The 135,222-nt window shown below is 56.1% G+C and overlaps 7 protein-coding genes across 11 annotated transcripts in view; 5 read left to right on the top strand and 2 right to left on the bottom strand.

The window, feature by feature from the left end:
• TMEM63B (transmembrane protein 63B) overlaps positions 1–20,296 on the top strand; it is a 48,833-nt gene extending 28,537 nt beyond the window's left edge. Inside the window, exons 2-24 of the mRNA XM_054280368.1 lie at positions 1,565–1,772; positions 2,367–2,446; positions 3,970–4,008; positions 7,485–7,575; positions 8,371–8,408; positions 9,158–9,300; positions 9,571–9,622; positions 9,904–10,012; positions 10,536–10,606; positions 11,396–11,476; positions 11,610–11,733; positions 11,828–11,961; positions 12,104–12,241; positions 12,517–12,670; positions 12,936–13,042; positions 13,802–13,888; positions 15,285–15,350; positions 15,490–15,652; positions 15,821–15,926; positions 16,061–16,228; positions 16,369–16,484; positions 16,708–16,788; positions 17,807–20,296. Coding sequence (XP_054136343.1) covers positions 1,587–1,772; positions 2,367–2,446; positions 3,970–4,008; positions 7,485–7,575; positions 8,371–8,408; positions 9,158–9,300; positions 9,571–9,622; positions 9,904–10,012; positions 10,536–10,606; positions 11,396–11,476; positions 11,610–11,733; positions 11,828–11,961; positions 12,104–12,241; positions 12,517–12,670; positions 12,936–13,042; positions 13,802–13,888; positions 15,285–15,350; positions 15,490–15,652; positions 15,821–15,926; positions 16,061–16,228; positions 16,369–16,484; positions 16,708–16,788; positions 17,807–17,971 — 2,499 coding nt within the window. The 5' untranslated portion in view covers positions 1,565–1,586 and the 3' untranslated portion in view covers positions 17,972–20,296. The remainder of the gene's footprint in view (positions 1–1,564; positions 1,773–2,366; positions 2,447–3,969; positions 4,009–7,484; positions 7,576–8,370; positions 8,409–9,157; positions 9,301–9,570; positions 9,623–9,903; positions 10,013–10,535; positions 10,607–11,395; positions 11,477–11,609; positions 11,734–11,827; positions 11,962–12,103; positions 12,242–12,516; positions 12,671–12,935; positions 13,043–13,801; positions 13,889–15,284; positions 15,351–15,489; positions 15,653–15,820; positions 15,927–16,060; positions 16,229–16,368; positions 16,485–16,707; positions 16,789–17,806) is intronic.
• A 2,644-nt stretch (positions 20,297–22,940) lies between these two features.
• Positions 22,941–35,916, top strand: CAPN11 (calpain 11). Its single transcript, XM_054280380.1, has 22 exons — positions 22,941–23,009; positions 25,954–26,236; positions 26,814–26,883; positions 28,226–28,344; positions 28,483–28,616; positions 28,745–28,913; positions 29,423–29,506; positions 29,591–29,676; positions 29,875–29,949; positions 30,352–30,512; positions 30,592–30,761; positions 30,971–30,982; positions 31,257–31,468; positions 31,597–31,636; positions 31,878–31,943; positions 32,295–32,352; positions 32,449–32,513; positions 33,361–33,429; positions 33,560–33,638; positions 34,100–34,216; positions 34,294–34,352; positions 34,597–35,916. The coding sequence occupies exons 2-22, from the start codon at positions 25,991–25,993 to the stop codon at positions 34,621–34,623; spliced, it is 2,118 nt and encodes a 705-aa protein (XP_054136355.1). The 5' UTR covers positions 22,941–23,009; positions 25,954–25,990; the 3' UTR covers positions 34,624–35,916.
• A 6,387-nt stretch (positions 35,917–42,303) lies between these two features.
• Positions 42,304–64,418, top strand: LOC128939510 (uncharacterized). The gene is made up of 37 exons (XM_054280517.1): positions 42,304–42,839; positions 45,894–46,001; positions 47,387–47,542; positions 48,218–48,349; positions 48,475–48,666; positions 48,748–48,831; positions 48,947–49,065; positions 49,225–49,339; positions 49,603–49,689; positions 49,994–50,109; positions 50,273–50,417; positions 50,631–50,737; positions 50,866–50,944; positions 51,111–51,224; positions 51,300–51,431; positions 51,690–51,946; positions 52,064–52,187; positions 52,352–52,546; positions 52,842–52,997; positions 53,448–53,668; positions 53,983–54,160; positions 54,477–54,626; positions 54,855–55,253; positions 55,568–55,687; positions 56,811–57,679; positions 57,917–58,298; positions 58,710–58,766; positions 59,012–59,098; positions 59,224–59,315; positions 59,526–59,611; positions 60,179–60,245; positions 60,369–60,532; positions 60,814–60,948; positions 61,149–61,374; positions 63,195–63,404; positions 63,907–64,189; positions 64,377–64,418. The coding sequence occupies exons 1-37, from the start codon at positions 42,411–42,413 to the stop codon at positions 64,416–64,418; spliced, it is 6,615 nt and encodes a 2,204-aa protein (XP_054136492.1). The 5' UTR covers positions 42,304–42,410.
• Positions 63,239–96,465, top strand: SLC29A1 (solute carrier family 29 member 1 (Augustine blood group)). 5 transcript variants are annotated; one of them, XM_054280371.1, is made up of 14 exons: positions 63,239–63,404; positions 69,258–69,422; positions 89,170–89,252; positions 89,720–89,801; positions 90,022–90,182; positions 90,409–90,548; positions 90,756–90,890; positions 91,043–91,140; positions 91,468–91,558; positions 91,677–91,765; positions 91,906–92,014; positions 93,296–93,381; positions 94,996–95,195; positions 95,738–96,465. In XM_054280371.1, the coding sequence occupies exons 3-14, from the start codon at positions 89,224–89,226 to the stop codon at positions 95,847–95,849; spliced, it is 1,332 nt and encodes a 443-aa protein (XP_054136346.1). In that variant the 5' UTR covers positions 63,239–63,404; positions 69,258–69,422; positions 89,170–89,223; the 3' UTR covers positions 95,850–96,465. The 5 variants fall into 5 exon arrangements, with proteins under 5 accessions (XP_054136346.1, XP_054136351.1, XP_054136350.1 ...); XM_054280376.1 differs by lacking the exons at positions 63,239–63,404; positions 69,258–69,422 and adding an exon at positions 74,601–74,619; XM_054280375.1 differs by lacking the exons at positions 63,239–63,404; positions 69,258–69,422 and adding an exon at positions 82,967–83,065.
• A 2,575-nt stretch (positions 96,466–99,040) lies between these two features.
• HSP90AB1 (heat shock protein 90 alpha family class B member 1) lies at positions 99,041–105,852 on the top strand. The gene is made up of 12 exons (XM_054280369.1): positions 99,041–99,082; positions 99,190–99,336; positions 99,514–99,720; positions 100,018–100,177; positions 100,341–100,474; positions 100,946–101,257; positions 101,662–101,827; positions 102,022–102,212; positions 102,493–102,640; positions 102,907–103,175; positions 103,603–103,936; positions 105,282–105,852. The coding sequence occupies exons 2-12, from the start codon at positions 99,190–99,192 to the stop codon at positions 105,389–105,391; spliced, it is 2,178 nt and encodes a 725-aa protein (XP_054136344.1). The 5' UTR covers positions 99,041–99,082; the 3' UTR covers positions 105,392–105,852.
• A 1,884-nt stretch (positions 105,853–107,736) lies between these two features.
• SLC35B2 (solute carrier family 35 member B2) lies at positions 107,737–112,160 on the bottom strand. Its single transcript, XM_054280381.1, has 2 exons — positions 112,080–112,160; positions 107,737–109,855 (listed from the first exon to the last, which is right to left on the bottom strand). The coding sequence occupies exons 1-2, from the start codon at positions 112,158–112,160 to the stop codon at positions 108,917–108,919; spliced, it is 1,020 nt and encodes a 339-aa protein (XP_054136356.1). The 3' UTR covers positions 107,737–108,916.
• Positions 112,161–117,010: 4,850 nt separating this feature from the next.
• Positions 117,011–130,434, bottom strand: NFKBIE (NFKB inhibitor epsilon). Its single transcript, XM_054280377.1, has 6 exons — positions 130,040–130,434; positions 119,720–119,822; positions 118,600–118,831; positions 118,339–118,427; positions 117,828–118,076; positions 117,011–117,507 (listed from the first exon to the last, which is right to left on the bottom strand). The coding sequence occupies exons 1-6, from the start codon at positions 130,432–130,434 to the stop codon at positions 117,442–117,444; spliced, it is 1,134 nt and encodes a 377-aa protein (XP_054136352.1). The 3' UTR covers positions 117,011–117,441.
• Between the last annotated feature and the right edge of the window lie 4,788 nt (positions 130,435–135,222).

Raw genomic sequence — 135,222 nt, 5'->3', positions numbered from 1 at the left:
CTTGTTTTTCTCCTGCTTTTCTGCTCCCTTGTTCTGCTCTAGGCAGCCCTGCTCCACCTCTGTACCTGTGAATTACGTCTTAACAGGCTGCTTTGTGGCTTTTCCAATTTGGCTGACCCCCTCTCAATGCCTGTACCCAGCTGGGCTTTTGCTCCTCAGGCTGCCCTTTGTCATGGTTCTTCAGCTGGTTTGCAGCTGTGCACCCCTTGGAGCTGAGCCGGGAGGGTCACTTTGTAGCAGAGCTCTCTAGGTCACCACAGCAAATCGCTTTGTGGTCGTTATCCAGCTAGCGTCATGCTGCCATGCTGATAAATCTCTGCAGCCAGGCAGGAGATGGGCAGGATTATACCTGTGAGCTGGAGGTAAGAGCCCTGCATCCCCTCTGCTAATGTCACCAAACAATGCAGAGCTTGAAGGACAGTGGTGCTGGCGGCTTTCTCATCCTTTGGGCATGCCATGGCTCTTTTGCCTAGTCCTGAGGGATGGCATTTCTGGAGAGAAAAAAACCCCAGGCATTGCCCGGAAGTGATACTGTGCTGTCCATCCTTTCTGTATGATTCATGGCTGTAGTGAAGGATTTGGGGTGGTTTGTGGATGCTGGATTAAGAGGAATGGTTTAGGGATCAAAAGCCTGTATAGATCTTCCTGTTATCACTGTTCCTTTTGCAACTGATGGGATTTTCTCAGCCCTTTTCTGTAAAGTGGTTGTGTTTCTGCTGTCAGCGTGTCCCTCTCAGAGTTTTTCAATTCTCATTTATCCATTGCTACTGCAATCAATCTCTGTGTTTCTTATGGAGCTGCTGTGCGCAGAAGGAGGACCTCCCCATATCCAAGCAGTGATGCTGACCTGCATGCCACTGTGGGTCCTGTAACAGTTTGGGGAAGGCACTGATGTAAATAAAATATTTGACCAGCTAAATAGTAGAGTCTAAGCCTCCTTTCTACCCTGTGCGCTTGCATCTAAATGGCCTCCAAGTCAGAGGAAGGAGGAAAAACAAGCAGGGGGTGTGACCAGCCCCTGATGGGTGCCCTGGGAGCTGGAGGCTGAGGCCCGCAGTGAAGAGAGGGTGATGATTCAGCCTAATAAAGCTAATGGCTTTATGCAGCCAGGCAAAGGAAATTGTGGGAGCATGATGCAGCAACTGTCCTATAGCAGTTTGTTTCTGTCATCCAGACGTGATTTCATGCCCCATCCACTCCACCCTTTCACTTTTTGCTGTACCTAAATGCTTTCCCTGCTGAGGAGGGGGAGCTGAGACACCATGTTCTCAGGAAGAAAAGCAGTCTGTGAGACAGCTGCACCTAAATGGTGTGAGAGTGGACAAACAAGGGAGGGAGTTCTGGGACTCCATGGTGGGACAATAGCTGCTGAAGCATGTGGGTTCTTCTGGCACCACCGAACTCGGGCTTCTCAAATGATCTTGTCCCTGGACCCTGATCCCAGGAAAATCCTGCAGCACAGAGGAGCCCAAGCTGGCAGGCAAGATTGGCCCCCAACTCCAACAGGGCTACGTTGCCATCGAACTGGCGCATGTCTAACTAGCTCTTTCTCTCCTTTCCCCAGGGAAGACAATGAAGCTGTAGAGATGCTTCCCTACGTCATCGCCACCCTGGGCTCAGTAGGGGCCCCCTGCAAAACTCCCACATGCAACAACAACAACAGCACTACCAAGGACTACTGCTACAGCGCACGCATCCGCAGCACTGTGCTGCAGGGGCTGCCCTTTGGTGGGGTGCCCACTGTCCTAGCCCTTGACTTTATGTGCTTTCTCGTAAGTCTGCCTACTGTTGCTTCGACACCTTCTCCCCTAATTAACCGTGAAAGGTGATGAGATAATTGGGGTTCAGGGCCCCAAATGCTATCCCTGACTTTGCTGCTGGCTGGCATTCTGGCCCTGATCATGTCTCACAGACACTGTGGGCTCAGCCACTATTGACTTAACTCCAGTAACACCACACTGAGCCCCATGGATGGGTGTTGCAGGGTGGGGGTGATGTTGGCTGAGTCCTGCATCCAAAACTCCCACTTATATTGCTAAGTCCCTGCAGCTTTATCCACATAATGGTTAGCATTTTTCTGCTTAGAAGCTGTGGGACCACAAATCACATAGCCATAGTTGTGACTTACAGGAACCTCAGGGCCTTTGGATCCTGTGGGGCTACCTTAGCTATTGTGTGTTGCATCCTGGACCTCTGTCTCCCACAGCTATCCAGATAAGCTGATTTAACAGTCCTGGGGAACTTGTGCTCCTAACTGAGGACTCTGTCCCTTCCTACCCTCCTTGTTCCTGTGGCTCTGCATGCAGAGCACAAGGACAGAGTTGGACAATGCCTTTTCTCACAGCTTCTCTTTTGGTCTCTTTCAGGTACTGTTGTTTGTCTTTTCAATTTTGCGTAAAGTTGCTTGGGACTACGGACGCCTGGCCCTGGTGACTGATGCTGACAGGTAAGCAAGGGAGAGTGGCAAGGGAATAAGATATGAGTAGTAGCCCTCCTTGCTGTGAGGCAGAAGAGATAAATCCCATTTTGTGTGCCTGAGCTGCTGGAGAGGAGAGGCAAATGTTCCAGTTGCATCCCCCGAGCTCCAGGAATAGGAAGAAATCCCCACTTACTGGCTTTTTTGTTACAGCATCATTCTCCCAACACACGGAGTGGTCCCCACTGGCTCCATATCACTTATGGTCCGTTCAGTGACAGAGAGATGCAGGGACCCTTACAGAGGAACAGCAGATGAAGGGAGGAGAGGAACAAGGGATCACAGGAAGGGTGAGGGCTGCCACAGTAAAGGCTTTGTTAACCCTCTGAGGTGTCTTTGTGACTCTGCTGGATGCAATTCTTGTTAAGAGCACTTGACAGTAGTATGCTGCTTTTCCAGGTCTGGTACTGCTGTGCTGAGGCCAGCTTAGCTCTCATCCCAAATGCTGATGAATTGATCTGGGTGTGGATCCTTCCTGCCCAATGCATTTGTGAGCTACAGTGTCCATCAGCAAAAGCCGGGGCCCATTGAGGATAGCAGCTCTACAGCAGAGGGAGCATTCCCTGCACAGCAGTGGAAAGAGTTGGTTTTTTTCCAGCATCAAACCAGGAATTCTGCTAGTTTAAATAGGTGATCCTGGATAGGGTTAGATAAGCAGCTGGGTCCCTGTGGCTCCTCTGCCCATCATTTCCTGGTCTGGCTGGGGAAATCAACTGTACAGAGGTAGTGGAAGGGAAACAAGGAGAAGGAATAATCATAGGAGACTTCAATAGGGAGAGGGCAGCAGGGTTAAGCAGTATGGATCCAGGTGCTGGCAGGGAGCCATGGGAGCTGCATAGCTCTGTCCTCTGGGGGGGAGGGAGGGCTGGATTTTCTGAGGCAATGCTTGAGCACCTTGGGTGCAAGGGAGTGCCAGCAGTGGCGGTAGGCAGAAATGCAGAGGGGTGCCAGCTGTTTGGAGAGGAAGCGCTGATGAGCACAAGGAGAGGGACAGAGTTGCTGTGGATCAGTGAGACTGCAGTTGCAGGAAGGAGCCCATGCTGCTTGGCTCATCCATGGGATAGGATGAGATTTTCAGGAGGGGAATGCATGTGTGTTCGTTGCCTGGGTGGGGAGCAGATCTATGGAAGGGGAACTCAGATGGCAGCCAGGCAGTCCCTACAGTCTGTCCTACTCCCCGTCAACCAGGAGCTCCCTGCAATCTCCATCGTCTGGAGCCAGGTCACCTTCCCAGTGAAGCCAGCTTCCCATCAGCTGGCAGCAAAGCATTCTGCCCCTGGACCAGGGGTTATTCCAGTTAAGTACAGTTATGCTGTAACTTGAGGTGTTGCTGGGCTCTGGAAGGAAGGTCTTCTCCAGCCTGACCATTGGCAGGTTTCTTTTCTTCAGGATGATGGGGAGCCATGTTGGATGCATAGTTCCCTGCAGAAGAGGAGAACTCAGCACCTACTCCCGTGGTTGTAACCTGTCCCTTTCTGTTTCTGTGCCCCCAGGCGCCGACGCTGGGAGACGGAAAGAGAGGAGCGGGAATAGTATGTTGTTTTTTCAGGGTCTCATCTCTTCTCTCTTCCTTGCTCACAACCTCTCTCTCCTTTTTTCTTGCAGCTATCTTGCTTCTGAACTAATCTAAGTGGCTGGGAGTTTGGGCATGAATTTGTGTCTCTCGGTGGATTTGTGCTCTTCTTTCCCTCCCCTTTGTGTCATCCACTACCACAGCTGAATGCACCCTGGTTTTCCCCTAGTAGCCCTTAAATGCTCCTTGAGAGCAGCAGTGCCAAGGAGCTCTCAGTCCTTCGGCAGAGGGTGCTGTATCACATGCCGTGCTCTATCTGCTTGTGTCCAGATATCCTGCTTTATGATGGAAGTAAACAAACTTGCTTGTCTGAGCCCATAGTACACTCAGGTCACCCAGGTGCAGGGGAGGCTACTTTGCCTGGTCCTTCTTGTGCCAGGTTGCCACAAGAGCTGTTCCCTCACCATCTGCAAAGGTAGGCAGATGCACAAAGAGGATCTGGCAAGTTTACTGTCTTTCCTTTTTACCCACGAGGCTGCTGGCACCAAGGCAACCTTTGGCCCTTGTCCCTTGCCACCTAAACCCACACCCAGCAAGGAAGCACCCTTGATTTTCTCTCTTCCCTGCTGGAAGAAACCTTTTGCCTCAGTGCTGCTGGAAGCATCCTTTGTCACCTTGGCCTGGTAATGCCCATTAAGCCCTGCCATGGACTGTCCTCCCTGTTCTTATCTCTTTCTTTCTGCTTTTGTGCCCAAGAAAAGACCATCGCCTGTGTCTTGCTGACTGGTTGGGTGGTATGTGCTGCAGAGAGGATGATCAGCTGGCAGTGCACAGCCTGCCATGGTCACTCCAGCCACACTGATTTGTGTCTGAGGCCAGGGCAGCAAGCTGCAGCCTCCTTTTCCCACTTGCAAAGCAGGCGCCTGCTACTGCCTTAAAGGAGTACAAGAATCTGCCTGCTTTTTGCAGCTGATCCTTGTCCTTGGGAGAAGAGCAGTTGAAGTTGTTAAAACAGAACTAGTGGTCACTGTGGTACATGGCACAGAGGGGACCTCTTGCTCGTGCTTGACTGCTTCACTAGTGGTTGGTCCTGCTTCAGGTGTGTCTGGAAACTTTTCACTGCTAACATCTTGTGGGGGGAGTAAGGCAGAGGTAGTAGAGCCATCATGCTCTGAGGACTTTTTAGGGGCTGCTTCATTTATCGTCACATTTATGCTTGTCTCTCTCCAGGGGGCCACTTCTTCCTCTTCCTGTTTTTCATTTGAGCTTGGTGGAGCCATCTGCTCCATACACACCACACACACCACCCCTAAAGCTACTGCATGAGCTGAGACAGTGTTAGCAGCCAGAAGCCTCCAAAAACCTGCAGAACTCAGGAAGTCTCATTCTCTCCGTGCTCCTTCAAGGCCAATGGCACATTGCCATCCCAGCTGTTCTGTGCTGGGGAGTGCAGTGACAGGTGATGGGTTAGGAACACGTATGTGTCACCTGGTGCTCCCAGCCCCTGAATGTACAACACTGCTCTTTGTGGGAGAGGGCATCCTCCTCTGATGTGTTCCCTTTCCCTTAGAACCAGCAAGTGCCCTTGTCCTGTGACTTGTCAGAGCTTGCAGTAGCCATTAACAGTCTCAAGTGGCAACTCAGTCTGCCCTGGGAGGTCATAGAAACCCACTTGCACCTCTGCATATGAGGGAAGTGATCACAGGGCCCTGTGGGGCTTGCACCCGTGCAGCCACCTCCAGCTTCACACCCCAGCAAGCCCTTTCCACAGCATGCCTGGCCTGCCCTCTTGGAGCCTGTGATTCCATCAGCCTGAGGCTAGCTGTGCCTCAGATCCTGTATTTCTTCTTTTCTGGCAGGGCCTGCACCAAACCTGCATCATGCAGGATCCCACCTTAGTCTTAATTTGGGGAAATCTTGCTTTCACCCACTTGCACTGTCAGTGCTTTGCTTTAAAATGTCTCCATACAGGTGCACCTGCTGTTGGAGCTCCCTGTTCAGCTTTCCATCTTTGGCAAGGTTTTGCATCCTCTGTCTTCTAAACACTTCAGGTCATCTTGGTTATTGTCACTGCATCCCTCTGCACGGAGCTGAGGTATCCTGGTTGTCTAAATGTTTATGGTTCATCATGCTGGGCTTTTCCCAGGACAGAAATTTCTCTTCAGCAGAAATTCACCCTTGTTCCCTGTGCCCAGCTGCAAGGCCTCTGTGATTATAAAGAGCTGAAGGCTTGGGAGCTGGGTCAAAGCTGTCTCTGTCCCTCCAGCAGAGCAGACTGTGGGGCTGTGCAGTGGTAAGGCTGCACACCACTGTCTAATCTGCGCCCCTGACCTTCAGCTAATCTCCTTTTCACTGTCTCTGTTACTTCCAGCTAGGAACTGGAGACTCAGCAGGTGCTACTCTGCTCTGAGAGAGGCCACGTGTCTCATCCACTTTCCTTCCAAATGCTCATGAGGATATCTACTTGTTCTCCTTCCCATAGCGTCATCCACCTCCTCTCTAGCACTTGTCTCTCAGCAGCTGTTTCTCTGTGTTCTTGCCCATCTTACCCTCCTTGAGCCTGTACTGACTGAAGGGAGACCATATTTTCATTTGTTTTTTTCCCATTTGTTTCTAGCCTTCAGATCAGTCATGTCTCTTCTTGCACCTCCGAGATCCCAGCCTGCAGTTGTCACCTTGCAAGTGCTATTTAATTTAGATCTCTGGGCCTTCTCTTGCCTCCTTTTCCAGCTGCCCTCTGCCTCTGTTTATAGTGGGAGCTGTTGGATGCTTCTCCTGTGGGTTCTTCATCTAGGTCCCTGCCTCTGGCTGGAGTAAAGCAGTTTTGTGATATTCACCCCTTTTGCTTTTCTGTACTTTAGCATGGAGAAATTCAGTTCTATCTATCTGTCCTGCTCAAGGGATTTCCAGGCTGGAGGCTCAGCTGAGGCTGGGGAGCAGGTTGCACTGAGCCTGGCTCCAGGCAGCTGAATTTTTCCTCCTGCACTGAAGCACTAAGGGTGAGGAGGACTGTTGTAGCAGCATGCAGCCCATCAGACTCCTTCCTTCCACTTCCTGAAGATGAGTGAGGTCCTCCAGGACAGGGGTTGCTCCCAGTGCCTCTCCAGCTATGCCAGAGCCACAAGGGCCGTGGCAGCCTCCAGTTCTCACTTCCTTTCTGCTCTCTAAACCCTGTGCTAAACAGACCTCACCTCTTCCTCTGTGGCAGCCTCTGCCAGCCTCTCCTTGCAGGGACTGCCACATAGTATTGGGTGCCTTTCAGAAGGTGCCTAACAAGTAGCATCCATGGGCTAAGCCCATGGGCTTTGCCTGGCTCAGCATGCCATCTGAGGAGGGTTCTCTCTTTACTGCTACCTCTGATCTTACCTCTCTCCATCTCGCTGGGTGCAAACTGACCTGAATTAACCTCTCGTCTCCTGGGTGCTCGTGGTTCCTGGCCAGGCTGCCTCTTCGCATCTCCTAACTTTCTCCCTCACCTCCCACTTGTCATTTTAGCGTAGCCTCCGCCCTGCATTCTGACAACCATGACCGCTACGAGCGCCTCACCTCCGTCTCCAGCTCTGTGGACTTCGACCAGAGGGACAACGTGAGTAGCCACAAGAGTCAAACGCTTTGCCTTTGGGGGGCCAGGCACCCACAGCTTGGCTCAACCAAGGGCTCTTCAGGAGAAACACTTCTGCCTGTTCCTGGGCCTTAAGTCCCACATCTTGTAGTGTGTTGTGTGAGTGTGGTATAGAGCTCAAGAAACTATGCAGCTCTTAAGCACGTGCTTCAATAAATAGGCTCTAGATCACTGTGGCTTAACAGACATCTGCCCGGCCTATAATCTCAGCATTACAAGCAATACTTACTTGCCAGCTCTTCCTCACGCTGGCATCTTTCTCTACTGGGTTTTCCTTGCTCAAGGGGAGGATAATGGGTGTGATGGAGGGGGGGTGAAGCTCCCCCAGGTGTCCTTTGAGGAGCACTGCCTTGGCCCAGCCTACCTTCCCAGTCCTTACAGAGTTTCTCTTGTCCAGCATGATGGCTGAAGTACCTGTATGCTAAATTTTCTGGGTGTGCCATGGCTTTGGAGGGCTTCCATATTAGCCAGGAGCCCATGGGTTGCCCTGAAGGTGGGGCTGCCAGTTGGTAGGGGAGAGCCACACAGCAGAGTCCAACCCGTGTTGTGCTTCATGGGGTAGCACTGTCACCTCCTTCACCTTGGCCCTTCTGTGGCTCGGCACATCTGGGTGCTTGTAGTCTGCCCCCAATCCCCCCTCCCAAGCTAAGTATGTGGAGGTGCAAGGACACCAGCCTGGTCCCTGGAACCTTTGAAGGAGGGAGCTGGGATAAAGGAACACAGAGTGTAGTGAAACTGTCCTGTTTTCTTTTTGCACAGGGTTTCTGCTCCTGGCTGACAGCCATCTTCAGGATAAAGTGAGTGCCCCAAGACCTATGTGGGGGACCCACATGGGGAAGGAGAGGCAGTGCAGGTTTGTTGGGACACCCAGTGCAGTACAGCTTCATGAAGTCACTGCCCTTGCTGCAGCGCCCCTCTGAAGAGCACAAGTGAAATTTGTCCTCTGGAGAGGACAAGCAAAGACAGGACTATATGAGGAGTCCTAAAGCCAAAATAAGGTCACAAAGTGAGTCTGTGACAGAGGAGAGAACCCAGGCCCATGGCTGCCCTACCTCAGTCCCATCTCAGAAACTGTCCCCGCTCTGCAAAGATACTCATCACCCTGGCACTCTTGCTAGAGGCTCTGCTGTCTCGGGGATGGCTGTGAGGAGAATGCAGGGAGGCGCCCTCAGCTTGATGAAGCACAGGAGTAGTCTCCCAAGCACTTCTGTTCAGAATGCTGTGGGACAGCATCAGCATTTGTATATTAGCAGGGAAGGCAAGGCCCACCTGGAGGGGTATAAGGTGTCCAGTTGCCTCTCCTGAGGGATAGAAAGCAGGGCCATGGGGAGCAGGTCTGGGTAATCATTGCCCAGGCAGGTTTCTGCCCCGGCTGCTTCAAGGCTGAGTGCTGGGCTCCCAAATCCAGAGTCTGGCTACAGCTCTGTAGGGCAGAACAAGGGGTGCTGTGTGTGTTCAGATCAGGAGGGCAGCTGCAGCCCTGTAATTTTCCCCAGCACTTGAGGAAATGTAGAAAATTGTCTGACGGCTGTTCTCTCCTTGGCAGGGATGATGAGATCCGGGACAAATGCGGGGTGGATGCAGTGCACTACCTGTCCTTCCAGAGGCACATCATTGGGCTGCTGGTGGTCGTGGGCGTGCTTTCCGTGGGCATCGTCTTACCGGTCAACTTCTCAGGGGACCTGCTAGGTGAGAACAAGGAGCTTTTGGCCGGGCTGGGGCATCTGCTCTCAACACCATGCTCCAGACCATTGGGTAGCAGTGGAGGGCAGGACAGGACTAACACAGACAAACCCTAACTGCTGTCTCACTTTGACTGTAGTGCATCCACAGGATCATCCTGTGTAACTTGGATTTTTAGGAATTCTGCAGGGGATACTCTAGCTGTAGCTCACTCTAGTGATGCTCTGTCCCACTGAGTATAACTGAACACATTTGTGTCTGCCTCTTTCTCTCTAGAAAACAATGCCTACAGTTTTGGGAGGACAACTATCGCTAACCTGAAGTCTGGGTACGTTTGGGCAGGGCTGGGATGGGTAATTGAGGCCCTCAAGGGGTGTAAATGTTCACTTGCTGCAGAGCCTAATCTCCTTTAAGGTTGTATTTCTGCCCTTGCTGTGAGGCTACTGTTCCTGCTCCAATTTCCAGGCTGAGCTCCTGGAATTTGGTTGTAGGGCATCTGTGTGCTATGCTGAATACACTCAAGCCCCCAGTACCTTCAGGGCCTGATCAGCCAGACACAGACTTGTAGTGACAACCTTGCATTGACCTTTGTGGTCTCCCTTGTGACAGGAATAACCTGCTGTGGCTGCACACCACCTTTGCTTTCCTGTACCTGCTGCTGACTGTGTACAGCATGCGCCGGCACACTTCCAAGATGCGCTACAAAGAGGATGACTTGGTGAGCAGGATCTGGCCACTCTCCCAGATACATTTTCCCATGCCCTGTGTTCAAGTCAGGTAGCCTTGGAGACAATGCTGAGCACCTCAATTTCCACAGCAATTTTAGTGTTGTCATGTTTTGGCTGGTTTTATTCTGCCTGGCCAAAGGCAGATCACCTCCAGAGCAGCAGCTATGACTGCCTATGGGGAAACTGGAGAGGCCTGCACTGGGTAAACATGTGGAAGGACCCCATTCTTCCTTAGGGGTTGTTCCAGCTTCTACCTTCTTCATTTTTGAAGGGTAGCTGTATTTGTGTTCAGGCACCTGCTGTGTAAGTCCCTAGCCTGTCAATCTGCAGTGCGTCTGAGTGCAGAATGACTACAACCAGCAGAAGCACGGGAGAAGGGGAGCCCTGGTAGCTAGAATTGATGGGGCCACCCTTTTTCATCACTGACACAGGTCTTGGGATGGGGTCTTGCTGCAATGTGGTTTTTTACACCATCCACATCTACCTGTCCTCTCCTTTCTCTCTTCTTCCCAGGTTAAGCGAACTCTATTCATCAATGGGATCTCAAAATATGCTGAGCCAGAGAAGATCAAGAAGCATTTTGAGTAAGTCTCACTGTGTCCCTAAAGACTGTTCTGTAATAGGGATGTTTTTATTAGGGTAGTACTAGTGTTATCTGGAATGGCAAAAATACCTTGAGAGTAGAGAGCTAAGCAAAATCAGTGAATACCTTTATTTTGGGTCGCTCACTGTTATTTTTCTGCTTCTTATTGGAATTTGAAGTATCCTTTGTTTTGTGCCTTGGGAAAGGCTCAGCCATCTCTTGCAGAGCCATAGGGGGTCAGTGTGGTAAGCAGTGGACAAGGCATGTCTTGAGTTGTAGTTAAGTTCACAGATGAGATGCAGGAGGTGCTGAAGCAGTGACTGTGGGGTGTTGTGCTGATGCCCTGATCACAGTCCTTGTAGAAAGTATGTCTGTTTAACAATAAAATTTAATTCCTCTTCTGTCAGAACCTCACAGTCAGGACCATGTTTAGAAGCACCATGGTAGAAAAGAAGTGCTTTGTACCCTTTGGGAACCCTTCTGCCTCTTTCTCACCACAAGTCTGTGAAGGCAGAGGGGGGAGGGTGGGGTCAGAGAGACTCCTAGCTGCTGTAGGGCAGAAGTCCACAAAGGCTTCTTGTTCCAAAGCCTTAGGGTGTGTTCCTTAGCCTGTGTTTTAAGTCAGCTGAAAGGGGCAGTGTGCAGACTCCCCTGCAAACTCTTGGTATGCATCACTGTGTTCAGCCCAGGACACTCTTCTCAGGGCCAGAGAGAAGTCTTGACCACTTGAAGTTTGCTTGAGGGATGCCTTTGGTGCCAGTTGTGATGAACTGATGCTTCTCACCCACAGGGAGGCCTATGCCAATTGCACTGTCCTGGAGGCCCGTCCCTGCTATGATGTTGCCCGGCTGATGTTCCTTGATGCAGAGAGGTAACCTCTATTTCTGGAGAAAAGGCAGAGTGGGCTGATGTTCCTGATACCCCCTCAAGTCTGGTGCCACAGAGCTTTTATGAGTCACCCTCTTTCTTTCCTTTCTTTTTTCTCTTCCGCTTTCGTGTTTCAGGAAGAAAGCTGAGCGTGGACGAATCTACTTCACCAACCTGCAGAGCAAGGACAACACCCCATCCATGATCAACCCCAAGCCCTGTGGCCACCTGTGCTGCTGTGCCATCAGGGGCTGTGAGGAGGTAGGGTAGTGCTAGAGGTGTTGGGCAGAAGTTGGGTGTCCCGTGGCTTGGGTCCCCATATCATCTCTCCTCTGACCTCTGTCCTCCTGCTCAGGTGGAGGCTATCGAGTATTACACCAAGCTGGAGGAGAAGCTCAAAGATGACTACAAGCGGGAGAAGGAGAAGGTTAATGAAAAGCCTCTGGGGATGGCCTTTGTCACCTTCCACAATGAGACCATCACAGCCATGTGAGTGCAGATGGTCCCGCCCTCTCCAAGAAGGTGACTTGTCCCAGCCTTTGCTTTAAATCAGAACAGCAGCACTAAGGCATCCCCTCAGCTTGTGCCTGCCAGCCTTTTGTGTCAGCCTGTCCCTCTTTCTCTTGTCTAGAATCCTCAAAGATTTCAATGCTTGTAAGTGCCAGGGCTGTGCGTGCCGTGGGGAGCCCAGAGCCTCCTCCTGCAGTGAGTCCCTCCATGTCTCCAGCTGGACTGTCAGTTATGCTCCTGACCCACAGAACATCTACTGGTGAGCAGCTCTGTAGGGTTCAGTGGCCCTGCCAGTGGGAAAGGGGTGCACCCTCCCTTTCTCCCTCTCCGTCTGCTCCTCCAGGAGCTGAGCGAGTTGTTCTTGCTGAAGCCCAGCCTGGCTGAGCTAGAGGTCTGATCTCACTGGGAGGGAGAAAGCCTTGGGCTGGCACCCCAAGTGCTGTTCACCAGGCTGGGCTGTGATGTGCATGCAAAGCCTCACACCTGGTATTCTGCCCTGTGCAGCCATCCTGATGTCCTCTTTCTCCCTCCCAGGGAACACCTCTCCATCCGGGGCTTTATATGGTGGATCCGCTGCTTTGTGATTAATGTGGTCCTCTTCATCCTTCTCTTCTTTCTCACCACTCCTGCTATCATCATCACCACTATGGACAAGTTCAATGTAACCAAGCCCGTGGAGTACCTCAATGTAAGGACTTTGGAGACAGGTGCAGGGTGGGTAACCAGGAACCACCCCAAGGCACAACATCCCCTGCAAAGCTGGGGATAGGGAGAAAGATTGTCATTGTTCCTGGGTCCTGTCAACCTGACGTGAGGGAGGTGCTGAGCCTGGACAGGGTGCAGTGGCAGTCACAGTGCTGGGGCCTTGGCATCAGCAGAGGCAACTGTTCCTTTGCCTGGCACAAGAGCTGGTTCACCATGTAACATGTGATTTCTTCTCTGCCTTGTTGCAGAACCCAATCATCACCCAGTTTTTCCCCACTCTGCTGCTGTGGTGCTTCTCTGCTCTTCTGCCCACCATTGTATACTACTCTGCCTTCTTCGAAGCACACTGGACCAGGTAAGGACAGCCAGCACCTGTTCTTACCTTCTTAGTGTGGTGATTGGCTGCTAGACGCTTCTGACTACATAAGCTACAGGTTGGATCTTTTGCTTGAACTTCTGTCTTCCACTCCAGCATGGTGTTATGTTGCACCTCTTGGGCACCTGGGGACTGCTGTGCACAGTTGTCCTGCCAGTCTTTAGCTGCTGTTGTGCAGCATGGTTGTCTGAGCAGAGCTTGACAGGTCTACAAGAAGAAGAAAGCTGGGAGGAGTTGGGACTGGTCACTATGAGAAACACAAGTAGCAAGGGAAGTCTTGGCTCAGGTGAGCCAGGCAGGGGTGGTGTGCCTGTATGTGTAAGATGTAGCAATTCCAAGGGAAAATCATTTTAGCTGCTCTGGTTTCTGGTCACAGAGAAGGCACTTGAAGTGCAGAGCACTAGAAGCCTGCTGCTTGTGAGGAACGTTCCCTGCAGGACACTCAATGTAACCTTTGTTTCCTGGTCTATGTTGCAGGAGCTGGTGGGGAGGGTGTCACCAGCTCTCAGGATTGCAGGTCAGGGAAGATGGTTGCAGAGCCTGTGAGACAAGGGGAAAGGAATGGAGACCTGATAACGGATATCAAATATGCTGGAGGAAAAGGGGATGTGTACTAGGAAGGGACAGGGTGGGATTTAGATTAGACATTGGGAACTGCTTACTGATGGAAAGCCATTGGAAGCACAGTTTCTAATGGTGACTGGTGGGGTGAAAGGTTAACGGCTTCTCTGTCCTCAGGTCTGGAGAGAATAGGACAACCATGCACAAGTGTTACACCTTCCTCATCTTCATGGTCTTGCTGCTACCATCTCTGGGCCTGAGCAGGTAGGAGTTGTGGGAAGGGAGGGCAAGTACAAAGTTATGGAGCACAGGGAGGGTTGAGGTGCACGCCTGATTGTTCTTTTCTTTTTACAACATCCCTTCCTCACTGCACTGGTGCTCTGGCCACCATCCCATTGGGAGACTGGTATTTAATGTTAGTTGAGGGAGAGCAGGCCCGACCATACATGACTGGGTCTCTAGGACTTTACTGACTCACTCTGCACATTGACATGTGCCATGATGTTACAAATAATGCAGCAAAATTTGGCATGGTAGATGAGTACGTGTGAAAAGTCTGCTTGACATCTGCTGGTGAAGGATGCATTCTCCACCTCTGTCCTCAGCGTGCAGTCCAAATTTTGCACAAAACTAGTGAATTCCTCCTTTAAGCCAGAACTTGAACAGGTTATGCTGCTTGGCTGGGTGGGATAGTTTGGTACAGAAGTGCTCATCTCTTTGGGTGTGTGCTTCAAATCTTCCTGCACTTTAAATATTGTTCTGTAGGAAATACTGATGCATCACCTGCCAGCCATTGTGGTGGGCTCTAGCGCTGAACAGGGGCCAAGTAGAACAGTGTGAGAAAGAAAAAACTGGGGGGTGGGTGGGGGGCAGGGAAGTCTAACTGTGCTTGTTCATTCTTTACACATTGTGGGGTCAGGGATCTTTAAGATCCCACCTAAATTCCATATTTGAGATACACCCTCTCAGTGGTGATGTCAGACAAATCCTGAGAATAAGACAAACCATCTGATACTGGCAGAAGAATAGTCCTTCATCCCCCTGGGTGACTACATGTTTGCAACACAGATTAATAAAGCCTTCTTGCATGTAAACTTGCATCTTGGGCAGGTGAATGCTCTCAGAATGTTTGCATTTTGACCACAAAAGAGACCACGCTTCCTTCTGAGGAGTCAATCCCTCTGCTGTTGCCTGTTGAGCTCTGCACTCCACCAGTGTCAGAAGATTGGATAGTTTTATATTAAAAAAACAAAATTGAGAAAAATGGGATTTGTTTCTTCTAAGGGATTTTTTTAAATCTCTTGTCGGAGGGTACTTTGTATGTAACCAATTTCTTCTGTAGAGTCAGTCATCTGTTCCTTACGTGGATGTTGCGCCCAGACAGAGGAGAGAGGAAAAATATTTATAGGATTAGAGTAAAGGGATGAAAACATACATGAATAGGAAGCTTTAAATCCCTTTTTGAGTGTTGCATTGTTTTGTTTAGTTTTATTTTTTTCTAATGTCCAGTTTACATAATTGCTGGTGACACACTCCACAGCGAACAACACAGTCTATGGTCAGCGCATTGGATCTTCTAGAGCAGCTTCTACATATGTGCATTTCTGTCTGTTGCTGCTTCTGATGGTTCATCTTTTCTTCTTGCCCTCTTCCCCCACAGCTTGGATGTATTTTTCCGCTGGTTGTTCGACAAAAAATTCCTTGCTGAAGCTGCCGTACGATTTGAGTAAGTGGCGTTGAGCAGAAAGGCTTTGTTTACAACGGGAGGAGGTTCTTGTTGGCATCCAGAGGTTAGGGGGACTCCCAGCTGCTGCCCTGCAAGGAGGGAGCACCCCTTGCAGCCCGCTCTTGCTGCATCTCCCCAGGTGTGTGTTCCTGCCAGACAACGGGGCTTTCTTTGTCAACTACGTTATCGCCTCCGCCTTCATCGGGAACGCCATGGACCTGCTGCGCATCCCTGGTTTGCTCATGTACATGATCCGACTCTGCCTGGCCCGCTCGGCGGCCGAGCGGAGGAACGTCAAACGCGTATGTAGCGGGGCTGAGGGAGGGGGTGTGCCCGCACCCAGGGAGGGGAGTGCTGCAGTGGGGCCCTGATGGGGCTCGCCCGGTGCTGTGCATAGAGCTGGGTGTGTTGCAAATACCCACTCAGCTCTCAGGGTCCTCCTGCTGATGGGTCTCCGTTCCCTCCCGCAGCACCAGGCCTACGAGTTCCAGTTTGGGGCTGCTTACGCCTGGATGATGTGTGTCTTCACTGTAGTCATGACATACAGCATCACCTGCCCCATCATCGTCCCTTTTGGTAAGCCATACCCCTCTGCCCCCCGTGCCAGAGATGGAGGGTAGGCAAGAAGGCTGATGTGGGAGAGATATTTCCTCTCAGTCTAGCAAAGAGGCTGATGCCCCACTTGTCTGGCTTTCTTCTCCTTCTGCCAGGGCTCATGTACATGCTGCTGAAGCACCTGGTGGACCGGTACAACCTGTATTATGCTTACCTGCCTGCCAAGCTGGACAAGAAGATCCATTCAGGGGCTGTAAATCAGGTAGTGGCAGCCCCTATCCTCTGCCTCTTCTGGCTTCTCTTCTTCTCCACAGTGCGCGCAGGTGAGCACTGGGCTGGGATGCCAACCCTTAGCCTCCTACTGAGCCACTTCCCTGGCCAGGCTCTGATCCTGGCAGCCTCCAGCCACAGAGCATGGTCACAATCCTTTTGACACTGACACTTTGGTTTTCCTTTGCCCCAGGGTTCCTGGCCCCCACTTCCATGTTCACCTTTGTGGTCCTCGTGATCACCATTGTGATCTGCCTGTGTCACGTCTGCTTTGGGCACTTCAAATACCTCAGCGCTCACAACTACAAGGTGAGGCAGAATGGCTGGCTGCAGGACCCTTCTCCTTGGTAGCACAACTCAACCACAAAGCAGCAGGGGCTCTGAGGGGTCCCAGCCTGCTCTTTGGCAGAGCCTGTCAACCCTGACTTCACAGAGGGGATAGTCCTTAGGCTGTCTCTGCTGCCTGTATATTGCTGAGGTGGGACAGCAAGTATGTTGCCCTGGCAGTCTCAATTTCTCCTTTTCTCTCCAGATTGACCACACAGAAGTGGATGCCATAGACAACAGGCAGAATGGGAGACCTGCCACTAATCTGCCAGCTCCCAAATCAGCTGTGAGTCACTATCCCCACATCTGTGCCCTGGCACACTCCTTGCCTCTGTTTGGAAAGGGGGAGGTAACTCCCTGTCTTGAGTACCTCACTCCTCACTTTTCATTTTTCTGAGTCAGCACCTGGATCCTCCCAGTGAGGGTGGGAGGCAACTGCTGGGCACTGTGCCCCTCACCTGCTCTCGGTGACGTGTAACCCCCACACACACACCTCTTTCCCGCTGCTCCTCAGATGCTGTGCATTTACTTTCCATCTCTCTTTCGGCTGGGACGGTGAATCCAGCCGGGTCAGTCTCCCTTCTCATTCTGCATCTTTGCACGCTTGCACGCCAGCAGAGGCTGTCACCCACCAGGCTTGTCCTAGTGCCAACACAAAGGCATCTCTGTGGACATTGCCTTGAAGGCCATGGAAGTGCTTTGGGGACTCTTCTCTCCCCTGTCCAACGTTCTGAGACCCCCAGAGTCGGTTTTTGGAACTTCACCTTGGCTCAACTGGCTCACTCCGACTGCTTCCTTTCACAAGGTTTTTGTAGTGGGGATCTATGCAGGGCTGCAGAGATGAGGTAAAGCAGAGCCTCCTGCTTCCTCAGGAGAGCAGGGCTGGGGTGTGCACATGTAATCCAGGCTCCCTCCTAGGCTCTAGACAGCTAAGAGCAGCAACATTTTGCCAAAAGGAGAATCCTTATAAGAGGCAGGCAGAGCTTTAAGACACATCTGCTAGCAAAAAAGGAAGTGCAGTCTTCCAGTTCACAAGGGCTCCAAAGAGCCTGAGAAGCCACATTCTTTCCTAGCCCAGATGCCCTGTCCCAGGCTGCTGGGGATTGAAACACATCCAGTGTTTCAGGGCCAAGCCCCACTCCTGGTATATTCCGTGGAGCCTGGACTCTTCCTTGCCCTCCCAGCATATCCCCACGCTCAGCCTCATGCATGGTGCTTAGTGTGGTGTGCTCTGCTTCCTGGAGAAGTTCCCTGGACTCAGGTGTGTTTCTGCTCTCTCCCTGCCCCTTGCCTGCCCCTGACAGAAGTACATCGCCCAAGTGCTGCAGGACTCCTCGCCGGAGGGCGAAGTTACAGAGTCGGAGGAGCAGGGATCGCAGGATGAGGAGCTCATCAACGCAGACGGCATGAATGACACAGATTTCCAGTCGTGTGAGGACAGCCTGATAGAGAATGAGATCCACCAGTAGGGACCTCAAAGGGCGGGAGGGGAAGGAGGCCCAGGAGCGGGGCAGGCTGTGCGCACGGAGACCTGGGAAGAGGCACCTGAGGGTGCTGGCTGCTGCCCTCACCCTCCCGCCCCCAGGGCTGCTGCCTTCAGCGAGGGCAGGGGCCCTGCTGCAAGCTCTCCATCTCCCTGCCCCTCCTCCCCTGCGCCAGCCCGGCTGCTCGGCAGGCATGCTCTTTACTAGCTACCTTCTTCAATGCATCCCTGGACCCCAGACTCCCAGAGGCTGGGGAGGAGGGGGCCATAACCCCCGCGGTGCTGCCCTGGACTTGCAGGGAGGAGGAAAGCTGGGTGCTTTGTGGGAAGGGGCATAAGGGGAACATTTGGGGTCTTCTGAGCAGGCAACTGTATCTCCTCTCTTTCTGGTGAGAAACACTAATAATTTATTAGATTTACAGGAAGGTGATGAATGAAAAATTTCAGTCAGATTATTGGAAACCCCACCCAAGGTGGGGTTGGCTTTTGTTGCACCTTCTCCCTGTGCCTGCCTGTGCCCTTTCTCAACTGCTTCCAGCATCCAGTTGGTGTGGCATCCCAGGAGCTGGTCCAGGCCCAGGGGTGGGGACAGGCTTCCCCCTCACCACAGGGATGGTGACGGTGACCCTGACTTCATGGTCAAGGGTGGCATCACACCAGGGAAGGGGCACTGGGTTGACATGAGCTAGATAGGCCCTTGCAGGATGAGGGGTGCTGAGGGCGTTTCTCGTGAGCAGGAGGAGGCGCAGGCAGCCTCTCCCCCAGGTCCTGCTCCCTCCTCTCCCAGGGGCACAGGCAGGGGTTTGCAGCATCATTTAAAGTGGCATTTTTCTTTGCACATTTTACTCCCCTTTCAAACAAATCAACCTGACCCCCATGTGGTACTGCAGCCCCCCTTTTGCTGCCCTGTGTCTGAACAGCAGGTTCAGGCTTGGGGGTGGGGAGGCTGTGTGGGGGTCTCCTGGGTGCTAGGGAGAGGGGAGAAAGGGTCTCAGGCTACAGGCCTTCAACAACCTGCCTAGATCAGCACTGCCTCATTGCAATGAGGCCCCATGGGCTTCCTTCCCTGAGCTGCTGCAGGGTCTTCCCCCAGCTGAGGTGGTGAGAGAGGGAGGGAGCCCTGGGAGAGCAGCCCCTAGGAGCTGTCTCCAGCCGGGATCACCATCTTCAGGAGCATGAAAGCCTCATGAGTCTGTGATGACTTTCTTCACCTGCCCTGACTGGTGTAGGCTCCCCTACCACCACCCAGCCTGAGAGGGGGGTTGTTCCTCTCCTACCTCTTGCTCTTGCCCCCTCCCTGTTGATAGCTGTGTCCCAGAGGCAGGCAGGGAACAGGATGGGTGGGAGAGGTGACTCGAGCCCCTGGCACATGGAAGGACTGACCCTGTTTAAAGACATTTTGTGAGGTTGTTTCTGGTCAGTATCAGTTGCCCTCAATTGCTTCCCCCCTCCTCTTGTGTAAAATGTAAAGGAAAATAATAAATCCCTCTGCTATTTAGCTATATTTATTTCCCTCAAACCCTGCCACCATCCTGTTTGGTGCTCATTGCGGACACTATCACCCTCCCTTTGCCTGTCATCCGTGGGTGCTGTACCAGCTCCCTGGGGCAGTACCCTGAGGGGCCAGGTGAAAGGGGATGGTCATTTACCTTGTCAATCACCCATGCTGGCCCAGGAGCTCCAAGCACTTTAATCGACCAGAACAAGTGAACTGTCAGCCCTGCCCACCTCAGCTGCCAGGAACAGTGGTCACATCTTATGGCTTTTCTCCCCTGTGCCTTCCCTAGAGGAAGGGAACCCCACAGAGGGCAGGTGGGGGCTGCTCTAGGGAGGACATAGCTGCCTTTCCTACAAGACTTCTATAGGAATCCCAGGCCTGGAGAAAAGGGTGGATGGAACAGAAGAGGTGTGGGTCTTCAGTGCATGGGGAGGGCAGGTCACACCAGCTTCCAGGGCTCAGCTGGGGCTGGAGCACACATGGGTGTGAAGAGGCATGGTGAGAGTCGCCCGTCCCTTCCAGGTAGCGGCCAGGAATGAAATGAGCATGTGAGCTGAGAGTTCCCGGTCCACTCGCAGGCTGGGGCACGGGGGATGTTGATCCTGCTTCCCTTCTTCTCACACCCACCTACTGCCCTTGCTCCTGGTCCAGCAGGTGGGCTGGGATGCCGTGGTCTCTGTAGGTACGGCCGTGCTCCAGGGCTGCCTCTGTGGCTGGCAGGGCCCTACCCACAGAGAGCTGTGTGTTCTGAGTGGCACTGTCTGTGTAGAGATGTGTATAATACCCTGTATATATTTGTGTACAAAAGAAAAAAGGAAAAAAAGGAGCTATTGTTTGCAGTCTTTTCTTTGTGGAGTGGGCTGGGGGCTGGGACTTGGGAGGAGAGGACCCCAGCTGCTGCAGGGCTGCAGGAGCATGCGTGGTGCAGAAAGCGGGGCGGGGAGTAGTGTGAGCACAAGCCCTGCCCTCCTGCCAGCGGCTCAGCCATGGCTCACAGGCTCTCGCAGCATGAATGGCTTTCCCTCTGACTTGCAGAAGCATCAGGGACTTTGCTGCTAAAAGCAGGTAGATGGGGAGCTGTGTGTACTAAGGCTGCAATGGAAAAAGATGGTTTGGAAATGATGTGGTAGTGGAATTTCACTGGTAGCCTCATGCCACATGTCGGCCCGCCCCCATTGTTCCAATAGCAAGTTACACAGCCTCTCCTGCACTATCCATTCCAAACCTGGACACCTGGTTTGGGTGGACAGCTACAGCCTTTGGGAGCCTGTGGGGCATGCTAAACCCCTGGAGCACAGAGCAGCACTTTCCCAAAACATGACGCTGCTCCTGTGTCAGCCGTGCCCTGAGTGCTGGGACAGACAGCAAGCAGCCAGCCCCCAGGATGCTCCCTGCTGCTCCCTGTGCAGGCTGGATCTGGCGTGCTTCCCAGGAGCCTGCTGCATGCCGTGCTCCTTACGCCGTGCGCAGTGGCCGTTGCTTGGAGGGTGGCACAATGGAGAGGCGAGGCCTGGCGGGGGCTGCCCGGGGACGGACAAGTGACCCCAGCTCCATGCCTGCCTCACTGTGATCGGGCTTCGTGTGCCACCAGTGCAGCACCAGCAGGGGACAAAAGAGCCTCCTGCCCACAGCCGAAGGACAAGGGAAGAGGCAATGCCAGAGAATGAAAAACTGAAGACGGAAAGAAGAACTGTGCTTGCTGCCAAGTCCCTGCAGTCATCACTGTAAAAAGGAAAGCTTGAGGGAAGGAAACAAAGAAATTGCAGAGAGATTTTGCAGATGTTTTAGGGAAACGGCTTCCAAGCATAAGAGGAAGGACGTGGGACAGCCTTTGTGACAGGATTATTGAGGAGCTGCCTCCTGTCCCAGGAGAGGGATCTGTGAAAGCAGCTTTGGAGGCCACTGAAGGGTAATAAGGCAGGAGCTGAACAGGACAACAGCGGCACAAGGATGGGCACAAACCCAAAGCAGGAACAAGCCCTGGCCCGACAGGCCTCTTGCTCTTTGAAAGCACAGTGCTGCCTGCAGTTCCTGCAGAGCTAAATAATGCCCCCCTTATGCAGGGACCCCCTTATGCTTCCAGCCTGTGGCAAGCCTGCCTGGGAAAAAGATGGAGCAGTCCTTGCAACAGCCCAGAGCAGGGCACCCCAAGGCTGCCTCTGCACTAGGACGGAACAAGCAGAACAAGCTGCCGGTAACAGAGTCCCCTGTATAGGGACAGGGCAGCTCCAGTGGCTGCTGGCCAGGACTGGACTGGTCCTTTGTGCCTGCAGCAGCAGGACCGTGTACAGCTGGTTTAAACGTCTGGGTTGCCCTTCCCTCAGGCAAGGGACATGGCTCCTGGCCCCATGTGCAACCTGCTCCCTGCTTAGGAAGGATTTACCCCCGGGCCAAGGTGGGGTGAGGTAGAAAGCAGGTGCCCTGTGAGGCCTGAGCTCCCACAGCTCGATGCCAGTACTGCAGTGGGTCTGTATGGGCACAGCCTCCCCAGCTGCAAACAGGTAAGGAGAGGGATCTCCAGAGCTGGTGACACCCTTTAGGTTCACCCTGTTCTGCCCTGGCACCAAAAGAATGGCACTCAGAGCCTCTGTCCTGGGATGGCGTGAGCTGAGCTGCTCATGCCAGGCCAAGCCGTGTCAGATATGCTGGGCTAAGGCACGCCAGGCCAAGCTGTGCCAATCCATGCTGGGCCATGCCATGCCAGCCAAAGCCATGTTGAGCCATACAGGGCTCCACCGTAGGGTGCCAAGCCCTGTGTGGCCATGCCCGCTGGTAACAGCACCACCCAGCATAGCTGCACCATGAGTCACGGAGGGCACGCAGGGGCAGCCCCGTGTGGCTGTGGAAAACCCCAGGGCAGTGGGACCTGCCTGGGGAGGGCCCTGCTGGCAGCCAGCAGCGAGGGGCAGCTGAGGGTGGGGGGTGCCAGCCGGGGCACGCAGGGAGCCCGGGGCAGCGGTGATGCCTGTGACCACCTGGACCACTGACTGAGGTGCTGCGGGCACAACAGTCTGGGATATCCGGCGGCACCACCGTACTCAGCCGTGGCACCGAAAGGTCAGTAAATGCTGGGGACAAAGGTGCAGTTCCGAGCTTCACCCAGCCGCGCTGGGCTACTGGCAGTGTGGAGCAGTCACCCTCAAATCCATTCCTAGAGGAAAGTTGCTTCCTCTTTTCCTTCCAGCCTCGGTTTCCGTGCGGACCCAACCCTTTCCTCAGAACAATGGTGGAAGGAGCACGCCCATCGCGGCGGAACCCCTCCATCCCTGGGAGCTGGGAGAGGGTGACAGCAGACAGAACCTCACCACCAGCCTGGATCTATAATCCCCTCCAGTGTCTGTAAACTGTCACTGCTCCTTTAATTCCCCCTCCCACTGCCCTCCCGGCTTTGCTCGTACATCCTGCCCGCCGAAACTCCACCTTCCGCGGGGCTGTACTGAGCCGTGCTGGGCTGGGCTGGGCCGGGCTGGGCTGGGCCGGGCCGGGCCGAACCGAAGCGGGCAGGGCGGTGGCGGCAGCAGCTTCCGTAAGTCCATCCCCCCATCCTCCCCCTTGTCTGACCCCCAGCTTGGGGTTAAGCACCGGGGGGGAGCCCGTCCCCGGGTCCGTCCGTCTCCCCCTCCCTGGCTGCTTCCTGTTTTCTAAGCTTATCTAGGCATGCCTACCCCTCCCATCCCTTTCTGTCTGCGGGATTTTTGCATTACCTAACGCATCCGCAGAGACCCAGAGGCTTCCCGATCGGGGCGGCGAGTAAACTGAATACCGCAGCCTCCCGGGATGCGCTGCCGACCCCAAAGCCAAGCCCGCATCCGTCAATGGGATGCGGTAACATAAAGGGGAGCCTGTGGGAAACAAGGATCTTTGTCATCTGGAGGGCTGGAAAGGGCCCGAGAGCTGCTTGAGCACTGTGGGATGCCATGGGCGGCTGTGATGCCTTGCCCCGAGCTGAGTATGCGGCAGGATACCGTGTGTCAGGGCTGGTTTTGAGGAAGGGAACTCCCCACTTCCGTTGATTTGCAAGAGCAGCTGGCAAACCAGAGGTCTGCAAAGATTTTTGGCTGGGCTTCAACAATGATGCTGCCCAAGGGTTTTGCAGTAAGAGCTAAAGTGCACAAGGTGTCAGGGACCCTGCAGGAACCAGTGTGTCTTTTCGCTCCCGCCTGGGAGGGATCGGAGATGCCTCAAGTACTGGAAAGCATCATATTGGAGTTGGATGTCACCTGTGGTGGAAAACTGCCCTCGGGGCTTGGCTTGTCTCATCAACCCCTTCCTCCTCCCTGGAGGACCTGCAGTGTCCGTCAACATAGGCCTGGGGAGTGTCAGTAGCTGCCCCCATTGCTTTAGAGACCCATGTGGTTCCTCTCCCATTCTGGGGTCTGAAATGCTTTCCTTTGCTCTGCGCTTGCGTGACCTCCATCTGCACTGAGCACAGCCTGCCCAAGTATTTTGAGCCACAGAGCTAAGAATAACTCGTACGGTGCCCGTGTCTGCAGAGAGCTCCCCGTGTCCGCAGCCATGGCCCGTGCTGGTACGTGGGGTGGGAAAGGTGCAGGGAAGCTGGCAGGGGCTATGGGTAGGGGAAGTTCCCTGGCCGCTGGCAGGTTGTGGTGTGAGTGCCGGGGAGGTGGTGAGGGGGGATCTGGGGGCAGTGTGGGCAGCTGTACCTGGGATCCCTCCTCCCTCAGGGCCTCTCAGTTCTGGGAAGTGTCTGGGGCTGGAGAAGCCATCCTGCCAGCTCTGCAGGCACCGAGTGCCTTGCCGCTGGGAGAGACTGCCAGGGTGCAGCTGTGGAGCAGGAGTCGTGGGAGGACTATCTATCTCCATAGATTTGGGACTGTCGTAGAGGAGAGAAGGGCTGGCGCTTCCCTGGAGAAGGGTAGTGGGTTTAGAGCATCCCAGAGCAGGCAGAGTCATGGGAAAGGGTAATTTTTTTCCTTCTGAAAAGCTTCTGGCTAGGACAGCCACATGGGTTAGCAGCCAAGTTTATGCCCTGTGTATGTGCCAGGAGCTTACACCCTATTCACTGTTGTCTGCCTTCCTTTTAGCTGTCACAGCCCTTCAGGACAAGGAAAGCCGCCTCTTTGGAGCCAGGCTGTGTCCTGCTCCCCTGGGATAGGGTACTGGGGAGGGAGCAGGCAGCACTGGCATTCCAGTTTGCTGCTCTGAGTGGGTTGCTGGCTCCTGGCTTATTTACCCAAGGACTACACCACTTTCTCACATGGAGAAACCTCTGAAGTATTCGGCACCAGCCCAGCCAAGCAGGAGCTGAGATTGCTGGGGAGGGGGCCAGGATGAGCTGCAGATGCCAGTGGGCTGGGGACAGTGGCACCATGGCCCTGCTGCAGGTGACGCTGCTTGCGTGGAGGCTTGGAGCAGCCGGAGCCAGAGGCCCCTTGCAGCCTGGGCGGTGCTGTGGGTGTGCGTGCTGGCTGCTGCCATGGTGCCTGGACAGGGCTGAGGGCAGCTGGACGCCGGGAGGGGAGCTGGGACTTGCCCACCGCAGCGGGCGCGGTGGGGCAGGGCTGCGGGACCAGACATGCCTGGCAGCTGTGCCAAGCTGGTTCGGAGCTCCTGGCCGTGAGCTGCTGGTCAGAGCCCCGGGAGAATGGACAGGGCAGGGAGAGGTGCGGGATGGGGGCTCTGGTGTCTGTCCTGCCCCGCTCTCCTGGTGCCGGGGTGCCCCGCTGAACTCCGCAGTCCCTTCCCGGTATCTCCCTGCAGGCTGCTCCTCTGGCGGTCGGCGAGCCTTGAGTCATCCTCCCTATCCACCCTGTGTGTGTGTGCCGTCCCGCCTCTTCCTTCCCTGTCCTTCCCTGGCCCCATAGCTAGAACTATCTGCTGGGCTCCTCCCTTCCCGGCCCTATTGACTCAGTGCTCAGGCAGCCGGGCCGGCTTTCGGAGAAGAGGGAAAAGGAGAGGGAGAGGCCCCTGGGGGTGGGAGAAGCCGCAGGCAGCCGCTGACGCCCTCCCGGCCGAGGCGGGTGAGGAGGAGCCGGGACGAGGGAAGAACCCGGAAAGCTGCGCCGGGAGGAGAGGCTGACGAGGTTGGAAAGCGTCTGGAATTCCTCCGGGCTCAGCCTTTTGGCATGGCGGGGACAGGACAGGACCCATGACCTAGGTGCTGGGGGCTGCCTCCTCTCAGCCCGCCCTCAGTGCTGCTTTGCCCCCTTGGTGTCCCCTAAAGACAGCAGGGCTGCAACGGCCAGGCTGGAGGACAGGGCTCAGAACGGGGCTGCTGCTGGGGATGGGGCCTGGGACGTTCTCCTGGTGTGTGTGTGCCCACCCTGGGGTGCTCCGATGTCACTGGGCTCACTGCACCAGGCACTGCTGCTGAACAGGGTCCCTGCTGTGGGAGTGGTGGGGAACTGGGGATTCAGCCTCCAAGCCTGGCTCTATGTGATGGCTGAAATGCCCAGGGGAGAGCAAGGTGGCAGCTGTGCCTCAGGGCGGCCGTGCGTGCTCTGTTGCAGGGAGTGGAGCGGGAGGCAGCGGTGCTGGTGCCGAGCTATGATGCCCTTTGGCGGGATGGCTGCTCGCGTCGAGAGAGACCGCCTGAGAGCCGAGGGGCTTGGCCAGCACCACAACGCCATCAAGTACCTCAACCAGGACTATGAGGCCCTCAAGCAGCAGTGCATCGAGGGTGGCACCCTCTTCAGGGATCCCCAGTTCCCAGCTGGCCCGACTGCCCTTGGATTCAAGGAGCTGGGGCCACACTCCAGCAAGACACGGGGAGTGGAGTGGAAGCGTCCGTCGGTAAGTGCTGGGCTTGCTCCTTCTGCAGGGCTGGCGCCCCTGTCCTGCATGTCTGCACTGATGTGGTGTGCTGAGCTGCAGACTGGCCTTGCTGGCACCCCTCAGTGTTCCAAGTCCCTGGAGTGCTGCAGAGCCACTTTCCCAAGGGCCCAGGGCTGTTCCCCATGAGTGTCTGCTCAGAAAAGCATTGTGTCTAGCAGGCACTGCTTCCTCTGGGCAGCAGACTGTGGGCTTCAAAAGAAGGTGGGTTGGTGTTCTTGCTCCTAGGTGCCATGGCATGGATGTGTCACCCTCAGTAGCTGGGGCTTTTGAGAGTGCATGTCCCCTGGTGCCATGAGGGCGAGGGGAATGTCATCCAGCCTTGTCCTCCCATGGATACAGCAAATCTTGCCTTGCCTTACCGTGATGGCCTTGGGGTTGCAGTCAAGCAGCCTTCCCTAGCAGAGGGCAGGTGGGGTACATCTCACAGGGACCATATACCATTTCTCTCGAGTCAGAGCTGCAGTGGGTGCCAGCCCTGCTAAAGCCCAGGCCCTGCCAAGATCCGGCACCAGCATCTGATTCTGTCCTTCTGCAGGAATTAGTGGATGACCCTCAGTTCATCGTTGGCGGTGCCACCCGGACAGACATCTGCCAGGGGGCTCTGGGTGAGTGTTGAAGCTTTGTCCCTGGACCTTGGTCCAGGCAGCAGTGACTGGGGAGGGTTGGGTGGCCCTTTCCAGTCAGTGAGGTGGAAACTGCAAGTCAGGGGGCATCCTGTGTCCCCTGGTAGCTCTAGGTCAAAGCTCCACAAAAATGAGTTGATGTGTGCACAGCTTGACCGTGCTGAGATCAGTGGAGATTCTGAGTGCATCCATGCCTCACACATGCTGACAACAATGCCAGGAGCTGGCCAAAGAGCTCCCTGCTTTGGTAAATGGTGAGGGATGGCAGCTGCATGACAATAACAAACTGAGCTGCTGGTGGTGGTGGTGGTGGTGAGAAAATGCTTGTGAACGAATGTGGTGTGGCAGAAGGGTATGGAGAGGTGTACAAGTGATAATTTGTCTTTTTTCCGGGGGTGTCTCCCAAGGCAAAGGCACTGAGGCGAGGAGAGAAGTGTGAATGGGCTAGGTAGGCTAGCAGAGTTGAACCACAGCTGGGATTTTGTGGTCACCAGAAACAGATCCTGGTACCACAGACAGTGTTGTCCTGACTGGGGGCAAGTAGGGCACTTGATTGAGAGTACTGTATACCTTAGCACATTTAGCATGCTGTTTCAGGGCTGACTACATTTAATATATCCAGTAATTAGGACAAACTGGAGGTGGCAGCTGGAGTGCATAACAGCCCAAAGCACTGTGGTAGTGTTCACTTGGTCATTAAAAACTCGGAAATGGCATTTTGTCAAACCACAGCCCAGTTACAGGTTATCCAGGCTTGAGGCTAAGGTGTGAAAGTCTTCAAAGGTAAAAGAGAAAAGAGAATTAAGTCAAAGAATTTAAAGCACAGTGGCCTGGAGCAGCACTTGTGGTTAAGATCACTCAGAAGGAAAAGTGCGGTGGCATTGCTTGCAATTTGAGAAGCTGGGGCAGCAGCATGAAACTGCTCGCTTGCTAAAATGGCTTTTTACATGTAATTCTGCTGCAGAACTGCTGTCTGAGACATGGAGGGCAGTCAAATGAATGAGTTATAGGAGAGTCCAGATAAATGGCTGCAGGAGGGGGCTGTTGGTGCTGCTGTGTGTGGTGGTCTGGACACAGGCTCCAGGTGAAGGAGGAACGTTCCCTGTTGCCTTGAGCTAATCCTTCTCTCTGTGGGCAGGCTGAGCAAGCCTGAATCACTGAGTTCTGCTTGCTGGACCTTGTCTGGTTTTTCCATGGACTTTTTGAGCTGGGTGGCCGCAAACATTTGCAAAGAGAGCACACCATGGGCTCCTAAACATGCATCACCTACCCGCCCAGCTAGGGAGGTGATGGGTACTCATACCAGCTTCATCTCCTTCCCCAGGTGACTGCTGGCTGCTGGCTGCCATTGGCTCCCTCACGCTCAACGAGGAGCTCCTGCACCGCGTGGTGCCCCATGGACAGAGCTTCCAGGAGGACTATGCTGGCATCTTTCACTTCCAGGTGGGCTGGGAGCTTTTGGCCCTCCGCAGCTGGTGGGCTGTGGCAGAAGCGAGGGTGGTGGGTTGAGGCCATCCCTCTGGGGGAGGGATGATGCCATGTGACGCTCTGAGCTCACCCCACTCCCTCCTCACCCCCCAGATCTGGCAGTTTGGCGAGTGGGTGGACGTGGTGGTGGATGACCTGCTGCCCACCAAGGATGGGGAGCTTCTGTTTGTGCACTCGGCGGAGTGCACCGAGTTCTGGAGCGCTCTGCTGGAGAAGGCCTATGCCAAGTGGGTATCCCCGTGGTGGGCACGTGAGGGGTGGAGGGAGGGGAGTCTCCTGTGTCGCTGGCCCTGCCTGTGCTGGGTGTCGGGGCAATGCAGTGCGCTACCTGCTCATCTCCTCACGCGCCCCTCAGGCTGAACGGCTGCTACGAGTCGCTCTCGGGGGGCAGCACCACCGAGGGCTTCGAGGACTTCACGGGCGGCGTGGCGGAGATGTACGACCTGAAGCGGCCGCCGCGCAACATGGCGCACATCATCCGCAAGGCGCTGGAGCGGGGCTCCCTGCTGGGCTGCTCCATCGACGTGAGTTACGGGATGGGCCGGGACGGGCCGGGCTCTGCCGCAGCGCTGGCCACAGCCAGGCCTCACAGCCAAGGCTGGGTCAGCACTCCCCTCGCTGGGTCAAGGTTACTCCTTTGCCCTCCTGCCACAGCTCCCTTTCCAGAGCCAGCGTGGCAGCCCTGCGGCACAACACGTGGCTCCTTTGGATGGAGCGGGATTGTTCATCTCCAGTGCAGGACAAGGCACTGCCTTTAACTCTGGCCATGCTTTGCATCAGCAAATTACCTGGAGCAGGGTTTTTATATTCTGAACTTTGGGTGGTTCCTTGATGGATCTTTGGTGTGCTAAGGAAACTGGCTTTAAATTGTCCCCAACCAGCAGTCTTTGAGCACAGTGAGCTCCTACCTGCTAGTTCTCTTGGCTGGAGCAGTGCAAAGCAAGGAGAATTCTCCACACAGTGGAGGGAAGGGACAGGGATAAGACTATTTGAATTCAGTCCTATTGACTTGAGCATTACACATTCTCCTCAGATCACAAGTGCCTTTGATATGGAAGCAGTGACCTTCAAGAAGCTGGTGAAGGGCCACGCCTATTCTGTGACGGCCTTCAGAGATGTGAGTCACCTAGGTTAGGCTTTAATAGCAATATCACCCTGGCCAGTGGCATGGGCTCCAACTTCTGTGTCTGGTGTCTGGCAGGTGAACTACCGGGGTCAGCAGGAGCAACTCATCCGCATCAGGAACCCCTGGGGTCAGGTGGAGTGGACTGGAGCCTGGAGTGATGGGTAAGCAGGACAGAAGGGATGGCAGTCTCGCTCTGTCAGGCCAGTGAGCACTGCACACGCAGCAGTCAAGCACAGGGCAGTGCTGAGGGGAAGCTCACAGTGTGCAGAGCCCTTCACATGAGAAAGAGAGGAGTTATAGGCCAGCTCTGAATTGCTCTCAGGAGTCCTTATCTAATTGTCTCTCTCCTGCTATTCCAGATCCTCTGAGTGGAACAACATTGACCCTGACGAGAGGGAAGAGCTGCAGCTGAAGATGGAGGATGGAGAGTTCTGGTGAGTGCTGGAGCAAAGTGCTGTTCCATTTCAGCAGCCTGTCTGGGAAGGAGCAGAGGAGCTGGGGAGAGATCCTGCAGTCATGCTTCACCTGAAGCGCATGACCTGCCTTTATGAGCTGGCTTCCCAGCATTGGAGAGCTTGCCAGCATTTTCTCATCTGATCTAGTTAATAATTTTCCTCCCTGAAGGAAATTCAGGCCAACTAAATGCAAAACAAACATGTAGGAAGAGTAAACATCCCAAACCCAGCACAAGGCTTTAAATAAACTATAACTGTTTAGAGTAAAAGACTTTACTGTCATTTAATTCTCCTAAAATGTTAGCTGGGTCCAGAGCTACTTGTGCTCTCCTCCCTGCCCTCAGCAGTGCCCTGGCCTCAGCCCCTCCTTGCCTCCCACAGGATGTCGTTCCGGGACTTCATGAGGGAGTTCTCCAGGCTGGAGATCTGCAACCTGACCCCCGATGCCCTGACCAAGGACGAGCTCAGCAGGTGGCACACACAGGTGTTCGAGGGCACGTGGCGCCGGGGGAGCACTGCCGGGGGCTGCAGGAATCACCCAGGTACCTCTGGCCTCCACACCTGTGCTCCTGGCAGCGTGACGGAACCAGGCGTCTCATCCATGCATCCCCTTCCTCCCAGCCACATTCTGGATCAACCCCCAGTTTAAGATCAAGCTGCTGGAAGAAGATGATGACCCTGGGGACGACGAGGTGGCCTGCAGCTTCCTGGTGGCTCTGATGCAGAAGCACCGGCGGCGGGAGCGGCGCGTGGGAGGTGACATGCACACCATCGGCTTTGCTGTCTACGAGGTAACCCCTGCCCGCCCCAGGCTCCTTCCCTGGGACAGGCTCAGCCCTGCCAGTCCCACCTCAACCCCAGTCCTCAAGAAAATCTTTCCCACCAGCTTTGGCCAGCTGTGGGCTAACGTCCCCCATCCTGTGCTCCCTGCAGCTGGGGAGCACAGGATGGGGCACGTACTGGGGTTCTGATTTTTTCCCCTTTTCCCTCCTATCTGCAGGTTCCTGAAGAGGTACGTGCTGAGCTGTCACAGCCTACCCCATCTTGGAGGGAAGCACAAGACTGGGCAAAAATGGATTGCTGCATCCTGTGGCATGGGAGCTCCACAGCACTGGCTGTGGCTAGTGTGCCAGTGGGAGCTGAGCACCTCCATGTGGGAGGGAGGGAGGGATGGCCCCTAGTGGATGGGCAGGGCAGGGCTGTCCTACCTGATGGAGCTGGTGCTGATCCCACCACTCCCTGTGGGTGCTTCCCGTTGTGGTCCACACGCACATTCCTTCCCCCAGGCCCAGGGCATGCAGAATGTGCACTTGAAGAAGGACTTCTTCCTGCGAAACCAGTCCCGGGCACGGTCTGAGACCTTCATCAACCTGCGAGAGGTGAGCAACCAGATCCGGCTGCCCCCCGGCGAGTACATCGTGGTGCCCTCCACCTTCGAGCCGCACAAGGAGGCTGACTTCGTCCTGCGGGTCTTCACCGAGAAGCAGTCGGACACGGCGTGAGTCCCAGCCCCCTGGCAGGGACACCCCGTGTCTGTCAGCACTGGGGTGTCCCCCCCTGCACCTTGCCAGCTCCCCTGCTGGCTGGGAGCCTGCTCATCACTTTGTTTTCCCCTCTCTGCCCCAGGGAGCTGGATGAGGAGATCACGGCAGATCTGGCAGATGAGGTAGGACCCGCCACTTTGGATTGGCTGGTGCTGAGGCTCCGGCACTTTGGAGGGGGAGGCTGGGGTGTCAGTGTGGCTGGAGAGGGGCTGGCAAGGTTGGGGTAATGGGGATGTGAGAATTAACAAAGATGAGAAGAACAAAGAAGAGCTTCCTTTCCGGTTGGCGTTTATTGAGCCTGGAAGGGAGGGCAGAGCCTGGGTTTGACCACTAACCTCTTCTTTCTGGTTTGCATCTCCCCAGGAGGAAATAACTGAGGATGACATAGAGGACAGCTTCAAGAACATGTTCCAGCAGCTGGCAGGGGAGGTGAGTAAGGCTGCACCAAGCTCTGGAATGCCCTCTGGGGAGGGGAGGGGACAGGACTGAACCCCTGGCTATGGGAGTTCCAGCCCACCCCACCTCACTCAGTCCCATCCTGCAGACAAGTCCATCTTTGCTGTGGCTCAGCCCAGCTGCCCGCAGGGATGGTGTGATGACAGGGGCAGATTTGGGGAAGAGCACCCAGCTGTGAGCAAAACTCTTCTGAGTGTACAAGAAATGTAATGGCATCCTCATGTTTTGTGACTAAGGCAGAGATGTTTAGGCAGGAGGGGGACAATGGCCACAAGTGGGGTGGAGAGCAGGCAAGGGGTGATCCTAACTCTGCTTCTGTTCCAGGACATGGAAATCAACGTCTTTGAGCTTCGGACTATTCTGAACAGAGTCATCTCTAGACGTAAGCACTACTCTTCCTACCCCTGCTCCCTGCAGCCCAGGTTGCTCAGCAGGCTGGGTTTTGGTGCATGTGCTCAACCTCCTCCTTCCTCCTCAGACAAAGATCTGAAAACGGATGGGTTCAGCCTGGACTCCTGCCGCAACATGGTCAACCTGATGGATGTATCCTCCTGGTGCTGTGGACCAGGGCTGGTTTTTGTGGTGCTCAGCCTGCAAGAAACAAGACTTGTCTCTTGGAGCTGGGGCTTGGCTCTCCAGCAGTGCTGAAGCTGTTTAACTGGGGGAAGAAAGGAAGGGTCCTTATGGCTTCAGAGCCACCTGTCCTACACTCTTCGACTTCAGCAGCAGGTTTTTTGAAAAGCAAGGGCCATCACTTCCCCTGCTTGCTTGGGCCCTGGCTCTGCCACCAAAAGCCCAGCATGGTCCCACCCCATGCCTTCTGCTTTCACCTCCAGGAGGAAGTTCCTGTGTTTCACTTCCCATGGGCTCCTTAGCCTGATGTGCTGTTGTGCCACCCAGCCTTTGAGGCACTCCTCAAAGGCAACAAGGACTGTTGGGTTTCTTTCCTCCAAACCATCCTGTCCAGCTGCTGTGGATGAGTCAAGTGACAGGAGCCATGGCCAGTGTCCTGCTTGTACAAGGACATGCAGCTGGGGAGTCAGGCAAGGAGCGCCTCTGAGCCCTTCTCCAGGCTGGCCCTACAGCATTCCTTTTGCTGCAAGCCAGCCCAGCTTTGGTCCAAGGACAGCATAGCAATGTGTTTCCTACAGCAGCAGCACAGCTGCTCCCAGGGAGTGGCAGGGCTGCTGGTTCGAGTCTTACCCTTTCCTTGCTGGGTTTCAGGCTCTTATTTTGTTGATGCTGCAGGATAGAGGGGAAGGTTGAGGGAAAAATTGGACAGGCTAAGTGTGTCCAGGCTTTTCTCACCTCCTGTGGCTGGGATCTGGTAGCTTTGCCCTTGTACCCTCTTTCTTGGCTACTTTGACCTCCTTGACCCTCTGCCCCCCAGAAAGACGGCAGTGCCCGCCTTGGGCTGGTGGAGTTCCAGATCCTGTGGAACAAGATCCGGAGCTGGCTGGTGAGGAGGAGAGGGGGCATGGTGCACTGCACAGGGGTAGCACCCCTCCTGAGGCAGCAAGGAGGGGGGACAGCCAGCCTGGAGGCCACAGGAGAGCCCTCCCTTCATGTCCCCTGTGATGTTTTTGCAGGCAATCTATCGCCAGTACGACCTGGACAAGTCAGGCACCATGAGCTCCTATGAGATGCGCATGGCTCTGGAGTCAGCAGGTAGGTCTGGAGCAGGATGGGACTGGGCTGGAGGCTGGGGAGGGGGCTCCTGCTGCCAGAGTCCTGTCCTAAATAGCAGGAGAAGAGTGTGACCAGCTTATATTGCATGCTTGAAGCCAACCTGTTGTAGTGAGATGCAGCCCCTGTATGCACCAGGCTTTCTGCATCACAGCTGTGCCAAGTGTTGGAGCCTGAGTTAGAGATGCACACAGGATGGTCCCAGCCTCTGGCCTGCTCTGGCCTGCAGAATCCCATCCTGGCAAAGCAGAGGCTGGGGTGGATCAGTGAGCTAACTAGTCATATATGGCTGCAGGGAGAGCATCCCCTCTTCCCGCTGAGGCTGGACACAGTGCCCTTCCTTGGGCACTGGATTGGTGGACCCTTTGTGTGGATGCATGGACTTTCACACCTACACCCTGCTCTGCTGCCTCCCAGGGGGCTGACTGCTCTCTGCCTCGCAGGTTTCAAGCTGAACAACAAGCTGCATCAGGTGGTGGTGGCACGCTATGCCGACAGTGACATGGGCGTGGACTTTGACAACTTTGTCTGCTGCCTCCTGAAGCTGGAGACCATGTTCAGTGAGTGATGGCCCTGGGGCAGGCAGGGAGGGCAGGGACAGAGAGAGGTGTTGCTCACTTTGCTTGTGTTCCTGCAGGGTTCTTCCGTAGCATGGACCCTGAAGGCACTGGCACTGCTGTCATGAACCTTTCTGAGGTGAGAGTTCAGCCCAGTGAAAGCTGGGGTGGGAAACAAGGGGACACAGCATTAGGGTGAATGGGGCACCTGGGGTGGGTGGTAGAAAGTCCTTCAGCCGCCTGGGTGGGGAAAGAACCCATAAAAGATCAAGGTGAGTAAACAGGACTGCTGCAGGCTCTGTGTTTCATGGAGGGCTGTTAAAATTGACTCATGAGGACACCACAAATGCACCCTGCTCATCCTGTCTCCCTCTCCTTCCCAGTGGCTGCTGCTGACGATGTGTGGCTAGGAGTTACAACAGATCTGCTGCAGCTGGGACACCCCGATGGGCCAGGCCCACTCCAAGTGCCTCCCCTTGGATCTATGGATACAGGATACTCTTCCCCCCTTGCTCCATCCCACGCTGAGCCACCAGCCCTGCCTCCCAGCAAGCCTCACACCATCTTCTCCAGTGGACCAGGGGTCAAGGCAGGCGGGGGATTCCCTTCTCCTCTTCTGGGCTGGGTTCTTCCCACATGCCCTTGCTCCCTCTCACCCCAGAAGAGGAGGAGGGCGAGCAGCACGGGGTACCTGTGAGCCCCTGCATGGTGGCAGGCTGGGGCCAGCTGCAGAGCAGGAGGGGCAGCTGCTGGGGCACCAGGGGGAGGACACTGGTATCGTCTGCTCCAGTGCTGAGCCACCCCTCCAGCACACATTGCCTGTCTGCACCCACACCTGGCAGCAGCAGCACATTCTGCCTTGCTCAGGCAGCAGGTTCCCAAGGGAGCCACAGTGGCCTTCTGGGAGGAGGGATGGCCACACTGGCTGTCATCAAGCCCTTGCACCATTCTTAGCACTCCTAAGCACGACCAAAGTGTGGAGCCTGCTGGCTCCTTTCTGCGTGGCCTTCAGCACATCCCTTCCACCTCCATGCCCTAAGGGCTGGCCTAAGCCCAGCACTGGGTCAAGCTCTACAGCTCAAGCACTGAATGTTTTGGGGCTCCTCCATCATGTGAGCACATGCAACCCTGTATTGCAGCACTGAAGCTCCTCTTGTCCACGCAGGCACAGCCGTGCCATCACTGTCACAGCAGCCTGGCCTCCCCACCCATCCCTGGGAGCTCCTGGGACATCTGCTGCCCTTGGTCATGGCCCACAGCAGGGCTAGGGGTACAGCACCCAAGAGGAAATGCCTTCCTCCAGAGAGCAGGGGGTGGTGGGTTATGGGGGTCTTCAGCACAAAGTTGGGTTTTTTCTCCCAATCCCTCATCCTCCCCTACTGTAACATTCTCCTCTTATCTTGGGCTCCATCTTTGCTCTCCATCAGAGCAGATGAACTCCAGTGCCAACATATTTGCACTTCTCTGTGCTACTCCATTCGCCTCACCTTCTCCTGGGGTGGTGGGGTGGCTCCAGCCTGGCAGTGGGCGAGGGCCCGTCCCCTGCCCTGTAGAGGCAGGCAGGCAGTTTGCTCCCCAGACCCCTGTTGTCACTGGAGGATGCAGTGACCTGCAGCAATAACCACTGCTGCCTGCCCAGCAGCTCTGCTTCCCCACCCTGCTCACTGTGCTCTCCAGGAATAAACAGATCTGCTAGACCTGTGCTCTGGGAGGTGCCCTGGGGTGTGTTACACCTGTGCTCTGGGAGGTGCCCTGGGGTGTGTTACACCTGTGCTCTGGGAGGTGCCCTGGGGTGTGTTACATCTGTGCTCTGGGAGGTCTCTGGGGGTCTGCGTCCTCCCTCTGCTCGCCGTGGGCCAGTGCAGAGCCAAGCCCAGGTCACTTGGCTGCTTGCCCAGCCTGGAGCAGCACCATCAGGGCAGGACTTGCTGTGGGGCTGGAGATATCCACATTCCCTAGGATTTTATGAAACTTGCCTCTTCCTTTGCACAGGTGTCTCAACGCTTCCACATGGAGCAGCACCATGTAAGAAAGGGGGAAGGGAGCACTGCTCTTCAGGAAAGGTGTCTTGTGGAGGCTGGGGAGGGGAAAGAGGATAGGATGGAATTAACTATGGAGCTGGTGGAAGTGGAGAACAGCCTGGAACTCTGGACCCTGGAAAGGGACCAAAAAAGGTTTATTTCTTCCCTGGGTACAGCCTGTGAGAAGTGAATGTTTTCCCCTGCTCCCTTTGAGGTCATGCCAGTTATAGCTAGAAGCAGAAGCCCTCCACAAAAATGAGAGTGGAGTGCTGGATGCTGGGGCTTTTCACAGCATGGCTCAGAGCAGGACTGCTGTCAGTGCATCCTGCTCCTTGCTCACACTCCAGAAGGACACTGCAGCCTGGATGGCCAGGGGTGCTCAGCATTTGTAAGAGGAGTGACCTTGTGTACTTCATCCATCCCAGCATCTCAATATCCCTTATATGGGTGTCCCTGGCACCAGCCCAGCTCTCTGGGACCAGCATCCCCACAGTGGGGCAGCACCCAGTTCTGGGCCAAGCCAGCCTGGCTCAGAGCACAGACAGGGGCTGAGGTGTGCTGGCAGGAGGAAGCAGCCCCCAGTGCCTCACAAGGCTGCTCCCTCCGGCAGAGGCTCCCCAGGCTGGATGGAGGTGGGCTGCTTGTGCTTGTCTCTTGACTACCTGTGAGCTGAGCTGCCTCCCTGTGGGCTGGGAGTACCTTAGGGCTTGCCAGCCCAGGCTTTCTGCTCCTCCATGCAATCCCAAATCCCCTGCAAAACAAGGCTCAGGCGGGACACAACAGGGGTGCAGGCAGGCAGAGCTGTCCCAGCTGCAGGGCCTCATCAGGCACACAGAGGCCCAGTTATAGGGCATGGTGACACCCTGGCTTTGGGATGACAGCTGCCCCTGGTGTAGCCTTACCAGAAGCCCCCTGCCTCCCTCCCTCCCTCTGGGTGCCAGCTGGCAGATCCCTTCCCTCCCCAGCCCTGGCAGCTGGCAGGACAGTATCAGCAGGGGGTTGGCAGGTGGGGGCTTCCCCAGCTAATGCCACTAAAAGTAGCATGGCTCGTCCCCCTCGTTGCAAAGGGGACAAGGAAGATGCCCAGCAGAGGCCTTCAGCCCTGAGGTGAGACATCCACATTCCCTGGACTTTATAAGACTTGCCTCTTCCTTAGCAAGGGGGCCAGGTGTGACCAGACCTGCTCCTGGCTTTGGGTTTCTCTTGGCACAGGCACTAGCCAGCACTTCTGCCTTTCCCACACCTGTCCCATAGGTGTGTGCTGGGTGGCCAGCAGCGACCATGGATGCACAGCACCACTGCTCCTGCTCCCCTACATCCCAGAATTTCCTGCACCTCATACGGCCCTGCCTCCCCCAGCCCAGAGCTGCCTGCCCTTCCTGGGGGTTCCCCTGTCCCCCCAGCTGCTCATGTCCATCCCCAGGCACGGGAGGGGGCCAGGACTGCAGCCCATCCCCACCTGGCCCCAGCAGCTGCCCCAGCAGCTGGGCTGGGCTCTGGCATCTCCCCTTTGGCCAAGCTTCACTCTGCCCCGGGCCCACGACTGCAGGAATGTCATTCCCGTGGGCACAAGGGGCCTTTGTGTGAGCAGGGACGGGGTGTGGGGGCCCAGCCCAGCATCTCAAGCTGGGGCTGGGGACAGGCACAGCTGAGGGCTCGTGGGTGGGCAGCAGCTGACTCCAGCATGGCCCCACAGCTCCCAGCCAGGCACAGTGCTGTCCCCACTGTTGCAAGGGGTGTCAGGGAAGAAAGCCCTCTTCTCATCCTCCCTGTCCCTCCGGCACCAGCAGCATCCTGCAGTCACCGCTGCCTCAGCACCAGTACAGAGCCTTAGTACCTGTGCCACTAGATGCTAAGGTCTCAGCCACCCCACAAGGGGAGCAGGAGGGCTGGGACTTGGGGCCAGGAGCGCCAGCCAGCAGCTGCTGGATTCGGCCGTTTTCAACAGCTGCCGTCTCAGCGCCAGCAGCAGGGAATGTGCCTGGGCTGGGGCTTTCCAAGGCCTGGCCACAGTGCATTAAACAACCTATTTATAGCATTTGTGTACCTCCTCAGCAGGAATGGCCTGTGCCCCACCTGCACAGGGCTGGGTGCTTGGGCGCCACCACTGTCCCCACCACCAGGACAGTGATCCAGGATCCTTGCCAGAAGGGTGAGGTTTCCTAAAACAAAATATTCTTGGCCTTCCTGACTCTCATCTTCCTCCTCTGCCACTTCTGAGAGCTCCCAGTACTGCCCAGAGCAAGACTTGCACCAAACCTCATACATCTATTGGAGATGCCCTTCTTCCCATGATCCCTGCTGAATCCTTTGGAGATTTTATCAATCAGCCTGTGCTGATGGTTGCTCTGTCCCCTGCCTCCAAGATGGCATGAGGGTCTAGCCCTCCCACAGAGCAGAGGTGCTGTTCTGGGAGCAGGCTGAGTGCTGGCAGGTCGCTCCTGGGGTGGCCTGTGCCAGACTGGCTGTTGTGTGATGAGGCACAGGACTGCTCAGAAGACATTCCCTCCACAGAAGGGAGTTGTACTAGGAGGTAGCACAGCCTTCTCCTGCCCAGATGCTGGCCCAGCACACACCCATGACCCCCCAGCCATGCCTCCTCTGAGGTAGTGTCCCAATGGGTCCATCCTCTCCCAGAGGAAATGGACATGGAGCTGGCTGGCTCCAACCCCCGGATCTGCCCAGAAGATGTGTGGGCTGTGAGCTCACCCAGGCTCAGCAGCAAGAAGGAAGGGGCTGGGCTTTGGACAAGCTGAATTCTCAGGGCTTTGGGATGGCAGGGAGGAGAAGACAAGAGGACAGCTCTGTGCAGTCCTGCCAGCACCACAGGCTTAACCAGAAGCCCACATCCTCCTCGTGCTGCCCAGGGGAATCTCCTGCTCCTTCTTCCCTGATGTCAGCTGTTAACTGCTCATCTGTGAGAAATAAGTACTATGGAGGGGTATACAGTCCCTGTTTAGGCTCAGGAAGTGGGTCTCAGCCCTTCCCATCAGTTAATAGGGTATACAATAAAGAAAACGGGTGCCTGAAAGGAAGCAGTCTTGACACGTACCCAGCCAAACATAAGCCAACCATTTAGTGAGGAATTTTGAGTATCCTGATGAAGAGGGATGAAACATAGACCAGCAAAAAGTGTTGGGAGACAGAGCAGTGATTGCAGGACCAGAAAGTCCTCCATGGATCAGAGAAGTTGCAGCAAGGCTCTAGGTGCTTTGGCCTAGAAAACACACAGACAGGACTCTGCTGCCCTAAATCTTTGGTTTCAAAGTAGATACTGTTGCGATTTTGTTTTCTTTCAAGGTTGCATTCTCTTCCCAGCTGTGGGCTCTACTGGACAGAAGATGAAGTTTACATCCCTTCATCTCTCTGGGCTGTACTTTTGCCCAGTTGGACCCACACCTTCCAGATGGGGAAAGCGGCTCGGAAAGATCTCTGAATTTTTGGCAAGGGACAAAAACCTGCCTTTCTATGAGTCCCAAGAGCTTGGCAACTAAGCACTGCCCCACCTTCTTCTCAGTGCTGGGATGTTGCAAGCATCTGGCTCTCAAAGCAGGGTGAGAGCCTTCTGCACTCCCTCCCTGGCAAGGAACAGGTTTCTGCAGAGGCCACACACTACAGCCCCTTTGTTCCCAAAGAATTTCCCATCCACTCCCTTGTGTATCTATCTCAGCAACATTACACTCAGATACAACCTAACACTCAGAGGCAATGCTCCCAGGAACGTGTTGCAGCATCTCTGCACCTGATAAACACCTCCCTTTCCCCGTGGGACTGGAGGACAGGATTCCTCCAGTAGGGATGGCAGGAAGATCAGTTCCCTCAGCCCAGGCAGGGCTTTTCCTAGGAAAAGGCTCCCTGGGGAATAAGACGTCCACTCTCCTCTGTTACTGTCATCACTTAACACTGACCTGGGGTGCTGCATTTTCATCCCAGTGGTCCCCAGCCTGCTCAGAGTGCTGCAAGTGCCCTCTGCACAAGGAGAGGATATTCCCAGTGGAGCTACACTGGGGAAATCAAGGCACTAAGCGAGGCTGATCCAGCATTGGCTGCAGCACAGCGAACCCAGGAGTCACCAGAGCAGGCCAAGCAATGCACCTGGTGTCTCCCTGATGAAGGGGAGATGCTCCCTCCTGGGGGAACACAAACCCTGACAGAGCTGCAGCAAAGCTTTGGCTTCTGCTTCCTTTCTGGGAGCTCTTCCTGCTCCTGGCATGGCGGCCAGCACGGAGCCCTGAGCCTGTGCCATGGCCTCTAGGCACAGCAGCCCACCCCGAGCCCGCGAGCCTCAGGCCAGTCCCACGGGGCTGACGTCAGCCCCGCTCCTTGAAGCTCTGGGGCCATCGGGGAGCTGTTTCTGCTTTCAGCACATGGTGTCCCAGCCTGCTTTCCTCATCCATGGCTGGCTCCCTGGGAAGAATCCATGGGGCTGGGAAAGGTCACCCTGGCTGAGCTAACCACCCTTGGATGGGACTTACTGGGCAAGGGACAGCTTACAGCAGGCAGGCAGGGAAATGGAACAGTGGTTTTTGGTCCCTCGTGTCTGTTCATTCTCCTAAATTCTTCTTGAGCTAGAGCCAAAAGTAGGGCCCTGGCAGGGTTTTGGAAGGAAACAAGGGGAGGAAATGAAAACAGACATCCACTAGGAACAAAACAAAGGTCCGGCAGAGGAGGGAAGTGGAAGGGCACAGACATGACCATGGACCTTCCTGCCTGCACTCTCACTCTGGCTAACTTGTGCTCCCCTGGCTGCTTGCCCCAAGCTAGCTCAGCTTGGGAACACTGGAACACAGCTGGAAAGTGCAGGACATATGTTACTATCCTGCTCTTGAACCACTCATGGAGCCAAATTAAAGCCCTTTCTCAGGGCAGTACCCAACTGCTCCTCAGTACATTGTGCCTTGGGCCATCCCTTGCCTACTCTCCTTGTTGGCTCACCTGGCCTGCATTCCTGGCCCTTATAGGAGCAGGTGACAATTGCTGGCACTGGCAGGGAATGACAGGCGGGCATATTTTGGACTCAGCTGTCTGCTCAAGGGCTATGGCAAAGCCTTGCAGTGAAACAGAACCCCACCCTGCCAGCCCACATTTCTGTAGTGGGCAGATGTTGATCGTCTCTTGCCCCCCTTGTCTCCCCTACACTGCCACCCCGACAAATGGGGCCTCGGCTGTGAAGCAGTATCACTTTCAGGGAGTGTGTGTCGGGCCGGGGAGGAGGGGGCATTTAAATGAACAGCTGGGGGTTTTTTTGCTGTCCCTTGCACTGGAGCTGTTCCTGCCATTTGGGCTGGTGGCAGGTTCACGCTGGGGAAGCCGAGCAGTCCAGGCTGCTCCGGGAGAACGAGCTGAGTGGTGTCCCGGAGCAGCAAGGCTCCCAAAGAGGGTAAGAGCGACCCGGGCAAGAGGCGGGAAAGAGCCCCATCCAGCGCTTCTCCCGCGGGCCTGCCCCAGGCAGCCCCTGCTCTCAGGGGCGTGCGGACCCCCAACTTCCCGCTCAGCTCAGACGTCCCACAACGTGAGGAGCTGCCGGACGCCCCCGCTCCCGCAGGTCGGCCGGGGCTGTGCCGCTGTGCCCGCAGGCTCGGGGGCAGCATGCCCGCCCCTCCGCTGGCCGCCCCGCTGCTGCGCGCCCTGCTCGCCCGCCTGCTGCCGCTGGCCCGCCGGCGCCTGCTGCCGCCGCTCCGCCGCCTGGGGCGCCGCCTGCGCTCCCCGGAGAGCCGCCAGGCCCTGCTCACCTGCCTGCTCTGCCTCCTCAACCTGCGCAAGAAGGCGGACGACTGAAGCCGGCCGGCCGCGGGCAGGGCCGGGACGGGACGGACCCGGCAGGGCGCGGCGGCTCCTCCCGCCCGCCCGGCCCGCCGCGGGAGGAGGGACCGGGCAGGGGAGGGGACGCGCCCCGGCGGGGGCGGAGGGCCCGCCCAGGCAGCCGAGGCCGGACGGCTGCCCGCGCCTCGCCGCTCCGGCCATGGTGGCTGGGCCCCCCCCCGCCCCGCTGTCCCCCGCCGCGGGGCCGCCCCGCCGCTGAGCGCCCCCGCCCGCCCCGGGCACGGAGCCGGCGCTGCCCGGGCCATCTCCATCACCCGCTCTCCCGGGCGGCGGCGGCCCCACACGGCCGCTTCACCCCACGGTGCCCGGGCCGGGACCCCCAGTGCCCGCAGCGGGCAGCGGGGAGGGTCAGGATGTCGGGCAGCACGGCGAGGAAGGTGCAGCCCTTCACCATCAGCACCCGGCTCTCGCTGCCCAAGTGCGCCGCGGACTTCCCCGGAGACGCCTGCCCCGGCATCGCCCTCGCCTCGGCGCTGGACAGCCACCGCGGCCTCCGCCGCAGCATCAACGAGCGCATCTCCCTCTACCTGGCCCACGCCCGGGCCGGCCCCGCCGCCGCCGCGGGGCAGCCCCGCAGCCCCAGCCCCGGGCAGGACGGGGGCCCCGACGAGGAGCGGCTGAACCGCAGCTCCCTAGCCCGCTCCATTAAGAAGATCACGCTGTCCAACTGGTACGGGGACGCTGGCACGGCAGAAGCAGGGGGACACGGGGACCCTGCCCGCGCCGGCGGCGAGAGGAACCACAACAACAACAACAGCAGGACAGGGAAAGCTCAGTTCAAGGTAAGCGACCCCGGTACCCTGTGCCCTGCTCTCGCCCCGTCTTCCCTGCAATTCCCCATTCCTCGCTGCCAGGGGATGGATAGGTCCCGGGGAGGCTGCGCCCATCCCTGTTGCCTTTTGCCCGTGCCGTCCAGGCAGCAGTGTTTGCAGGGCTCCTGGGGTAGTTGTTTTTCCTGCCATGTGCCCTCCCCACGCACTTCTCTGTCCCATCAGGCTGGAGGGCAGGAAGTCTTCGCGGGTGAGCGAGATGAGCTTTCCCCGGGGCTGAGATGAGCCGGGAAAGCCCTGCCCCAGAGCCTGGCTATGGAGGGCTCAGCTTTGGAGATGCCTGTGGTGATGCAGCTGAGTGCGGGGAGCTGGGAACTCACTCTCTCGTTCACCAGAGGGGAAACGGAGGCTGGGAGAAGGGAAGTGACTCATGAAGAGCCACACAGCCAGGCAAAGCTGGGACAAGGCTAGGATCAGGACCTAGGGCTCTCGGCACCCCGCCCTCCAAGTCTGGGCGCTGGCAGGCACAGAGGTGCGAATTCAACAGTACCAGAGCCCAGGAGACCCCCTGTGGGTGGGATGGGGAGGAGGGCATCTCGGAGACGTCGCAGTTTCTGGCAAAGGCAGGCAGGAACTCCTTGGGATTTAACCCTGACCTGCAGCAGCTGGTTTCCCGGCAGGATAGTGCTGGGGAGAGCCGCGCAGCCCACTGCCAAAGCCCTCATCTTCATTGCCAATAAAGGCCAGGCACAGCCTCGCAAGAGGTGCCGCTTCCTCCGGCACGCAGTCAGCTCCTCGCCGGGCGGCGGAGCCTGCGCAGCCCGGAGGGCATCGGCGTGAGGGCTCCCCTCTGTCAAATAAGGCAGGGACACGTGCTGGCCACGGTGGTGCGGGACTCCCGGGACCCTGCCAGGATCGGCCCCTCCCCCCTGTCCATGAGCGTGTGGAGCGGAGAGAGGTGGGCAGGCTGCAAGATGGAGCTGCCTGGGAGAAAGAGGGAGCTGGGGGGCAGGGGAAAACGTGTGGGATGGCAGCTGGAGGAGAGGAGGGACACCATCTCCCACACAGAGCACGGCAATGCTTTCCCAAGCGTACCCCGCAGCCCATGGATTTGCCCCTCCCTCCTGCCCCGTAGGAATGAGGGGCTCCTCCGGGATGAGCACAGTGGAGGGTCTGGCCCCGGCTCCTCTTGTTCGTGGGAAGTCACTGGTGCCCGTTCTGTGGGAATGCGGCAAGCATATGTGCCGTGTTAATTTTGCTTTTCGAGGGGGAAGAAGTGTTTGCAGAGGCGGCAGCTGAGGCTGCTGTGCTCGTTTCACGTGTGGCTTTGCTCGTGTCACCGAGCCTGGTGTCCTGCTAGGGAATGTTTAGCACAGCACCTCATGGATGGCAGGAGGCAGGCTCAGCTCCTTGTCCCGGACTTTGGTTGCTGAGGAAGTTTGTTGTTTTGCCGGATCGAGGACCCAGCTCCAGCCAGAGGGACCGAGAAGGGGGGGTAGTCCCGGTGGAGCAGCTCTGCGGGAAGGATGAAGTCATCGTTGTGCTGGCAGCCCTGTTTTCCTGCGGCTGACGGATCGTGAGACAGGGACTTTAAATAAAGCTCCCGTGTCACCTGCAGGCTTGTCTCCCACGCTGAGCCCTGGGGGCCAGCCTGAGACATTACTGCATAGAGCTTTCTAGGGTCTTATGCCTCACAGGCACTTCACATTTAGCTCCCTATCATTCCCTAAATATGCATCCAAACCTCTCAGGCCCATAGTCAGGCAAGGAGGTGCCTTCTTCTTCTGATACCATCCTGCTGAGTTCTCACTGTGGCAGCTGGGCTGTGATTCAGCCTTGTACCCTGACTGTTCTTCCTGCTTGGGATGGGATGCTGTGGCATGTGGCAGTGGTCTGTCCTCTGCAGCCATGGGCCAAGTTTTGCAGGTCCTTGGAAAGGTCCAGTGGTGCTGTTCTCCTGCCGGACTGTTTGTAGGGCTCTGAGAGTTTTTGGTGGCAGCAGCTCTATGCTCTAGGCTGCCATTCATGTCAGGACTCTTCTGCAGTGCTGAAGAGATGGTGGGAAGCAATGTTCTATTTAGGAAAGGAGTTCTGATTTTCCTAGGTTCGTTTCCCTTGGTCAGTGTCCTCAGTTTGGAGTGGCCTGAGCAGCAGTAGGCTGGCTCTGGCTGATCCAGCACCCTGTTTGCAGCGATCTCAGAGGAGGGGTTGTCAGGGCAGCACACATTGTCCACCACCCTGTTTCTGTTGCCCTGTGCCTGCTTGGATGGCTGTTACAGAGACAGCAAGGTGGCCCCAGGAAAGGAGTGGAAGGAGTTCCCTAAGTTAGCCTGTTATATCCAACAGCCCAAGAAAAGATCCATCTGTAGAGGATGAGGCTTAATGCCCTTGGGCACGATCCAAACAATCCCACGCACCTCTCCTCCTGGGGCTGTGCTGCATCCAGGATAAGGTAATGTGGAGTTCATCCTGGACATCCTCTCTGTGCCTGGCTGCAGTTCCTGGACTTCCTTCCTCCTGCCTCTCCTGCTTCCACCCTCACCCCTGTCCTTTGGAAGCCCTTCCCTGCAAGCCAGCTGCCCCCTTAACTCATCTCCCAGCTAGGCTGAGATCAGGGATCAGCAGCTGAGAGGATTCAAGCTCATGATTTTGGAGCTAATATCATCCTGTGCCCTCATGCCTCTGCCCTGCTGTTCTGGAAGAGGGCAGGGGAGTCTCACTCTGAACATCCTTAGATGACCAGGGACCAGTGGTGATCACCAAATGGGTTTCTGCTGGCTTTGGAGTCAATTCAAGGAGAGAAAAGGGTGTTGGGGGCACTGGGAGCTAAAATGTAGAAGGCAGTGAGCAAAGCAGGCTTAGGAGTTCTTGCCACTTGCTGTACATGTGGTAGGAGCTGTGGATGCTGTTCAGAGAAGCCTGGTAAGAAGAAGATGTGTAAGAAGGGATGGGCAAGAGCAGAGCCAAGCAGCATCTGGCCCAGGGCAGGGGGGTGGGTGAGTGATCCTCTGTCCCTTTGGCTGCCAGCACAGTACCAGGCTCACAGCTGTGCCTTCCTGCCTCCAGGTGTTCCTCAGGAAGGATGTGGATGCAGAGGACAAGCAGCAGGAGCCTGGGAGTGTTCAGGCCAGTGTTTTCTGCTCTCCAGTGGACAGATGTTCTCCCTTGTATGTGGTATGTGCCCCTGCCCTCGACATTAGGGGGGCATGACATGCAGCTTGGAGCTGAGCATGAGGCTGGTCACTGGTGGTGTGCCCAGGTGTGGATGGAGCCTTGCCTCTTGCAGTGAGTGCAGGAACAAGCTGGGCACGGTGGGGCCAGGAATCAGCCCCCCAGGCAGCGCCCAGGGGTTTTACTGCTTCCAAGGGAGCCAGATTATGGGCTCCTCAGCCATGGCTGAGTCAAGAGACTAAAGGTCATGGAGTCATAGGAGGGCCTGAGAATCTGTGTTGCTATTAAAAAAATTAAAAAAAAAAATAAAGACAGAGGATTTCTGTAGTTCTTGTGGTTAAGTAGAACAGGCATTGGAAAGTGAGTCCCGTGCTGTCAGCAGGGCAGCACATGCCAGAGTGCTTAGAGAGCCTGAAACAGTTGCCCAAACCCCACTGCTCCACAGGCTCCTGGAAAATTGCTCCCTGGTGGGCTCGGGGGCAGCTAAAACCCTGTGGGGCAGCTCACACTCAGTCCTCTCAAGGAGGAAGGGCTGTTCCAGGCTAGCCCCAGGAGCAATTTTTGCCTGCTGAGAGGAGGCAGCAAGCCTTGCACCTTTGGGTTCCTCCTGAAAATTCTGTTTCCTGTTTGCCATGAGTTAGTACACAGTCAGATCCCCATCCCTGGGCAGAAGGGTGGGAAGTAAGTGCCCGGGTGATGGTGCTGTCCCCTGGGCAGCGTGCAGCTGGGCCCAGGGCTGAGTTTGGAAAAGGGCCAGCACTTTCATTGGCTGACCTTTGCTATCACCCCTGGCAGAGCTGGAACCCTGACAGAGGGTTTCATCAGCTTTGGCTGCCCACAAGGCTAAATCTCAAGGGAGATGCTGCACTTTCAGCCCCCTCCAACCACTCACCAGGGATGGGGGTCTTGGGTGCCACCAAGGAGGCTAGGGCTTGCCAGGAACCTGCCTTGTGGCCCTCCATCCCATCCCCTGGCAGCATCCCCCTGCGTGACACCAAAGAGACACAAATGCTCCTCGCAGGGATGCACTGCCTGAGGCTGGAGGGGCAGCAAGAACTGCACCCATCTCCAGTGTGGGTGCCAGGACCAGTCCGGGTGCTGAGTGCCATCCCAACAGCCTGAAATGACCTAGGGAGTGACCCACTTTAGGGACAGGCCAGCAACCCCCTGCTGGGGTTGCAAAAGCCACCAGTGTGGCCTTGGTAGAGGGAAGTGGTACCTCAGTATGCTGGAGGAGAACCCCAAATATGTCAGGGAAGGAGTGGAGTTAAGAATAAGGCATGCTGACCCACTTCATTTGGGTTTCTGAAATGCTCCTGGGAGGTGACAGGGAGGGCTCCCTGGGGCAGCACTCCTGACACTCCCCACCCCACCTCTGCTCCTCACAGCTGGCAGCACCCCCGGTGTCATCACCCCAGAAAGAGAGCCCCAAGGGCAAGGAGTCTGCTGCAGCACCAAGATGCAGCGGGCGCAGCGGCGGGGGAGCAGCCCCTCTCCTTGACCTGAGTCCTCTGATAGCCCAGTTCAACCGGGAGATGCTGCAGGTGAGGCAGCTGGGCCCTCTCCCAGGGTCTGTGTGGGAAGTGCAACGGAGGGCCACCGGCCGCCTTTCATGTGAGCTCTGGGGTGGAGTGGGGTGCGCAGCAGGGAGGGTTGAACTCCCAGCCCGAGCACAGCCATGGTTGTGGCATGAGATCATGTTTGGCTGCCGCTCCCTGGCTGTCAGCCCCAGGGAGAGGGGGTCAGCCCACACCAGGGCCCTGCTTCCTCTCCATGTGCGCATGCTCCTCCCGTGCCCCGTTCTTCTCCTCCTCCTCTCAGACTCTGTCCCTCCCCAGCAGCATGGGAACTGAGATGGTGGGAGGGCTGCTTCCATGCCATGGTGGGAAGAATGCATGGATGTTTGCACTGGGGAGCAGGGTGCAGTGAGGAGAGATGCTTTGTGCAGGGATGTTCTGTGCAGACTGGCCTGCTTGGGCAAGCCCAGCTTCTCCTGCTGGGCTGAGAGATGCTGGAAAGAAGTGAAGTGCTACACACCTTCACACCCCCATTGCCACAGATGCTGTCCTGAGTGCTGTGCTGGCCTGTTGATCCCCAGAGCTGAATGGGTGCACTCCAGTCCCTGTCACAGCTGTGGGAAGGTTTGGGTTTGGGTCCCGATGCCGTGTCCTTGAGGCTCTGGTGGAGGCTCCAGCCACATGGCTCTTGGTGTGCTGCAGGCAGAGAGCTGGGTGCGAGGCAAGCTGCGGGACCTGAAGGACGGCTGTGACCTCCAGGACTGGGAGGAGGTGGCCCAGACCTTGCAGAGGGACATGAAGGATTTTGAGAACACCCTGATAAAGCTCAATCAGGTGGGGCCAGGCAGGGCATGGCGTGGCGTGGCCCCCGTTACTCACAGCACCTGTGTCCCTGCGTTCTCTGCAGCAGAGGGTCCCTGGGAACCCCCTGGTGCTGAGTGGGTCCCTTGGCCCCACAGATGGGCGAGCAGCTGATGTGGAGGGCAGGCCCCAGTGCAGAGGCCGTGCGGAGGCAGCTGCTGGCCCTCCAGGAGCAGTGGCAGCTCCTGAAGCAGACGGCTGCCAGCCAGAGCAAAGCCCTGGGCGGACTGCGGAGTCTGCAGGACTTTAACAGGAAAGCTGAGCGGCTGGAGGCATGGATCAAGCACAAGGTTTGAGGGATGGGAAGCATGGTCTGGGGAAGGGGATAGCCTGGCTGTCCCCCCACCTCCTCACACCCTTGCCTGGCCCAGGAGGAGAAGCCCTCTCTGGCAGCCCTCCTGCAGGAAAGCCCAGATAAGATCCAGCTCACTCGCCGCATCCTTGACTTGAAGCAGGTGAGAGGTGCTGGGGGACTGCCAACCTGTCAGGGACCCCAAACACCTTGAGGCTGGGGCATGGCACAGGTCCCTGAGGAGGGATGCTGATGTCTTTCCTCTCTGCTCGGACCAGGAGGAGCAGCAGTTCCAGAGTCTGCACAAGGAGCTGAACAGCCTGGCCCAGAAGCTGGAGAAACAAGGCAAAAATGAGAGCAGAAACATCTCAGCCCGGCGCAAGCACCTTAACAAAGCGTGAGTGGTGTGAGGACACATGGGCTGAGCAGGGCTGAGCCAGGCACCAGGAGCTGACCAGATGGGAAGTAGGACACCCCCAAACTTCCTGGCCTAGCTCTGCACAGCTCCCCAGACAGGCACAGGCTGCCATTCACCTTTCCCGTTCTACCTGCTCAGGTGGCTGCGGCTGCAGGGGACCCTGAAGGAGCACCATGAGGCTCTGCAGCTGGCCCTGGAGGTGGCCTCCTTCCTCCAGCAAGCAGATATCCTGCTCGGGGTCATCCATGCAAAGGTATCTGCACTGGAGCCAGGGTCACCCTGGTGTGTGGGGCTGTTGCATGGCCTGAATGAAACTTGGTGGCAGCACCTTGCTCTTGTCTCCTGCATGGAAGCTCCTGTGGTCCCAGCACACTCAGCCTGGGCTTTGGGGAGAGAACCAGGGGATGGAGAGAGGGAGCCAGGCTGGCAAGTGCAGTTTTGCACTGTTTCTTTCTGCTGGAGCTGGAAGCAGGGCCCTGTCCTCCTCCCACTGCTGACCGTGGCCTCTTCTTACAGCAGAGCAGCATCTGCAGTACAGGGAAGCCAGGGGAGGGCGAGCCTTGCCAGGATCGGGATGTCAGGGACATTGCCAGCCAGGTGATGGTGAGTGAAGACTCTGCCTCGTCCCCTGAGCCCTGGGGAGCATCCTGACAGGGGGAATGTGAGCCTTCCCAAGCTCTGCCACCAGCAGCACTGTGGGCTCCGGGAGCCCCCCACTGTGTGGGTGGCTGAGGCTGTGTGATGGATGGGGCAGTATCCCCGGGGCAGACAAGGACTGGGATATGCACTCACTGCCTCTTCTGCCCCTAGAGGGCTGGCTGTCATCCCATGCCCTGCCCGTGGCCATGGTGGTTTGTCACTCATGAGCCCCATCTCCATCACTTCCCCGCTGCTCTCTCTTCTCCAGATGCTGGATGTGACAGTGTCCCAACTCCTAAACTTGCAGCCCAGCCTGGCAGCCCGAGTCACCTCAAAGCACCGAGACGTAAAGGAGAGCTGGGCGCAGCTCCAGCAGGCACTGAGGTAGGGCTTAGCTGGGTGCCAGCCCTGACCTCCCAGCACTGGAGCCAGAGGCTTGGGAAAGACCTAGGTTAGCCCCTAGCAGGCTGACTCTGGGGCACCAGCTCCACTCAAGGTCTCTCTTTATCCTTTGCTCCCCTGGGCTTCCCTTGCCTTCCTTTCCCAGGACAGGGAAGGCTCCAGCACGGGCAGGCAGTTCCCCAGGGGGCAGAGCTGCAGCTCCAAATGTTGAGCCTCGAGGAGACGACAGCAGTCACGGGGCTGTGGGTAAGGAAGCAGCAGCCAAATGGACGAGAGGACTTGGCAGCATGGTAAGCACTGGCTTCCTCCAGGCATCTTCAGCTCCTCTGCTTCGAAAAGACAAGGGAGCCTAGGAGAAAGGGGTTCAGGTGTTGGGCAGAATCCAAGCTGAACACTCCTGGATCTGGTCCCAGCAGTTATGGGAAGTGATAAGTGCCAGCCCAGGGCAAAGCAGATGTATGCTTTGTGCTGGCCAAGGAAGAATGGGAACCTTTGTGCTGCAGGTACCAAAAGATGTGCTGGAGAAGATGGCAGAGAACAAGAAAGGAGAGGAGAGCAATCCTGGCTCCCCAGCAGTGGGACAGTCCCCTCATGGAGGGGACAACAAAAGGTACCAGCTTGTGGAGGTGGCTGTGGGAGGACAGGGTCAGGGCAGAGTCAAAGGGAACAGGGATGGGGTTCCCCTGTGCAAGGGGGAGCCTTGCAGTCCTGACTGTCCCTCTCCTCTCTCTGCTGGAGGAGGAGAGAGGCAGAGGCTGAGTGGGGGATGCGGCAGCTGGAGACCCAAGTGCAGGACGTCTGCCAGGTGGTGAACACGGTAATAATGTCCCCCCAGGAGTCCCCTTTGCTCCCTGCCCATCCATGAGGAGACCGTGTTGGGGAAGGACTCACTTCCTTAACCTCCTCCTGCTGCTCGTGGGCATGCAAGCTTGTGCCCACACGCCTGGTCTGGGCACTAACCCAGCATGTCTCCTGCTCCTCAGCGGGATCTGTCCCCGTACAAGGAGAGTGTGGCTATGGGAGTCCCCCCATGTCCAGCGGCGAGCCTGGAGGCAGCACGGATGCAGCAAGAGCCCAGTGCCAGGGCTGTGCTCCTGGTGAGCCTGCCTGGATGTGAGGTGGGGGAAGGACACCAGGTGGGGCCCATCCTGACTGCCCTCCCTGCCTCCCAGGAGGGACCAGCACGAGGGAGGCCTCATGGGAGCCCTCAGGTGGAGGCCATGCTGCAGGAACTGGAGGAGTTGTGGGAGGACCTGCAGAGGAGACACCAGGAGAATGGCGTGGTGCTGCAAGAAATCGATAAGGTACGTGGAGTCAGGGCTGGGAGGGCACAGGGTGTGCTCCAAGTGGAGCAGCTTGCTGGACATCACCAAGTGAGGCTGGCACCTCTGGGGCCTGGAGATGCAATACTGGCACCGACATCTCCGGCTGGCCTTGCAGAGGGCACGCTTCTCCCACTGTGCTGCCTGTGCCCCAGGTACCCCCAGTGGGATGCCAGCATGGCTCCTGCCTCCTCTGGGTGGCTCAGAGCCAGGCTGAGGGGTTCCCTGCTCTCCCTGAAGGCCCTGAGGCTGGTGGGGGAGCTGGACCAGGCTGAGCGGTGGCTGCAAGACGTGGCTGGGTCGCTCTTGGAGCCAGCTGCCATGAGAAGCCCGGCGGAGCTGCGCCAGGACCTGGAAGAAATGAGCCGGCTGGAGAAGCAGCTCCTGCTCTGTGGCCTCAAGCTGCAGGCGCTGCGGGAAGAAACAGCAAGCGAGGCACCCACTGAGCACGAGGGGGCATGGAAGATGCAGAGGAAAGTGGAGATGGTGGAGGAGAAGTGAGTCCTGGAGGAAGGTGCCTCTTCTCTGGTGCCCAGGTTGGGTGGGGAGGAGGATGCTGTCGCTGAGGAGGTGCAGAAGCTGCCGGCACCTCTGATGAGCACCCATCCCCACAGGTTGGCACACGTGCAGGCAGCCCTGCGGCACCGGGCAGCAGATCTGCGGGACTCCCTGGTGCTGTCTGAGTTCCTGCAGGACCTGCAAGAGGAGGAGGCACGGAGCCAGCAGGGGTCTGCAGTGGTGAGCAGGGTGGCCAGGCATCCCTTGGGATCACACAGCACCTGGGAATGGACCAAGGGTTGATCTGTGGTTGGCATGGGGCCCCTGTTGGGTGCTCCCCTCCAGCCCAGCTGCCCAGGGTGTCACTCCCCATCTCTCACATCTGGTGTTTCTACTGGCTTCAGCCAGGGAGTGGGCGCTGCGGCTCGCAGGGGTGTTTTCCCCCGCTCTCAGCCCAGGCTGAGAAGTCTCCAAGCAGTGAAGACATGAGCCGGCCCTTGGGAGAGCTGCAGGAGGCTGTGGAGATGCTGGATGATGTGGCGAAGGAGCGGGAGCGGGTCATGGAGGTGGCAGCAGAGACGGAGAGCCTGGAGCGTCTGGTAGGGAACGGAGGCTGGGACCTGGGGATGCATGCAGGAGGTTCATCTGCAGCCAGACATGCCAGCTGATTGGACAGGGCACCCACTTCAGCTGTCCTCAGTGGGACACAGGGACATTGGGATTCGTGGGGACTGCTCTGTGCAAGGCTGGCATCCTTGTCTCTCCCATGGCTGGCACCTGCCCTTTGCACCGGCATGGCAGGGTGTCCCAGGCTGGGGTGGGCTGGGGCTGTGTGGCAGGTGGGGCTTCCATCCCAGGGCTGATCTCCCTCTGTGTCCCCTCCTGCCCACGCAGGTGGCAAAGATATTCCCACAGCTGGAGGCCCTTCAGTGCAGAGCCAAGGCGCTGTCTGAAGACATTGCCCTAGCAGAGAAGGGCTTCACCACAGTGAAGAGTGAGAAGGACCTGCAAGGGCTGCAGGGCTTGCTAAGCTGCCAGCAGGAGATGGAGGTGAGTCAGGGGAGCACTGCCAGGGAGGTGTCCCGGCTGGCTGGGGCTGTCCCAGTGAGGCACTGGCCCCCCTCCGGGGGCCCAGGAGTTGTAAGCCTTGGCACACTGTGGCAGGGCGGGATGGAATTTTCCAGTGGAGCTGAAACCTGCCTGCTCTGCTCCCCTCTGATAGCATGGGCCAGGCAAGGGGACAGAGCTTGCATCAGCTCCACGTGCCAACACCCAGCTGCCAGCACCTACTCGTCTTCCCTCTGGTGGGGAAGCGACTCATGCACTCAGGGCAGGGAAGCCAGGCAGCTCTGTGCTTTTGCTGTGCTCCCCACTGAGGCTGGCTCTGCCCATGTAGCAGCATCCTCTCCTCTGTCCCTGCATCCCAGAATGCAGGAGAGTGCAGCCTGGGTTCAGAGGGGTTGGATGCATCTCGAACCTTTCCTGCCTTGTGATCTTTAGCATGCAGTGTCCCAGACCCTGCAAGGGCAGCTGGAGGAGCTGGAGAGGGCGGCTGCCCGCTTGCAGGAGCTATGTCCCACTCGGCAGTGCCCCGTCAGCCAGGAGCTGCAGGAGACGCTGTGGGCCTGGGCAGGGCTGCGAGAGCTGCTGCGGGAGACCCGGCTCCGCGTGCGGCAGGCCAGCCAGCTCCGGCACTTCTTCAAGGATTACTTAGCCATGATGTAAGTGGCAGTGAGTTGTTGGGGTTGCTTCTGTGGGGGTTGAGGGGGAGTTGGTGAGAGCATGGCATTGGCAGCTATGTGGGCAGTGCTGGAGCTGCAGCCAGGCGTGACCACGGGGAGCCTGGAATGCAGGGTTGCACCACAGCTGTCTGTTGTGAGGCGGCCCTGCAGCATCTCATCCTGCCCCAACAGCCTGGCCACAATCCCAGGGAGCTGCTTCCAGCTATCACTGAGCATGGGAATGGCTTTCCTGGGGCCTGCAGGGCTGGAGAAGTGTTGGGTCATTCCTCAGCCTGTCTTTCACATGCTCACAGCTCCTGGACTGAGGACACCCGGGCTCAGATCTTCTCTGAAAGCCCAAGCAGCTCCAGTATCCCGCAGACTCCATGTGAGGAGCTGGAGAGGAGAATTGAAGAGAAACTCAAGGAGTTTGAGGCACTAGCAGCAGCAGGGCAGCAGCTGGTGTCTGAGGAGCACTACCTGAGTGCAACAGTAAGGACAGGGGGAATGGGGTTGGGGGAAAATTCTCAGCACTTCCTGAAGCCCTCTGGGGACAGACCATGAAAGAAAGAGCAAGGTGTGGGTGCAGAGCCCCAGTAAGTGGGATGGGGACAGCTATGCATCCCTGGGGCTGCTCAGGACAGGAAGAAGTTTCATCCAGTAGATCCTGAGATCTGAGTTGATGTGGCTGTGGCTGTATCCCACTCACAAAAACCTCCTAGCTGCTCAGCTGTGAGATATCCTGGTAGGGCCAGTGTCCCTGAGCCAGGAATCCTTGCAGGCTGCCCAGCATCTCTCCTCCCATCAGATAAAGGAGCGCTTGGAAGAGCTGCAGAGCATGCTGGGCTGGGTGCTGGTGCGCTGGCGAGCACAGAGGCATCAGCAGCAGGATCTGGGGAGCAGACAGGAGGACAGGAGGGAGCTGGAGAACCTCTCAAGCACATCCCCCACTGGTCAAGTGAGTACCCAGCCATGTTGAGACTGCCAGGGAGAATGACCAGCCTTGAGGCTGAGGGTAGCAGAGGCACTGGATGGAGACTGTGGTGCAGAAGGTGGGGAGGGATGCATGCCAATACCTCTGGGAGTTGCTGGGGTTCAGGCAGGGCAAAGGGAAGGCTATCCTGAGAAATTGCCTGGTACTCCAGCAGCCCTTCCTTTATGTTCCTTCTCTTGCCTTGCTCTGCAGGAGCAGCATGCCTCACGTATCCCACCCCACCTGGAAAGCATCCACAGTCCAGTGAAGTTCATCCCCTCCTCCCTCCTCGAGCCTGTGCAAAGATCAGAGCCAAAGCTTCCGGAGAAAAAAGCCATCTCCCCACCAACATCACCCCTCTCAGATGCCCCGTCAGGAGTGGGGCAGAGCTGGGGGGAGCCCAGCAGCAAAACAGCCCTTGATGTGGAATCCCCCAAGGAGGCTGGCACCTGGGATCCTGCTGAGACCTCCACGCTGCTGCTGCCACCTCGAGGCTCCTGTGGTCTCGGGGGCACGGTCAACCTCATCCTCAGCATTGGCAAGAAGGGGGAGAAGAAGAAGGCCCAGCTGCCGGCCAGCAGCGAGCGGCCAGGCGAGGAGGCACTGCCAGCGGTACGGGGGGATGGTGGGAGGCTTGGCAGAACCATGGGCGAGCAGCCACACAGCCAGGACAGCTCTCTGGAGCTGTGCTCCATGAAGACTGGGAGGGCGGCGGGGTGATCCCCAAGCTGAGACCCCTCTGACCATTACTAAGTGAGCTGCTGGCACTGTGTTGGTCTCAGGAGAGGGGCCTTTGGCCATGCTGATGCTGCGTGATGCCTTAGGGCTGAGGCCGGCTTGCGCCACCCACTTTGCCTGTGCTCTCCTGCTGCAGCTCCTTGCCCACTCTGTCCTCTCTGTGTGTCTCTTTCTCTCCCCTTGCTCAGCTCCCCGCCACTAAACACTCAGGCTGTAAAACCTTTTGGAAGCGTTGCCAGGGGCTTTTAGGAAACACTTGGGGTAGCTTAAAGCGAAAAAGAAAGCCACCACGCCAGCTGGTGGAAGAGGTAACGTCTCGGGGGAGGCTGCATGCTGGGCAGAGTGGCTGCATGGTGTGAACCTGCCTGCCACCAACCCTCCTGGCCAGGCCATGGTGCCCTGGTGGCAGCGGTCTGCTGGGAGAGGGAAAACCCTTCTGATGCTGTGGGGTCCAGAGTGTGGGTGCTGGGACATGTGAGGAGGGGACTGAGGCAGGGCTTGCTGCACTTTGGCCCTCCATTCAAGTAGTTTTGGTGGCCGTGGGAGGTATGGCTAGCTGGTGGCCAGTGGGAGAGCCTCCCTGCTCCATTGCTGGGGGGCAGGAGCAGTTCTTGTGTAGCCAGCTGAAGGGGACAAGGGTGGCTGGGGCTGTCTGAGGTGCTCATTTTGCTAGGGATCTCACTCCAGGTTGCTCAGCTTGTAACTCTGAGGTAGGAGCTGGAAATGTGTAGGGGCTCACAACTCTTGTTGCTCCAGAGCCTGTGTAAGAAGGTCTGTGTGTGAGGAGCCCTAAGGGCAGCCTGGTTCAGTAGCCCAGGGGAGAGGGCAGGAGGACAGGGAGGCTGGAGGGCACCGAGGCAGAATGAGGGGCTGCTGGGCTGCCAGGAGAGTTTTGGTAATGGGCACCGTCTGGCCTAATGGATCCAGGGGAACACTGCTCCAGCTCCTGCAGACTCTTGCAGCTGTGGAAGCCCGGGAGAGGGTCTGCAAGGAACGGGAGGGGAGGGGTTTGCACTCAGTCCCTGCCCTTGCATTCATTGCTTTACTGCCTGGAGCATGCAGGGCTGGCAGGCATGGACTGCAGTGACTGCTTTCTCAGTAGCCACCCAAAAGTGATGGCTTGGAGGTCAGCAGTGCCAGGGAAAAGCTGTGTGGTAGTCAGCCCCAGCTGTACCACACCTGGGGGACTCCATCATGGGCAGATTCCCTTGTCTGCTCTACCCTGCCTGCACCCGTGTGGGCGCAGCCCTCAGGGGACTGAGGTGACGCTCTGTCATTCCCAACACTGCATGTGCTGCTGGTGAGCATTTTTGTCTGCCTGCCCTTGCAGCCCCCTGCTTTCCCAGACGCAGCATGGAAAGGGGGCAGCTGGCACAGGATGGTGGAAGCTCCAGCGATGGGGATCACGCCTCTCTCCTTCTGTTTCCCCAGGTGCAGGCGGAGGCCAGGAAAACCTGCACGGCAAAGCGGCCGCCCGCCGTTGTGCGGCGCCCTGCAGGGCCCGGCGGTGGCATGGCGGCCGTGTCCCACACGCTGCCCAAGGCCGGCGCTGGCTGCCTCTTCAACAGCCTGCAGCGGCGGGAGCAGGCCCGGGCAGAGCAGGCCCGCCTCCTCACCCTGCGGGGCATCATGGGCGACAGCTCCCTGCGGCCCACGCCCGAGGAATGCCACGGCCCCAGCAACACGTGGCCTCAGAAGTGTGGCTGGAGGAAGGGGGGGCCGGGGGCCGCTGCCGCCGGACCTCAGCTTGGGGAGCTGCTCCTCTACGTCAGGAACCCGCTGGTGCAGGACATCGATGCCGAGTGCGGGGCGGCCCCTCAGAAACCCTGCCTCCCTCACCCAAAAATCACATGCCCCCGTGTTTCTCTGGGCTCCGTGCTCAGCCTGGAGCTGCCACGGGATGCAGCGGTCCTGGGCTGCCGCCGAGGGGCTGAGGCACGGCAGCAGGAGGCAGAGGGGCAGGAGCAGGATCAAGGGGTTCGGTCGTGGAAGCTCACAGGCACACAGGGAGTTGGATGGCAGGAAGATAGGCACAGTCCCCAGGGGCCCAGCAAGAGGCTGGGGATGTCCCCCAAGGGCGAGCAAGAAAGGTGGTTCGAGGAGGTGAGCTTGAAGCCCAGCTGCAGCCAGCAGAGAGCACACCGTGCTGGGAAGGAGCACTGGAGCCCGCAGCACCCCAGCAGCACCAGTAAAGACCTTCTGGACTTGAGGCTGAGCCGGCCATCCCGTGTCGGCATGGGGGATGAGCTGGGCACCCGCTTTGGCCAGGACGACAGCCCCACTGCCTCTGGCAGGGCCAGGCACCACAGAGCCGCTTGGCTGGAGCTTGGATCATCCCCTGCCAGCACCCCAGGCAGGGCTGGAGTCATCCCCAGCCCTGCCTGCACACAGCAGCCAGCCAGCAGCAGCCAGCCCAGAGGGTCCCCGGCTTCCCCTGCTGCCCCCACCCAGCTCTCTGTCTTTGAGTGGGCACTGGGCTCTCCACAGCCCCAGAGCCCTGCACTGGGCACTAAGGAAGTGTGCCACCCTGCCCACAGGCAGTTTGAGGAAGAGGAGGAGGAGCTGCAGGCCATCTGGGATGGGGCACAAGAACGCCAGAGCTCACCAGGAGGCAGCTGTTCCAGCCACAGGATGGGCAGCAGGGCGGGCAGCTTGGCCAGCCCCAGCGCCACTGCTGGCGGGCCCCTCATCCTCTCATCAGCCAACAACGTGCTAGTGGCCAAATTCACCCTTCCCACTGCTGCCCAGCTGCTCCACAGCCCCTCAGGAGAGCAGAGCCCCGGGGTGGTGCACAGTGGCAGTGGCAGTCCCAGTGGGCTCAGGGTTTCCCCCCATGAGGAAGAGCTGGTGCCTGCAGCCCCCTTGGATGCCTCCAGTGCCTGGGATCAGTGGAGGCATCGGCAAGAGGAGAGCAGCAAGGTGAGATCCGCATGCCAGGGATTCTCCTTCAGGGTCAGGTAGGGGGCTGGGGAACAGCCAAGGTAGCAGCTGGGTTATCCACTCCAGCAACCATAACCTGTATCTGGGGACTCCCTGACTCCAGTGGCCCCTTTTCTTCAGCTGGTGGGGAAGGGCTAGGTGTGGTATTTGGGGTCCCTGCAGCACACACACCCCCACCAACCCATAGCCTCAGCAAGGTGGCACTTCACCCCCCAAAGCTGACACACAGCCCAGCCCCTGCCCAGGTGAGGAAGTTGTTCCTCATTGTAATTCCACTGCCACTTTGGCATCGCTCACCAGGGATGGGTCATATAGACCTCACGTGCATGGAGGCTGAGCTGGCACCACTAGCCCCAGAGAAGTTTCTGCTCACCCTCTGTGCCCTTGCAGGTCCTGCCTGGTAAAATGGAGTTTCAGATGATGGAGGGGACGCTGGAAAGGAAGCACGTATTGCAGACAGGAGGGAGAAAGGTACAGACATGGCTGTGGGGCTCTTTGGGACAGGGGTGCTGGGACATGGCAGGGGGTGGAGAGAAGCCAGGGATGTTCCTGGAAGTGCCACAGGAATGCTGCTGGCCATTCTGGAAGGGCACAGCCTCAGAGGCCCTGGGCCACATTCTGAGCGCCATGAGACCATCTGTCTTCTTCCAAAGCTGTTGGCATCACAGCTGTGCCCTGCTTGTGTCCCACAGGCCAGCTGCCGGGCCTGGGGCCTCTTCCACGCCGTGCTGATGAGGCAGACACTGTGCTTCTACCAGGACCGCAGGGACAGCCTCAAGGTGCCCTGGGGACATTGGGGTGACAAGGGAGGGGGCTGGTGGCAGGGTGGTGGCTCTGGGCCTGTGGCCAGGGAAGGCAGAGCCATCCAATCCCGCTGTTGTCTTTGCTTTCCCTTGTGCTGCAGAGCTCCGTGGTGGCCCTTCCCCTGAACCTCTCCGGGGCAGTCTGCACCCCAGATGCTGAGTACACCAAGAAGACCAACTGCTTCAGGCTTCAGTGAGTGCCCCATGCAGGGCAGTAACCACAGCCTTCCCAAGACTGTCCCTGCTGGGGCAGACACATACCAACATCCCCAGGCAGGACCAGCTCAGTGCTTAGATGAGGATTTCCTTCCTTCTTTCTCACCTGCTTCTCTTCTTTTCTGCTCTGGTGGGGGCTGTTGTATCTGCACCCTATATTGTTCTTCCCCTCTCCCTCTCCCTGCAGGCTGCAGGATGGCTCTGAATACCTCCTGAGGGCCCCCACCCAGTCCCTCATGAACGAATGGGTCTCAAAGCTGCAGCAAAACTCAGGTGAGCAGCCCTGGCAGGCGGAGCAGGGGTCCGGCTCTCTGTGGTTTCCATGTTTGTTCAGTCCTCGCTGAGCCTTTTGATACATGGGGGGTCAGAAGAGAAGCAGCACAACATTTTACTCTGATTTATGCATCCTCCTAGCCTGCCTTGGGAACAGCGGTTCTCTGCCAGGCAGGATTTGGAGGCTTTGTTTTCACACCACATACACAGCTATAAATCAGGAATAGCACAACTGACGTCAGCGGTGCTTCAGCAGCAAAAAGCCAGTGTCAGGAAAATTATAATTGTGCCTTGGTATTCCTCCATATCCGCTGGGCTTGGAAAGCCTTGCTTGCCCTTGAAGCAAGGAGACCTGCAATACTGAGGTCTTCCTGTTGCTGTCCCCATACCTGAGGAGTTCCAAGCCCTGCTATGAAATCCTAGGTCGGTTGTCAAGACCAAGAGCAGGTGCTACAGCAGGAGGTTGGGGGAGCCAGCCATGCAGCATGGGCAGTCAGGTCAGGGACTGGCTCTGTGTGGCAGTCCTGTGCACTGCCAGCATCCAGAGGATGTTTGCTGTGCCCCCAGGTTTCCCCAAAGTGGATTACTTCCAGGCAGCAGCACAGCGTGTCGAGGGCACTGGTGGTACTGGCAGGTGAGTAGCCAGGAGCTGGCCAGCTGGCTCTTGGTATAACTCTATCCCACATCTCCCAGAGCGTGCTGCTCCAGCAGGACATTGGTGGGCCAGTCTGGTTTGCTAAATCTCTGCTGCTTTCAGTTCCAGCAAGGTCTCCAGCACTGGGACCTCCCACCTCCAGGGACATCACCAGGTCACCGCTCCCAAGAGCCAGGAGATTGTGGTGTTACCCTGTGCAAGCCCACTACTGCAGCGGCCTCTGGGCAGCCAGGATGGCCCACTCGATGGGACTGTGACAGCAGCAGGTGACTTTCCTGTCTGGCTGGGTTGCCACTGTCCCCCAGCTTCTCTCCCCAGCCCAGAGAGGTACATAGGAGACAGCTGAGGGAGGCTGAAGGCTGTTGGTCAGTTCTGAACGTGGTGGTATCTGGGCTAGTAGTCCCAGGGCTTGGGACGTGGGGAAAGGAACATTTACTTCACTTCCTGGGATACTGAGATAGTCATACATTTGCCTCTTCTCTCTGGGGCTGACACAGGGCTGTCCTGTGATGGCCTTGCCTTGTGACACGTCTCCATTCTGCCTCAGAGAATGCTCAGGGGGCTGGGCACAAGGAGCAGCAGTGGCCATCCAGAGCGTCCCCTGGGCTGTGGGACAACATCTGCCCAGAGGATGACTACGGGCTGGTGGCCAACAAGAGGAGGTCCTACTCCTTCACCTCAGGTACAGTCCTGATTTCTCTGTCACAGCCAGGAGGTGGCACCACTGCCTCTGTCCCCACAGACAGCCAAGGATCAGATGCGATGCTGCTCCAGCACGCACCTGGTCCTACATACCTGTGCCTTTGGCTGCAGCCCCCATTTGGGGAGGGCTCTAGGGGGCTGCCAGGGCCTACTCCTCGCGCTGACCGCTCCTTCTTGCAGCCACGTACCAGAAGCTGAGCCCGCGGGCGGTGCCCCAGGAGGCGGCGGGGGCTGGGAGCAGCTACTCGGTCACGCTGTACATCGGGGAGCAGGCTGTGCCCCGGGCACGCTGCCACTCCTTCGTGGCACCAACAGGGAGCCCCCGCGACGCACGGGGGGAGAAGACCACCAGCCCCCCTCGCACCAAGAACAAATCTGTCTTCAAGAAGTTCTTTGGGAAGAAAGAGTGAGTCCCAGACAAAGGGAGAAAATGCCCTAACCTGCCTCTTATCCTCCTCTTGGGCTGCTCTGGCATGGTCTCTACTCTCAGCAGCAGTTCATGGCTCACTGCCTCCCCAGGGGCAAGGGGCTGTGCCAAGGGGCTCTGCTTCAGCCAGCCCTGAGGCTGCCCTGTGCCCCAGCCACTGCAGCCCCCAGCCTCAGCCTGGTGCTGAGCACCCCTCCTGCCCAGTGCTCTCCCTGGGTGCTGCCGGCTCCCTAGGCATCCTAATGACACACAGCACGAGCAGAGGGGGGTGCATGATGGTTTTTATTAAAAGATAAATAGACACTTAGTGTGGAGCTTTTTTGTCCAGCAGCATCCATCAGCACAGCAGGAAAGGAGCTCTGTGCAAGGTGGTCCTTGCTAAGGAGTCCGGGGAGCTTCAGAGGAGGAGGGCCCTGCAGTGAGGTTCAGTCCTGCTTGGGGGGGGGAAGCCTGAGCTGTTTGGTGCCTTTCACAAGGATGCTTTGTCCCGTGCTTCCTCTGTGCCTGCACTCAGCCCAGCTAATCCCACAGGCTATCTGGGCCCCTTTTCCCTGCCCTGGGAGCTTAGCAGGAAAGTCACTACCTACAGAGTAAATACTCCTGCCTGCACAGCCCTGCCCAGCCTTGCTCTCTCTCAGGATGGCTGCCAGCCTAGGTCACAGCCGGTGAACACTGCCTGACACAGACTGGGGCAGGGGTGTGTGGATAGACCCCCATTCCTACAGCCCAGATATTTTTGCAGTAACTTCACCAGACCATGTCCCTTTCAACTGCCCCAATTGCCACCTGTACTGGAAAGGGGAAAAAGCAGCTGGTCCAACCTGCCCTGAGCCTGTACAAGCCCTAAGGGAGAAGGGGAAGTTTCCAGGGATGTAGGTAGCAGGGCCTCTCCCTGTCAGGCCGTGAGACTCAGCTGTGCACACCACTCGCCTCCTCAAACACATTGTGGGGCTTAAAATAGAAGTGCTGGCTGCAGCCCAGCTCTGCAGCAAGGGCTGGGAGAGCAGAAATGCTCCTGCCACCCCATCTCCCTCCTGCAGTGCTCCTGGGGCTGGAGACAGGCAGTGAGGTGGAGGTGGGCACACCAGGGTTACCAGCCTGGACTTCCTCCAGGTTCCCAGCAAGGGGTGGGGAATGTCCTGGTGTGGGCAGGGGGGTGCTTTCTGAGCTTCCCCTGTGTCTTGGCTCCATCACTCTTGGCTCTGACACCTGTTTTCCTCCGGCACCAAAGCTCAGCTGCCTGCACTTCCTTAATGGGAAAAGACAAGCAGGATGGTAAGGCTGGGAGGGGAGATGCCCTGGGCAGGGGCCAGGCTTGTCCAGACCAGCGAGGAGGTCAAGGCACAGCATTCCGGCTCCGGCTGCGCATACCAGGAAAGCAGCTGGTGGGCTGCTGCCAGTTCATTCCTGAGCAGCTGCGGGGCCCGGCACAGGGGCAGGGGGTGCAGGGTGCTTCACTGAGGGCCCCCCTGCTGGCCCCAGGGCTCGATGCTGACCCATGGGAGCTCAGCAAGGGTCCCACCATGGCCCAAGTCCAGCACAGGAGCACGGGGTGACATGTGCCACTCAAGAGATAACACCATCCCAGGGATGATGCTGGCACCTGCAGCACCATTTTCAGTCCCCCCCTCATACAGGCTTCATTGTCCCCCTGAGGCTGCTGCCAACGCAGAGCTTCCCCTCTCTCCTCCCCTGTGCTGGAACTTGGCCCCACAGCAACCCGCTGACGAATCCTGCCTGGAGTTCCTATGGCAGAAGCCAATTCCTCCCCCCCCCCACTAATCTGCCCGTGCATGCAGCCTCCACCTGCTGATCCAGCGGAAGCCGTGCTCAGCCAGCCCCAGCCAGCGCCAGGGCTCTAAAACCCACTCCGGCTGCAGAGCCCGTAAGGTGGCAAAGCCTTTGCACCCTGGTCCTGCTGCCGTGGGAAATCCCAGCCCTGCTCGGCACCAGGCAGCGAGGAGTCCGCAGGCAGCATCACCTGGCACCGGGAGAGCTGAGCTATCAAGGTAAGGGCAGGGTGCAGGCAGGGAGGTGACCTGAGTAAGCACTGTCCCTGCCGTGCCTTGTTCTGCCGGGCACCAAGGAGAGGGTCTGGTTCCAGCCTCCCGCGCTGAGCCAAGGTCTTGTCCCCCCTTTCGGCAGCTCGGCGGTCCTGCTCAAGGTCACCCTGCAGCCGGGAGCCTGTGCTGAGCTCTGGGGCCGTCACACGCTGAGGGACCCCAGCCCGGGTCCGAAGCTTTCTAGTCCCAGAGCTGCAGGGAGGGGTCGGAGCCTGACCCCTGCGCAGGCGGGACTGAAAGCGGGGAGCAGCAGTGGAGGGGCTGCCTGCCGGCACCCTGCCCTCCTTGCCTAGGCAAAAGGACAGCACGGCTATGCCCCCCTCCCAGGGCAGCAGGGCCAGCCGTTTGTTCCAGGAAGAGGGGAGACACAGGCGGAAAGCCAGAGCACCGGACATTCCTGTGCCGGAGCTGCGGTAGCGGGGCCACCCCTGCAGCCTCCCGCTCTCAGGTGCGGCCGGTGCATCTGGGAGGTCAAAGCGGGGTGCGAGGGGTGGGGCACGGCGGGGCCGCGGTCCGGCGGCCGCGGGGCCGAGGGCAGTCCCGGCCCGCCCGCGCGGTGCCCTTGGCGGGCGGGGAGCGCTAGGACCCGGCCTGCCGCGGCCGCCAGCGCTGGCACCGGGCGCCGCGGGACCGGACCGTGCCCTGCAGGCGGCGGCGCCGCGGGAAGGAGCCGGCAGCCCCCGGGGAAACGTGTAAGCGACGCGGCGGTGCCACGGCTGCCTCGGGTGCGGGTGGGTGCTGGGGCGGAGCGGGGCCCGGCAGCGGCGGCGGCGCTCGGGGCAGCCCCGGCGGCCGTGCGGAGCGGCCGTCCGGCTGTCCGACTGTCCGGCTGTCCGACCGGGGCTCCGACCCCGGCGCGCTGGGCCCCGCTCCTGCCGGGACTGGGTGCTGCTGCTTTCCCTTCCCCTCCCTCTACAGGACCGCCGCGGGACCGGGGAGCCTGTCCCGGGAACGCAGTAGCGCGGGGCAAGAAACGCTTCCCCTTTCGCCATCCCCCGAAACAGCCACCTGGGGACGGTGTTTGGTTACCCTGCCCATGGGGATGTCACCCGACCACTGGCACGGCCACCGCTTACTGGCCCCGTCACCCTTCTGTGTCAGTCCCAGCTTTCTCCGAGTGCTGGCTCCCTCCCTGCCCCGCCAGTCACACGTTCCTGTATGGCCTCGGGGGTGCCTGCGCCACGGGGAGCACCTCCAGGGAGCCCTCCCCGTTCTTGGGGTTCCTGGGGCTCTGCCACCGCTCACCTCCCTGCCAGAACAACTTCTACAACCCCATTGGCCTCTGGCAGGCCCTTTGTCCCAGTAGCTGGGCACTGTCCCATGACCCTTTCTATTTGTCGGCTGACCGCTGGGAGCTTGCCCTGCCCGCTTGCACCATTCCCCATGCAGGTCCTTTCTCCCCAGGCACCATTCCCGGGCTGCCCTCGGAGTGATTTGGCCCAGGGCAGAGGTCCTGGCTGCATTCTGAGTCCGAGGCATGGCCCAAGGCTTGTTTGGAGGAGCCTGACCTCGCGTGCAGGCAGAAGAGAGGTGAAGGAACAGACAGAGCAGGGTTTGTAGCATGGCTCTTGACCCACATCAGTCCAAATCAGTGGTGCCTCTCAAGGTCAGGGCACTGCTCTGCTGCCCCTGTAAAGGTCTTAGTGCAAGAGGTTAGAAAACAGGGTCCCCCACTGCTGCTTTTTGTCCTTATCCCTTCAGTGTCCTGGTGCTGCCCTAGGAAGGGAGGGAGCAGGTGCTGTAGGGGCTGAAATGGATCAGAAAATGTAGGGAGTGAGGGAAGCTGACACAGCTGGCTGGTAGGAGATAGTGAAATTTATTAATGGTCCTCTGGCTTGTGCAGGGGAAGTGATGGAGGATGCGATGGAGGAGCACCAGCTGTGCTGCCCTGTTTTCTGCACAGACGTATAAGAAGTCCTGCCATTCCCTGCCAGGAAATGCCCAGAGCATCCCTGAAGGCAAGCTGGATGTCTCTGGGACCAGCAGGATGGGAGACACCCAGCAGCAGTGGCAGAGAAGCCTGTCCTCCATCCGAGCAGGCAGTCCTGCCCTGAGCTATTACCAGCAACAAGACCCTGTAGGGCTCTCCAGAAAGCTAGGTGTTTGTGCAGCTCTTTTCTTTCTTGAGAAACCTGCTTTTCTGCAGAGAACCCAGCACCTCTGTGACTGCAGATGTAAAGCAGGGCCAGCAGCAGCACTGCTGGGAACTGCATAGCAGCTCAGCTCTGCTGTGAAGCTTCCCAACTTTACCATCCCAGGACACAGCACTAGCAAAAGTCAGAAGAGACCTTCCCACCTGCTTGCATCCTCTGGAGATGGCAGATCCTGTGTAGAGAGTGGAGAAAGACAGGGGGTTGGTGATGTCTGCAGCTCCTCCCCAGAAGAGGGATCTTTGTTGGAAGCCAGCCACCCCTATTGTCCGGGCTGACTTTTGTCATCTGGCTTGCCAGAAAAGAGATTTACTGGGTCTGGGGGCAGTGTTAGAAGAGCAGGCTGTTTCCCTGGAGACTGAGTCCCTATCAGCTGAGGATGGATGTACAGGATAAAGCCTGAGGCCCCGAGTCCTTGGGAGGGTAGTGCCAGGAGCCCCTCTTGTCCCTGAGGCACTGGGTCCCTGGCACAAGGCTGCTCCTGGATATCTCACAGCCCAGGAGCAAGGAGAGAAGAGGCAAGCTGCTTTTTGAGAAGTAACCTATGCTGTGTTTTGAGAAGTAACAGGTGCACTTCAAGCCTTTTCCCATCCCATCCCTGTGGAACTTGGGGTTCTCAGCAGGGGACCAGCCAGAACTCCTTCCTCTGTGGCCTGCAGCTGAGCAGCAAGCACAGCCCGGCAGGACAGCTACCGTGCTCAGGGTGACTGTCACAGTCATATGTCCTCATGTGATCCATCCTGGCCCTGAAATCTGCTTCTCAACACTATCCCTGCCCTTCTGCACAGTGTGTTACCTGTAAGCAACCTCTGCTTCTTTAAACCACCTTCAAACAAAAAGCTCCTTCTTCTGCCTTTGGACTTCCCTGCTTACTCCCAGGTTTCCCGTCTCCCACTCATCCCCAGTCCTTCCATGGGTTAGCACAGCACACACAACAAGCCCTCACTTCGGCGTGCCCTGTCCCACTTTGTGCACTTGGCTCCCAGTGCCGTTTATTCCCCCATCTCCCTGCTGCCGCTCACTGCCTCCTCATCCTCCTGGTGGATGAGAATGCTCACCCTAGTGCTCAGGGCCGTGCCTGCCCTGCCCGAGGGGTGGCTTGGGATGCCTCTCCACCGTGGAATGCCAGACCCTCTCCTACCAGCCGCCGGCTCGCCAGTGCTGCCCTCCCTCCACGCTGCTTACTCACGCTGGCTCCCGTATTCCGCGGAGCCGCTTAAGCCCGCGCCCGGCTAATTCCTTCCCCGTGCGCTCCCCGTGCGCTCCCCGTGCGGTGCTCCCGGAGCGCCCTCCCGGTCACGCCGCCAGGCGGCAGCGCCGGCCCGCGCCCGCCGATGAGTTTGGGGGCTCAGCGCCGAGCCGGAGAGGCCCCGGAGCCGCTGGGGATGGGGCGGCTCTGCAGAGGGAGTGGGAAGGGGCCCGACGCCAGCGCCTCCCCCAGGGACAGGCGAACGCTGCCGCGCTCCCCGGCAGCCCGGCCGCGGGGCGCTGCAGGCTCCCAGCCCCTCGTGTGCGGGGTGCAGGACGCCCCGAGGTTCCCTCCTCCCTGGTCCGTGCTAGAGCATCCTCTGCCCACCGGTGGACACTCGGCTTTGCAGAGGGGCTGAGGAAGGGGGGGAGGGCAGTCCCAGCGGTACCCTGGCAGCTGGGCTGCTGGTCATGGGTTTGGCCTGCCCTTCTTTTGATGTCCCATGTTTGTGCTCCACTGGGTGGCCTGGGGGCCTCGTTTCGGCCTGGGAACCCGCGGAAGCATGACTGGCAAGGAGCAGAAATGATGAACGGCTGGTACTGTTGGAAGCTGTGGGAAAGGGCTCTCCTGGAGACCTCCCTGGGGGATGTTTGGGACCATTCAGCCGCAGCTCCGCTGCTGATTCGCCCAAAGGGGAAAGCATGACTGGATGGACTTAGTCTCCAGACAGGATTTAGTCAGCCCTGCCAGACATTTGCACAGAGCGGAATTCCGCCACGCCAGCCAGCAAATGTCGGGCCAGGCACGGACCAGGGCTGGCATGGCTGGGAAAGCTCCTGGACCTGTGTTTGGAGCCCTCATCTCTGCAGGTGGCTGTGTGCCATGGTCCGTGTGGTGCCACGGAGTGACCACAGAGACTGCCCAGGGAGCAGGCTGGCTGGGAGAACAGGCAGGCACCTGGGCCCTGCCCTGCCAGGCAGGGTGGGCACACTCTGGCTGCAGCAGCATCCCCCAAGAGCTGGAGCATGGCTCTGTCTGCTGCCACCAAGGTGCCTCGGGGAGGCTGATGGGGAGCCATGGCTTCAGGCTATCCTCCAGAACTAGCATTCACCCATCCTACAGAAAGCCACCCTGTGCCTTTTAGATGGTTCTCAGAAACCCTGGGAGTCACTGGGCACCTGGCTCCACTGGGCTGTGGATGGACTTTGTCAAAGGGGGACCGGGACCACACACAGGTGCCACCCCTCTTCCTCTCACCAGGTTCCCTGGTTCCCAGCAGCGCACAGCTCCCCTGCGGTGTTTTACAAGTGTGGCTGAGTGCCAGCCACTTCTTTCTTAATGGCTGTGCTCCATCGTGGGAGACTGGTGCTGCCAGTTAAGGAGGAGGATATGCCCCCGGCACTGCTTCAATGGGCCAGATGACCTTGGCTATAGAGTGGCTCCCTCTGCCAGCACCAGCTCCATCCTCAGCCAAGGAGACCTGGAGTGACACCATGACAGGGTGCTTGGAGTGGTCTGTGCCCTGAATGCCACAGGGTGTTCCTGCCTGCCGCTGAGCCAGGGGTTAACCCTGCCTCCCCTGGTACAAGTGGGAGCCTGAACTGTGTGTCTTGAGTTTATCCAAGTCTCAGCTTGGGCCCTGGCAGGTAGAGACTGCCTGCAGTGAGGTAACACTTCACCCTTGGCCCTTGGCGGCGCAGCTGTCACTCAGTAACTAGCACCCAGCAGCTCAGCTGCTAATTGGTACCATTAGTCAATATTTATTCCCTTAATGCTTGTAGGAGAAAGCAAATGGGCAGCTGGAGCTCAGGAGAGGGCAGCAGCAGTGCAGGGAGGTAGGCAGAGGGATGGAAGAGGGAAGGATTGCTCGTGGAAGGATTGTGCCCAGGAGATGGTGAGGATGGGAGGCCCTCAGATGGGCAGAGGGGCTTGTGTCCCCCTGCCTGACAGCAGGGAGATGTCCTGTGTCCCAAAGATGCTGCTGTTCCACTGGGCAGGCTGCCCCCGCCTCCAGCAGCCTGAGAGGGGGCTGGAGCTTGACTGGACCCCACTGTGCATGCCAGGTCCCAGGAGCCCTGTAGGCACCGTGGGCCCCTTGCTGAGCTGTGTCCAATCAGTGGACAATGGGATTTGTTTCTGCTTGCCCAGCTGGAAAACACCCATGGCCCGGCCACTGGGCTGGAGGCGTGTGGAAGCCCTTCCTCGTCATGTCTCCAGACCATTTGCTCACCAGGGCTGTGAGTGCTTCAGATGTCACCACATTGCAGCTCAGTGCTACCAGCGAAGGGTGATACTCAGCATGGGGAGGTGGCAGGGGCAGCAAGGGCCTCTGTCTCCCCTGCCTTTCCTGGCAGGGTTTCACCCAGGGCTGCTCTGCTGCTGCTGCTGGCAGCGAGGTCCTGCTGCCCTCAGGCCACTAGTGAAGAAGTCACAGGCAGCTGCCTGACTTTATTCCCGCAGGTCGAGCCGTGCAAGGAAGCAGAGGGAGGACGGGATGCTGGAGGTCTGCGTGGCTCCCTGCAAGCGGTGATGTGCCAGCTGGATCTCTGTGCCACAAGCAGAGTTCGGGAGGGTATCGCAGCCCGCTCCTTCCCCAGCTCATCCCAGCAAGGGTCAGGCCAACAGGTGAGCATGACCTCATCCCAAAATACAGGGCAGGGCACCAAGAGCCCAGAGATCACCGTCAGGAGTCCTGCAAGCAATGACTGGAGATCTCCCACCCCAAAAAGAGTGCCAGCAGCTCTTCAGCCAGGATCCTGCTCCAGGGCCAGCCAGGACCAGCAAGGGAATAGCAAAACTAAAATGATCAGTCCCCGAGCCATTCGCTGACATCAGCAACAGGCTGAGATGCTTTGTTGGCTATCAAAGCATCCATGATCACTGTAGTCTTGTTATAACTGGATTCCCAGGAGCCTGTAGTAGGTTTTTTTTTTCCCCTCATTAGCTAATAGATTAATAACCTGCTGACACTTGACAGAGGTTCAGCATCTTCTGTGTTTCCCTTCATGTGACTAATTAAAATGCCCCTTTTCCCCCTTTCCCTGTGCAGCTGCCTTGTCACACATGCAGGCAGTTGGATACAGCTGCTAATCTGTTTGCCATTCCACTCCTGCCTGCCTGCTCTGCCTTTCAGACATACTGGCTCTCTGTTTCTCTGCTCTGGGGCACCAAGGGCCAGCACAGAGGCTCTATGAGCTGACCTGCCCATGCCTTCCTCTGGAATGGGGCAGGCAGCATCCAGTGGAGGAAAATGCAGTCGGTGTGGATCATGCTTACAAAGGGAAGGGTGCTTTTGCAATAGAAAGGAGAGCTGGATGGCATGCAGCACCCTGGCCTCAGCTCTGCTACTGGCTGATGGCCTTGCCGTGCCTCAGTTTACCCTGTCCCTAGCACAGGCACATTACAGGGAAAGGGAAATCTCACTGCAGAGGAGGGCTGGTGGGTTAATTAATGTATGGTTGCAAAGTGCTTGCAAATCTCCAAGGAAAACGGTGGACGTGGGTGCCAAGTGTAAAGGATTCTGGAAACATTAAGTGCCTGCAAATACTGCCTAGCTCCTCAGGCCCTAAAACTCTAATATTGCCCAAGAGGCACTAAAAATATTCCTTTAGCTCTTATGATGCAATAACCTCTGCCTGGAATAAATCTCCCTTTTTGCTCTTGCTTTCCAAACCAGCTGTTTGTTTGTTTTCCCCTTTTTGGATTTTACAGCTTTAGTTAAAGCAGGGAATTGCTACAAGGGAGAAGGGGGGGGGGGGGTAAAGCAGCTTTTGTGAAAGGTTTGGCAGCAAGCGTCACTGAAGGGAGAGCTCTTTGCCTGTTTGTTCTGCCTGTCACAAACTAGCTGTGAGCAGAGCGTACAAACTGGGCTCCAGGTGACGGCATCGCAATGCCTGCAGTGTATGTTTGAGTTTTCAGAAAGAAAACTCAAAGGGCTGGGCAGCTTCAGCCCCACCAGCATGTCCATGGGACTCCCAGCCTCATTTATGTAAGGGAGAGGCTTTGCTGGCTGCCTTCCTCCCTTGCTTTCTCCCTTTGCTCTGGGGAGTGCAGCCATCTGCCAACAGCAGCAGCGTGTTCTGGCACTGAGCTGCTGCTTTGGGGATGGAGAGGGTGGGAACACAGCAAGCCCCCAGACCCCACTCGAGGCTGCCTTTTCTCCTTGCCCGTATTACACAGGGGAGAAACACCCAGCTCTGTGGGTCATCCAGTGGTGGGCCCAGTACCAGGGCTGGGCAAAGCTCAGCTGTTTCCAGTTGGGAGCAGAGACTATTTTCGTAGCTGTTTGCTGTTTCTAGGAGGTTTGTTGTTGTACACACAGAGGTGAAGATGATAACATGAGAGCCACTAGGGAGCAGAGAGTTCTTCAAATGCAACACCTTTGCCAAGATGAAGCAAGGCCACTTGGCCCTGTAGCAAGAGCTCATGTTTTTGGGGCAATAAATGAGTTGTTATTGGCTGTGCAATTTGTTACCTTCCCATGTACCGTAGAGGAGGTGTCACCCCTCTGAACAAGCATGCTGCTATTGACATTACACAACCCAAGGACTTGCATTGCTCTTGGGAGCAGCTGAGCTCCCTGAGGGGCTAAAGTGCCTCTATGGAGAAGAGAACTGTGAGCGAAATGTCTCCTGTCCTGCAGCAGCCAGGGCTGGATTTTAAAGGACACTCACTCTCTCCCAGACTTGGCCTGCTTCACTCCACGGTGTCTTGCTCGCTCCAGGCCTTCTGCCTGCACAAGAGAAGACACTGTTAGACCCTGTCCTGCAGGCTGGTGATGGGTGGGGGCACAGGTCTCTGCAGGGCAGCAGCCAGGAGTCGATGCTGTGCATAGGAGCTGGAAGCTGCCCCTGTCTGTGCCTCCCTGGGGTCTGTCTGTCTGTCTGTCTGCTGGCCTCCTGTCTGCCTGCGGTCACCAGCGGCTGGGACGCAGCTCAGCGCTAATGGATTTCATCCCCCATCTCCAGTGAGACCGTCTCTGTGGAGAGAGGTTTGATTCCGGTGATTGGGGAGTGGCTGTGCAGACAGGACCAGAGCTGCAAATTAGAGAACATTTAATCCTGTGCTTTGGTGCTGGTAAGTGCTACAGCCCTGCTGCTGAAAGCCTGGGGTGAGGCAGAGGCTGCACCCGCCCTGTCCTGAAGGAGAAACTTCCTGGAATATCCACTCAAAGGTAAATTTTGTGGTGTTTCTCCTCCCGATGGGGTCCGAGGTTATAATGGTTGAGGCTGAGAGCCTTGTCCTGGCTTGTGGAGCCACAAGTGTCAGTTTGGCTGGGCAGCGCCCGTCTGGACCCTGGGCTCAAGTTCCTGAGGGAATTGGTTCTCACAGCTTTTAGTCTGTGCTAAAGTTGGAGCTTATTTAGAAAAACAAATTGTAGAGATGCTCAAATGTTAGCTCATGCTGCTGAGCAGCAAGTGTGGATATCACAAGGAGAAACACGGTGCCCAAGCTGCTGTGGCATTCATGTTCCAGGGACTACTAAGAGGGCTTGTTGGGTTCTGTGGGTGACAAAATGGCACATCTCAGAGCTAGAGAGGAGGTGACATAAGACATCCCAAGCGGACGACCTTGCGTTGATGTTTTGTTTGGATTTTGCAGAGAAGAGGGGAGATAGCAGAGGAGAGAAAAGATGAGGCAAGATGGGGAGAAGAGAGGTCTTGTCTCTGTTGCAGCTTACCCAGAAGACTTTCCAGACCAGAATGGCTTACAGAAAGGGGGCTGAGAAAAGGCAGGCCCAAGGCTTGGATCTGTCATTGCCTGGGAGATGCAGCCTGGGAGCTTTAATTGGAGATGAGAGCTTTTAAATTTAATTTGATCTGATATGGATCTTAAATTCAAGGAAAGAGCCTCCTGTTGTACTATCTGGCAGCATTGTCTGCGCTCTCCTCATGTTGTTAGGGTACCCTGCTACCTGCCCCCAGAAGCCCATAACCATGACAAATATCCATGGCCAGTGCAGAGGGAGAGAGCCAGCTGCAGAGGCTGCCTCTGAGCAGATCAGTGGAGAGGTCTTTTCCTCGGGGTGAGACTCGCAGTGTCACTGCTGCAGATCAGAAAGCACCGGTAGCTGTCTCAGCCCTGTTACCACTGCCTTTTTCTTGGGCTTTGAGGACTTTTTGCTTACGTGGTAATGTTTTGTATGTCTGTCTTAAAATACAAGCTTGGTGCTTGGACTTTGCAGGAAGATGTGTGTTAGGGATCATCTTACTGAGAGAGAGAGCGTGAGAACGAGAATCTGTCAGAGCTTTTGGGGGTGTTTTAACTTCTGGTTTTAATTTCTAACCCAAACTGATCACCATCTGCAGAGAATTTTCTGAGGGTGTTTATTAATGGAACAAATGTTTTAATAGTCAAAGCTGCTTCAGGGACTTTCTGATGCCACTGCCTGTGCCTGCAGAGCACAGAGAATGGAGAGAGCCAGGAGGGCCCTGTTTTCCTTTAAACACCCAGCTACATAAAAAAAAATATTTCTGTCACTGTTTAACCGCACAGATATAAGGTTAAATTCAGGTGCATTCCCCTCTGCTGGGGGACAAAGTACCTGGGGAATCCTCCACGTTTGCACTTCAGCTGAGCAACATATTGTGATCTCAGCAGAGTAGATATCAGTTCTGGAGAGATAGGAACCTGGAGGCAGCAGCCATAAGAAACTAACCTTAGAGTTTGTGCCTGCCCTTTGGATACTGAATACACACAGTACTTATATCCTGCAAATACAGGGGATTGCTAAGGTGCACAGGGCTCTGCCCATTGCCTGCCATCCTGGGTAGCACCACCAGGAATACACAGTGCAAAAAGCTGTCTTCAGTCCTTTCTGTGACTTACAGAATCATAAATGGTTTGGGTTGAAAGGGGCCTTAAGGACCGTTAAGTTCCAATCCCCCTGCCATGGGCAGGGATGACACCCACTAACTCAAGAAATTTATTATATATATATATATATATGTGTGTGTGTGTGTGTGTGTGTGTGTGTGTGTGTATATACATATATTTATATATACACACACACACATACACATGTGTGCAAAGGATCTTTCTGAGGCTGATGTTACAGCCCTTGGTGCTGAAAATAAGGTGCCTTTGCATATATATATGTGTGTGTGTGTATAAACATGCATATGTATATTTGTGTATACAAATATATGTATATATTATGTATACACAAATATGTATAGCTATATATATGTGATATATATGTGTATATATCGCACCCTTGTGTGGTGACTGCCAGCAGAGTGTTTTTGTTTGAATTAGAGCGCAGCATGGGGAACAAGTGAGGAACTGAGGGCCAGTTCACACTCCATTTAGAGCCATAATTTAATGCGTGGCTCCCTTTAGAGCTGTAATATCGACTAACGCACGGGCATTGAGACAAGCGCGGTGCTGGGTGCGGCTCGGGAGTTAGAGGGCGCTTGCTTTGCGCTCCCTCCCCGAGGAGCAGCGGGGCGGCCCGGAGGGTTTCCCGCCAGTGCAGGGGGTGGGGATGGGAGGCGCGGAAATGGGGGGAGCCAGGGCGGGCGGGCCGCGCTCGGGGACGGCGGCGGAGCGCCGGGCGGCGCGGGGAGCGCGGCGCAGGTGGGTTCGCCCCGAGGGGCGCACGGCTGCCGCGGGGGAAGGGAGAGCGGCTGCTCTCAGCCCTCTTCTCCCGGGGGCCAGGGGAACGGGGAGCGGGCGGGAAGCGGGAAAACCCGCCGCCTCTCCCACGCGGGAACCGCGTGGCGCTGAAGGCGGAGTTTAGAGCGCGGTTCGGAGGCGGCGGGTTTCCATCCGCGCCGGGCACAGAAGCGGAGGCAGGCAGCGGTGCGCGCTCCGGTTCCAGGTACTGGGTCAAAGTCGCCGAGCTTTTGGCCACATACCCCGGCTCCCTGCGAGGCTCCTGGCGGCGTTTCACAGCTGCCGTATGCGTGGGGAACCTTCCGAGGGATTCCCCGAGCGCAGGACTCGGCGGCACAAGCGTGCAGAGAGGCGGCGTGCGAGTCGCGGCTTGGGGGACCGGGCGAGGGGTGTGCGATGCGTAGATGCTGCTTTTCGGGGAGGGTCCTTCCTGGCTACCTTGCACGGCAACTACAGATCCCCTCTCACAGTCACTGCCGCGGGGAGAGCATGTCATTTTGGGGATGCGGAGCGCAGGGATGCTCTGACACTTGGGATGCAGGACTGCACCGAGGGGATTGTGCCGCGGTCCTGCGGCTGCAGAGGTGCACATCCCTGCCGGGGGCTGCGTGTGCACGGCAGTGTCTGCCAGCCTGCCTCAGCCGCGGGTGTGGGGGGACCCGCTGGCAGGTGCGTGGGCACGGTGCCATGTGCTGCTGTGCGAGAAGTGGGGCAGAGCCCCCTTGGCTGGCAGAAAAACTGCTGGGTCGGGGTTGCCCCACGTCCTGCTCAAGAAAATCCTGCCTGTGGGATGATTTCAGTGAGTGTTTCTTTCCATTCCTGAGTAAACCGTCAGCGTTAATGGAGAGCGGGTCCAGGCAGAAGTGCCAAGAGCTCCTGTGGAGCCCTTTTGTGCTGTCCTCCTCCTCACCTCTGTAGTTAAATCTGAGGCTCACACCCCTGCTAGATGCTAATAGTGCCAGACCAGCACAGTCCCTGCCTGTACTCAGCAGCGCTCCCATCTGCCTCTCGGGAATGGGCTGTGGAATTGCAGACTGTGTGGGAAGGCAGCAGCAGCTAAGCCCTTGAGCTGTGGGATCGCAGACAAGTAAAGCCTGTGTCCTTGATCCCAGGGCTAGGGGCTGCAGGAGGAATTTGTGCAGCTGTTGGCCACAGCTGGATGCACTTCCCGACTGCTCCGAAACAGAAAACAACCCAATGGCCCCTCAGTTGCCTGTTGAGGGACTTGTGTGAGTGCCGACATGGGAAATCCCGCTCCCCTTCTGCACTGCATCCCGGCTTGGTGACATTGTTCCCACTCACCAGCACCTGCAAGCTGCTGGACAGCCTCAGGCTCCCTCGACAAAGGGCTTCTCTACAAAGCTGTCTCAGGATGTGACTCTGCAGGGATGCTTTTCCCTTGGGCTCACTGGTTGTCTTTGTGCAGCTCATGGGCCACTGATGGTGTCAGTCCAGTGCTGACACCACAAATATGCCCCCCAAAGCACTCCTGCTCCTGCCATTGTTCTTTGCTCCTGGAAAAGACAGGTAGGCTTGCTCTTGGCTCACCAAAAAGCTTTTCAAAGAGCAAAGGCACTTTCTTCTCAGCACCAAGGGCTGTAACAGCAGCCCCAAAAGATGCTTGGCAGGATGACTCGTCCCTCCACAACTAGAGGTAGAGGCTGTACCAGATACCTGGAGTGAGGAGGCTGAAGAAATTCGCTTCAGCTTAAATCAGCAGATGTGGCACCAGCAGACAGGACAGTATGGTACCTCCGTCCTGCAGTTGGTCCTCTTCTCCTCACCAAGCTGCATAATTAACTACTGGCATCAATTCCCCAGCATGGCATCCCTGCTCTCATTATCCTGGGCTGGGAGGTGTTAATGAGCCTCTTCCTCTTTAAAGATGAGCCATGGGCTTTGTTGTTGCCCTGGCCTGACCTGTCTTACTCTTTGTTGTGGTAGGGGGGGAAGGCAGGGTGCGGAGGACAAGGCACGCGTTCACCCACTCCCGTGCTGCACCTCTTCACTGCCCAGCTTCCAGCTTCATTCCCAGTTCTCCTGGCAGAGGCACGGCCTAGGGACCAGCCCATTGGGAAAGAGGGAGCCCAGGATCACCTGTGTGCCCTGTCCAAATGGGAAAGCACCAGCCACTGGCTATAGGAAGCCAGCAAACAGCTTCTGGTGGTTTCCACGGGACACGTGTAGATTTGGTTGTTTTTGTTCAGTACAACATCCAGGCCCCTGGCAAATGTTACAGAAGCTGCCAACGCCCGCTCTCATCCAGGGAATTCTGTTTGCTTGTGGTCCTTGCCAGCTCTGTACTGACCCCACAATGTAAAGCTTGCTTACATTCCTGAGCCTTCCCAGCTCTGAGCTCTGGCCTGAGACCCCTCCCAGCCCAGCACTGCTTGGGGCTGCAGGACTGCCAGCTCTCAGAGTCTCATCTCCATGCTGACTTGTGCTCAGCTGCCAACAAACTGAGGCCCAAAGCACTATGCAAAATGAGCTACAGGCATGAGCTGGGCAGGAGTCAGGGTTTTACTCACCACACAGCTATCTTTGATTAAGCAGCGCTATAAAGACTAATTGCTTCATAGGTTAAGAGTGTGCAAGACGTGAGATGAGGAAAGAAGTGTGCAGAGTAGGGGCAGAGCTTGGATGGGTTTGGTTACAGCAGGATGTGTGGTCTGGAGGGACTCAGTTCCCCAGCAGAGACTGCAACACATCTTCCATTCCATCTTCCACTCCAGATTCCGTGGACCTAGCTGGGGGGTGGGGGGAGGCTGTACATGGGCTCTGGGGTCCCTGTGTGACAGAGGAACTGTGATGCTGCACGAGGAATGCATCTGAGGATTGTTGTTCCCGTAATACAAGGGAAGCTGTTGCGTAGGAATAACACTAGTACGTTCTTTGTAATTTCGTTGCTGATGGCAATGGTCTGAGAAATGTCCCTGTTGTGACCTTTTGGTCCTGCTCTGGCTTGGAGCAGGCTTTTTCCTGGTTTTGCCATTCCTCAAGAAAGGGCAAGCTCAAAGCTCTGTGTGTGTGGCTGTCATGCACTAACTGTGTCACAGACTGGGGGGCCTGGCATTCTGGATGCAGTGCTCAAGGCTCTCTTTCAGCCTCTTGGTTAAGCCGTGGGAGAGCACAGTCAGGCTGCATCTCCAGCAGAGCAACTTTCCCTGGGGCCAAAAGGGAGCAGAGGCCCACTGCCTGCCCGTGGCTCGTGCAGAAGCTGTCAGCAGGAAGTCAGGCACATTTCCGCAGAGCCCGCTTGCTTCTTCCCATCACACGACTGCCAGCGAGACTTGCTTTAGTTCATTTCCTTTAGGACTAGTCTGATAGGAAGGCACCTCGCTGTGAAATTTCCAGCTGGAAATTCCTGGAGTGAGCAGACCAGGAAGGTGCAGAGGGAGGAGGTGAAGAGCAGGGCTCGGAGGGACGTGACTGGGTGGGCAGCAGCAGTGGGACTGGAGGGTTGTGCCAGCCTGCCCTAGCCTGGTACTGAGGTTCAGTCACGGCAGCAGGACTGTGTCATCAGCTGTGCTGTGCCGTGGGCAAGCCATCCATCCACCTGAATGTTATCTGTGGCCCCAGACTGGCACTGAAGTGGCTCCAGCCTCCTGCAAAGCTGCTGGAAAGAAGGGTTCCTGCCTGGGTTGCCCTGCTTGGTGTCTCCTCTCCTGCCCAAGCTGTGGCTCCAAGCATGGTCCTCATCCCTGCCTGGTTCATTTTGCCCAGCACCTCCAGCCATGGACACAGTTACACCTGTGGCTGAGGGCCTGTTCACCTGGCTCAAGCCCATGAGTGCTTTGGAGTTTCACTAGAGGTTTTGTGTATGGTCATAGTAAACCCTTCATGAGAGAAACTCCCCTGTTTTAAGCTTGGGAATAACTCCTGGAGAACAGCCAGGGATGAAGGAGGGTCTGGTGGCAGATCTGGCTACTCAGTCCTGCCTGAGGCTCAGGGTTGAAGGAGATGCCAGCCTTATCTGTCTTGCCTGCTTTGCCTGTGACAGGCGGTGTAATTTCCTGGCCTCAGGACCAAGTTGGAGGCAATTGAATTTTTTATCCTCCCTTAGCGCTGTACCCTCATTTCCCTGATGATATTTGCTCTGGACTGGACTCCAGCCCCCACAAGAAGACCACTGCTGCAAGAAGCACACAGTGCATGGTGCTTTCATCCCATCAGGGTTTGTAGGTGTTGGGCTGTGGCTGAGGTTGGGTGGGTCTTCATGGCGTCCTGGCAAGAGCACAGGAGTGTTATCCATTAACCACAGGAGGATGCCGACCAACGGCAACACAGCCAAGCTATTATGGAGTGATCCACCCTACCCTGCAGCTTCTTCTTCCCATCTTCACACCCTCTCCTCGTGGCAACACACACAAGGCTGGCATGTTTGTGTGGTGAACCACGTCAGGACACTGATCTGCTAGCATGTTTCTGAATAGGGCTGGAGGCAGCAGCTGCGGGGTGCCCACGTGGTGTGGGTCAGAATCCGAATCCACGCCTTGCAGGGGGATGAGGAAGGTTCTGAAGAGCACTGCACTCCCCCTGCCTGGGCTCTGCAGCTGGGCTTGCTCCAAAAGTGGAGCCTTTGGCCAGAAACAAAACCTGGCATCAGTAAATAGCCTGGCAATTGATCCTCAGCACACAAGTCTGCTGAGCCTCCCTTCCTTCCCTGTGGCTGTGAAGGGGATGCAGGGTGTCAGAGGGACTGCTCCAGCAAGGCTCAGGCCCTGGGCTCCCTATCACCTGGCATCACTGTGGAGGTACCTCAGCATCCACCCAGGCATGCCCTGACACCTTGCCAGATGGCCAGCTCACCCCAGTGGAGGCTGCTGGAACCTTGGGACTCCCAGCTGGGTGTCTAGAGCCGCCTTCATCTCCTCTGCTGCCCACATTAATCTGGGGAGGCTCAGAGGCTTCTGGAGCCTGCCAGCCAATGCCAGTGGCTGCAAAGTGGCATTTCCACAAGAGCAGAGCACTCAGTGGCTCTCATGCAGAGTTTTATGTGCTTCCCTGAGACATCCTGAGGATGCTCAGGGTGCCAGACAGGCTGCAGTACAATGGCTGTGGCACACTGGGCGGTGGCTGTTTGCACTGACGTAGCAGCCCAGGCTGGGATTTGGAGGGGATGTGACTTGCTCTTTCCCAGCTTGTGGCTGGGCTTATTATTGTTGGTTATGTGTGAGATTCTGTTTTATGGCATTTGGGCAGACACAGCAGTCCCCACCTCCTGTTTGCTCTCCCCGCCTGATCCTGCTTGCATAAAGATTTTCCTGTTTGCCGCTGTTTAGCCAAGGCCAGTGCCAAGGGTGGGAGGTTTGGGCTCTGACTTACTTGCTCCGAAGGAGGTGTCTGCCTCAAGTCTTGCTTTGGCTCCTCATGTGAGACCTCAGTCCTGCCAGGCTGTTTGGGGAAGCTGAGTTATTCAGGGAAGAGGGTGCTGGAGATGGTGCTCCTGTCCTGGCTGTTTGCTCCAACTCCTTTGCTCCCACCGCATCGCTGCCTCCTTGGCTTTCCGCTCCTCGCTCCACAGATCGTGTGTTGCACTCACAGCTCTGCTGTGTCTGCCACAGAACAGGGATATGAAAACCCAGGTTTTTGAGGTGAGGGCGTGTTAGACACTCCCTGTCTCTTGGAGTAGAGCCAGTGTGAAATAGCTGCATTTAGCATCTGAAGCCACTTCGGGATTTGTAAGATGCTGTGGCTGTCTGGACAGGGTCTTGGCAGGACAGGTGGCTGACAGACAGACTGCACAGGACCCTGACAAGTCCCAAAACCTGCTTCTGTGCTCATCATCCTCTTTCTCAGTAGGACTGAGACATTTAATGCCAAAAGCAGCGGTCAGCCAGGGCCCTGCTCTGGGCTGGCCTGCAAGCAAAAGGCCCCTTTGGTCTGTGGGGACCCAAAATAGCCCATGTATTTCTGTCCTGGCCACTGGGACACGCAGAGGACAGTGCCAGCCTCGACTCACCACAGGCCAGTGGTGGTTGGCTCCTGCACGTCTGTCCCATCCTCTGCCAAGGGGGCTGCTGCTCACTGGGGAGGAAATTCCTCTCTGAATTTTGGAAGCTGGGGAGACGGTGACACCAAGGGAAGATTGTGTTGTTCTGGCTCTGGTTTCGTTTCTCTGTCCTCCACTAAATTGGAAACAGCTGTGCAGCACAGACCAGCCTCCAAAAAACTGAGGGGGAGCAAAATGATCTCTGCTCCTGGGCCAGTACCCCAAACAGGACTTGCAGCCTTCTGCTGGGCTCTCCAGGTACAACAGCAAGTTTCACTTTGCCCAGCCCTGGGGATGCTCTCCCACCTTCTTGGGGGCAGCAGCTCAGCAGCTCCCACTGGGTTTGGGCAGCTCTTGCCTGCTGAGGGTCCTGCCAGTGCTGCACCTTTGAATCTGGCTCCATCGAGGAAGGAGCCAGAGCTGGAGGGACAGCTCTGTCCTGGGAGGTGGAGGTGCCCTGGGGTGCAGGGGATGGCAGTGGGCAGGGGGTTGCTGCAGGCAGGTGCTCTCACTGCTGGTTGGCTGCTGGCTTTTCCTGCTCTTCTAGAAGCATCCCTGTTTTGGGGACAAGAGGGTGAGGGCTCAGATTCTCCTTGGGGAAAGCAGTTCCTGTAAAGTACAGGACGGCATTTGGGGTGGGAGAGTGGTTGAGCTGAGCCCTCCAAGCCCTTTCTGCCTTGCCCCTCACAGCAGGACTGTTTTGAGGACCTCTCAAACAGAATGTAAGCTGTCCCCATCCTTCTCCTCCAGACCCTCACTGCAGGTTTCTCCATGCTCAGCTCCCTTATGTTGTTCCTGACCTGACTCCTTCCTGGGTCTGCCATCTCTGAGCTCAGTCCTGTTGGCAGCAACATGAAGCATTGAAGGAGGAATCATCTCCACTCTACATCCCAGCACCCTAGGGCTGCCAGTGGCAGGTCTCCTCCTGCAGTCCTGCTCTTCCCCTCTGGTTCTGCTCCCCAAGCAGTGACCTTGGGGTAGCCATGTGTTGTTGGTAGACATGGCCCTACCGAGCCCAGGAGATGGCAGGCTATGGAAAAATTCATCTCACCCCTCTTTCATTCCTCAGCTGTGAGATTCTATCCACTGGGTTTCCTCCCACACATTCAGTGAGTCCTTATCTTCAGACTTGTCTGCCTAAGAGCTGTTTTGCTCTCAGCCTGTTTTGCTGTGTGCTCCTCTTTCTGTGTCTCACCTTTGTTCCCCTCAGCTGCAGACAGGAGGGGGAAGTGGGACATGGTCCTGTAGGCTCAACTCATCCCTCTGACCTGCTTTAGCTGCTGCCCAAGCTGTGACCAACCAAGATACTATGGTGCATACAGAGACAGGGATTCCTCTTGAGCAAGCATGAAAGCAGGGAGAGGGAAAGCTGCTAATGCAAAAGAGGTGCTTCTGACAGCCACATCCCAAGGGGTCTTACCTAAGTGCTGTCCCAACCCACCAGGGAGCATCCCTCCTCCCACCTGACTGGGTGGAAATAAGGACCTGCCTGTGGGCAGGCAAGAGCCATAACTGTGCCTGGTGTTGTGCATGGTTGGGATTGTCCTCTGTGCCTGGCTGTCCTGGCGTGTGGTGGCCTGTGCCACTACTGCATCAGGACCCAGGCTCCTCCATGCAAGGAGGACCCGCTCCAGCTCAGGGCTGCCTCTGGCTGCTCCTTGTGCCCCCAGATGAATTTTACATTAATGGTATCTGGTTGTTCTCCCCAGGTGCCCTGTAAGGTTTTCTCCATTTGGAAGCGGAAATGTGGTTTCCTGCCATTGTGCTTCTTCCTGCTGCAGCCCCCAGATCGATTAGAGGGAAGTACCCCTTCCTCCAGCACTTCCCTTTCCCTATGGCCCCCAAGCAGCACCTCCATTGGCGAGCCTGGCATCCCTGGGGACTCGGACCAGCCCTGCAGACCTGGGCTGTGAGGGTCTGCTGGCTGCAGAGGATTGCTGGATAAGGCTGAAGGTCTGGGGCAAGGCATCCCCAGGCTCCCCCTAAACCCCTGGTGGTCCCTCAAGAAGCCATGGTTAGGTGTTGAGAGCTTGGTGAGCTGTGCATGCCCATAGTGAGTCACTCTGTGCCCCTTCCCACTCCTTGCAGCTCCTGGAGGTGCTGAAAGCTGCCTGGAAGCACCATCCAGGTGCTGGAGATGGTTTCTGCCTGGGCTTGAAAGCCTCTGCAGCTGCCCTGAGTGAAGCCCTGAGCAAATCCCTCCCTCTGCCTTGGGAGAAAAGGTCTTTTTATTCTAAATTTCCACAAATAGAGGCTGAACCTAGCCCTGCAAAAACGTGTCTCCTTCCACAGCCTCCCAAGAAGCAGGTTGGGCTTGTGGCTTGGAGGGCACAGTCCTTTCCCTGGGGAGAGCAGCCTGAGCAGGTGCCATCAGAGAAACCAGCTTCTTGGAAGAATCCTGTCTCTGCAAACAGTTTCCTGAGATCACCTTATCTCTCCTCTGCTGACGCCTGCTCATAAATGACGTTTCCCCCCTGCTCCTGCCCTTCCCCAGGCGCTTGTATCTCCTCCTGCATCCCCAAACTGCTGGCCCTGGAGCAGGCAACACCTCAAATATTTGTGGGGCTTTTCCTACCTCTGCCAAGGCTGCATTGTCCCTGCATCGTCCTGTGGCTTGAAGTGACAAGGAGCAAGGGGCTGGGACCGCCCTGCCCTTCTGGTAAGCTTGTTGTGGTGACATTGCCATGTCCCTCTGCAGCGTTTGTCCATCTCTGCTCCTTGGGGGGATTTCTCTGGCCAGGGACCAGATTGCACCTGGGCTTGGGCACTCACTGTGTGCTGAGGAGAGAGGTGTGTGGGTTCATCCTGGGGCTGCCATCGATGGGGTTTGACCAGTATTAGTCACGGCTGGGAACCCTCTCAGCTGCCCTGCTGAAGAGGTGGATATTCAGGACTTTCTGGGACTCAGTAATGGTCTGACAGGGATAGTCAGACAGCTGGGATAGTGCCAGCTGTGCCAGCTGGGGTAGTTTTAAAACTGGCTCTTCTCTGTCACTGTCCTCTGCCCTCTACCGGCTGGGAAGCCCTTCAGAGAGAGCAGCTGGAGTTGCTGAGGGATTTACTGCCCAGCCGGATCACTTTACCTGCCTGGGGCAAGGGCCCCCAGGGAGCCTCTCAGGGCTCCTTGAACTCTCCAGATAAGGAACTTCAGCCTGGTTGGTCTACAAGTTCAAAACACACCAGGGCTGAATGCTCCCCCTGCACCACCCGGCATCTGAGATAACAGCTAGTGCTGGGAGCAGGGTCAGAATCCACAGCTGCTGCTTTGTGAGGAGTTTGCGGTGGCTGCTGGTGCAGCAAGCCCAAAGGCAGAGGGGGTTTAGAGGTGCCTCTTCTTTTGTCTATGGAGGAGCAAAGGGAGCAAGATAAAATGGGTCAGAAACATTACCCAGGGACCCTCATTGTGTGGGGTGAAGGTGCTGCACAGAGCACCTGGTAAGAGGTTTTTTTCTGTCCAAGCCCTGGCAAAGCAGAGGACTTTGTCTGCAGACAGCAAATCAAGGGAGAAAGCAGAAATACCTGCTCCCTCCTGCTCCCCTGCTAAGCTGTCTCCTCAGGACGCAGGCACGGAGTAGGGCTGGAAGAGCAGATGGCATCACAAGGCTGTTTACTGAGAGGCAGACAGGACAAGAAGAAGAGGAAGTGCTATCAACTTGCTGATGGGAACAGCCAAAAAGCACTCCAGGACTAGGAAACCTGCTGCAGGATATTGGATGGATGAGGGATCAGAGGAAGACAGGCCATAGCAGAAAAGACAGATGAAGCTTTTATCTCACTGTTAGCTCTGCAAGAACCTGAACAGTTTCTTCCACCTTTCTTTGGGAAGCTCCTCAGAGCAGGAAAAAGGTTAGAAAGCAAAGGTAAACAGCAACAAGTGTCTTGGGTCAGGCAGTGTTCCCCAGAAGGAAAGGGAGGGTGATGTGGCTGATTGTGACTGTGGCCCCTGGTCATTCATTTGCAACTGCTCCAGCCCCAGGGACTGGGAGGAGGGAAAGATATGACGTTATTTTCTGAGAAGGGCTGAAGGAAGTTCAGGGAAAGCCAACTGCTGAATCTGCAGCATGTCCTGGGTGTCTGTGCAGGGACAGGTCCTGTGGCAGGTGGGGAGGCACCCAGGACTGGAGCAGCACTTCTTAGGGAGTCTGGGCTCAGAGTGCCCACACTGCTTCCTCCAAAAAATTCCGGCTTTCAGCCTAGTTCTTAAGGGAACTTGCTGGTCAAGAGGGAAAGTCCTCACTCAGCTCCAAAATTAGTACAAAAACAGGAAAGAGAGTGTAGGAGTCAGCAGTCAGTTTTTCCAGAAAAAAGAGATCTTTGCATTGGTCAGATGTTTTTTCAACATATTTTTGAGTGACCTGGAAAAGAGAATGAGCAATGAGATGACAGGTCTTTGCTGAGGTGTTTGGATTACTCAGGTTCATGGGGACAAGTGCCAGCTAGGAGGACCATTGACAGCCATTACACCAGGCAACTGAAATTCAGTTTAGATAAATATCAAGTGATAGACAAGGGGGGGAGGGAAGAAGCCCCAAATCCACAAACAAGATTATACACTAAGCCAGCCGTGAGCCGGCCACAGCAAGGCCTAGGGCGATTTCAGATAGCTCAGTGTGTATGAAAACACACTGAATCATCTTTCCCAGTTATAAAGCAGAAACAAAGCAGGAAAGCTTTGTGCCACTCTTCAAATTGGTGTCTCACCCCCACCCAGTCCCTATGTGCCCCCAGCACCAGAATCTCTGTAAGGATCGAGAGGAGCCAGGGAAGATTTGGAGAAAAGCAACAAGGAGGACTAAAGGCATGGAGCCATGCCTGAATGACTAAGTGAGCTAGAATTTCTGTTTGAAAAATGTGCTGTTGGGTGGATACAATCCAGGTCTGTAAAGCAGCCACTCCAGTGTTCATCCACCCTTTGATGTTGAAGGCAAGGGAGCCCTGGTGAGGCCCTGCATGTGGGGAGAGCTGCTGCCCTCTCTCAGGAGCTCCTGAGCTGAAGGGGGAAGCAAGATTTCACAGAAGTGAAACCCACCATGGCTACAAAACACATTAACATAATCTCCCTTCCAGCTCCGAGGCTGGGAAAACAGTTGGACAGTTAGTCCACACTCATGCCACATTTACTCTTTCCTGGCATCTGTTTTTGCACTCTGATGGAGACAGCCTTTGAGCTGGACCAGCCTCTGCTTTGACTCAAGGCACTTGCCTACCCTTGCTTTGGGAGAGCTTGTTTTCATCTCAGCCCCACAGCGGTGCTGCGCAACTGCACACACTCATCTGTCTTGTGAAATACAAGCGTGTGTCCCAAAGGTGGAGTTGCCTGCAGCCCAGCACAAGGAAGGAGGATCCCCAAGCAGCGTGGTCAGAGTTCAGGCACGCATATGAAATCTCATGAAACGGGGCCGTCTCGGTAAGCGTTTCCTATCTTCAGCTGAGTCATGGCCACCAAGGTTTCATGTGACCTGCATACCTGCGCTGGGCTTGTTCTGTGCCTGCAGATAAACCTGGAGGGGCCCCTGGATCAGCCTTCCTGCCAGGAGAACTCTGGTGTAACCCAGTGGGCGAGCGGACACAGGGGATGGGGTGAAAGACCGGTGAGGCAGCTGGTCCTGTCCCATCTTGGCCGTGCTTGGAGGAAGTGCTGACATTATCCCTGCAAAATGATCCCCTGACAAATGGTGCCAGTAGGACACGAGGTGCTTGCTGGTGAATCTGCTGGCAACCCCTTGGCTATGGACTGCCAGGACACTTCTACACTTGGTGTGGTGTAAATGGCTTTTCTTTAAAAATCTGGTGTTTCTGGGTACAATTCCATGGTGCCATAGCATGCGTATATGGCATGAGGGAATTGCTCAAGTGGGAAACTAAGCATGCACCGTGCTTACCCTTGGTGAAGGCAGCAGGAAAAGGTGATGTGGGGAAAGGGAGAGGTAGGGAAGTGTCCAACGCCAGGTGACAAATGGCTGCCTGCAGGTGTGGCTGTCCTGCAGTGCGGGTTTTTCTGCAGAGGTTAGGCAGTTTTGGTGACAGCTGGCCCTGCTGTCAGCTCTCTGGGCTTGGCTGCCAATGGGGCTGCACATGGCCGCCAAGGGCGTCACTCAGCGTCTGTCACAGTCTTTGTGTGTCATAAATGGGCAATTAAAATTGTGCCATCTCCTGTTTGTATCTGCTCAAATGTCCTAGCTTATGGTTTGTTAAGCCCACCCTTTGTGATCTTGCTTCTTCTGCTTAGACATCACTTCCATGGGGTAAGACAGACTGCTCTATGCCCAGGAAGAAAAGGGACATCCTTACGCCAAGGCCCCACATTTCTCCTCCTTTTCTGTGTCCCTCAGGATGTGCAGCCACCAAGCTGGTGCCTGGGCTAAACACCAGCAGACTCCTGGAGGGGGCAGTTGGAGCTGTGGTGTACCAGCTGGGAGAGTGGCATCTGTTCCACATCCCATGGGCAGCTCTCCCCAAGTGGGAGCAGGGTTGTCACCTGTTGCTGGTGTTGGTTATGTAACATTTCTGTTTGTTGTAGGGTTCTTTGTAACAGCCAGCAGCTGGAAGTGTTTCCTGCTGTAATGACTGCTGCCCTTGGCAGGCACTGTCTCTTTGTGGAAAAAATTAGAGGAGGCATTTAGGAAAGTGAGACAGAAAACAAACAGAGCAGGGCAGGAGACTGCAGGGCTGCCAAGGAGGCTGGGCTCCTGACACAGGGATGTGGGCACTCTCCGGACGGAAGCAGGAGGTGGTGGGAAAGCAGCATGGTGGAGCGCCCTGCCCCAGCACCCCCAGAGTCCTACTCCCTACTGCCTCCTCCCCAGCACCCCCGGCTCCTGTCATCTCCTCCTCAGCACCCTTGTGTTCCTCCCCTCCCTGGATGGTTGGGCAGCAGGACCTGGGCGGTGTGCCAGCTCTGGTACCCGATACCTCTTCTCCTCCGCGGGTGCCACTGAACCCGCGGGGCTCCGGCCCCCGTGACTTGAGCCAGGCCCGCCGCTCGCCCCCAAGGGCAGGGGGTGTGGAAGCAGGGGACACACTGCCTTCAAATACTCCGAACACAGGGCTCACCCTGGCTCTGTCCTCTCTCCCAGGTATGTCTATGGCGTCAGTCCCTGCCTCTATTTCTAGGGACAGCAGTGTGACCTGGTGGGGGCTGGAAGGGGGATCAGCGGCTTGGCTGGCAAGGGAAGCATGTTGGGGCCTGCTGGGGACCCATGGGGGAAGCTGAGTTTCTCTTGCCTATTTTGGGTTGAGATCTGTTTGCTCGGAGACAAGCAATGGCCCCGGTGAGGCTTCTGTGTGCGAGGGGATTGCAGTTGTGTTTGCAGATCCCTCTGCTAATCCCGAGTGAGGATGTCTCCTCCCCGCAGAGGCACTGGCAGGCTGTCAGGAGGGGATTTTGGGATGTTTTCTCTGGAAGCCCGGTTGGCTCACAAGGGCAAGGCAGGAGCTGTCATGCCCCCGAGCTGTCTGTGTGGGAAGGCAGGGGAGCGGTGCTGCAGATGGCTCCGGCATCAACAGGGTGGCACCTGCCGGGCTGGCAGAGCCCTCGATCCTTAGCGGACATACTGTTGTCCTGCTCTGTCTTTCCCAAGCGGCCCAAGGAGCTTCTACAATCCCTCTCCACATCCCACCGGCTATGTTTCGGCTCCATGGTAGCTCAGGCTTCCCAGTCGGCAGGGTCCTACCGGAGGAGGAGGCGAGCTCTGCCCAGAAGCCCACGGGCACCTGCGCCAGGGACGGGCTGCGCTGCCTCCAGTGCGAGCCGGGGCTGGCAGGGACTACAGATCCCAGCATGCTGCTGCCTGCCTCTTCCTCCTCGTCCTCCTCCCCCTCCTCCGCCCTACCTGGCAGGGCGCGGGCAGGGATGCTGCAGGCGGCGTTGGAGCAGGCATCGGCGGGGCATGTCCCGGGCGGGCCGGGGACGCGGCGCCGGCAGCCCCGCTGCAGGTGAAGCGCTGGGACAAGTGCCGGAGCAGCCCATGCTGCGCCGCCCCGACTGGAAAAGGACAAGGCAGGCCCGCGGTTCCTCCTGGCGGCTAATCCCACTGCGCCGGGAAAAGGGGGTCACCGGGGAGGGAAAGTCCCTTCTCTGGGCTCTGGGAGCCGCGTCTCTGGGGCTCTCGGAGCGGTGTCTGAGCGGTGCAGCGCCTGGGCAGGTGGTGACGGGGAAAAAGGAGCGGTGGGTGCCCGGGAGGCGACAGCAGTGCCGGGGACGCCCTTGGCTTTTCAAGGTGACCCAGGAAACGGCTGTGAGAGCCCCAGGGAGGTGGAATTGAAAAGGGGAGATTTGCTGGTTCTGTCCGGAGAGGCTGCTGAATTAAATGTCTGTTTTGCGGCACCGAGCCCCGGGCGTTGGAGGGAGCTGGGGCAGGCAGGGTGGGCAGACACAGCCCACTGCGCACACGCTTCGCTCACAGCCCCAGGATTGGGGACAGAGAGCTGCAGGCTCACAAATCCCTTAAGAACCTGCTGCAAGCAGCTGGGCAGCCAGCCTGAGCAGCCTGGTATCTCGGGAAAGCAGTTTCCTTTCGGAGGGAAGGCTTACTGTGCCTGGCCAGCAGAATAAGGCTGTGTGCCACAGCCTCTTGGCTTAAGGACTCTGAGCTGCAGGTTTACAAAGCTCCTGCGCTGTCCTCTCGTCATTTTCTGCATTGGTGTTTGACTCCCAGTACTGTGGAACACTTACTGGCAGCATGGGTTGGGGTTAAAACCAGTGCTGCCCCTGCCTGGCATGTGTCGCTCACTTTCCCGTAAAATCTTCTGTTTGTTTTCCAGACGGAGAGCAGCCATAAGACTTGCTGGGACCTGTGCTAACTCTTGCCACACAAGATGACAGCAAGAGACGGGCCCCAAGATAGGTAATGATGGGTTCTGATGTAGCTGTGGGGACACATCCAGGATACCAGGGGGTGTTCGGCCAGAGGGACCCAGCATCTGGGAGACTCCCTCTGCTGCATGCTGACTGGCCTACCAAGCTGTCCCTTCTTTCTCAGCTTTTTCACAGCAAATGGGCTGTAAACTGTAAACAGTACCCTGTAAACACACCTGGGGAGCCTAACTCTTTCCCAGACCTTGTTATGGATGCTGTGTATCTGGGTGCCACATTTTGAGGAGCAGCCAGCCTCTCCCTGCATTTGTAGCCTCCTGGGGAGGGCCTCCCACAGCCCCTCTGCAGTGCCACACGTGCAGCATCTCTGGCAGCCCAGGCTAGCAAGGGCTGTGGGGCGGGGCACGAAATATTGTCTGATGCCTCCCACCACAGGGTCAGGGACAGTCAGAAGCAATACCTAGCTTCTGCTCCAAACCCACTGTGTTCCCTTCACAGGTACAAGGCTGTTTGGCTGATCTTCTTCATTCTCGGCCTGGGAACGCTGCTGCCATGGAATTTCTTCATGACTGCCAGGGAGGTGAGGGCTTCCCTCCTGCTGTTGTCCATGACAGTAATTGTCCCCTGTCATGTCTAGAGACCATGGTGTAGATGTGGCAGCATGGCACAGCATGTGTGACCTGGGTGTGATGAGTGGCACTGAGGCAGCAGGAGGGATGGGGATGGGTCTGAACAGAGAATAAGGGTGGCCTTGGAAGGCCTCACAGAATCTCAGCCCCACCAGGCTCCTTCCTTTGCAGTATTTCATCAGTCGCCTTGGGGACTCGGAGGAGACGAGCCATGTCGGGAACCAGACTGTCACACCCTCCTACCTGCAGTCCGTGTTTGACAACTTCATGACTCTCTGCGCCATGGTGCCCCTACTTCTCTTCACCTGCCTCAACTCCTTCATCCACCAGCGGTGAGCCTTGCTCTGTCCTTGCCCCTGCCAGCCCCCATAGGACCACCCTGCCCTGGCCTGTTCTCCTGTTCCAGCACTGAGCCAAGCTACAGCCAGCTCAGTCAAGTCAAAGGCAAAACACCAGTCTCCTGTCTCAGGGTTTGGCTGGGACTCCCACAGTTAGAGCCTGGTCAAGCCCCAGGTTTTTAGGGGGTTGGGTTTTCCTCACTGAGACCTTCTTTTGTAGGATTCCCCAGCAGATCCGCATCTCAGGCAGCCTGGTGGCCATTGGGCTGGTGTTTCTGGTCACCGCGATCATGGTGAAAGTCCCCATGGAGCCTCTTCCCTTCTTCGTCTTTACCATGATCAGCATTGTTTTCATCAACTGTGAGTGAAGCACTGGGGGAAGAAGGGGGACACAGCCCCATGGCTAGGGCTGATCCCTCTGGGAGAAAAACATGAACCTCACAGTGGGAGAGCCAAGGGGGAGGGGGACTTGCTTTGCCTCACAAGGCAGGGGCCTTGGCTCCCTGCAGAGGTGCAGTCCATCCTTGCCTTTGGTTTCTCATATCTGCTCATCCTTCCCCTTTGCAGCCTTCGGCGCCATTCTCCAGAGCAGCCTGTTTGGGCTGGCAGGGCTCCTGCCTGTCAGCTACACGGCCCCCATCATGAGTGGGCAGGGTTTGGCAGGCACCTTCGCTGCTTTGGCAATGATCTTCAGTATTGCCAGTGAGTAATCCCCGCCTTGCAGGTGACAGGGCCTTCCCAGACCACTGCTGTCACAGCATCTGCCGAGGTCATGCTGTGTGGAAGATGGCAGCAGGGCTTTTCTCCTCTCAGCTGTCATCATCTTCCTTTCCTCTCCCTTCCTGTGCTCTCAGTTGGTGCCCAGCAACCCGAGAGCTTCATCGGTTACTTCACCACGGCCTGTGTGACAATCGTGCTGGCAATCGTCTCCTACGTAATTCTGCCTCACATGGTGAGACTGCTGTCCTGGTAGGGAAGGGCTTGGGGACGTTGGACCTTTGCACATCCCAGCACAAGAACCGTGGCCCACTAGCAGCCTCCACTTCTTGTGTCAGGGCAGCTTCTCCTATTCTCCCTGAGCACTCTGGGATACTTCCCACCACAGATACCCCAGTGTACTTGGGGTATCTGAGTCCCTGGGTAAGCAGGAAAGCATCAATATCAGACATAATTGGAAGGAATACTCTGCCCATATTGCCCATATCTGCTGTTGTCACACAGCCCCTGGCAGCCTTCTTTCTGCACGCATGAATGAGTCCTCCCTGCTGTCTCTCTGCAGGACTTCTTCCGATACTACTACATGAAGGACAAGACAGAGTACCGCGTGTACAATGCAGAGCTGGAGACCAAGAGAGACTTGATTAAGAAAGGTGAGGAGCTGAGAGAAGGAAAAGAAAAAAGAACTTAAAGAAAGAATGAGATAGAAGGACTGAATTAGATCTCGGCTTTCTGGGGCCTGCTATGCCCTACTTGTGTCTCTCCCTGCAGATGAGAATGGGATGGAGCAGAATAACTCAAAGATCATCCCTATCCACAACCCTGATGAGCAGCCCTCTGTCGTTGCTATTTTTAAGAAGGTCTGTGAGTTTCCAGCGAGTTTGTCCTGCCCTTCCTTTTGGATGGGCACAGGTGTAGGAGAACATGGGGAGAGGAGACCAGCCCTGCACTGGTCTCTTGCCCTGTGTTTGGTACCAGCATTTTTCTTTCATCTGCCTAGCTCTGGGTCTTGGCTCTGTCTGTCTGCTTCGTCTTCACTGTCACCATTGGCGTCTTTCCTGCCGTCACAGCTAACGTGTCCACTGTCCTCGGAGAGGGAAACAAATGGGGTAAGTGTGCCAGGGACGGGGATGAGGTAGGGAAAAACTGAGAACAAGGTACATGGGAGAAAAGAAGGTGGGGCTTGAAGGTATGTGTGATGGGGTAACCCTGTCTGGATGCCAGGTGCGCACCAAAGCCACTCCAAGTGGATGGGAGATAAAATACGACAAAAGGCTTGTGGGTTGAGATAAGGACAGTCAGAGATCACTCATCAATTACCGTCACAGGCAAAACAGACTCAAATTGGGGAAAATTATTTTAACTTATTTATCAGTCAAATCACAGTAGTACAATGAGAAATAAAAACTAAATCTTGAAACACCTTCCACTCACCCCTCCCTTCTTCCCAGGCTTAAGTTTATTTACAATTTCTTTATCTCCTCCCTCTGCAGTAGTGCAGGAGGACAGGGAATGAGGGTTGCAGTCAGTTCTTCACACATTTCCTCTGCCATTGCTTCCTTCTGAGGGGGAGAACACCTCTCACTCTTCCCCTCCTCCAGCATGGGGACCCTCTCATGAGAGGCAGTCCTCCTTGAAGTCCAATGTGAGTGCTTCCCATGGGATGCAGTTTTTCATGAACTGCTTCAGCCTGGGTCCCTTCCATGGGACAGAGTCCTTCAGGAACAGACTGTTCCAGCATGGGCCCCCTGCAGGGTCAGAAGTCCTGCTGGCAAACCTGCTTCAGAGTAGGGTGGTGTTCACAGGCAGCAGGTGGATATTGACTCACTGTGGACCTCCTTGGGCTGCAGGAGGGCAGTCTGCCTCACCATGGTCTTCACCACAGGCTCTAGGGGAATTTTTGCTCTGACATCTGGAGCGCCTTCCTCCCGTCCTTTTCCACTGGTCTTGGTGTCTGCGGAGCTGTTTCTGTCACATATTCTCACTTCTCTCTCTGGGTACAACTGCAGACATTGAGATTTTTTTTTTCCCTTTTCAATATGTCATCCCATTGGCCCTACCACTGTCACTGATGGCCTTTGCCAGTGGTGGGTCCGTCTTGGAGCTCTGTCAGACCTAGGGGTGCTTCTAGCAGCTTCTCTGAGGAGCCACCCCTGTAGTGCACCCTGTTACCAAAACCTTGCCACACAAACCCAATACAGAATGCTGGAAGGGAAGAGGGAACCACTGTGCATGATGGTTTGGATGTGGACACCAACCGGGTTGGGAGACCATTCCAGGCCTTAGTGGGAAACTGGTAGGACCTAGATCTGAAAGACAGACAGTCTCTGTGCAGTGACTATGAGTGATTGGGGCACATTTGGATTCTCACTGACCATCCCCTTCTTCAGGTCTCTACTTCATTCCTGTCTCCTGCTTCCTGCTCTTTAACGTCTTTGACTGGACAGGACGGAGTCTCACTGCCCTCTTCACATGGGTGAGTATGGGGCAGGGAGCAAATGCCAGGCAGTGTCTATCCCTAGGTCCTTCAGCCACAGCTCTCACTGGAGCTGCCATCCATGCCTTGGAGCAGGAAGGAGGTGCAGAGATAACTCCTGCTTTAAGCTCTAAGCGCAGATTTATGGGTCAGAGCCGAGAACCACAGTGTTGTTCTGTCTTCCCACCTCTCTTTCAACATGGCTTGGATGAAGGTGCCTCCTCCATTTCAGCCTCTCTGTAAACAAACCTTCATTCCAGCTATGCAAACGACGAGACAGGATGGTGACAGGGAAAGAGGGTGAAAGACGAGGCAGCCCAAAATAAAACCTCTGGCCTTGGCACAGGACACAGCTGCTTCAAAGACCCTTGTCCTGGCGCAGGGCAGGGCCATGCCATGTGGGTCACAGAACTGTCCCCTGCCACATCCCCTTGCTCTCATCTCCTCAGGATGGGCAAGGAAAGGGGCTTTCCTGTCTGGGTCTCTTCCTGCCCTTTCACCCACCCCTGTTTCCCCCTGTATTGTTCAGGATGTTTGTTTGGAGAAGCTCCTCAGGACCACATGCCCCATGGGGTCTGCCTGGGCCTGCCTTCCCCGTGGCCTGGAGCTGCTTCTCCGCTGGCCATCACTGCTTGTTGCTTTCGGTCTTGGCCATGAGCCGCCTTGCCTGGTGTCCAGGCCACAGCCTCCATGGTGGGATGACCTAGGAGGAGATGTTTCCAAAACAAGGCTGTGTGGAAAGTCTGACTGCATGTGGTTTGGGCCACATTTCCCTGGTTGGGGCCCCGCTCACTCTTTTTCTCAAGCAGGAGAGGCAGCTGCTGTCTCCAGTTTGCCCCATGGGCACGGCAGCTGGCCTAACCTCAGTTTCCTCCTGTGTTCATGGAGTTTCCTGTGGCCACGCCAGCCCAGCAGCTCCCAAGGCAGCTGTGGTGCTTCTCCTCACCTCAGACCAGTGAACCCTGCAGGGCACCTCACTGGGGGGACGAGGTCTGTCTCAGTCTAGGGGCTGCCTAGTCCCAGTCCCAGCTGCAGGGACAACACAGGGGGATGGCACCTCCTTCTTTGTCCCAGCCTTAGTGGCTCAGGAACTCTGGTAGGACTTAAGGAGACTGTAACTCAGTCCATGCCTTTCCCAGCACATTCTAAAACAGCTCCAGCATAATCCCTTTCTCAGACTGCTGGATCTTGCCCTGCTTGCAGGGGATGGCGAAGGATGCTGAAGAGCTGGCTAAAGTCATTTGCAGGCACTGAGGCACCAGAGGGGCTTTACCTCAGCCACGCTGGCTCACTGCATGAGCCTGCACTGAGCTCTCTGGCCTGCCTGACTATTGCCAGCAGGGGCTTAACAGTTGCCCACTGCCACAAGCCTGGCTCAGTATTTTGGCTCTAGTGCTGCTTCAAGTCACCTGCAACAGGGCTTTCAGACCTAGAGCCTTCTTATGACTGCAGGTGGTGATGCTGAGATTCATTGTGGCCAGGAAAGTCTCTCAGCAGCTTTGCCATCTCTGGCCCCTCCACAGCCCCGGTGCAGTAGGGACAGCCCTGCCAGCATGCCATGGGATGGGGAATGTGCAGTTCTCAGCTGCTCAGCAATCTGTGTTTTTCTCCCAGCCCGGGATGGACAGCTGCCTCCTGCCAGTGATGGTGGTCCTCCGTGTCATCTTTGTCCCCCTTTTCATGCTGTGCAACGTGCAGCCCCGTTACTACCTGCCCGTTGTGTTCTCTCATGACGCCTGGTACATCATCTTCATGATCTTCTTCTCCATCTCCAATGGCTACCTGGCCAGCCTTTGCATGTGCTTCGGGCCAAAGTGAGTGTGAGCTGGGGACAAGGGAAGGGTTGGTTATGTCCCCAGATGCCAGTCCTGGAATGACTTGTGGAGTTCTAGCTCTGCCCAGCTCTGGCATCTGGAGAAGAGGTCACAGGCACAGAAGGGAATTGTCACTACCCACAGTGTCCCATCTCCCAGGCTTGTGCTTCCATATCCTAGGGATGAGGAAGCTGTCTGGGCTCTCCGTTTTCCCCACCTGTCACACAGGGGAGGGGGCTGGGTGCAGCGGGGATCTGGAGGGGAGCAAAGCATGGCACAGCACCCACAGCAGGGTGAGCAGCCTTGCCCAGCACAGGCAGCACAAGGAGCCCCACAGGGGTCAGAGAGGGATGTCCCTGGTGCCAGGAGCTTCAGGGTGGCCTGCCTGATGCACTTCATGAGCCAACAGTGTGGAGACTTGGAGTTCTTGTGGCTCTGGGAGCCAAGGGGGATTTCTTCTTGCCGTTCTTCTGCTGCAGACTGAACAGCAGGGCACTGGACACGCATCCTGAGGGTGGATCTGACACTTGTTTCTCCCATAGGAAAGTGCTTGTGCACGAAGCAGAGACAGCTGGAGCTGTCATGGCATTCTTCCTGTCTCTGGGTTTGGCCCTAGGAGCTGCTCTCTCCTTTCTGGTCCGAATGCTCATCTAGCAGAGGCACACAGAGGGTGCAGGGACACCACGAGATGGCTCCGCATCCTCCACTGAGGGCCTGGACACCTCAGCACTGTGGGGAAACAACAGCTCACACCTGTCCCTGCCAAATCACACTGCCACAGCACACCCAGGGACGGTTCCACTCCCGCAGGCTTGGCCTGGTTCCTGCCACACTCGGCTGTGTGATGCCTTCAGGCCCACGTGCCTTCTCCTTCCCCGTGCTGTGTGTGTTGTAAGACCCCAGGATCTCCAGCTGCCTCCCATGCTGTGTAACTTCCCTGGCTCAAGGCCGAAAGCCATTTTCAGCCTCTTTCTCTCCGAGAGAGTGAAAGGCTGGTAATTAGTGTTACTCCTTCTCTTGCCCTTGTCTCCAAAGCACCTAAGAGATTCTCTCCTCTCCTCCTAGGGGGCCTGGAAATACCCCACACCCTCCTCCTGCTGGTAGACTTGTGAATGGGGAGGAGAGCCCCAGCCAGCCTCCCATCCCTGCTCTCTGCTATACGCACATCCCCCCAACCAGTGTGTCCCTAAAGTGTAGACATCTGTGTCCCAGCCACAGAAAGAGCCAACACCGTGGCTAGGCTGAGGGAGGAGGAGGTACCCACACCCCTCTCCCTGCCTCTCTTCCCTTTTTTTGGTGATTCTGGCATTGTGTTTTTTTCAGCCTCCTGGTTGTGTGACAGGAGGTTTTACTGTGGGTTACAAGAGGAAAAGCAGCAACTCCCTTCCCAACGAAGCTGCCGTCCCTACCCATGTGTGCTACAAGGGAAGGCTCACCTTTCCCTTGGCTTTCCTGTCCCTTGTTGTGTAAATGTGTTATACAGTTGCCATTTTCTATAAAAAGGACAAAATGCTCCTTTGTGCGTGTGTTTGTCTCTGTCGCCACAGGGGAGAGGGGCTGTGGAGGGTCAGGGGTTGAAGTGAGAGGGCCCTGGCACTTCCTTACCATCCTGTAGTGCCCTGCCACCAGCATCAGAAATGGTGGGAATGCTGTGTGCATGCCCTGCACAGCCAGGGCCAGCTGAGGGACACAGCCAGTGTGGGAAGGGGATTGTGGAACCATAACATCAGAATGGTAAGGTTGCAAGGAGCCTCGAAGATCATCCAGTTCCAAACCCCCTCAGCCATGGGCTGGGACAACTTCCACTCCACCAGGTTACGTGCAGCCCCATCCAGCCCGGGGTGGGGCATCCACAGCTTCTCTGGGCAACCTATTCCAGTGCCTCACCACCCTCAGAGTAATAAATTTCTTGTCCAACATCTAAACCTTCCCTCTGGTTTGAATGGTTTGAAACCATTCCCCCTTGTCCTGTAACTACATACTCTTTGTCCCTGTCCCTCTTTATTGTGGGTGCCCATCAGGTACTGGAAGGCCACAATTAGGTCACACCAAAGCTTTCCCCAGGCTGAACAATCCAAATTCTCTCAGACATCCCTTGTAGGAGAAGTGCTCCATCCCTCTGATCATGTTGCTGTTCCTCCTATGGACTATCTCCAATAGATCCGTGTCCTTCCTGTGCAGGGGAGCCCAGAGCTGGATGCAGCACTGCAGGTGGGCTCTCACCAGGGCTGAGGGGCAGAAAACTGTCCCTTCCCTGCTGGCCGTGCTGCTTTGGATGCAGCCCAGGACACCGCTGTTTCTGAGCTGTGAGTGCACGTGGTGAACTCATGGCCAGCCTCTCGTCCACCAGCACCCCAGGGATGGTGCCCTCGAGGTACACCAAGGGACCACTGACACCTCGACAAAGAGCAGATGCACCTTCATATTTTGAGGTGCAGTGACCTGCAGCACTGCATCTGCGAGCTTTCCTGGTGCCTGGGAACAGCCAGAGTGCCACCTCCTGCTCCTGGGGTGAACTACACCAGCCTGCCAGCGGGAATCCTCTTCCCCCTGTCCCACTTCATTCACTGCCATTACCTCTTTGCACCACCAGGCACCAAAACCCATGTGGGAGCTCTCCTCATCCCACTTCCAGCTTCCTTTTCTGGTCAGGGCTTTTATACCCACGGCTTCAACACAGAATCACAGAATGGTGAGGCTGGAAGGCACCACAGTGGATCATCTGGTGCACCATGTCTGCTTAAGCAGGGTCATCCTAGAGCATAGGCACATAGATTGTGTCCAAACAGTTCTTGAGCACCTCCAGTGATGGACTCTCCACAATCTCTGTGGGCAATCTGTTCCAGTGCTGGGTCACCCACACAATAAAGTTCTTCCTCATTTTCAGGTAGAATTTCCTGTGCATCAGTTTGTGCTTTCTGCCTCTTGTCCTATTGCTTGGCAGCACCAAACAGAGCCTGGCTCTGTCCTCCACACCTTTCCTTGAGATACTTACAGGCATCCATGAGCTCCCCTCTCAGTCATCTCGAGGCGGAATAGGCCCAGCTCCCTCATCCTTTCCCCTTAAGAGAGAAGTTCCTGTCCCTTAATCATCTTTTTTACCCTCCGCTGGGCCGGTTCCAGGAGCTCCTTGTCTCTCTTGCTCTCTTGTCCTGAGGAGCTCAGAAGCGGACAGACTGCTGCAGATACCGGAATGGTAAGGCTTAAGATTATTTGTATTATTATTTCCCTTGGACACTGTAAGGGCAACGTCTCCAAACACTGTTTTGCAGCGGTGACACGGGCCTGCCACACATTCCGGCCCTGACACCTTCTGTCCCCGCCCCTTCCCCCGCTGGTGCTTAAGTTCCACGCAGCCTCAGGCCGGCAGAACTACGCGGCTCCCGGCCTCGGGGGGAGCTGCAGGCTGAAGCTGGAGCAGTGCGGTTCCCGGTTCCCTGCCCCAGCCATGGAGCCGAGGAGGCGCCGCCGTCCCCTCTGTGGAATACTCTGGAAATGGTTTTCTGACCGCAGCTGTATTCCTCCGCGGCGGGGCGTGGAAAAGAGTTCCTCGCCGGGGCTCCCCGCCGCCCCTCGCCGTGGCTCTAGGAGGTCCCGCTCCTACGGCCCTCCGAGCGGCGCGGCGAAGGGCGGCGGGGAGCCGCGGCTGGTGACCGCAGAGCGGCAGCGTGAAGCCGAGCATCCATTGCACGCCCGCCCCCGCCATGGCCGCCGCTAAACGGCAACGCCGGTGCCTCCCATACACCATCGATCTGTGGTTCGTTGAGCAAGACCCCTTTAAGGCGGAAGGATACAATGTGCCGTCAAGCTCCCCCTTCGTTCCGTGCCTATAAAAAGCTGCCGGCGGAGGGATGTAGCTCTTTCGCCGGTCCCCCACGCCCGAGACGGTAGGGACGGGATGGGGAATAGGACTGGGCCTGATGCCCTCACCGCCCTCTCTGTGGCCCTCATGCCCTGAAAACGCACTGAAAATAGACGTGTGTTTGTCTTGTAGATGCCCGAGAAAGTGCAGCACGAGGAGGAGGATGCGGAGACCTTCGCCTTCCAGGCGGAGATCGCCCAGCTCATGTCGCTCATTATCAACACCTTCTATTCCAATAAGGAGATCTTCCTGCGGGAGCTCATCTCCAACGCCTCCGACGTGAGCCCGGGCGGGAGCGGGCTCCTTCCTCTGCCGGGGGGTCGGGGTCGGGCTGGTGTCCTTGCAGGGGTGCCCGGGGAGAGGCCGATTCCTGGCTCTCCGGGAGGGCTTGTGCAGGGAGGGTTGGAGGAGGCTGTCGAGTAGGGAGGCCTTGTCGAGCATCCCTCTCTCCTCTAGGCCCTGGATAAGATCCGCTACGAGAGCCTGACCGACCCCTCCAAGCTGGACAGTGGGAAAGACCTGAAAATTGACATCATCCCCAACCCCCGGGACCGCACGCTGACCCTGGTGGACACTGGCATTGGGATGACAAAAGCAGACCTCATCAACAACCTGGGCACCATTGCCAAATCTGGGACCAAAGCCTTCATGGAAGCCCTGCAGGTGGGTTGCCTTGGGCTGCATGGGTTCCCTCCGTCACTGGCTAGCACTGAATGTACAGATAATAAATAAACAATAAAAAGGCTCTCCTGCCTTGTTTGGCATGGGAACTGTTGGCCTACTCAAGTATGCTTCCCCCACCTTTCCAACACCAGGGAGGAGCTGAGGGTAGAGCTGGTTGCCTGTTGGCACTTGCATGTTTTTCTCAGTGTGCTTGACCCAGTTCTTTGCTGCTGTGAATCAGTCACAGACATTTTCTACCTCCACCCTGCTCTTAGCAGCTGCTCTCTGCTTTCACAGGCTGGCGCAGACATCTCCATGATCGGGCAGTTCGGTGTGGGTTTCTATTCTGCCTATCTGGTGGCTGAGAAGGTGGTTGTCATTACCAAGCACAACGATGATGAGCAGTATGCCTGGGAGTCGTCAGCTGGGGGCTCGTTCACTGTCCGAACTGACCACGGTGCGTATTGTACAGAAAGCCAAGCGCATTTTCCTGCCAGCAGCTCCCCTTTGACTGGTGCTCCCCAGAGCTGTGCTGCACTGTCAGTCACACTGGTTAGTGTGGCTGTCACATAATGCTGAGGCTGGAGGAGCTGGCTGATGTTTCTCTCCCCATGCTGCAGGTGAGCCCATTGGACGTGGCACCAAAGTGATCCTGCACTTGAAGGAGGATCAGACTGAGTACTTGGAGGAACGTCGTGTGAAAGAGGTGGTGAAGAAGCACTCCCAGTTCATTGGCTACCCCATCACGCTCTATGTACGTAAGGAAGGGGCTGTGGGGACTAGGTGGAAAGCTGGAGGCAGGGGTGGGTGGTGTTTGAAACAGGAGCACACAAAAGGCCCAGTGTACGATCCCTTTTGGTCCCTTCTGTAGTTCCTGGCTGCTGGGCACTGAGCAGTGGTGCTCTCAGCTTCTGTGGCCAAAGGTGGTTTGAGGCTGGGGGCTTACTGGAGGTGAAGGAGGTGGGTATCCAGCCACAATAAAGGCCTTTGATCTCTGCAGCTGAAGATCATCTTAAATCAGCCATGGAAAAAGAGTTCGTGCCACTTTTCTCAGACACAGCTTTTGGTTGTGCGACAAGGGGCTTTTGAGGACTGGTTCCAAGAGCTTTCATTCCAGATGATACACTTGTTTGGCTTTGGAGGATACCATTTTTCTCATTTGGAGCTAAAGGGTTCTTGGTAATTTCAGGCTAAACCTGACTATTGCTTGTTTCTTTCTCCACAGCTGGAGAAAGAACGCGAGAAAGAGATCAGTGATGATGAAGCAGAGGAGGAAAAAGATGAGAAGGAGGAAGAGTCAGTGTCCAAAGATGAAGAGAAACCCAAAATCGAGGATGTAGGCTCTGATGAGGAGGAGGAGGGAGACAAAGGCAAGAAGAAAAAGACCAAGAAAATCAAGGAGAAATACATTGACCAGGAGGAGCTGAACAAGACCAAACCAATTTGGACCCGCAACCCTGATGACATCACCCAGGAGGAGTATGGCGAGTTCTACAAGAGCCTCACCAATGACTGGGAGGACCACTTGGCTGTCAAGGTGGGTGCTGGGCTACCCTGCCTTCCAGGGAGGCCCCTTTCCAGCCCTTATCCAGAGTCACCACATGGTTGTGCCTCTGTGGGACTGAGCACTCTCAGGCCACTTGGTGATGGAGCAACCTGCACTGTGACTCCCATGCAGGTGGAAGGATTGGCAGTGCCAGTCCATAAGACAGGAGGATATGGGGTCTCAGAGAAGCACTGACTTCTCTGTCCAAGCCTGCTGCATGCCAGAGAACCTTGGCACACAGGAGGAAATACAGGCTGCTTGGATGCTAGAGATGTTGCTGTGCCCCTTTGCCAGCCCCAGTGCTGAGGAGTGGCAGTTCAGCCTCCCCGCTGTGGGAGCTGGAGAAAGGAGAAATTGAGCACCCCAGCAGCTGTCTTTTTTCCCTGATTCCACAGCACTTCTCTGTGGAAGGGCAGCTGGAGTTCAGGGCCCTGCTTTTCATCCCACGCCGTGCCCCTTTTGACCTCTTTGAGAACAAGAAGAAGAAGAACAACATTAAGCTGTATGTGAGGCGGGTCTTCATCATGGACAGCTGTGACGAGCTCATCCCTGAATACCTAAGTAAGAGCCCCCTGCCTCAGCCTCCCAGTGCAGAGCTGGGATCTGCACAGCCTGTGGTTCCACTTCCAGTACAGAGGGACTGGATGAGGCGCTGGCTGGTGTGGGTGCATAGCAGTCTGTGTTTTAGCTCTTTCCTTGCCGTGTTGAAGCTCAGAATCCTTAACCTGACAGCTGTTTTCATTCCCCCTATGCAGACTTCATCCGGGGTGTTGTGGACTCAGAGGACCTTCCTCTGAACATTTCTCGTGAGATGCTCCAGCAGAGCAAGATCCTCAAAGTGATCCGCAAAAACATTGTGAAGAAATGCTTGGAGCTCTTTTCTGAGCTGGCAGAAGACAAAGAGAACTACAAGAAATTTTACGAAGCTTTTTCTAAGAATCTGAAGGTGAGTTGGGCACCCTACCCCTGGAGGAGGGAGGGGCCCATGACCCATCTGCCTGAGGAGCAGTCTTGTTGCTATGCTGTGTCTCCTCTGCGTGGATATTAGGATAAAGGGAGTGGGTCTTGTGAATGTCTCGGAGTGCCTTTGTAGGCACCTGTCCCCTCTGGCTGCCCTAGGCCAAGCACTCAAATGATCAGGAGCTGGGCAGATGGCTGTGCCTCAGGGGCAGCCAAGTGCATCCAAGTCCTGTCCTGGAGACTTCATGCATCTCTTCTGTTCCCAGCTGGGCATCCACGAGGACTCCACCAACCGAAAGCGCCTTTCGGAGCTGCTGCGGTACCACACGTCCCAGTCAGGCGAGGAGGTGACTTCGCTTTCGGAGTACGTGTCCCGCATGAAGGAGAACCAGAAGAGTATCTACTACATCACAGGTGAGCCAGAGCTCCTCTGAGCCTAGCAAGGCAGAGGCAGGTAATCTGTATACAAACCCTAATTTAAAACACTTCCTGCTGCCTTCAGCAGGTCATCTTTGCTGGATTACAGCTCATTCCTGGGGGCTGGGGAAAAGCCACCACGCCAAGAACCCTGGCTGCTGCCAGTTTTATTTTAGGGGTCTCAAGTGACTGGTGGTGTTTGTCCTGCTGTAACCAGCTCTTACCTCCTGGTGATGTTTCATTTCTACCCTCCACAAACACAGGGGAGAGTAAGGAGCAGGTGGCTAACTCAGCCTTTGTGGAGCGCGTGCGGAAGCGTGGCTTTGAGGTGGTGTACATGACAGAGCCCATCGACGAGTACTGCGTGCAGCAGCTCAAGGAGTTTGATGGCAAGACCCTGGTATCAGTCACCAAAGAGGGGCTGGAGCTGCCTGAGGACGAGGAAGAGAAAAAAAAGATGGAGGAGAGCAAGGCCAAGTTTGAGAACCTGTGCAAACTTATGAAGGAAATCCTGGACAAGAAGGTGGAGAAGGTGAGAGGGGCGGGGAGCTTAGCCCTGCGCTGGAGGGAGGAGGGCTGGGCCCTCCGTGCTGCAGGTGAGGGCCCCCGCTCAATGCATGCCTCTCATCTCCTGCAGAGGAGCCGCTAGAGGAGACTGGAGGTCCCAGCATGCACCATCTTGCTCTAAGCAGCCAGGCTGCAGGCGAGGGGCACTGACCCAAATACGTGCATTGATGGGAGAGGGTAAGTGTGGGAAACATGCAGTGGGTGCTCTGAGTGCTGGCTGAGCTGTCCAAATTAGTCTGCAGCAGTCCTGGAGCTGCTTGGAGCATCTCTGCTTGCTTTGGGGTGTCCCCAAGGGAACCAGGGGCAAAGACTTGGGCTGTAGTGTGCTGTGGCTGGGCCCAGTCCAGGGCTTATGAGGGCCTTGCTCAGCTAACCCTTGGCTATGTTGGCAGGTCACAGTCTCAAACCGGTTGGTCTCGTCCCCCTGCTGCATTGTCACCAGCACCTACGGCTGGACAGCCAACATGGAGCGCATCATGAAGGCTCAGGCACTGCGGGACAACTCGACCATGGGCTATATGATGGCCAAGAAGCACCTGGAGATCAACCCTGACCACCCAATCGTAGAAACCCTTCGCCAGAAGGCTGATGCTGACAAGAATGACAAAGCTGTTAAAGATCTGGTGGTGCTGCTCTTTGAGACTGCTCTGCTGTCCTCTGGTTTCTCCCTGGAAGATCCCCAGACCCACTCCAACCGCATCTACAGGATGATCAAACTCGGGCTTGGTGAGTATCCATGCCACTTCTCAAGCCTGCAGCAGGCCTGAAAGCAGGTTAACTGGTCAGACTGGTGTCTTGGGGCAGGGGGAGGCCACTAAGGGAGCCATGCTGCTATGGTGTGCTGAAGTAGCTCTGTACATAAGGTGGCCAGGAGAAAGTGTAAACCTGGAACAAGGTACTTCAGCAGGGCTCAGGACTCTGGGTGGACTGCCCTGTCCTCCACAACACCAGGAGCCACCACCAGGATGTTCAGATGACAAGCTGAGGCTTTTTATTCCTTCAGAGTAAATGTGAAAAGTCTGTCATGGGTTATGCGACCCATCTGGAGAAACAGCTTGTGCTTGCACACAGCCTTTTCCTCCAAATTCAGCTAAAAATGTAAGTCAGAAGGTGCTGTGGCTTGGCACAACTAACTTGGTAACCCTGTGCTGCCTAGTCTCAGTAGGAGTAGGGTGTTTTGTTAGTCAAGCTGCAGGTAAGGGGAGTGTATGGTAGTACAATTTTCTGTTCAGAGTATACTGAAACAGCAACCTGCAGGGTTTGAAACTGATGAACTCTAGAATCTTGCAACTGCTTTAGTTGTGACTTGACTGGATTTACTTCATTTTTCTCTAGAGAAATGCTCATGGCTTAAACCGCATTCTCCTGGCTTAAACTCCAGGCTTTGTGGTGCTAGGTGACAAATCTTTTGTAGTTAATCTTAATTGGCTAAGGAGTGCACTCTAATGGCATAGGTAGTATCCATATAGTAGTGTAGATGTTACTGGGAAGATGCTACTGATTCAGGATTAGTGCTGGAGTTGACAATTACTAGTAAGAATGTTGACTTGCAATTATTAGTTTTTAGCCTGGAGGAAAGGAGACTGAGGGGTGACCTCATTGCAGTGTACAGCTTCCTCACCAGGGGAAGCAGAGGGCCTGCATTGGTACCTTCTCTGTGGTGACTGGTAACAGGACCTGAGGGAGTGTCATGAAGTTTTGTCAGGGGAGGTTTAGGTTGGATATTAGTTAAAGGTTTCTTACCCAGAGAGTGGGTTGGCCAAGGAACAGACTCCCCAGGGAAGTGGTCACAGCACCAAGCCTGCCAGCATTCAAGAAGTGTTTGGACAACACTCTGAAGCACACGGTGTGATTGTTGGGCCTGTCCTGTGTAGAGCCAGGAGCAGGACTTCAATGATCCTTGTGAGTCCCTTCCAAATCAGAATATTCTATGATTCTGTGAACTATTGGATGCTAATAGCCTCATTCCTCAGGCTGGGGGTAGGAGCCAGGTTTGCTCTGGGAGAGGCTGTACACCTGGGATTAGGTGGCATTTGGAGACCTTATATCTTCCTTTCCTTCCCTGTCCCAGGCATAGATGAAGATGAGGTGGCTGCAGAGGAGCCCAGTGCAGCTGCCCCTGAGGAAATCCCCCCTCTGGAGGGAGATGAAGATACATCCCGCATGGAAGAGGTAGACTAAAGGAGGAAGGCTCTTCCTTCACCTGCCAGACCCCTGCTCTATCATGCTTGCTTAGAAGATGGTCTGCTCCCACCAGCTGCTACTGACTTCTTGGTGGTGTCTGTTCTTTTGGCTGTTTGGTTGGGGTTGTTTTTGGCAGGGTGCAGGAGGGCATGATTCCATTTGTTAGTAGTGATTCAGGTAGCCTGAGGCCTGTCTGTTCTGTGTCTTTCTGCTTGTGTAGGAACAGCTGATGGGGAGTGGAGGTGTGAGGAGGCATCAGGCTTCCCTTTCTCCCCTCATGGAGTGTCCCATGTTACCAGTAGGCATCAAACTGTCCTTATTCCACTGGGGTGGGAGAGCCCTTCCTCCAAACTGCTGCCTCCCTGAAGCCCCAGGATAGCATAATGTATTTTAGTTGGGTTTTGTTTGAGTATTTTTCTGGATTTTTGTTCTACTGGAATTAAAGCATTGATGATTTACATGGTGGCATCCCTTGTGTTTCATGCCTGCTCTGCTGAGGAAAATGTCTCAGCCTGTTCCTGAGGGCACTGGACTCTGCTGTGTAGGTCTGTGCCCTGCTTTAGGAGATCTTTATCTCTTCCATGCCCTGGCAGGATGAAGTGGGTGGAGGGAGCACATGACCTGCTGTGCAGGTGGGGTCATCTCCAATGAGCAGTAGTTCTCCACCTGGCGAGCTGCATGCTCCCCAGCCTGGGAGCAAATTTCCAGTCTGTGTGGGACAGCTGGCTGAGCTGCTGCTTGCTTGGTGGTTTGACCTGAGCACCTCTGGGGCTGGACAGTGGCAGGGGCCATCTGCCTGTTCTGTTGCAGCGTGGAGCGACAGCTCGGGACTGGTGTCAAGCTGCCTCTCTTCAGCTGTTGGGCCAAAGACTCAAATCCTTTCCTCCCACCTCCAGCCTGCCCTTTCTGGCCTTCTGCGGCCATTGGGTGTTGGGCAGTGTCTGCCTTCTTTCCATCTATGTCCTAGAAGAGAAGCCTGGGACATCACCTCTGACTGAGCTGTCCTTTGCACTGAGCTCACACTCTGTGAGGTTTGTCACCCCTGGCCACAATGGCCCTTGGGGTCTGTCAGAGAAAAGTGACACTTAACTTCTTCTGCTGCATTAAGTTCCCTTGCTGCCCACATGCCAGCTGCCACAGGCACAAAATGGAATGGGCTTTAGCAAGTATCCATCTTCAACAGGGAGGCAGAGCCTGCTGGAATCCCTTGAGCACACCCAGACACTGACTGTGCTGCCAGTGTGGCGCTGTGTGGGTGCAGCCTGCTAGGGCAGTGGTGGAGCTGAGCTAGCAAATTGCTTAAAACCAGGATTTCTGTCTCGATAGCAAGTATTGCCAAATAGTGAATCAGTCAAAATTAACTTCTTAAGTTTGTGTCCTGGGTTTTCTTTTTCCACTAATGTTTTGTTTAAATCTACATTTAAATTAGAAAGGTTATCCCATTTTATCCCATTCCTAACCTGGCAATGTGGTTTTTTGTTGTTTTGTTTTTAATCAAAGGAAATCACATTCCATTCTCAGTCTGTCAGCAGAGGGTGAGTGCAGACATTTGGGTGAATTTGTAAGGCAGGATGAAAAGCTGTGAGGTTGTACAGGCACCTCTAAAAGCTCAGAGCTAGAAAAGGAGCACTGGTAAAACTGCTGGAGAGCCAAGTGCTCTGAAGCCTGGGCTGTGCTCAGCACCAGCTCTGGTATCCCTCCAGGCTCAACTACATCACCACTGTTCCTAATCTCCTCCTCTGTTTCCCCTGTAACCCTCACCTGAGTGTCCCCTTTCCCTAGCTGTGTTAGGCCGCAGCCCTGTCTCTGACACCAGACTCACCCTTGCCTACAGTTTTTCACCAGGCCTCCCACAGGTGCCAGGAGGATGGACCTTCCTCACCTCAAGCCTCTCCTGGCTCTGGCTGCAGCAGTACAGCCCACAAGGTGCTGCAGCATCGCTGGCCCTGGTTGCCATGTGCTCAGCAGGCCTCTGTATCACCTCTGGGTAGCTACACCCACTGGGAATTCTTTAAGTTGCACCATGCAGAGAGAACCTAGGAGCCACACTAGGCTCAGGTTAATGGCTCCTTCACCTGCCCCCCCAGCACAAGCAGCATTCCAAGCCTGGCTCTGCTCCCCAGTTGAGTGTGCAATGATCTCCTGTCAGGCCTTGCAGCTTGGAGTGCAACCAGCCTTGGCAAAGACAGAGAGAGGCACCTGTATTTGGAAAGACAACTCTGCTGTCCCAGAGAGACTAGGGACACAGGAAGAGTTGGAAATCTCTTCCCTCCTTCCAAGTACATGGAAAAAAACCCCACCAACCAAAAAAAAAAAAAAAAAACAACCCACATTTACACCCATGGCACTATATGCAGCATATTTTTAATTTAATAAAATAAAAAGAGAAAAAAGTTGCCTTGCAAAAGTACCAAAACCTGCTGGTTTGTCAGTCAGGTTGTGTTGATGAGAAAAGGATTGACAGATAAAACCCAGGCTTGTGGGGAAGAACAGCTTTCACTGCTCCATCCCCAGCTGTCTGTGGAGCAGGAACAAGGCACCGCAAGCGGGCTCTGCCCCGTGTCCCAGCCCTCCAGGCACAGACTCTGGCCAGCCCCTGGGAAAACCAGGGCCAGTGCCTCCAGGTGGCAGGAAAAAGAGGGCTTGTTTGTGCTTGTCTGAATGGCAACTGCAAAGCCCAGAAACCACGGCACTGAGGGAGCCCGACGTGGTGCTGGGGCTTCTGGGCAGTGCAGCCTTTGGCCTCTAACAGCAGCAGATGTAACCAAAAAGCAACCTCAAAGGACTCTGCAAGCCTTGGGAACTGTCCAGCTCAGGTACTGCATAAAAATCAGCCTGGGCTGAGGGGGCAAAGAAAAGTGTCCTGGAGCAGGGGTAAAGAATTGATAAAACCAAACTGGGAGGTACTGGCTTTCACTGCAGTGCCCTCCCAGAGCAGATCCCAGGCCTGGGGTAGGACAGGCTGGGAGTCCTTCCCTTGCCTGTGCCTGTACTACCCAGAGCCCCTCCTGGAATGGAGAAGAGCACTCCTCACCCTTGGATGGGCTCAGCTTGGGACTTGCCTCACTCAGAGGTGTTTCAAAAAGAAACCTAGTGTTTTGCTTGCCCTTTCCTCCTGCCAAGCTCTGTAGTACTAACAGAAATGGAGGAGCTTTAGCCAGAGGCAAGACAGTGCCAGGGAAGAGTTCCCTTGTTCATCAGTGACTTTGGGGAGAAGCCACAAGACAGAGGTGGGGCAGGAATACCAGCAGCCCCATGCTGGTGTGTCCCCAGGCCTGTGCCTTGGCTGTAAGTCTTTAACCTATTAAGGCAAATGGAAAGGTTTGGAGCTGCGTCAGCCCAGAGCGTTTCCTGGGCTTGTTCCAGCCCCTTTCCCAGGAAAAGCAGGTGGAAAACTGAGTCACTGGTCCTGCCTATCCATACCCCACTCTTTTTCTCAGCGGGTTCTGAGAAAATCCAGCAAATGCCTTCAGGTGGAGGCAGGACAGCAGGCATGGCTTACATGCCATGGCCTCAGCTTCCTTAGACCTTTTGAACAGGGGTCTCGCCCGGCGGGAGCTTCTTGCTGCGCTTCTTCATGCGGCTGCGGGCGTAGACACGCAGGAAGAGCGCCATGAAGACAACGGCTATGCCCAGCCCACCCACCACAGTGACAGTGTGCCCGTAGATGAGGCAGGAGAGGAGGATGGCAAAGGCCTGCCGCAGTGTCATGATGATGGTGAAGACAGCTGCCCCGAACTGGTTGATGGTGTAGAAGATGAAGAGCTGGCCGCAGGCGGAGCACACGGAGAGCAGCACGGCGTGGGCGGTGAACTCCGAGTGGCGGGCCATGAAGCGCAGCGACTCCAGCAAGGCACCCTGCTCCAAGAGCGAGCCCACGGTGAAAAGGCAGGAGAAGACGTTGACACCAAACATCATCTGCACGGGAGACATCTTGTAGGTGAAGAGAGCGTCCTGCCAGTTGGAGGTGAAGCTGTCGAAGATGATGTAGCCAGCCAGGAGCACTATGCCAGAGAAAGTGGTGACAGTGGACACCGTCCTGTTAGGAGCGCTGGAGAGCAGGAACATGCTGACCCCCACGGAGATGAGGGCAGCAGTCAGGTACTCCCAGTACTCATAGCTCTTGCGTGACACCAGTTTGCCCATCATCATCACTGGGATCACTTTGGAGGCCTTGGCCAGCACTTGGGTGGGGAAGCTGATGTATTTGAGTGCCTCATACTGACACCAGCTGCTGAGGATGTTGGAGAGGGAGGCAAAGGAGTATTTGTACATAGGAGCCCCATGGCGTGGCTGCTTGGTCAGGGCACAGTACAGACCAGCCACTGTGAAGGCCAGGATGCGGTTCATGAACACGAGGAACTGGGAGTCCTTGAACTTCTCTCCAGGGTCTGTTTCAGTGGCACCGTACGTTCTCGTCATCACACGCTCCTGGAGGACACCCCATGTGAGGTAGGAAATCTGCAAAGCAGCAGGAGCACAGGCAGAGTCAGGACCCACAACAGCAGTTGCCAGCAACAACAGGAAGAACAGACCCCAGGAGATCCTTGCTTTCCCCATGTCGGAATTCAGGACATCCCTCTGGCTGTCCTGGATTGCCTGAACCCCTGCCAAGGGGCTCAGAGACCTTGGCACAGAGCCCAAGATGCCTGTGACTTTGATTATAACCCATGGAAAAAATTATCAACCTTATATGAGGATCTGCAAGCCACGAAAGTCTAAGTAGAATAATAATTAGTTTGTCACAGGATGAAAAATAGATTTTTTTGGGTTTTTAGAATGGGGTTCAGGAGGCAAGATGGAGGAATCTGGGCATGTCCAGTCTTTCTCCTTCTTCTTGGCCTCCATCTTCTGCTGTGATGCTTTTGGATTGGTTTAAGGTAGAAACTCACTGTCTAGCATAGGTGATAGGTATTGGGAAGTTATGGTAAATAATGTACATGTAGCTTTTAGTATAAAAGATAACACTGCCCCAAGGGCGGCCAGTGTGCCTCTGTCTGACCTGCTGAATGGACCTCGGCGGGTCAGAGAAAGAATTTTATAGATAAACAATAAACAACCTTGAGAATGAGAACAGAAGAATTCTGACTCCTCCTTTGACTGCCAGGCTGGGAAACAAGACTTTCTAACGCATCTCAGGGTCACTCTGAGCAGCAGAAGTCCTGAAATCCCCAGCGTTGCTCACCCTCTGCATGGCAATGCTTCCCAGAGACACTGGGAGACAGGACCACCCCCAACTCCACCCATCTGAGCCAACCTGCTGATCCATGTGGTTACAACCAGGAACATCCAGTTCCAAAGCACAGCTGCTCAGTGGGCAGGGGAGAAAAGCCCACAATGCAAACATCCTGGTGAGAGTGAGCAGTTAGCTTTGAGCTGCTTTAAGCCTGTGGAACCAGACTGACCGAATCTGGGAACACCACTGATACACAACTGCGGTTTTGGTGCCAGCTCCCTGCGGCAGGTCCTGGCACTTTTCCCAGTGGGCTCTGCATTGGTTTTCACTTCCAGCTCCCTAGGCCTGGTTTTTACATCCAAATCAATTCTAATTTCAAAACCAGCAGACAAAATTGTCCACGAGGGATGATCACTGTCGTGGTTGTCATCTCCACTACTTTTGGTACAACACCAAGCCTCTCACAGAAGTAACAGACTTCCTCTCACCACACATCTCCCAAGAAAGTAAGACACAGAGAGATGGAAGAATTTGGTGGCCCACAGCATGTCTGAATAGGCTGGGGGAGTAAGCCAGAGAGTGAATTGTTTCCTGGCTGCAGGACACCTCAGTTTTTCTATCTCACTGCCCACACTGCTATTTCTTGTCCTTACAGATCAAAAAAGTTGCCCTTCCTGATGATGCTCAGGCTGTGACTGAGACTTGGGGAATCTAAGACTTTAAATTCCTGTTTATCTGTAGCTGAATTAAGTATTTTCTCTCCAGTACTCAAATTCAATCCATCAAGGCAGAATGCATCAGCCCCAGACAGTGACCCATGGGAGAGCCTGGGATAAAAGAGGGCTCGAACTATGTGCTGATCTGACATCAGAGCCAGAACAAAAGCAGCCTTAACAACCTGCTGAATCACAGAATTTTCAGAGGCTCTAGAGGACTGTGATCAGACAGGATGCTCCAACCCAAATGACAAAAGCTAAATAGACCTCCACAGCTCTTGGAGGTGGAATGTCCTCTCCCATCCTCCAACCCTGCCTTGATCAAGGACAGCATTGCATGCTCAGTCTCCAAGGAACTGACAGTCACTGGCCACTTCCTCCTTCCAGAATGGGACAGCCACACATGCACAGGACCCCTACCTGTAGACCAGCAGCACAGAAGATCAGCTTGAGCACCTGTCGGGCTGTGGAGGACTCTGTGGGCTCTGCTCGGGGTGGCAGGGAGCCATCGTCCTGATGTACAGACTTCACCTCAGAGCCAAACACACAGGATTTGATGACAGGGAAGCAAATGCCTCTGCCTGAACAGGATAAAAGAAGATGGAGACATAATTAACCAAAGTCTGGGCACCACATGCTGCACCAGCCTGAGGTGAAGCCTTCCTCCTCGGTAGCCTCCAGATCTGCTAGCACAGGGGGCCTCAGAGAAATTTGTTTCAGGATAGCATCTGGACAGCACTGGGACACAGCTCTGTGAGAGGTGAGGCTGAGGAAGGGAAGCTCCTGCTCCTACCTGTCTCCAAGTAGTTCCTTCTCTTGAAGTACTGGATGAGGAGGAAGCCCGGTACCACAATGCTGGCATAGCCAGCAGCATTAACAAAGAAGCGGAAGAGCCAGAAGTCCCCCCACGAGTCCTGCAGGGCAGGGGTGATCTCTTCACCTGCAGCCATCGCAGGGAGGGAGGCCAGCAGGAGGGGAATGCAAAATCTGCGGAGAGAGAAAGAGGCAGGTGGTGGGCTGCTGGTACACGGGCAGCTCCACTCCACATGCTGAAACACACCCACCATCCAGCCAATCCTCATCACCTGTAATACAGCCACCCAGACCCACTGCAGCGACAACAGTGATGCTGGCAGCACACAGAGCAGGAAGAGCCCTCTAGAGCTGAAAAGCACAGGCCAGACATCCGTGTTTGCTTCTGGTAAAGGTGGTTGCTCTGGAACATGTGGACTTAGAACCCTGGATTCCCAGGATTAGAGAGAACACTGCTGTAACCATCCGGTTTTGACTACACTCTTACTCCAAATGTAAGGAGCACCTCACACCTCACCTTTGTAAGTTAAACTTTAGCACAGCTTTTGGGTGGAAAAGAAAAAGGTCACTGAACAGAAGAATTTACTCCTACCTAGAAGCTCATGTTTCAAGCCTGTGGCAATGAGCAACCTTTCTCTGGAAGCAAACAGTTCAGAGCTTTCCCCTCCAGCTACGCCAGGTGAATGGATGAGAGGCAGGGTTTGGGGCTGCCAGCCTCCTCCACCTCCCCATGCAGCCCTGGAAGTGTGCCAAGGCATTCCTCACAGCTCAGAGGAAATTACCAGGGCTCACCCACTTGACAAAACACAGCCAGAAAGCAAGACTGGAAAGGAACTTTCCTACCAGCTGTCTGGTTGGGATTTTACCAGGACCATGCAATGAGGTATAGCTGATATTTTTCAGCTGTAGCTGTAGGAAGTGATCTAGCTAGCTTTAAAACAGCTTTAATAGTCCTTGAAGGAGTTCTTCCCTTCACTGTCCTCTCTCTCACAGAGGCAAACCTGCAATATTCAGGGGCACCAGGTACTCAACAGAATGAGCAAGCAGGCAACAACTTCCTACACCCAAGGCCACCTGCATCCCCCCTCACAAAGCAAGCTGCAGATTCCTGCATCAGGGTAGAACATTTCCCTGGTCCGTGCTACATCCCTGCCCCAGTTCCCTCAATTGAAAAAGCCTCCCAGTTCCTTGGGGACCAGGTGAGAGTGCTGTGGGCTGGCAACATAAACACACATCTGAAAAGCTCCTGTGACTGAAAGAGACACAGATGTTAATTCCGCCTCCATCTGAAACAAGCGAGTCAGAGGAATTAGGCCCTATTTAGGGGTGTACCTGGCCCCAGTGTTGTATAACTGTGACCTCTAGTAGCCCCCACACGAAACTCACAAACAGAAATTTACAAACTTAGGGACTTTACTTAGAAAATTACAAACTTTAAGGACTTTAAAGGCAAGAAAGTCCCCTGCCATTTCATGAGCAAGCGCTCCCATCAACCTCTTGGGAAAGACCTCAGGGACTTTTCTCATCCTCAGCTACTGTGGCCAGGCCCTTGGAGTTCAATAACCTGACCAAAGCTGGGGCTGTGTTTCACCCAGAAAACTCCCTTCTGTGACATAAAAGACAGAAATTCCCAGACCAGGCAGAGGTGCACATGGCTAGGGGTGGATTTCTTTGCCTGCTTCCTACTACTCTGTCTCCCCCCTCCCTGGAAAAGACAGTCTGACCCCTCCACTCAATCACTCCTGCTGCAGGGGCACCATCGCAGGCTGTACAGATGCTGTGGAATGCAAAACCAGGCCTCAGCGCTCCTGGGTTTGTCCGTATTAAGTAACTGTGGCTGGCGGTGGGGTGCAGAAACACCGTTCACTTTTGCAGAAGTCGGATATAAATGACAGGGTCTGTTGCCACATTTGCAACTTGAGAGGGACTGTGCAAGCTCCATTCAGCAGGACTGTGCCTGCTGTTACCCCGCCAGCTCCTGCAGCGCTGCCATGGGCGGAGAATCAGCTCCGCTCTCCCACAGCGACCGTGAAGAGGAGGCTATGGAGGGACAATGGCTCTCTATGCCTGCGCTAGCAATTCCCAGGCCCTGAGAGCTGACTCAGTGCAGCAGCCCCTGCCCTCTCTGCCCAGGCTGGGAAGGAACAGGGACGCCAGTGTTACAGGTAGAAAGCGGGGGGGCCGAGCAGGGAGCATGCTGAGGCATGAAAGGAGCCTTATTCTGCGGAGCAGCCCAGGAGCCGAGACAACGGAGCGGCCGCTGCTCCCCTGGGCACTGCAAGGGCAGCTCTCAAAGGCACCGCTTCAGAGCCGGGCTGGCACCCAGCCCGCTGCCTGGCATGGACAGTCTGGGTCCCGGCTCTGAAAAAGATCCCTGCCTATAGCCCTGATACTCTTCAGCGCGCCTCCAGCGCCTGGCAGGGCTGAGGTCAAACGCAAGCTTGGAGCTGACAAGTCCATACTAACATCTCGGCATCTCCCTGTGCCTGCACGCAGCCGGGTCGCAGGGCTGCCCGCCCCTGTCCCCCCAGGGCGGACGGCCGCCTCTGCCCGGGGGCCACAGCAGAGGCACGGGCTCCCCGCCGCTCCCCGCCGCCCGTGGGGCACCCTCGCCCCGGGCACGGCGCGGGGCTCCCGGGAGGGGCGAGCCCTACGCCTGCCGCTCCGGGGCTCCTCTGCCCGAGGCTGCGGTGGCCCCGCGGGAGAAGCGGCAAGGGGCCGGCTGCGGGACGAGCGTGGCCCCGGCGCCGCCTCCCTGCCCGGCGGCCACGTTCGCAGCGAGCAGGCCGGCAGCGCGGCGCAGCCTTCGCCGGGAGCTGCCGCCCGCGGGCCGGCCCGCCCTCCGCGCCCGCCCCGGCCTCGTTACCCACCTGCGGCCCGGCCCCGGCCCGGTGTCGGCCGGCTCCCCTCGGCTCCGCTCCCGGCGGCGGCGGCGGAACCCCGCCCGGCGGGCGCGCTGGCGCCCCACAGCGCCCCTGCCGCTCCGGAGGCAGCGCGGCCGGCGGAGCGGGGCGGGCCGCGGTCACGGGAGCGCAGGATCAATCGGGCTGGAAGAGAGCTGAGATCATCGAGCCCAAGCGATGAGCAAACACCACCATCTCAGCTGGACCGTAGCACTGAGTGCCACAGCCAATCTTTCCTTAAACCCTCCAGCGAAAGTGACTCCACCACCTTCCTTGGCCTGTCTATTCCAGTGTCTCATCGCCCTTTCTGTAGAGAAATTCCTCCTACCTAAATCTCCCCTGGCACAGCTTGAGGCTATGTCCTCTTGTCCTGGCACTGGTTGCCTGGACAAAAGGCCGATCCCCACCTGGCTACACCGCCTTTCAAGGAGGTGTAGAGAGTGACAAGGTTCCCTGTGCCTCCTTATCTCCAGGCTAAACACTCCCAACTCCCTGAGCAGCTCATCATAGGGCTTTTGCTCCAAACCCTTCCTTCACCAGCTCTGCTGTCCTTCTCTAGACATGCTCCAGCACCCTCTTGAAGTGAGGGGCCCAGAAGTGGACACAGGACACGATGGGAGGTCTCACAACTGCAGAGGGATGATGACTTCCCTACTCCTGGTGGCCACATTATTCTTGATCCAAGCTAAAAGCCTTCAAAGCTGACCCCCAGGCCGATTCCTGCCCCCTGTCTCAGGTTTGCCCTGCACTGGGCACAGCCACAGCTGGTCCCTGGCACAGGTGCTGCCCAGGGACTGCAGTCAGTATGGCACCTACTGTAGCCCTGCTTCTGAATCCCCTATCCCAGCCCCAGGCATGGATGCAGGGCTGGCTGGAGCCAGCACGTGGCCACCCAGTGATGTTTTACAAGACACCTTTTTAAAACAAATAGTTTTATTTTAAAATAACGAAACAAACAAAAAAGTGCAGATGACTTGTTTCTGCCTTTTCCCTTTGCTCCCAGCTACAGCCCTGGGCACACCATCCCACACTGCCCCGCAGCATCAGTCATCTCTTCTCTGGGAAGCCTGGAAGTGCCTTGTGTCCTTTGTGAAAGATGTCCTTGAAACAGCCCCATGGGTTTGCAGCAGGGTTGAGGCCCTGCTAGAAGGCGAGAGGCAAAGATTCAAAAGAAACAGAGCAATCCAACCCTGGACTCCTGAGGAAACCAGGCAAGGTCCCAAGGCCTGGGGGGTCCTTATGTTGCTTTCCTGACAGCGTTCCCTTACAAGAAGGGAGGAAGAAGACAAGAGCTAACTCTAGAGCATCCTGGTCGATTGCACCATCCAGTATTTGTCCCAAACAATAGCAGCTGCTCCCAGCAACAAGTGGGGAATTTTCCTGGCTGAGATGGGGTAAGTCATCTGTGCCTCCATTCCCACAGCACCTTTGGCTGATTTCCTAATGCATTGCATGTGCTCCTCTGGCTGGAGAAGTAAGTGGCAGGAAAGGGTGGTGAGCTGAACAACAAAAGGGATGGGAAGATAATGCTGCCACCTCTTCCACTTTCGGCCTGGGAGGATCTAAAAGCCAGGGAAGACCCATACCCTAAGTTTTTTAACCCCCTTCCAAGGAGGACAGGGGGCAGGATCTTCCTGTCCTCTGTGAGAGAGGAAATGACAGCACAGTAAAGCAGCAAGGCGTAAGGCACAATGGCAGAAGCAGGGATCCACAACCTGGTCTTCAGCATCTCCTGTACTCTTTCTCCAGGCCTGCAGGCAGATGTTCATAAGACAGCATGGAAATAGAGCACTTTGCTGGGATCCCCAGCCTCCCCCGAGCACTAGAAAGGCTCTGCAAGAGGGGAAGGCCCTGTGCTCCCACTCAGCCTCTGCGGTGAGAAGGACTGAGGGAGCAGGCAGACTGGGGAAAGCCCTGTAGCCTCGTGTCCCCAGGCCCCCACGGTGATGCACAGCCTCCTGAGGCTGTGGGGTGTGCGGTGGGTTAGATCACATGAGACCTCTGGTGCCCACAACAACAACAAACATTTATTAGAGTGAGTGTTGACTCTCCTCACCCCACACTTACTCTGATGGGGTGCCAGACAATGCTCTGTCCGGCCCACAGTGTGAGAATGAGTCCTCTCCTGCTCCTTCCCTGTGTATGCTGGAGATCCCCACAAGTCAGACCCATGGCAGGGAGGAGAAATTCAGTCCTGCTGCAGTGCACAAATTCTAAAAGAAAAGCCTCCCCTGTGTAGTGCTCATAATGCCACCTTCTTCCATCTGGGAGGGCAGCCTGAGGCAAACAAAACTTTTCCAAAGAGGGGAGGGGCAGTGGGATAAGTCTCCCAAAGTGTCTCTGCTCCCACTGAAATGCAGGCAGGCAAGATCCTAGCGGGCAGCAGGGCAGCAGCACAGAGGAAGGAGGCAGCCCAACGGGCCAAAGGAGTCCATCTGCTCATTCAGAGCACACAACAGGCTTCCCTGAGATCTTCAGGTCATCGAAGGGCAGCAAGGCAAGGAGCTGCAAAGACCAAGGGTATGGACATGTAAGCATCCAGGGCTGTGTCTCCACCAAGCTGGGGTAGGGGCCCAAATCTTCCCCCCACCCAGTCCTCCAGCCTCCCGCATCCCCAGGGAAGTGCCAAGAAGCCCTATCTAGGCTTTTCCTAGGGCTCGAGGCAAAAGGCAGTTATCCCACACATCACAGAGCCAATGCTTACAACATACAGGGAAGGACAGGAACAGCTGGAAACTCCTCCCAGGAGAGTCCCTCTAATCATCCAACTCCTGCACCCCCTGACACACTTGCAGAGCCACAGGCTTCCCCGCACAGAGACTCACATCATCGTTGCCATCAGCCAGGTCCTGAGCTGTCTCGTTCTCCATGTTCCTCAGCAGGGTGTCAGCCCCGGAGTGCGAGAGGATGGCGGCGATGGCAGCGTCCCTGCGGCCCACGGCCAGGTGCAGCGGAGTGCACCCGTTGTACATCTGTGCATCCACGAAGGCCCCGTGGCGCAGCAGGAACTGCACAGCCCTACGGTTGTGGCACTCCACAGCCAGGTGCAACGGGGTCTTCCCGCTCGTGCCCTCCTGCAACCCACAGATCACAAGGGGGTGGGTGGGGGGTCCCTCAGATGGGCCCTGCAGCACCCACCCACACCCCCTTGACTGAGTGCAGAGGGCAGTCCCCACCCTGATTGCTGTCACAGCACCCAACAACATCTCAAGGACCTTTACTCTCTGCTCCCTCAAAATTCAGTGCTCCCAAGCCTCATAGGGGCTGAAGGGAGTGCCCAAAGGAAAGACCCACCGTCCCAGCCTTTACAAAACATCACACCATGCCCAGTCTTACCCGAACATCAATGTTGGCACCACTCTCCAGCAGCAGAGACATCATAGGGATGTTCCCTTTCAAGGTACTGATGTGCAGACAGGCCAAGCCTGTGATGGGGAGGCAGAAGAGAGAGCCACAGTCAGCCCAGACCACCCTGGGGCATACCAATCCCAGCTGCATTCCCATTCTGCTGTGCTCCTGGATCCCTGCATACACATCTCATGGTCTCTGCCCTAATCTGGCCATCACCTCTGCCACTGTGCTGCCCCCAGGTGTCACCTTGCCAGTTCTGGAGCTGCAGGTCCTGGTGGTGCCCATGGGGCTGAGCAGTGCCATCCGGTGTGGCTGTGCCCTCCAGCAGCTGCTGGGCACACTGCAGGTGCTGCTGCTCGCAGGCCAAGTGCAGCGGGGTGTTGCCATTGCGGTCCTGCAGCCCGGGGTTCACTCCCTTGTGGATCAGTGCCTGGATCACGCTGGGCTGCTCCAGGTACACAGCCAGGTGGAGCGGGGTCTGCAGAGAAATTAGAGAGGGGAGAGATGTCACAAGGGGTCCCCGGCTGGGTAATAAGTGATATAGACGTTATCATTTATAGAAGGTTGATTTTTTAAAAATTTACTAAGAAACCCATGCTTTTATAGACAGTTATGATAGAGCTGGACCTAACTGGTCCTCTAATTAAAATACTATCACTACTGCTTAATTAAGAAACTGCCCTTTGGTAAACAAATCTCTGTAGCACATTCCCCATATTCACAATACTAGGTGTAGTAAGTTAAGATAAGAATTGTTTCTCATTCTTTTCTCTGATCTTCTCACGTCCTTTCCCAGAACAATGCCTGGGAAAGTAGTGTTTCTCTCTGTGGCCAGAGAGCTGTTGCCACAGGGGAGGATGCCCTTGGGACAGGAGGTATGCTGAGCCCCACCAGTCTCCAGGAGCTAGCCTGGCAGCCAGAGCTGAGTGCCACGCAGGACACCCCCATCCCTGTGGTGACATTACATGTGGTTGGCACTATGGCTGGCACTGGTGGGGTCACACAGCTTGCTGTTCCCCTGCACCTCAGCTCACGGATCACCCACAGAGACATCTCATTCTCCCAAGTTATCTACCCTGCCACATTCAAGCCATGCCTCTTCCATGGCTGTCTGCAATGTCCTGGGGCCTTGCAAAGAAACTCTTCCCCCCACAGTGCTGGGAGCTGCCACACTTCTCTCTCAGGGTATCTCCACCTCCCTTATTCCCCCCCCCTGCAAAGAGGCTGCACACACAGGACCTTCACCATGCTCTGGGGGAAGCAGGTGTGGGCTCCTGGGGAAGGGCCAGATGGATTGAGCAGCTATCCAGGCAACAGCCTGTGGCATTTCTCTTCCTCCCATCTTCTGCCTATCACAACAGCATACCTGGAAAAGATCATTTTGGATCTCCAGCACCTCCCTGGGTAGTTGAGCGATGCAGCAGAGTGCTACAGCTGGGACACAGTGGATAATGGCCAGATGAACCAACCTACAGAGGGTTAATGGTGACAGGAGAGAAAAAAAGAGAAAAATAAGTCCCAAGTGCCATGCTCAGGAGCAGAGATCCTTCCCTGCTGCATGAAGGAAAAATCTCCCTGCTTCCTCCAGTCTCCTTCCCTCCAGCTTGGAGGTACTCCATCTTGCCCTCTCTCTGGGGAAGCTCAGCAGAGGGCCAAGGCAGGAACATGGTCTGAGGCTCCACGTGGCAATCCTTTACTCTGATCCCCACGGGGAACAGTCCCTCCTGTCCCTGCTAAGCAGCACAGGATCCTCCCTCAGACCTCACAGCATGTGTAGAGTTTCAGTCTGGCACTGCCCAAAGCCAGGCCTCCAATCCTTTGGTGTAGGTCCAAAGAGCCTGGGATGTCTTTCCCAGAGTCCAGGAGCTGTGGAGAGAGGTCTGGGCTCTGGCAGCTACCCGGGGAATTCCAGTTCCCTGCTGCCAGCTGCACACTGTACTTCTGCTTTCCCTCCACAAAGGCAAACAGCCAAAGCTGAGCAGGAGCCCAGGGCTGGTCCAAGATCACCTGCATGGCACAGTCCACATGGCAGGCGATCTGCCGGTCCCACAGTGATTTCCTCTTCTCTCCCCCACATCCTTCCCTTTCAGCACTGCCATGGCAGCGCTGGCACGCAGCCCGCCAGCACAGGGGACACCAGGGATGCAGCTGTCAGAGCTTGGTGGCAAGCAGGGAGCTCTGGTCCTCAGGACTGTGGTCCCCACAGCTATGGGGTGGCCAGACACCCGAGTCCCCCAGCCCAAGGACAGGTCTGGTTTCCAGACGGCTCCTGCACAGTCAGAAGAGAAGTGAGAGCAGAACAGAGGCAGCGCTGAGAGGGAATTTCCAGCCTCCCCTGCCAACCTCCTGTCTCCCAGCTCCCCCACACTGAAGGGCCCATCCTCCCACCACAGGGCAGCCCCCACAGGTCAAACCTGGCCACCGTGGTCAGCAGGCAGCATCTCCCACTCTGCACAGCAGGGCAGGCATGAGCTCAGCCTCCTGACCCTCACCACTGCACCAGAGGCCCTGGGTGGCCTCTGTCTCTGGAAAGAACCAGCTCCAAACTAAAGGCTGGGCTCTGCCATCCACGCTGCTTTGATGGAGACTGACAGGGCCAAGAGATGGAGGGTGAGAGCTGTGCCACTCCTGGCAAGACACCTCACTCTCCAGACAGTCCAGCTTTGGGATGCCACCTGCAATGTTTGGCGTAAAGAGCATCCCTCCACAGGTAGGAGAACAGCACCTGGCCCTAAAGAACTGCAGACAAGAAGTGGGGCTGGGGCTGTCTTTTTGCCAGTTGCACTGGGACATGAATGTGCTGAGAAGCTCAAAGGCCAGTCCTCAAGAATGTGTTTTATTGACCTCTTCCCAAGTCCTGCTTGAAGATCAAGCCAGCATCTGGAACCCCAGGCATCTTCAGCTGAAACCTGATTTTGAAGGCAAAGTGCACTTTACAGTTTCTAAAGGCCAGTTCCTCTCCACCTGCTGCCAGGGACAGGCTGTGCCCAACAGGAGAGGCTTTGTCCCCGGGGAAGCCCCAGGTTATGTTGCAGCAGGGAATTCCCCGCTGGAAGGGGAGGCCACCCACACTTGCTTGCCTCTGCACAGCCATGGGGTGCCCCTCACTGCCAGCACTCCCAGGGCCATGGGCAGGGTCTGGCCACCCTCCATGGACCATGAGGCAGAGGCACAGCCAAGGGGCCCAGCCCAGGAACAAGGCAACCAGCCGCAAGGACAGCGCTCCCCTCATCAGGCTTTTACTGACCCAGCTTAGGTGTGATCTGAGCAGGGAGCTTCCCTGCTGGCTTTGGCATCGGTCCCTGTGGTAGCACCTCAGCTGAGGCGCCCTTTGCACACTTGCAGGGACAGCCCCTGTTTCTCCAAACCTGCTCCCAGGGCACCACGTCCGGGAAGAGGCTGCAGGATCTGCCTTCTTCAGGTACAGCAGAGTTAAGGCTGCTCAAATAAGGGACTTTCCAGGGCTATTCAGCTTGAACTTTAAACCGCTGGTGCTTTCGCTTTCCAGAGCCTCGCTGGGCTCCCAGGGGAGAGAGCAGCGCTCATGCTTGTGTCCCACGGCCGACAGCCCTGGTGCCCCAGGAATCCCCCGGGCCCCTGTGTCACTGCCCACGCCACACTGCACTGTCATGTGGGGACGAGCGGGGCGGTCACCCGGGGGAGACGGAAACCCCCGAGCAGCCTCTGCCCCTGCAGCACCTCGCTTGCCCTGGCCTAGCTGCCTTTGCAGCTCAACAAGGCTCAGGGCTGGGCTGACACTGCGCTAGTTTGGGCATCCCTGCTGCAGAGGCACCGGGGTGACCATTCCCCTGGGCAGAGCTCCGGCTTTCACCTCCAACTGGGATGTGCGTGCTTTGAAGGATTGCTTTCCCCCTCCCCCTTCCTTCTCCACCCGGATGCAGCCTCCTCCTGGGCTTTCATTTCTGCATTCGTTCCCGCCTTTCCTCATTATCAGCCCTCAACTTCCTGAAATGGCTGCAAGAACCTGAGCTTCTTGGGGGAATCATCACAAGGCCACTGGGCTGGGAGGAGCTCACCAGGAGCACATGTGCACTGAGGCATTCTGTGCCACCGGCAGTGCTGCCAGCCAGGAACTGGGACTGTCTCCTCACTCAGGAAACCTCTTACACCCAGGAGACCCGAGGGGCAGGAATAGTGCCAATCTCCACTTTCTTCCACCTCTCTCTGTGTCACAGCAGCCAAGTGGTCCAGCTGCTGATGGGCTGCTGTGTGCTGGCACACGGTGTGCCAGAGCCAGGGCATGGCAATGGAGAGACCCACTCGCTGCCAGAACCCCTCTGTGCCCGGCCACAGCAGTGTGCCCTTGCCAGAACAAGCCCTCTGCCCTGCCATACTCAGATCCTTGCCCATCCCGGGCTGCCTGCACATCTCCCCTCTGCTTTCCTCCACTTGCCTGCCCCCTCCCTCCCATGCTCTTGCCTGCAGTGCACCTGGCTGCGGCCACAGGGCTGGGTGCCCAGCAGGAACAGTCAGAAAGGGCAACAGGGAGTTTTGAAAAGGGCACGGGATGGAGGAGCTATGAGCAAGGGAAACACAGCAGGAGCACAGACTGCTGGGGTCATTCTCAGCTTTTCCACTCGCTCACCAACTCTGTCCTGGCATAAGGGGACTCAACACTCTGAATCACAAAGGCACAGGACATCCCCGGCACAAAGTTATCTACCCCTGCAGCAGAGAGGTTGGGGCTATCCCTGGGGATATCCCAGGGAAATGAACTTGCCATGCCCAAAGTGATCCTAGCTTAGGCACAGGAAAGTATCTATTTCCACAGTGCTGTCCATCTCCAACTTCTGAGTGACCTTAAGTGTCCAGTAGGAAAAGTTTCCACACATGAGGACTGGAGGCAGGAGAACAGCGTAAGGAGTGACACCCAGCTCTGACACACAAGCAGAACGGATGAAGTCTCACCAGTTCTCTGGCTATCCTTTTCCATCTCTCTAGAAAAGGAGCTGACCATGCAGATCCCCCCATCTGTAGAGCAAGACACCTTGTCTACAAAGTAGCCTCACCCTTCACCATATCACCCCAGAAGCACCTTAATCAGGAGATCCAGCATGCAACTGAATTTGCTTTGAAAAGTTCTTTCCCTCTCTAGATAAGGTCCCTGCCTGCAGCAGGAACAGCTCATTCCCAGCTCCTTGTTTTGGCTGAGTGGAGCAGTAGATCATGCAAACAATTCACACAAGAGAAACCTGCTCAGGGTAGGAAATGGCCCAGCAGCAAAAGAAAAGAGAAAAGGGAGGAGGAAAAGAGCAGGGGAATTCCAGGCTTACCCTGCTCTCCTGTTCCAGCCCTGTAACCTGCACTGCTAACCGCTTCCTCAGCCACCAGCATGAACCTCTGCCAGTGGCTTAGCAAGCACAGCTCATCCTGCCCTGCAGCCCTGAACCAGCCCAGCCTGGCTCCCTTCCTTCCTCCCCACATACCAGTGCAATGCTGCCCTGATCCATAGAGCTGCTCCAGCTGCCCTCTGGCAGCTCCAAGTGAGCACTGATCTCAGCTGCCTTATCCCATCTTCTGTGCTCCTGCCCTGCAGGTTTCATCATCCCTTCCCTGGGAAAGGCAATCCTTGAGTTTGAGTGGAGGGGGGTTTGGGATGGGACTGGAGAGAGGTTGCAGCTAGAGGGATGCAAAGCCCTTTCAGCCACGTTGGGTTCAGCATTCCTGATCTCCAGTCTGGGCAGCAGCTGCTTCCCAGCCTGCTGCTCCTGGGGCCAGAGTGAGGGGTGGGAACTGAGAGGTGAGCAGAGGAGACAGTCTCACCTTTCCTGGGGTGCCCTGCAGAGGGTCTGGTCTGAGTGCTTGAGGATGAGGGAAGCTGGAGGCTGACTGGCAGGAGAGGCAGAAGGGCTGTGGGCACCCTGTTTTTCAGTGAGGTGGGGACAAGAAGGTACCCTGCTGACCTCATAACCTCTAGATTCTTCACCCACACATTTGAGAGTTTTGCTCCATTTCTGAGCAGATGGTGGCTCTGGGATTGCAGAAGCACTACACATCAGATGCATGTGGGCTGTTCCCTGCAAAACAAGGGGCCTGTCCCACACTACTATCTAGGCACAGATGGGCCAAGCCAGAAAACAGGTCAGCCCACCCAAGCAGGGGCCAGCCACCATCAGAGAAGCACGACGAACAACTTCAATAAAAGCAGCAAACATCCCAAAAAGTCCATTGACTGTGGACAGTCTGTTTCAAACAGAGCAAACTCACACCTGACTCCTTGGGAGGCAAATACATTCTACAGTTTCTGTACACAAAGAGATATCTTAAGATCAGGAGAGCCTCTCACAAGAGGAAAGCGCCTGGACTTTGCCAGAGCCTGTACAACACACCCTAGCAATCATTTACAACCCCACAGATATCCTCACTGGCTCAGGATTTTCTTTTAATGAGGCACAAGCCATGGGTCTAAGATGCCTCAGGGCCCCCCTTCAGCTCTGGATGTGCCGCAGTCAGAGGGGCTTCCCAGCTCTGTGACAGAGAGCATCCCACACAGCCCACTGATAGGCACACAGCAGCCACTCTCACAGCTCACAGCCCACAAGCTCTTCCTACACAGTCAGGTCTGACTCCTCATTTTTTCACATTGTACTAAAAAAACCCAAACTCAAGCCAATAAAAAATAACAAAATTTTGTGTTTAATTAGCTGAGCTCAACCCTGTCCCAGCAGCAGTCAAGCCTGCCTGCAGAGTGCAAGGACCTGAAGCCCTCTGCCCCTTGGCTGATCTGTTACAGCCAAGCTTCTGCATCCCAGGATACGGAAATTTCCAGCCATTCTTTCCTTTCCTCTGTGCTGAAGTTCCCTGTGTTTATCCCCAGCTCCGAGGCAAACCTAGGCAGGTGGAAAGTTTGAATAAACTTCCTCCAGGCCAGGCTGAAGTCATCCAAACAGGGAAAAAAACCTCCTGCCTGCACGAGCTCAGAAGGCTGCCAGGACTTACCCATTTTACTCCAGGGCTGTATGTGTGTGACCCCTGCAGCAGCCAGAAACTTCTGGGGCATTCCAAAGCAACTTGTGCAGAGCTGCCTGGCCTTGCTTAGAGGGACACCATGCTCTCCTGTTTACCAAACTCCTGAGCACACACAGAGGAAGAGCTGAAAGTTCAGGGACAGGGAACTGGACACAGGAAAATCTCCCTCCTGGCAGACCCATGTTAGGATTCACTTTCTCCAATGCCCCACAATTAGCAGCATGCTAGGGAATAACTTGGGATGGACTTGAATCCTGGCAGTCAAGCAAGGTTTTTGAAGACTCTCTGGTAAAACCAAGAGCATCTCCACTTTCCATTAACTGTGGCCATCCCACTGCTGGGCAGCTGGCAACAGCCCAGCAAAGCAGGGGGACTCCCAGCCTGACCAGCAACAAGGTGTGCTCCCTGCATCTGGCTTCTTTAATCCTTCTCCTAAAACCGAGTCTCTCCAGTCCTCTGTTTCTTTGTCCTTCCTTCCCTTTCTTTTATCTTCGCTGTCACGCTCTGAGCACTCCCCCAGGTGCACAGGGGTTTGGCAACACCCTCGTACAGCGGGGCGAGCAGTGAGAAAACAGCCAAACTGGAGCAGGCAACCTGAATGGGAACAGCCTCTATTCCCCTGCTCAGGGAAGATCTCCAGCCCAAGACCACACGACTGGAGAGGGTTATGGTTGGCACATGCCAATGAATGGTTAGAAGTGGCTCTTGGCCCCTTGAAGATGAGCCTCATGCTCAGTGACAGCCTGTGCAGGCAAGGGAGGCCCCTTCACTACCACCATGTGAAGAGTTCAGAACAGCAGCTCCCACGGGGCCCTGATTTTACACGATTAACTGTCCCCAAGCCCTGGTTAAGGCATTTCAGCCCACGAGTCACTGGCACGTGATTTCTTATCAGCAGATGGGGCATCACTTGTCTCTGGTGGAAGGAGGAAGTCAGGCTTCCTCTGCTCTCCTCCCTCCCTGAAACGCACACCCAACCAAAACCACGCAGTCCCATTTTCCATCTCAAGGAGGCTTAGGTCTTCCTTCTGTGATCGAGCTGGGGTCCCTCAACCTTCACCCCTGCAGAGGTGCTGCATTGCTTTGCATACAGAGCCTGCATAAGACAGTCACTCTCCTGCAGAGGCACAGTTCCCAGCCTTTCCATAACCACCACATCAGGTACAATGGCAGAAAGTGGTGTGTGGCCCAAGGACCAGCACGGGCACGAAGGAAAACATGTTTTTAAGTTTAAGATAGACTATACAGTCCTAGAGAGAGGAAACTGCTTAACTTCACACTCTCACGAATCAACTCTGCCTCTCCAGAGCTGGCAGAGGCTGACATCAGCCCAAGGAAATGGGGAGGTTTTCTCTTGTGCTGGAACAAAAGCAGGTGATCCCTTCACACCCCATTTCACCTCCAAAGAGCTGGTCCCACACTCATCCTTTTCCCAGGAAGGTGGAATTGTGCACCTGCCAGGTGAGGTGAGGAAGGACTCGGTTTCCTCAGTGAATCCTCACAAAGGCTGAGGTGGTCTGGAGGCTGGGGCACAACAATAAATCAGCCTGCAGTCTCCTCGGAGGCAGCCAGGCCCACAGCTGGAAAGCCACTATCATTCACTTCCACACAGAGCAGTCCCATCAGGACCCAAGTCAGCAGAAAAGGAGTTTGTTTACATGGAAGAGACAGGTATTTGGAGCTGTAGGTCACAAGATGGATGCTTGGAGACCATTTGAGTTTGAGCGCACAGGGCTTGTTCTCCACCTGCCCACACGATAAGCAGGATACAGATCACTGCCCAAAGTGCACCCACCATCTTCCGCTTGCCACCCCACTCCTCATGCTCGACTTCTCCTGCCCTCACAGCTGAGCCACACTCTCTTCTTGGGAACTGATGTGCCTTATTACTGCAGCTCTGACTTCCCTGAGGCAGAGGGGCTGCCAGTGGCACGAGGGAGCCACGAGAGGATGACATTTGGGCAAATAATTCTTGGAAGACAGCACCCACGCATTTCACTGGTCATTATACCCCGGTCCTTCCTGTTAGCCAATTTCCTTCCTGCCAAAGTGAGACTCCTTCTAACTTTGGGCACAAGGAGAGACAGCTTTAGCCCCATTGCTTCATCCTGCTGGCTCTGACGCTCCTCTGCGGAGGCAGGCAGGCAGGTAGGGAGGTATCCAATCAGGATCCTGCTGACACTCCAACCGCCCAAGCATGTGCTCTTCACCTCTGCCTCCACCTCCTGTTTTCACCCCACAAGTGCCAGGCTGACAAACAAGGCACACCTTGAGATGGCACAGGTGGGTAAGTCTGAGGGAGCCATGGACAGTGAAGATTTTCGTTAGATGTAGAGGCAAGACTTTTGCCAGCTCTCTTTGTGCAAGCCCAGTGCTCCTCTCAGCTCAGTACCAGCAAGGGCATCTGGGGAAACAGGAACTATTTAGGCAAAACAACCCCTGGACTTTTTGTATTTTCAAAATTACAATTACAGGAAAGTGTAGTTGCCCAAGTCTTCTGAAATAAAATGATAGTATGATTTTAATTCTCTGCCTGGAGCTGTTTTGTGGCAGACATTTAAAAAAGGCACACAGGGAAACATGCTGCTGACAGAGATGAAAAGAAGAAATGAAGATGGGTTTGTCTGGCCAGATGAAAGGGATGTAGCCTGTGGCCATCTGATCCCTTCTCTCTGGGGACCTTCTGTCACTGGATGAGCAATTGCACCATAGACTTTAGCATCACTATCAGCCCTTACTTGTTTTCACATACAAAACCGGTGGCAGTTCAATGAGTTCTGGGTGCTCTCAGTCCCCATCTGCAATGACCTGAGTGGTGGATGTTCAGCACTTCTAAATATAAATGCCACCTACCTCTGCCGCAGGGTCAGGAGCAGAGACAAGAATAGCGGAGGCACAAATCCACAGCCTCACCACTCTAACCACAAGAATAGTTTTTTTTCCCAGCAGTGGGAGTAGATCCCAGGAAAGCTGTCTCCTGTGTGGACATGGTGAGCCCAGAGCTGTACAACCAGCAGACCTACAGCTCCCTCCCTCCGTCTTAACAGATTTCCTGTTCTGAAATGCACTGTGAGGGAGAGAAAACAGAAGAGCAAAGGCAGCCTCTGAGAGCCTCTCCTGCCTACAGTAACCAAGGCACCACTGATTAATGTTTTCCTAGTTAATAAGATGTTTGCATTAGGTCTCTCCAAGCAAGTCTGACAGGCAAAAGGCTTCAAGCACCAAACAAGACAGCCTCAAGCACTAAAAGCATCTCCAAGCAGCTGCATCTATGGGGCTCACTAATAAAATAGCAAGCATGGAGCCCTGGGCACAGCATGACAGATAAGCCTGGGGGGAAGTGTTACTTCCACACCTCTGATTAAAAGACGCCTGGCTCTCTCCATGGGCACCTTGGCTCTAGTGTTACAGCTGGGAAAACTGGCAAAGCTCCTCCATTCTGAGGAGCCACAGAACCAGCCTGTAGATAGGGCAGCACTAGAAAGCCTGTCTGGGGAGTGTGGGAGGCTGGGTTTAGTGTAACTTCGCTTGCCATGAGATTTCCAGCCAATCCTCAGAACAGATCCCAGAGTCAGCATTAATGAACTAATTAGCAGATCCACAGATTCTTTCCTAACAGGGAAGTAAACACTCAGGCTGTCTCCCAGCTCATCTTCAGCTTCAATCCAGATGTGCTGTGCCAGGCAAGGACAGAGCTTTCTTGCTGCTCTCACTACTGCTTGATCATGCCAGTGCCTCTAAGTTTCTCTTCCTCTTGCACCATTACTCAGTATTAAACTCTAGCCTGGTTTTGGGGCAAAGCTTCGCCCTCAGCTGTGAGAACACTTCGCTCACGCTCTGTGTGTACACTCATGACGAAAACCTTCCATCGAGGGAATGTACAACAGGAAAAATGCTGTGATTAGCTGAAGGTAATTACCAGAAGCCAAACCAAATAACTCCGGCGTGATGCCTCTGCCCTTGAGAGGGCTCTACAGATGTGGGAAGCCCCCCTCGTTAAGAGAAACACTTTGTCACAGAAGCTCAGGAGGGCAGCCCCACATCGGGATGTGCGTCACAACTCTGCCAAAACCCGCGGTTCTGCGGGCAAGTTGGCAAAGCAAGGCGATTCCCACCTGAGAACAAATAGTTCTTGCGTTGCTCGGTTGAGCAGCGTCTAACACGGCCATCGCAAGGTCTTGCCTTGCACAGCTAATCTTGCTTCAGGACTTGCTTACGTGCCCTCTCACGCAGCCAAGCCTTCCCCATTGTAAAGGAAACGGTGCATTCTCTGGGGAACAGGGAGTGGGGGAGGCTTGATTCGCTCTCCCCTTTCTTCTAGTTGCTAGCAGCCCCATGGCAAGTGGAGGTGGGCTTCTATGGTGGGTCCATAATGGGGTGCCTCTCGTCCTGCTCACTCCGCTGGACCTGCCTCAGATACCTCTCAGGGTGGCTCTCACACCTCAGGAGGGTCAGAGGAGTCACCCACCCAAACCAGGATGCCAAGCATCCACGCACACCAAGGCAAGGCGGGAGGCTCTTAGGACAGGGGCCCGGGGAGACCTTAACAACACGGCTGAGCGGATGCTCCTCGGGGGAGGGCTGGGGACCGCGGCAAACACTGCCTGGCTTATCTCTGGCTCCGGCTCCCCGCCGCTGCCAGGGGAGCAGCCGGGGCGGGGGGACAATGGCTCGCAGCTCCCCGGGGGTCACTCACGTGTCTCCGTCCTCCGAAAGGTAGGTGAGGGCGTCCAGCTGCTGCCGGCTGAGCCCCTCGGGCCGGGGCGGCGGCTCCTCGGGGCGGCCCCCCGGAGCCCCCGGCAGCCCGGGCAGAGCCTCGGGCAGAGCCTCGGGCAGAGCCTCGGGCAGAGCCTCGGGCAGAGCCTCGGGCAGAGCCTCGGGCAGGGCGCCGGAGCCGTAGTTGGAATCCAGCCGCTCCTCGGCGGCGGCGGCCTCGGCGAGGGTCTCCTCGGGGGCGGCCGGGGGGCCCTCGGTTGCGGCGGGGGTCTCCCTGCCGCCCGGCAGCGAGCGCAGCGATTCGATGCCCGAGTCGCACTGCCCGTCCTCGCCCTCCCAGCCCGCCGCTTCCTTGCCGCCCGCCGCCCGCGCCATGGCTCAGCGCCCGCCGTCCGCCCGGCCCGGCCCGGGTCCCGCTCCCGGCCCCGCTGCCGGGGGGCTCATGGCCGGAAAGCCGGGCAGCGGCGGCCGGCTCAGGGTCTAAGGCGCCACGGCTCCGCCTCCGCCGCCGCCTCCTGCCCCTGCCCGCACTGAGTCAGCCGCGCCCGGCCGGGATTCCCCCGCCGCGCCCCGCCCCGGCACAACCCGGGGCCGCTGCTCCCGCCCTGCTGTCCGGGGGAGCACAAGCACCGAGGGGGAGGAGAGGCGGCGGCTGCGGCAGTGGGGCCGGCACCCGGGGTGCGCGGGGCACGGAGGCGGCCGCGCTGCGCTGCCCTAGGCCGGGCCGGGCCCCCGCTCTGTCCTCGGCCTGCCTCCCCCTGCCCGGCTGGTTTGGGTTCTTTAAACAGCACGCAGGTCTGCCAGGGCAGGGAGCGGGACCCTGTCCGAGCAGGCGGTGTGTGGGTGAGGATGCTGCAGCCTGTGCAGGTGCTGGGTGAAGCTCAGGCTCCGTGGGAAACAACATGGTGGATGTCACTTGCAGCAGAGGTGCAAACAAGGCGTTCGCCTTTCCCGTGTGCGTACGCCAAAGTGTTCCACCCACCGAGACACCTTCTCATCTTCCTGCCTTCACAGGGAAAGCCAGGACGTCACTGTAGCTGGCTGCACAAGCCTCTGGGTCCAGCCGCTTCTCACCACCGCTCTGTGGGGCAAATAGAAATTCTTTCAAAGCCCAGAGTGGCTACCAGGGCTCACAAAAGAGCAGCCAAGACATAGAGAATAAAGCTGAGAATAGAAGGTCGAATGAAGGCCCAGCTCACTGCCTGTATTGACCAGACTGGATTCCAGTGCTCTCTTCCCAATGCCAAAACTCCTATGGATCTGCATAGATGTTATTACTTTCCAGTGTCCCAAGCAGTGGACTTTCCTCAAAAGACAAACTAAATAGCTCTGAACACAGCTGACACTTTAAAATCAGTTTCACTTTTTGCTTTTATTGCTTGAGAGGACTTTCTGTCTCTGCAGGATGCCCATTTTTCCAGTTCATCTGAGCAGGAGGGGAACAATCTCCAGCGAGGAAGCTTACCTGGGAAGAGCTTGGTGGTGGATACTGGATGGACTCACAGGAACCACCTGCAGAGTGACAAATATTTCCCTATCCCACACTGCAGCTGTTGCTTTGGGTTTGTAGGAAGAAAGGTTTTGGGGTGTGAGGGCAGCAGCAGGGAGACAGATAAGTTCTCTTTTGGCATCAATTACTTCCAGTCACAAGTTTTCTTGCCATGCTCAAGATCTGTTTCAGTGTCTCCAGTTGTGTCTCTGGCACTGTGTGCAAGATTACAATTACTGAGGGAAAGGAGCTTCTCCCCATCTGTCAGCTCTGTTCAGTGCAGTATGGGGATCTGGGCCATATATCCATGTCACTCCCTCTCACACCCTGGTGGTGGCTGCATCCCAGCTCCACCTCTAGCTGTTGTTCCTGATCCACACACAGAATTGCTATTCTTTCAGCTTTCCATACCCAACTGCTACTGGCTTATCCACCAGTTGCCTTCCTAAATGCCTTTGCCATTTTCTCTAGTAACATACTAGATGCAGCTCCATTATGGAATGGTTCCTTGTACACTTTCCGGTGGATAAAGTGGTCAAATCAACACAAATTTGTTTGGTGATACACAAAGATTTAATTTTTCTGTCAGCTAACAGCTTATCTTTGCATCAAGCATCAGTCTGACCTTGATTATATTGCCATGTGCTGTTCCAGTTGGGAAATAGGTGTGGGTCCTGATTCCAGGACGAGCACATGTCCAGGAACAGTTCAGCCAAAGCACAGAACCTGGAGTAGTAAACCCTGGAGCAGCTCTAGCAAGGAGGCAATCCAAGACCCACCACCAGGGACTCCACAGTCCAGTCCACTGCAAGCTGTCCACACCTCTGGCTAGCAAGTAGCCCCTGGAAGTGGCTGTCCTCTGCTGCTGATGTGAATTTATCTGGAGGTTGTGATCTTGCAGCTTCTTTAAGGTGAGCCTTGAACTCCTTTATCTGGCCAGTGCTGTGGCAGGGCTGTGTTGCCGTGGTCAGCTGCAGCTGAGTGTGGAGACCAGGCGTGCCCCATTGCCATCAGCTCTGCCCCCCAGCATCCATGGCCAGCCACCCTCTGCTCTGACCTCCCAACTGCACCCAGTAACCCCCAGCTCAGGCACCATCTCCTGCCACCCTCCTGTGACTGGGTGTGCTTCTATTAACCTTTCAGACAATTTTACTGGAAAGTCTGAAAGAGGAACTTGGTCCCTTTGCCCCATTATTTGCCTTCTGTTACTCATTCTGTGAGGGTTGGGCTCCCTTTCATGCTGTCTTCCCAACAGAGAACTTTTCTGCCTGGCTATGCAAGTTTTGGCCTTCTATCATTTTCAGAGGCTTTAAATACAGAGAGATACACATATGCATAAATATCTATCTATAACGTATGGAAGGCAATGGTAGAGGGATTAAAAAAATTAAATATATTATGAGGCAAATCTTGATGTTCTGATTTAGTTTTGAAGGTTTTAAAAAACGAAGCTCTGATTCTTGGGTCTCTCCAGTCCCCTTTAGTATGTGTCACTTAAAATGGTTAAAACTGCAGGGAAAATCTAAAGAGGAAGGGATCTATTCCCACTAGAGGTCAGTGCCAGCACACGCTGTTCAAGGCAGCAGCGCTTTCCCACCACACCGTGCTGCAAGGAGCATCAGGTCAGAGCATGGACATGGGAAGCAATCCCTAGGCAACCCAGACTCCCGGGTATTGTCCCTGATAATGTCCTATCCCCAAGCACAGCCCTCTGACTGACTACATTAAACGAAGGCCTAGCCTGGCACCAACATCTTCTCTGTTCTTTGAGCTGTTAACTGCATAAAATAAGTGAAATGCAGCTGAGAGAGATGGAGAAAGGCAAATTATACCCAGTCTGTGTCTGATCTGAGAAAATATAATGGCCCTTTAATTACTGGCTGTGGTCCTGTCATTTGTAAGCAACATGGGTTACCTGAAATTGTGATAAGCAGTTATTGCCACAATAATTCACACCAGGCAACGTGACTGGTGCTACCTTCCCCCCATGCAGGCTGTCCACTGCACAGCTTTCATCCCACATGAGCACTGAGCTGCCCCATTCCCTGGGGATGCAGCCCTTTTCCCTCATCCCCAGAATCAGAAATGCTGAGTCCATAAGAAAGGTGTAGATCCCCACTTGAGGAAGCTCTTTCTGCATTCTCCTCACCCAGAGATGTTGCTGGCACCCCAAGCAAGAACCTGGACCTCTGTCTGGAGCTCCAGCTCAGAGAGCTCAGCCTGTGAGCTGGGCATTCAAGGGAAGCAGAAGCCCTGGAAGAGGATGAAAGTTGCAGGAAAGACGACAGACTCTCTGCTCTGACTGGTTTCACATATCTGACAGCAAATCAGTTCTGTAGTGCACCAAACTGGGTCGCTTCACTTTCTGCCCCAATAAAGGAAAGGAGGAACATGACTTTTCCAGATTCTATGCCCAGAAGCAAGGCCAAGCTTTCCAACAGAGCAATGCAAAGCAGGTCCTCCTCGGGTACCCATTTTCTGGGGTAGTCAGCCCAGAAAGCATTGGCTGCCCTCTCCTGGTAAATCTGACTGAAGTCACAGAGTCGCTTTGAATCGCTCCAGGGATGCTGCTCTGGGCATCTGCTTGCTTTTTTAATATGGGATTATTTCCAGCCAGAATTTTTCTCCTTGCAGTCTGGTGGATGCCTCTCATACTCCCATTGTGCACTCCTGGAATGTATGGGAGCCATCGTGCTGTAGTGGTGACACAACCCAGAGCAGATCAGGTTTGTCCACATGTGGTAGGTGGTCGGCAAGTTGCCCAGCAAACGCCCTTCCTGAGGAGATTCCCACTGTTGCTCAGAGTCCCAGTGAACAGGGAAGTTTCTACCTGCTTTTGTTGTTCACTGTGTGTGTGATGTGTAGGAAGTTGGACAAGAGGATTAGTTAATCCCCTGAATGGGGATCACACCTAACTCACTGCACTCTCGGCATTCACTTCCACAAACAGAAAGTGATTGGCATAAAGATGCACTAAAAATCTTCGACTTTACAAAGTGAATGAACAAAACCCCATGATATTTTAACAAAAGTTCATTCTAAATTATATCCTTCTTGTGTAATTCCTGTCAGCCTGGTGGCTGCTGCAGCAATGTTCTCTGCTTGCATCTGGGCAAATGCACAGCTGATAGGACTTGCTATGTATTTATGTGTGTGTGTGCTCAGAGCTCTCCCAAAGGAGATGGCAGATGTGGTTATGAATGGGGAGGGAGTGGCAGATGGTCTTGGAGAACTGAAAATAAAACCATGCTTAAATAGATGATGAAACTGTGCCCTAGGTGAGAAATCTTGTCACCTGGGGCTCTCTTTATAGCTAGTGATGAGACAGATTCACTTCAGAGGGTGGCTCTGATAACCTCTGACTGGCTACATCACTCTAATGAAGAACGCTCCTCCCTCCCCATGGAATAGCTGTGGAAGACAGTGCTCCATCGTGGGGCTATCATTTATTCATGACTCTCTAAGTACAGTTCATCTGGCAGAGACTACCCAAGACAAAACAAAAACCTCAACCCACCCAAGCATCCCCCAGCTCACCTTGCCAGAGAGCACAGGACAGATGCTGCCAGTGCCGCTCCTGAGCTTCAGCACTGCTGCACTGGACCTGATGGCTGGTAGAAGGGAGCATGGGTTAACTTTCATTTTTGAGTTGATTCTGTTTGAGCTGCTTTCTG

This window comes from Melozone crissalis, unplaced genomic scaffold (genome assembly GCF_028551555.1).
Source record: "Melozone crissalis strain CALT ecotype California unplaced genomic scaffold, PUWL_Pcris_2 ptg000027l_1, whole genome shotgun sequence".
In the NCBI taxonomy this organism is placed as follows: domain Eukaryota; kingdom Metazoa; phylum Chordata; class Aves; order Passeriformes; family Passerellidae; genus Melozone; species Melozone crissalis.
Note: the sequence above shows the minus strand (reverse complement) of the source record. Positions and strands in the feature narration are given on the sequence as shown.

Bases quoted from the DNA above. Each gene is read 5' to 3' on its own strand.
- SLC29A1 (XM_054280371.1), top strand. From the start codon at position 89,224: ATGACAGCAAGAGACGGGCCCCAAGATAG. The intron at 89,802-90,021 runs GTGAGGGCTTCC...CTTCCTTTGCAG, and splicing joins TCTTCATGACTGCCAGGGAG to TATTTCATCAGTCGCCTTGG. The intron at 92,015-93,295 runs GTAAGTGTGCCA...CCCCTTCTTCAG, and splicing joins CGGAGAGGGAAACAAATGGG to GTCTCTACTTCATTCCTGTC.
- CAPN11 (XM_054280380.1), top strand. From the start codon at position 25,991: ATGATGCCCTTTGGCGGGATGGCTGCTCGCGTCGAGAGAGACCGCCTG. The intron at 33,639-34,099 runs GTAGGTCTGGAG...TCTGCCTCGCAG, and splicing joins CATGGCTCTGGAGTCAGCAG to GTTTCAAGCTGAACAACAAG. The intron at 34,217-34,293 runs GTGAGTGATGGC...GTGTTCCTGCAG, and splicing joins GAAGCTGGAGACCATGTTCA to GGTTCTTCCGTAGCATGGAC.
- HSP90AB1 (XM_054280369.1), top strand. From the start codon at position 99,190: ATGCCCGAGAAAGTGCAGCACGAGGAGGAGGATGCGGAGACCTTCGCC. The intron at 102,213-102,492 runs GTGAGTTGGGCA...TTCTGTTCCCAG, and splicing joins CTTTTTCTAAGAATCTGAAG to CTGGGCATCCACGAGGACTC. The intron at 103,937-105,281 runs GTGAGTATCCAT...TCCCTGTCCCAG, and splicing joins GATGATCAAACTCGGGCTTG to GCATAGATGAAGATGAGGTG.
- NFKBIE (XM_054280377.1), bottom strand. From the start codon at position 130,434: ATGGCGCGGGCGGCGGGCGGCAAGGAAGCGGCGGGCTGGGAGGGCGAG. The intron at 119,823-130,039 runs GTGAGTGACCCC...AACCCTCTGTAG, and splicing joins CTTTCGGAGGACGGAGACAC to GTTGGTTCATCTGGCCATTA. The intron at 117,508-117,827 runs GTGAGTCTCTGT...TGGTCTTTGCAG, and splicing joins TGGCTGATGGCAACGATGAT to CTCCTTGCCTTGCTGCCCTT.
- SLC35B2 (XM_054280381.1), bottom strand. From the start codon at position 112,160: ATGCTGCTGGCTATGCCAGCATTGTGGTACCGGGCTTCCTCCTCATCC. The intron at 109,856-112,079 runs GTAGGAGCAGGA...GCTGCTTTGCAG, and splicing joins AAGGAACTACTTGGAGACAG to ATTTCCTACCTCACATGGGG.
- LOC128939510 (XM_054280517.1), top strand. From the start codon at position 42,411: ATGTCGGGCAGCACGGCGAGGAAGGTGCAGCCCTTCACCATCAGCACC. The intron at 46,002-47,386 runs GTATGTGCCCCT...TGCTCCTCACAG, and splicing joins GATGTTCTCCCTTGTATGTG to CTGGCAGCACCCCCGGTGTC. The intron at 49,340-49,602 runs GTATCTGCACTG...CTCTTCTTACAG, and splicing joins TCGGGGTCATCCATGCAAAG to CAGAGCAGCATCTGCAGTAC.